At 43.8% G+C, this 134,091-nt stretch overlaps 1 protein-coding gene across 1 annotated transcript; it reads left to right on the forward strand.

The window, feature by feature from the left end:
* The first annotated feature begins 39,569 nt into the window (after positions 1-39,569).
* Positions 39,570-120,421, forward strand: LOC147641621 (ADP-ribosylation factor GTPase-activating protein AGD5-like). Its single transcript, XM_086794861.1, has 11 exons — positions 39,570-39,892; positions 40,424-40,482; positions 41,224-41,314; positions 111,926-111,980; positions 112,080-112,188; positions 112,350-112,641; positions 112,754-112,964; positions 113,319-113,560; positions 113,656-113,916; positions 119,712-119,770; positions 119,868-120,421. Exons 1-11 carry the CDS (start codon positions 39,836-39,838, stop codon positions 120,157-120,159), a joined length of 1,728 nt encoding a protein of 575 aa, XP_086650987.1. The 5' UTR covers positions 39,570-39,835; the 3' UTR covers positions 120,160-120,421.
* The last annotated feature ends 13,670 nt before the right edge of the window (positions 120,422-134,091 follow it).

Consider the following 134,091-nt stretch of genomic DNA (forward strand, 5'->3'; position numbering starts at 1 on the left):
AATTTGAAGTAGAGCTACCACTCAAAGAAGCCTCTCATCCTAGTATGAATCTTGATGACCTCAAGAATGCAGAGATCTCATCCAAGAGATGCAAACAAAAGGACTAATCGAAAAGTAGATTGAGATTCATGCCTTCTTTGTTCGAAATTATAATGAGATCAAGAGAGAGAAAAGTAGAATGATGATTAACTATAAAAAAAACAATCATCCATCTGATAGAACAAAAAAATCATATCCCTAACAAAGATGATCTGATCAAGTTAATCTCTTCTGCAAAATGGTTCTCTTAGTTGGATATGAAATTTGACTTTCATTAAATCAAGATTGTCCAAAAAGATGAACATAAAATATATTTCATAGTTCCATAGGGATAGTTTGAACAGAAGATGATGTCATTTGGTCTAAAGAATACACCCTCAAAGTTTCAAAGATGCATTGATTCAATTTTTAGATAGTTCAAAAAATGTGTAGCTCCCTACATCGATGACATCCTAGTTTTCTCTAAATGTCTCAGAGAGAACCTCAACCTCATGCACTTAGAACAAGTCTATGATAAGCTTCATAAGTTTGGGTTTGTTATTTCTGAAATAAAGTTACATATGTTTCTTCAAAAGGTTACTTTTTTCGGAGTAACAATATATTTGGGACAAATTATGCTTTTGGAACATGTAATATAGAAGATTTGTAAGTTTCCACATATCAAAGCAACCCAAAGGTTTCTTAGGTGTCTAAATTTTGTTTCTTAGATTGACCCTCTCAACCTCTCCAAAGATCAGCATCCTCATCAGAAGTTCTTGACTGGCAAAACTGAATTGAAGTAAACAAACATAAGCAATCAAGATAATCAAAGAAAAATACCTCTCCCTTGTGAAACAGATGGACATCTTACTATCTATTCTAACACTTCCAAGAAATTTTGGGGTGACATTCTCACAAAAAAAAGGATGGCAAATAGAAAATTTGTAGATATGTTGTAGGAAGAATTCATGACATAGAATTAAACTACATCTTCATCCACAAAGAAGTACTATTTGCTTGAAAATTTCAAGATGTTTATCCTTTCAGTGAAATTCACATTAAAAATAGACCTCAACAATTTTATGAGCTTCCCTTTCTCTTGGAAAATGTGCACAAAATCGACAATGGTCGACTTCTCGAGGGGCGGGATGGTTTTCTTACTAGAAGTTCAAGTGTGAACATGTCCAAAATGCACGAATAATTGTGTTGCCAACATGCTGACACGTGATAGGTGGAATCATTGTATGCACATTGTGCCATACTTGATATGACATGAAACCATGTGATTTTTTTACATAGTCCATGTGACGGGTGAGTGGTTGCACCTTTTTTCAACTGAAACTATAATAATATACTTTACTCTAAAAGGTATACTTTCCATACCACACCAATGTGCACATGAAGGTAGTGCATCTGTAAAGAATCTCTTTATAGCCTATATCCAACTTGAGCCTCGAGGAGCCGGTTGGGTATAAATATGCACCCTCACAAGGAGAACAACATGCCTTGGTGTACATACTCTAGTTTATGAGCCTTCCCTAGCCATTATCTATCTTGAACCTCTTGTATATTGCGTCATAGGTTTTTTCACCCTTGATCTAGGGTTTTTCTAACCCTACATAATATGATCATTGAAATCTTTATGCTTATTACTAATTTGATCATTCTCTTGACTAGCTTTTCTTTTCCTGCGTCTGTTAACGCTGTTCCCTCTTGGTGAAACAGTTGTCAGGGTGATGCCTCTTGGCAACAGTGGCCTCGAGTGGAAATAGTGCAATGATGCCTCTTGGCAACAGCAATGATAGGGTGACAATGCCTCTTTGGTGATGGTGGCAATGCTTCTTGGAAAGCAACAATGCTTTTTGGAGATGGTGGCAAGACGATGGGGATGCCTTTTGGCAACGACAATGGCCTCGTTGAGACAGCGGGCAAGATGGAGGATGTGCGCATGGCGGGGGTGATGGTGGTGAGGTCGGATGCACGAGAGAGAGAGAGAGAGAGAGAGAGAGAGAGAGAGAGAGAGAGAGAGAGAGGGGGGGGGGGCTAGGGATGTGCTAGGCTGGGAGGAGGGAGGATGAGGGGAGAAGATAGAGAGGATAGGGTTTAGAGAGAGAGAGAGAGAGAGAGAGAGAGAGAGAGAGAGAGAAAGAAAGAAAGAGAGAGAGTGGATGTCAAAAAAAGCTCACTCCAAACCCTTCCCCATGATGTTGTCCCACATGTAGAGAAGTAGTGGAGAGTCCTCTAGCATTGGATCCAGTGTTAGTCCATGGTCAGGTAGGTTGAGGATAGATGCAAGGAATATAAATGCATCGTCTTGTGGTACTATATGTGCTAATACACATGTATCATGCAAAGGGAAGGAAAAGGTAAATACTCCTTTTATGCCTGATGTGTTAATCGGTCACTCTTATGTGGCTGGTGACTTTAGTGGCTTCAAGCAGAGCCTTGATGAGGAGCTTGCATTCCTCAGTGGTTACTCCTGGTGCATGAAAAACCAGGGCTGTTTTAAGGACACTCAGCAGTGATCTAGGTATATGTAGGTCTACTTGGGTTAGATAGCCTATGGAGACACGTTGAGATATGATGGATATACACCCCATCACTATGCTTACATGGTTAAAGAAATACAGGAGATAGAGCCCACTTTTTTAGAAAATCTGAAATGGGAAGACACCAAGGATGAGAAGATGGCAGCATTAGATATAAATATGACATGGAAATTAGTGTCTTTGCCTAAGGATAAGAAAGCAATTAGATGTAAGTGGGTGTACAAGGTCAAGCGTATCTTAGATGGAGTTGTGAATAGGTATAAGGCAAGATTGGTTTACCAAGGGTTATGCACATACATATGGCATTCACTATGAGGAGATATTTAGAATGCAATCGTGAGAGCTATCATTGCTATAACTGTAATGAAGGGTTGGTCTTTACATCAGATGGATGTGAAGAATGTGTTCTTGCATGGTAATTTGCAAGAAGAAGTTTGCATGATGTGGCCACCAGGTTATGAAAGTGATGCACAATCAAATTTTATGTGTAGGTTACACAAAGACTTATATGGCTTGAAGCAAGCACCCATAGCATGGTCAAATAAGATCAAAGAGTGTTACCATTGGAATTCAAATATCCAATGTAGATTTTTCACTTTATGTGAAAAAGATAGAGAGGGATCATCCTATTAGTCATTTATATATGGATGACTTAATTATCACACTGGTAATAGTAATACTAATGTCAGGATGTGTTTAAAGTAGAAGTTTAAGATGAAAGATTTGGGTGAGCTGTAGTATTTTCTTGTTATAGAGGTGGTGAGATCACCCGATAGTATTTTGTTGTTACAAAGATAGTATGGCTTGGACATGTTGTCCAAGTATGGTATGATAAGTTGTAAGCCTATTTGTTGTTACAAAGATACTATGGCTTGGACATGTTGTCCAAGTATAGTATGATAAGCTATAAGCCTATTTCAATGCCATTGGAGCAAAACACTAAGCTTTCCATAGATATAAGTGAGCTTTTGGAGGACTACACTATATACAAGCACATGGTGTGGGTAGCTTAATCTACATGACCATTACTAGGATAGATTTGAGGTAGGATGTTACACTTGTGAGTCAATTTATGTAGGTTCCTAGGAAGTTACACTTAGATGTGGTTAAATGGATTCTCAGATACAAAAAGTCCACTTTTCACTATGGACTTTTCTATGAGGCTAGCAAAGAGATATAGCTACATGGGTATACAGATGCTAATTGTGTTGGTAGTGTCTCAAGCGAGATCTACCAATGGTTTTATGTTTTCTTTTAGGAGTGTTGTTGTGAGTTGGAGCAGTAAGAAATAGCCAATAATTCCAATATCGATACAGAGGCAAAGTATAGGGTGCTGCTATGGCAACTTGTGAGGTAGCTTAGTTTTAGAAGCTCCTTTAAATGATAGGCCATTTATTATGATAACATGAGTAGCATATAACTGGCTTGTGATCCAGTCTATCATGCTAGGATGAAGCACATCAAGGTGAATTATCATTTTATGATGGTGGAGAAGATTCTAGTAGGTGATGTTGATTTGGTATATGTTAGTACAAAGAATCATGTGATTGACATCTTCATGAAGGCATTGGATATAAAGAAGCTCCACAAGTTTAGGAGCTAACTTGGAGAGTGCAATGTGTGGAGTTAAGCTCGAGCGGAAGTGTTGAGATATCAAATGTCTAGTTTTCTTTTCTTGATATTCGAGAATCTTTTCATGCTCATGTGGAAGAATAGGTGGTTCTATAAAATCAACTATTGCTTCTTTTCCAATGATGTTATCATTGTTTCCCAACTTACATTTCAGTCTACTTACATGAAACACAGGATTTACTCTGGATCCTTCAAGTAAAGCTACCTTGTAAGCTACACTTCCAATTTTTTTAAGTATTGTATAAGGACCACAATACCTTGGACTTTACTTTGAAACTTTTCCACTTTTTAAAGTTTCTGACTTTTCAGAAACCTTTACATAAACTAAATCACCTTCCTCTAAATTAATTGGTCTTCTCTTACCTTTCTCATAACTAATAGAATGATCATGTGCTTTTTAACATAATTCTTGTCATATTTAGCATGTCTTACATGTCTTTGAGAAAGTATTTTACACTCTGTAATTTTTCTTTTTGAAACCCAATTGGGTGCTATAGGTTAAAATCCATACATTAGTATGAATGGACTAAAACCGGTAGTAGCATAATGTTTAGCACTATTATAAGAAATTTTCAATAATGGAAGATATTGATCCCAATTGTTGTGCTTATGATTAATATATGCTCAAAGCATATCTTCTAGGAATTGGTTAACCCTTTCTATCTATCCATTGCTTTATGGATGTTCAGATGTACTCATACTAAGTTTGGTGTCCAACTTTTTGAACACTTCTTTCCAAAAATGGCTTGTAAACTTTGTATCTTGGTCGCTTACTATATTTGCTGGTGGCAATCCATACAATCTGTATAGATGATAGATAAACATTCTAGCTAATTCTGGTGTTTTTACTTCTTTTTTAGTTGGTAAACTTGATTAACCTATCCACTACAACCCACACTAAATCATGCCCTCTACTTGTTCAAGGTAGTCCTACTATGAAATCCATAGAAATACTTTCCTGACACTTTTCCACTTACCCTCAGGTATTTGTAGTGTTTGTAATATTTCACCTACTTTTAGATGCTTAGCTTTATTGACTTGGCACATAGGGCATTTTTAACATAATTCCGGAGGTCCTTCTTTAAACCTGCCTAATAAAATTGTCTTTTAACAAGTGCATAGGTCTTAAAAATTCTCGAGTGCCTTGCACTTAGATTGTCATTGCATTCTAGTAAAATATTCTCACAAAGTATTTTCTTCTTTGGGTACTCAAATATGACCTTTATATAACAAGTATCCATTATCAATGGAAAAATTTTTCTAACGATCTTTTTCACTTCTTGACCCTTCTTTAAGTGATTCCTTTGAGCCAGTATCTTTTTTAAGTGATACCTTTTTATCATTAAACAACTACATTTTCTTTACTCTCTATTTGAGAGTTATCTTTTAAATCAAGTATTCCAAACTACTTGATAGCTAGGGTCATTAGCACATCTTCCTTTTAAGTGAGCCAACAACTCACTTTCTAGTTAAGTAAAACTCAACTCATTTATCATGGGAGCTTGACTTAGAGCATCTCCCACCACGACATTAAATTTTCCTTTTCTATATCTGATTGGAAAATCAAACTCTTGTAGGATTTCAGCCCATCTAGCCTTCCTACCTTTTAACTCATTTTAAGTACTTAACCATTTAAGACATTAAATTTCCCTTTTCTATATCTGATTTGGAAAATCAAACTCTTGTAGGATTTCAGCCCATCTAGCCTTCCTACCTTTTAACTCATTTTAAGTACTTAACCATTTAAGACTTTCATGGTCAGACAATATTTTAAAATTGGCACCATACAAATAATGGTGCCACTTTTTAAGAGCATGCATAATTGCAAATAGTTCTTTTTCATACTTTTTTTTTCTTAACCTTGTAGGGTATGCGGGACCCTCGAGGCAAGCTTTTTTTAAAAGCATAGCTAAACGATCTTAATTAATTTTTTAATTGTTCAACATAAATGCTATGGATATTTTTTTCCCCCTTTGCAAGCTTCTCTTGGGCTACGGGAGTGAAAAAAGTCTGCCATCGCCAGGAAGAAGCCCAAGCTATTGAAGTGAGCAATGCGAAAGGAAGACTCATCTTTTCTCTCTGTCGCAATTGGCCACCAGAATGATGCGAGCTCAAGGTAGCACGTTACGATGTCTGTACCGCTGTAGGCCTTCTTTCTAGAATTATTTCGCTGTCTGCACCTTGGCAGGAGCAAAGTAGAAGCCATGATTGCCCATTGGACATGATTGCATTCATAATGATCAAAACTTGGAGTTGGATTGGCTTGTGTTTCCATTCGCAGGCTTTCAGATTTCAAGCAGACAATTATTAAGTAGTTATAGTGGGTAGATGGCTGGGTGAGGGCCCAGCATCTCGATGATAAGTTTGAAGCGAGAGAATGAATGGAGGCAGAGCATGGGATGGTCATGCATGTCCATTTTCTCTGGACTCTCCTTTGGGAGAGGAGCCAGGAGGTATTGGGTACTGCTGTCACCTCAGCTCACTGTCTGGAACATCCTGTTTCGGGTTTGGGATGTTTTACTCGGGATTCTTGCCGCATGGGTGTGACAGCAAAGGACTTGAATTTAAGCTTGGATACAGAAGGCATTTATCCTATGGGTCCGGGGGGGCCCTCTTTGAGATTTTCCTTCTCGTTGACACCTTTGATATCTTGTAAACAGAACTCAAGTTGTGGATTGCAAGTGGATGCATCTAAGATACACCAATTACAAGAAAATAGTACTTTGAAGATTCTGAGTGTAGAGGAGTCATTCCCTTCTATCAATCAGAAGGCCGATGCCTCACTTTCAATGGAGAATTTGTCATGTGCCTTACAAAGTTGCATAAAGGGAAAGAGTCTAGAGTGTGCGAGGCGCATGCATGTGTTCATCTGTGACACTGGGTTGGAAGCACATGAAGCACTGGGAAAGCATCTCGTCCAAATGTTTGTGGAATGTGGAAGCACGCCCGATGCTCAGCGGACTTTCAACAGGTTGGCAAATGAGAGTGAGTATTCTTGGACTTCTCTTATGCAAGGGTATATGGACATTGGAGAACCACAACGTGCCTTTGACATCTTTCACAAAATGCAAGATTGTAGTGTGGATCCTAGTAATTATACATTTGTGGCTCTACTAAGAGCTTGTTGTAGGCTAAAATGCAGCGAAAGAGGGAAAGTGTTACACGCAGAGATTGCCAAAGAGGGATATGAAGAAGATCCTTTCATTGGTAGCACTTTGGTGGATATGTATGCCAAATCTGGGTCACTTTGTGAAGCACAAGAGGTATTCAATGAGCTAGAAGATCAAAATGTTGTCATATGGACTGCATTAATTGCTGGTTATGTCGAACATGGGCTCAGTGAGGAAGCGCTGGACTGTGTAAAACGTATGGAACTCGAGGGTGTGCCTCCAGATGGTGTCACATATGTTTGCGGCTTGAAAGCTTGTGGCAGTATAGGAGCCATAGACAAGGGCCAAGAGATATACACTGAAATTGTGAAAAAGGGATTTGAAAGAGAGAGTTTTATCAGCAACACCCTGGTCAACATCTACGTGAAATGTGGCTCTCTTGTTGAGGCAAGGGAACTGTTTGACGAGCTCCCAGCTAGAAGTGTTGTTTCGTGGAATGCTATCATTGCTGGATATGTTGATGGTGGGCTCGCTGAGGATGCTTTGAACTGTATAGAACAGATGCAATTGGAGGGTCTCTCTCCAGATGCAGTCGCATATATACTCAGTTTGAAAGTTTGCTGTAACATTGGAGCCATGATCAAGGGGCAACAAGTACATACTGAGATTATCAAACAAGGGTTTGAGGGTGATCCATCTGTTGGCAACACTTTGGTGGATATGTATGCAAAATATGGCTCACTTGCAGAAGCACAGGAAGTCTTTGACAAGCTGCCATCTCGAGATACAGTGTCTTGGAATGCACTGGTGGCAGGCTATGCTGAACAAGGGCTTGGCCAGGAGGCCCTGACCTGTCTTAAAGACATGCAATCGGAGGGCGTGTCTCAGGATCCTTTCACATTTGTTTGTGGCTTGGAAGCTTGTGGCAGCATAGGAGCCTTAAACAAGGGCCAAAAATTGAATGATATGATTGTTAGAGAGGGTTATGAGAATAATCCTTTTGTTGGTAGCGCTTTGGTGGTAATGTATGCCAAATGTGGCTCGATTGTGGAAGCTCAAGAAGTGTTTGAAGCGTTGCCAGTCCGGAATGTGGTGTCATGGACTGCACTGATTGGAGGATATGCTGAACATGGGCTTGGTGAGGAGGCATTGAACTCTGTGGAACAGATGCAAGTGGAGGGTGTGTCTCCAGATGCTGTTGCTCTTAATTGCTGCCTGAAAGCTTGTGGTGAGATAGGAGCTTTAGACAAGGGCCAAGAATTACATGCTTTGATTGTTAAAGAGGGTTTTGAGACTGATTGTTTTGCTGGCAGTAGCGTGGTGGATATGTATGCAAATTGTGGGTTGGTTGCAGAAGCACAAGAGGTGTTTGATAAACTCTCCACTCGAAATATAACTACATGGAATGCACTCCTTGGAGTTTATGCTGAACAAGGACTCAGGGATGAAGCCTTGAGCTGTTTGAAACAGATGGAATGGGAAGGCATGTTTCCAGATGCCATCACATATGTTCGCAGCTTGAAAGCTTGTGCCACCGTAGAGGCCATGGAGGGTATCCGAGAAACACATGCAGAAATTGCCAAAGAGGGATGGGAAAGAGATTCTTTTGTCGGCAACGTGCTGGTAGATGTGTACGCTAAATGTGGTTCCCTTGCAGATGCACGCGAAGTCTTTGACGGGCTGCCGCAGCAAGATGTAATCTCATGGACTGCTTTGATCGCAGGGTATGCTGAAGGTGGGTTTAGTGAAGAAGCAGTAAAATGCTGGGAACAAATGCAGTTGACGGGTGTGCCTTTGGATGCTTTCTCGTTTGTGTGCGGCTTGAAAGCGTGTGGTAGTGTACAAGCCACAGACAAGGGTTTGAAAATACACACTGACATTGCCAGAGATGGATTTGAAAGGCATCTTTATGTTGGTAATACTCTAGTGGATATGTATGGAAAGTGTGGCTTACTTACAGAAGCACGGGAGCTGTTCGACGAACTCCCGGTTCGGGATGTTGTCTCGTGGAATGCCTTGATTGCAGGATATGCCGAACATGGCCTTGATGAGGAAGTGCTGATTTGTCTGGAACAAATGCAACTGGAGAGTGTGTCTCCAGATATGGTGACATTGCTTTGCAGCTTGAAAGCTTGTGGAAGTATGGGGACCACAAACGAACACCGAGGTTTACACAATGATATTGTTCTAAAGGGATATGAGAGAGAACCTTTTCTCAGTAGTGCTATGGTGGATATGTATGCTAAATGTGGCTCTCTTGCAGAAGCTCAGGACTTGTTTGACAAGCTGCCAGATGGAGATGCAGTTTCGTGTTGTGCATTAGTCAGAGCGTATGCTAAACATGGGCGGGTTAAGGAAGCCAGGAGGTATTTGGAGCAGTTGCAGTTGGAGGAAGCTGTGCTTTGGGATCCTTTCACATTTTCTTGCAGCTTAAAAGCTAGTAGCAGCATAGCAGCTATAGATAAGGGTCAAGAAATACATACAAAAATCATCAGTGATGGCTTTGAAACAAATACTTCTGTTTGCATTAGTTTGGTGGATATGTATGCGATATGTGGCTGTTTTGAAGAATCACGTGAAATAATAGATGAGCTTCCTGCTCGAGATCTGGTTGTGTGGAATGCACTTATCACAGGGTATGCTGACCATGGGCTTGCAGAGGAGGCTTTGAAATGTGTGAGACAAATGCAACTAGAAGGTGTGCCTTTGGATGCTCCCACATATGCTGTTATCCTGAAGGCTTGCAGCAGCACAGGAGCCTTAGAATTTGGCAGAGAAGTACATGCCGAAATTGTCAAAAAAAGTTGTGAAATGAATCTATTTATTGGCAGCAGTTTGGTGGACATGTACGCCAAATTTGACTCCCTTGCTGAAGCACAGGAAGTGTTTGACAAGCTGCCATGTCGAGATGCAGTCTTGTGGACTGCACTAATTACAGGGTATGCTGAGCATGGGTGTGGTGAGGAAGCACTGAGCTGCTTTCTAGAGATGCAAAGGGACTGCGTGCCTGTAGATGCAGTTTCGTGGAATGCCATAATGTCAGGCTTTGCTGAGCTAGGAGACTGTGAGAGGGCATTTAGCTTCCATGCACAAATGCAAGAGCAAGGCCTCTTACAGGATACTATGACCTTTGCAAGCCTCCTGAAAGCGTGTGGCAGTAAAGCAGCCTTAGAAACTGGGAAAAGAATTCATGCCCAAATCCAGAAGGCTAGTAGTGGGGTTGAGGTGGAAGAGAGTCTAGCAGCTGCTCTAATTGACATGTATGGTAAATGTGGGAGCATGGCTGATGCCAAGGAGGTGTTTGATGCAATGCCCATAGCAGGCCTTGCATCATGGACGGCATTGATTGCTGGATATGCTCGCCAAGGGGAGATCGACATTGTTTTTGATTCACTTGAAACAATGGGAGAAAAAGGTATACAGCCAGATGAAATCACATTCCTCATTGTTCTCACTGTCTGTAACCATGCAGGTCTTGTGGATAAGGGCAAGACGTACTTAGAATCGATGAGCATAGACCATGGCATGGCTCCAACAATTAGGCACTACAATTGCATGGTTGACCTCCTTGGACGTGCAGGCCAACTCCTTGAGGCTGTGATGATGTTAGAGGAAATGCCATTGAAACCTGACATTGTGTCATGGATCACTGTTTTGGGCGCCTGTCAACAATGGTGTAATGTAGAGCTTGGCAGGCATGCTTTTGAGGGTGTGGTGAGACTGGATAAACACTATGGTGGAGCATTCATCTTGATGTCCAACATTTATGCAGATGCTGACATGTGGGAAGATGTGAAGCAGATTGAGGCTCTAAGAAAGACCTTAGAGGCACAGGCCGAGCTACAGGAGGGCCAAATTGACATTGCTGTCGGTGCAAGGCATTCTTGAAAGATAAATTGCACGTGCCATTAAACATGTACCATAAAATGTATACTTGTAGGAATGAGGCTGGCTATTGTGTGCTGCCTAACCAAGACAGTTGGAAGGACACATGTACCTGCTATGTTATTAATACCACTGCACTTGATTAGAGATTACATCATCGGGCAAGGTAGTGGTGGCAAACCAGGTTCTTCTTGCCACCATGTGGTATATCACTTCTTGTTGGGCCTTCTCACAGGCCTCCATTGGCCAGGTTCAACGATTGAGCCACATCAACACTAAGTAAAGGGAGAGGAAGGAGACGTTCATCAAGCAACAAAGATCCAATGAAGCTAAACAAGCCTAAGCTATCAAGGTCATATAGGCTATGGAGTAGCTATGGTTTGCATCACTACAATTGCAAGAGTATGAGGGCATATTTGTGTCTATAACCACGCTTTAACAAAGGAATTTTGAAGTTTTAAAATTCTCTCGCATGGCTATGTACACGACTACATCTACGCATATAGCCATGGGCATAACCATGTGCATAGTCGTATAGTCGTGTCTATAGCCATGTTGTTGAAAAGAGAGAGGAAATAGACACCTGGTAGAGAGGCAAACCCTAATGCTTCGACTTCTCCAACAAAGGCAACTGATGAATGCTCTATGAGAGTGAGGCATCACATGACACCTCTTGTAGTAATTTTTGAGGTGTGGGGCATATTCTCTCTCTCTCTCTCTCTCTCTCTCTCTCTCTCTCTCCCAACACCCACCCACCACGCACATACACACACATACACTAGACCATATCTTTACACTCAAAGCCTGTCAAAGGAAGCCAAAAATGGCCGGAAGAGCTTGATTGATATGAGGTCAGATGAGACACAATCACACTCTATGAGCAAGTCAGTGGAAGGAGGAGGGGCTTACAAAGTCATTATACAGCAGGATCAGAGTGAAACAAGGCTCTGCCCAGATGCTGCGAGATTGCTCGTGTTACCGCGACGCCAGGCCCATCGCTAGGATGGAGCTCCCGTGCCTTCTCCCAAAGCGGAAGGGGCTACATCTATTCATCTACTTTCACCTCACCGTTCTCACTGAGAAGGGCTTCATTGCCCCCAGATCTCGCCTGATGGCTCGAGCAGAGGCCCTTGTGCATTGGAGCCACCTAGCCACCACCATTCGAGGTTACTTGGAGCAGCTTCGCCCACAGGAGGACAGCCACTACCCCCCCTCGAAGCCAGATCCAAAGGTGCAGTGGCTGATGCAGTCTCTAGCCGTTGCACACCACCTCAGCTTCCTGCCATGAGGATTGCTATGGACCATCAAAGGCCTGGGCAGTACCTACCTTCAACGAGGCATGCAGAAGGTCTGAGAGGAGCTTCAGAGAGCACTGGTTGGTGGCGATCTTGATATTCTCATGGTTCAGGAGCATCATCTCACAGCAGGATCTCACGGCAGGCAGCTGAGGCCATGAGCTCCATTCTTCGAGCGTAGGACACTGCTCTGATACCAAGTGTTATGGGTACGCGTGTAATACGCCCCGAGCCTGTTTCCAACCTCGACCCATGCGGACCGTTTCCACCTTCTTGCCTTCAAAACCAACCTTACTTGCCACTGATGCCTTACCATATCAGAGTTTCTCACAGCTTTCCAGTTTCTAGCCCCATGGCTCCATGAACAGTTCCCACATCATGCTTTCCCTCTTGCCGGCCTGTCCTCACATCTCAGCCCATTGGCCCGGCTCACCCCACCACGGGCTGAAAAGGAGGCCGGGTTGGATGGGTTGATGGAAGGCATGGCCGACAAGCAGAGACGTGAGGCCAGGTTGGCAAGAGGATGTGGGAATCGTTCATGGAGCCATGGGGCTAGAAACCGAAAAGGTGTAGGAAACTCTGATATGGTGAGGCATCAATCGCAACAAGTAACGATGGTTTTGAAGGCAAGAAGATGGAAACAGCCCGCATGAGGTCCAGGTTGGAAACGGGCTTGGGGTGTGTTACGTGTGTACCCGCCGTAACATTGTAACACTGAGCCCGAGGCTGATCAGTACGCACTAGGCCACGTTCGCCCAAGGTCGGCAACCATCTCCTCAAGACCAAAGAAAATCAAACACTGCACATTCCCAGTATGTAAGGAGGATGGGAGGCCCAGCATGAAGTGGTGTACCAAATGGTAGGCAGAAGAACCTAGTTTGCTGCCACCAATCGCCTTGCTAGTGATAAACGTGCAGAGCTCTGATATAAAAGCTTCCTCTGAATGCTCAGGTAGAGCGGGGTTATCTGCTGCTCTGCGGAAATATCAATGCCCACCTAGCATCCAAGATACCGAGCCATGCCATGGGGGATCCATCTGAACTTGTCAACTGGGCGCCAAGTCAGACTAGGAGTGTTACTAACCCAGAGGCCGCACAACTTGTGCCAGTTGATCCTCGCCCCTGAAGCGAGGCAGAATTCCTCAACCACTCCCACTCCCACTCCCTTCCAACCTTGTGAGGCAGGCGTCAGTGTCGTCTGCAAACTCTGCATCCAACAACTCCATAGTGTGAATGGCAAGTGCAGGTTGGGCCGAAGGCGCCCTGTGTGAGTTTGGGAAGCAGATTCGGGCTGTGAAGGTGCCCCGTAAGATGGTGGAAACAGGTTTGAGCCAAGGGCCCAAGTAACAAGTTGAAGAGCAGTGCAAGTTTAGTAGAGACACCAAGGTAACACCTAGGAAGCAGGTTGAGAGACGTGGTGCAAGTTGTCAGAGGCACCAAGGTGTGGGCTGAGGCTCACACAAGGATGCAGGTTGTGAGGAGTGTTAGCACTTTCATCCCCAGTTTATGCTCTTTTATGGTGCCCAATTGGTCCCCTTTTGTATGGCCCTTGCTTGTGGGCTGGCCACCCCTTTTTATTATTTTTCTAGGATTTTTCCCAGCCATTCTGGCATTTTTCCAGTCGGCCATGTCCAACAGCTCCAATCAGCCTGTTTATGAGCTCCAGTCGGCCAGCACTTCCCCACTATAAATAGTGGGTGCTGGCCTCTCATTTCTCATTCAGTCTTGTACATATTTTGCTCCCTCACTTATGAGACTAACAGTGTCTCTTGCTTGGGACTGTTTTGGTTCAGTATATTCAGCATAGTTTGCTCCATATCTCCCTCTCTCTTGCACTCTCTGTCCAGCACATTCTAGTGCCACTCCGCTTCCGCTCTGTGCACTCTTTCATAGTATCATCGCTCCCGGTTTAGCAACCTTTCTGCTGCCCCAGATTCAGCCCTGTTTTCAGCACCTACTCCTCTGCGTTTTCTTCCAGATTCATAGATTTTGCTTCTGCGTTTTCTGGACAGCACCCTGCTGGTCGGTTTTCCCTCAGATTGGCTTCACCAATTCAGCCATCTGGCTCTTGTTGATCAGCGTTTCATTGCCCACTTGGAGATCGGACCGCAGGTGGCGGGCTGTTTTCTACAGGACAGCACTTGTTCACTGCTTCGTTTTCCTCTCCAATGGCCCTTTCCCTTTGCAGAGGGGGCTTGTGGTGTTGGAGGCTTTGGTGGCACTCTTGGTACCTGTGGAGGACACCTTTTCTTCAGAGTTTGTGCATTTCTTGAGATTGAGCCCAAGCTTTTGTGATGGCTGCTCCCACTTCTCTTCATATGTTTGCTGAGTCTGCCAAGTTGGATGGTTCCAACTACACCCTATGGAAGGTGAAGGTTAAATCGGCCTTGCATGGCGTGGATGTCTGTGCAAACGTGTGCAATGCATCCAAATGACGCTGCATCCCCTCTGGAGAATCTGAGATCAGCACAATGACAGCGGAATCCATGTCCTTGTAGCTGCTGTGCTCCTTTGTCACCCTCCCGCTCTACATAGTCCGAAACCTCATCCACATACATCCCAAATAAGGTGGGAGAAAGGGGGCAGCCTTGTTTCACCCCAATAGTGGAGTGAACTATCTCAGATATAACCCTGAGTAGTACGTACTTGCCCCACAACTGTCCTGTATAAAGCCATGATTTCCCAAATCAACTATGTGGGCACTCCCATCTCCTGTAGTCTGCGCATCAGTCTGGCTCTCGGTACTGTGTCAAAAGCTTTGCAGAAATCCACAAAGCAACAATAAATCCTCGTGCCATATAATGTGCCCTCCTCAATAATAGCTCTGAGTGTCAAGATATAGTCAAGAGTGGAGAAACCTCACCTGAACCCTGCCTGCCCTGATCCACGTATACCCTCTCTCTCTACCCATCTACTCAACTCCTGCTCAAGAATAGATGCATATAATCTAGCCAATGTGTGACCAATCATGATGGTACGATAATTCCTAGGAAGCATGGGATCCCCTGACTTGAAGATAGGCACAATCGTGGACATATTCCAAGTCTTAGGAGAACCCTCACACATGGCTCGGTTAAACATCATAGCAATAAGCTTTGCAAGCATATCTCTGAGAGAGAGAGAGAGAGATGGAGTGAGTAGATTACCTTTGGCTATGGAATCTTATAGAGTTGCTTTCTTGCATGTGTGAGTACTTGAGTGTGTGTGTGTGTGAGTACTTGAGACTAGCTAGATGTGGAGTGGGAATGTGTGTGTGTGTGTGTGTGTGTGTGTGCGTGTGTGAGAGAGAGAGAGAGAGAGAGAGAGAGAGATGGAGTGAGTAGAGAGGAAGCTTTTTAGCTTCTCTCTCAAGTGTAATTGGATTATGGAGGTCCAAACATTGGTTTGGTAGAGCTTGAGGACTTGACCATCCTTGAGGTTTCCATTCCCACGAGCAATGCATTATCATTCAATGACTCTAGAGATGGGTTATACTCCTTGGTGTTGATGCTAAGAGGATTTATCTCAAATCTCTAATTTCTTCCTTAAGCTCTAGCCTACGTAATCTTTTTGTTCATTGTCTTATTCATTGTATGATGATGACTATGATATTTGTATGTATGCTATTTGATTAATAAATTAATTTTTCTATGTTAGATATTTGCCTATACTTTTGGTGATCCTATTGATGTCCTATTGTGATCCGGTTTTTGCTACATATAGAATGCCAGGGCTTTGTTATGGAGGGAATATCCCTCCCCACTAAACAAGAAATTATCAATGGCATCATTGAGTTGGAGGATCCTAAGCATGCAATTCTTGTGTATGTATGGATTTTGTTTGTAAACACCTACGTGTTATCCTGTATTGATCATTGTCATATAAATTTTTTGGCTCACCAATTAGCTAATCAGGGTATAGTGGATTGCATAGGCCATTCAATTTTCAAATGAGACAGGTTAGTATCAACAGTCCCATCTGGGTGAGATTCCATGTCCCATGTGGTTTGATGATTTTCAATTGTTTTTTCCATTATTGAGTGGGATATCTATTTATTTTGATCCGAATACAAAGAGAAAACTAGAAGATCTAGAAACTCTTAAGAACGAGGGTGGCTATGACCATAACTTCTCCTCAACTTTTTGCCCCCATTGGGTTGGTTTGACCTTCTGCCCTTTCATGGCAGATTCTAATCATTGAAGTCTATGGAGCAAATACGAAATGGGTTGCTTAACTCGAAAGGCGTCTTCAATGCCATCAAATAGTAGCTTAATATTCGAGCCAATCTCCTTGCCACTGACACTAGTGCCACATCTTTGAAGGATTCCATCCAGGCTAATTTAGTTCCACTATTTAAGGAAAACGAAATGAGAATCTAGATGCACACATTATAGCATTCTACATAGTATGCCATGCTAATCAAATGGTAACGGGGATACGGTGAAGTTGCTTACTTAAGTCTCCAATGGTATGCAAGATCAAGCTTAATCTTCAAGTATAATCACGGTTTCTTATCAATAATCCAAGTATAAAGAATGATGCTAATGATCATTAGCAAGGCTTAATACTCTTTGAAGCTTGCAATTAAAGGTTTTAATCACCATTGCCAACAATTTGGGGATTTTCCTTCTTACTTGAGAACTTTGCCATTCTTGCTTAAGAATGCAATCCTTTTTAATCTCATTCATTGGAAGCACATAGCCTTGGACGCTCTTGGAAGACTACATATACGTTAGAGTGCATTTATGCAAGGCTAAGAGACTCATTGATGCTATGTGAATGCATTTTGATGCATTGGTGCATCTTGGTGAAATTAGAATGCATTGATTGGTATTGAAGCCATGAATCAATACTTGTGATGGCACATGGTATGCTTATGTGAATGCCTAATACACATGTACATGGAGGTGTTGATTGCCCATGTTTTTGACATGCCTATGTAAGGGGCATACATGTGTTTTGATTGATACTTTTGGAACTATATGGTGTTGTGGAAGACATTGGACATGATGGGATTGACATAATGATGGATTGTGAATGAGTTCATGCAAGCATTGTAAGTCATCATACCTACACCTTTGAAGTTCAAATCACACCTATCACATCACTTTGTATCCCACATTTTATTCCTAGAATCTTGATGTGTGAGAGGGAACCTTGGCATTTGGTTGGAGAGGCCAAGGGGAGTATGGTTTAAATCTTCTTTGCCATGAATGCCGTGGTAAAGCTGTAAGGAAGAGGATTAGGTACTTGGATCTGAAAAAATGGCCCCAACTTGTGCCTAGTTTCGACCTAGGTAGTACGAGGGTGGGGAATGCTTGGCCAGGAGATCGGCAAGCATCAACGCGCTACATCAACAACAATTGGATTGATTCCAGCATCAACATCTTACGTTTGGCATTGCATGGGCAAATGCAATTATGTCACATGGTAAAGTGATGATGGGCAATGGCAATGGCAATGGCAATGGCAATGACATTGCATGAGCCTATGTTACATGTATGATTGGGCAACTGATGCCTTTGTTGGATACAAAATGATGCAAATTTGTTGATGGAGTGTTGATAAGAATTAATGTGAATGTTGGAGATTGGATTGGGAACATATCTATATTGAGATTTGATCCAAAATACAAAGGAGATGTTGCCTGATTTTTCCCAAAAGTCTTCTACAAACTGATCAAGAAAATCACTAATCATTCATTAGTGAATTAAAAGTCTCTATTAGGCAATCACACATCTTGGAAGAGCCATTTGGAAGCTACAAATAGAGCTATTGACCTTTTGAATCCGACGCCCGTAGGGCACCCAAATTAGGGTTTAGCAAAAAATGAAAAACGCTAATTCAATCATAGACCCTTAGGGTTATCAAAAAGATGTTTAGAGATCTTCATAATACTCCCTTAGAGCTATCCAATGAGCCAAGAACCACTCTATTCTGACATCATTTGATAGGTCAAAACTAGCAGGTTGTTTTTTTCACAAAAAGTCAATTCAGTCTTGACTGAAATTTGACTTGGTCAAACCACTTGGAGTATAGTTGTTATATCCCTAGTGTTATCCAACAAGCTAAGAAGTACTTGATTTAGATCCATATTTTGTGTTTTAGGACCATTTTTCCATTCTCTAGTGCAATAACAACCCTAAAACAAAGAATACTTGGGCATTTTCAACTGTTTTGGCATATTTGGGTAGTACACATTGGAAGCAATCCCTAGACAACAAGATCTTCTAAATCCACCAAGAATTGAGCAAGTTACAACCAATTACCTATTTTCAGCTATGGTACCAAAGGGAAGACTACGGAAGCCAAAGGACTCAACATTTAGGGAAGATGTTGCAATTGCAGATGAGGCTCAAATGCTTATACAAGATGAGGGCACGGATGTAGATGAAGGGTTAGAGTATGGCAATGGGGCACTGTACACTAGCACTGTTAGGAATGCAAATGTGCATGCAATGCCCGAATGATGAATTATATATCACAAATGATGATGATGATGATGATGATCAGATGCATGATAGAAATCATGTCTCAAATCATTTGTGGAACCCATTGTGCAAGAGCTTAGGGACTTGCATAATGAGATGAAGAGGAAGGATGAAGACAAGGGTGGATCATCTTACAAGGATCGACAAGCTTATATTGAAGATAAAGAGGATCATCACCCAAGTTTCCATTCTACTCATGATGCTATGTGCAAACCAATGTTTACATACACACCCAATGATGCCAAACGAAAATGTCATGCATCTCCATATGAAAGCTCAAGATTCCCAAGGAGTAATATTTGTATTCCATTCAAAGAAAATACTCCTCGAGGTGGTGCTTCAAGACCTCATATTGAGGAAGATTTTGATGATGAGTTTGAGCATAACAATGGTCAAATGCCTTCTTCTTCACAAACAATGGATGGAAGAAAGCAATGTGTTAAGTTTCATGGTAGAGCCACTACTAATGCAAGCAAGGAAAGATCAATCAATATATGTGAATTCTTGGTACCATTTCTTTGTTCACCTCTTACTTTGAGAGGAGATGGAAGAGCTATCATACACTCTATTTTGAAAGAGGTTGGCTTTACTAAGGACAAACGAGGACTTCCATTCACAATTACATTTGGTCATTGCATAGAATATGACTATGTGAGTCTTTATGCACACATCGTGGGTGTTGATGCTTGCTGTAATTTCTAGACAGCAAGCACATGAGGAGATCTCGATGCGGATTCTCTCTATACAAGACACCACCAATGTACTCGTGGCCAATGGGAGTACAGAAGTTGAAAATGGGAATGCTTGGATTACTTCCATAAGTGCTTTGATGGATACATTTTCAGCTTATGATATGATGCCACGAGATCATAAAGACGATCATTGAGGATATTTTGGATATGCATGCAATTATGTTTGACACAAGGGATGATGATTCATGTGATGATGCACATGCCTATGAGATGAATTTGACATATGCCATGCACATGAGGATGAAGATTACACATGTGGTGAAGACATGCATTATTGGTCATGTGGCATTAGGCATCTTGATGATGATGCTTATGCAAGTGTTAATGATTCATCTACCATCATTATTTGTGATGAGGAGAGCATCTTTGTTGATGTGGATGATGGTAGTATGCATACACATGCTACATATGATGAGGGTGAGTTATATGATGCTAGTGAGCATATGGATGGCATTATCGATGTGGATGACATTGAGGATATGGATGACATCGATGATGATGCTACTCATGCATCTAGTAGTGAGCAGCTATTGGATACTTCATGGAGGTTCTATGGGAACCCAGTCTATGAACCTTTCTTGAGAGACGAGTGGAGAGTCTATGATTGTGACCTCTACAAGGGTTATATGGACAGTGATGAGGATTATGCCTTGGTACATATGGATTATGCTGAGGTAGTCATTTGTGATGTGGATCATACCTATGGACCTATGCATGGTGATGGATGCAGCGAGGACATGGATTTACATTTGATGGAGCATGCTATGGAGTATGAGGCATTCTCTTTGATGATCATGGATTCCTATGCATTGATATAGACATAGTCTATCACTCTTGGACATGATGTATTCACCTATGATCCGAGTGGGTGGTGCTACACGGGCTATCATGTAACCGTAGGATCCTACGCATGGGTGCATTATCTTTTTGACCTAGGGGGATATTGGATATATCTCATTAATGGATGTGGTGCATTGCATCATCCATTTAATCCAGGAGGATGCAGGATTGATATGGTCATGGGTCCAGCATGTCCGTGGATTTCCATTTAATCCAGGCATCATTATCACTAGCCTCATCGTCGACGACACCCTCCCATCCTTTCCATTCGATCCGGGCGAGCGTCGTGGACATGTTTTGATGGCGGATACATCTAGGCTGCCATGAGTGCATTTTTGGCTTTTGTATATAGCCTCTTGTATATGTTTGTGCATGACCACCCTTCGATTTCAAGGACAAAATCATTGTAGGAGGGGATGGTTTGTAACGAAGTCGAATTGGTGTCACATGCACATGGGGGATGGGGCCTAGGCACTTAGGTTTAGAGTCATTTACATATGTGCCTTTGGGGGGCTTGGGCTATAGGATACATTGGGCTCATGGCCATTATACACACACATTATTAATCATTTGACTATTATCTTTCTTGGAGCTCTCATGCCCAAGATTTCATGGCCTTCTTGGCTATTGCCCTCCTAGGATGGTGACCTACACCCATGTTGTCACTCCATGCCTTGAGTGGCCAACCCTAGTTTCTTGCACACATGCAAGAATTTATGGAAAGAGGTTTTAGAAGATCATGACTTGGTTCTTTCGAGCTATAGTGCTATGCAAAATATGTACACAAATCTATAGGCGTTTAAGAAAGCCTCATCTTTTTTTGTGCGCCTTATAAGTGTTGCAGTCGCATGAATTTTGAAAGCTCTAGATTGTATTACATGATTCTTGGAAGTCCTTACATGCGATAAGCATGATTAGTACATGATTGGGACACTGATCAGATCTATTTGTTTAAGGATGATCACACAATTAAAGAAGTGGATTTAAAGACATGGAAGACACATCCCCTCACATGAAATATTCTTTTAGATGAGTCAAACACAATAGCAAGATCCACTACCATCAATGTTTCCCAAACATGCAAGAAATGAATGATGGATAAGAGTTCATGTGAGTCAAAATTCCACCTACTTTCAAACCTAATGATTCGGAGAATTGGATGCACATACTAGCAGCATAATAAGCACAACCACTATTTTTAGTGACTTTCCTATTCATGACTCCACATCAGATAGCGATAATTCTATAATAGAGGAGACACGTGCTCAAATAAAAATCCACAAAATAAACAAACCAAAAAAACCAAAGGACATCTAGTGTTGTATTTAAGGACATGGATGAACATTGGATAGATAAAGAGAAAGCTCAACGAGCTTAAAAATAAACTTGAAGAGGAGGATCTATACCATGTGCTAAAATATTTCAATTTCTATAACATTGGAGATTGCATTGTTCACTAGCAAAAATGCTAGGGGAAGGTATTAATGCTTCATATGATGGCCTGGTTGAAGTGAAAGGCTAATCTTACCAGTCACCTATGTTTATTGCTAAAGACCCCTCACCCCAAGAAAAAAAAGAGTAAAAGAGTTGCTTGATTAAATCAAAGAAAATGAGGATATATTTGCATGGATGTATACTAACACGAAAGGTATTCCTCTTGAATTGGTTAAACATAGCATTCCAATCATGAAAGGTGCAAGACCAAACAAGCAATGACCCTATCCAAAATATGCATAAATGGTCAAGGATGAGCTACAAACTCATTGGTACAAGATTCATGTATGAGATACAGCATATGGAGTGGGTCTCATCGATTATAATCGTGCCTAAGAAAAATGGCAAACTTAGAGTCCGTGTTAACCTCAAAAAGGTGGATGCCACCACATAGTTCGAGACCACTACCCACTTCCATATACGGAGCATGTGTTGGAAAGAGTTGTGGGAAAAGAGGCTTATAGCTTCTTAGATGGATTCTATGGATATAATCAAGTATTCATTGATCCAGCTAACCAACACAAGACAACCTTTTCCACATAATGGGGAGTACTCACATGGTCATGCCTTTTGGCCTAACAAATGCCTCAGCCACATTTTAATACCTTACGTACACCGCTTATAAATATTATCTGAGAAAATTCCTTGAAATCTTTATAAACGATCTCTGTGTCAATTTAATGTGGAAAGAGCATTTAGTGTTTCTGTTTTTAAGAGATGTAGATTATATTAAATATCAATGTGGAAAGAGCATTTGGTGTGTCTATGAAAGGTTTTTGAGAGATGTAGTTTATATCAAATCTCTCAATCCACTCAAATGCCAATTTAGGGTAAAACATAGAATTATCTTAAGAAAATTATCTTAGCACATATTGTCTCAAAAAATGGCATCTCTACAGATGATAGCAAGATCAAACTCATTCTTGAGTTGCCACCACCACAAAACTAATTCTTGAGTTACCACCACCACAAACTTAAAAGGAATACACTGATTTATGGGCCATGTTTGGTATTTGTTAATCCCATTTTGGATTAACAAAGATGCTCCTCTAATTGAGAAAATTAATAAGTGTTATGACAAGGCACTATAAAAGTTGTACATTTTGAGATACTGGCCACCCAAGGCCTTAGTCCACCCAAGGCCTTAGTCCACCCAAGGCCTTAGTTTAGTAAGTTTTAGGTACCCAAGTGTGAATAAGGCCAAATGTATAAAAGGCAATTTCTCATAATGAAAGAACACAATCCCCCTTTGTGCTATGAGAGCTCTTGCTTTGTCTTGTGAATGAGAGAGAGAGAGAGAGTGTGTGTGTGTGTGTGAGAGAGAGAGAGAGAGAGAGTGTACTCTAGTGCATGTTCCACTTCTATGCATGTGTGTGTGGAAGAGTGAGAGGTAGATTGCCTCACATTGTGGTGAGAGCAACTCCGCAATGACAACATGGAGGTAGAGATTGGAGGAGTGGAGCTTCCAAAAGCGAGCTTGGGAAGCCTCAAGGGATGTGAGCTTGAAACATTGGTAAGTACCCAGTTGTCTATTGCTTCTTCCGATTGTGAATGGGTAGAGTTATCTCTTGGGAGGTGCAATAGTTCATAACATTTTTGGCGTCGTTATCGGGGATAAACCATTGTTTCTTTCATCCTCTTAGAGCTCCAACTCCCATTATGCTGCAAGATTCACTATTGACTTTGCATTTGGAAGGTGTATTGTGAAGAATTTGTGTAGATAAGTTTTGAGTGGTAGAGAAGGAATTACAATAGTTGTGGAAAATCGTGTGTTGGAAGTGTGGGTGAGTACTTAGTAGTACCTAGAGGAAAGCTACACTTAGTTTTACCTTCAATTTTATTGTTTTTTGCTACCAATTCCTACAGCGTGAGCTAGCAGTTGGTGACACGCATTTGTATTATTTTTTCTAAAAAAACCTGAAAACTACAAAAACAAGGAGCCATTGGTTGTGTTCATGTCTTGCATCGCATTCCTAATCCTTGACACAACCTTTTTGAATTATTTGGATGATAGGAAAATCACCCTCTAAGCATCATTATGTTGACGTGGCTGTAAAAACATGAAAGTGCAGGAAACCGTTCACGATGTGAACCATAACCTGCTACTTCATGAAATGAAACACTTTCCGCAATTAGCGCCGGGAATCTCGGGATTACCTTACTAAAATTAGGGTTTCTTATCCTGACACATCGGAACCGAAAAATCTAATCTTGTGAAATATCAGCAAAGCACTTCACGACGGCGTGAACTAAATTCTGTTTCACGGCATGAAGCATAGTCTACTTCAACGCGAACCATAACCTGCTACTTCACAGGTTAACACTTCACCATTTAACCCTTCACGTACTAACGTTTCACGTGTTAGCAGTTCACAAAATAACCTTTCACAGACTGCTAGTTCACAAATTAAGGTTTGTCAAACCAGAGATAAGGGAGTATCCTAATTACACCATTAGAGTCTATCCGACTCAGATTAAAGCAATTTTGAGCTAAAAATTCAAAACGTGAAACACAAGTTGCTGCAGCATGAAACACAGTTCACGATGTAAACTACAGTCTGCTACTTCACGACGTGAACCATTGTCTGCTATTTCACGGAGATCTACAACCAGAAAAGATAATTCGACAGAAAACTAGGCAAAATGGTTGGAGTAGTGATTTCACCTGTTAAAACACATTCTCATGCACTTGAGGTCTGAGAAACTCATTGGAGACAACCTTAAGTGGGCAAGGGAGATACCATGGTCATTATTCAGGATCCAAAGAAGATACCATTGACACCGAATCCACCTAATCAAAGAAAGAAGGTAACCAAGTGTCGAAACAGAATGGGCATGCCCAAGAAACTGCAAAGGAGAGACCAACAACCCCTAAGGGGATTGGAGAATATCCAAATGTTGAAGAACAAATACGGAAGCTTAAAGAAGATAAGGCCCTAGTTGAGGAGTGTCAACACAATCATGAAGCCAAGTTAAGGGCTAACCAGGCTAGGGATACATTGTATCCAAGAACTGAGCTATTAAAGGAAAGGAGATTGAACATGCCCATTGCCTACTCCAATCCCAGAAGAGTCCCAGGAAGGAACTTAAAGTGACCTCATGGTGGCAAGAATGGTTGAGGAAGTAGATCAAGATTTGTCAATTCATTCATTCCCTCAGATTGAATACGCAACAAACACATGTAAGGAGCCCTCACTTGCCAGGAAACCTAGAGACATAGGTAGTCTAACAGCCATACTATCCACAATTGTCAAAATGCCACTAGGACCATTGCTATGCATCACGCCGGCATTGTGGGTAGATGTCAAGGACTAGATAGAAGGAAGATTGAACCCAATGTCCACTATAGAGGAGAGCCAGTCACCTCTGGTAGAAAAAAACCTAGTGCATGAGGAAGAAGGAACACCCAGGTTCGTCAAAATACATGTCAACCAATTGGGTTGGTATTATGAGAGTGATGATACGAATGCCACAATTCACAATTCCAATCCACCATAATGGGTATCAAACACTGGGTATCAATTCCAATCCACCATAATGGGTATCAAACACTGGCTATCCTGGATGGAGGCACAGGTGTGAGCATTATTACCAAATGATGTTGGGAAAACCAGAATTGGAAAGAGCAGATCTAATCGTCAAAGATGGCAGATAGAACATCCTCAAGACCAATGGGGCTGTTGAGAAATGTTAGGCTTAAGGTCTTCTCGTTCCGCTACCATCATACATTTGTTGTAATGGACTTTCTATGCCAGCCAGATTCATATGACATTATCTTGGGTATACCCTTCGTAAAGGGAAGCCAAATTGGTGCATGATTGGGCATTAGATCATGTGTATGTTGTTCGAAAGGATTTGTAGATTTTAAAAATCAATGTGTATACGTGTGGAAGGCACACCCCATGAAAGGAAAATTGTTTGAAAATGATTCGGTCACCACAGAGTGAACCACATCCTTATAAGTCTACTGACCAGGTGAGGAGAATTCACAGGAAGAGGAAGAAGCTGCAATGTATGCATCGCTTCCACCTCTGGATTTTAGTGAAAATTGGATACACGTGCTTTGCCACTATAGATGTATTGCCCCCCAAAGGGACCTAGTACGTTGAATTGGGAGACTTTCCTACCACCTTAATGTGCATGGTAGATGTGCAACCAAGAGAAGAGGAAACAGACAATAAACCCTATAACACAGAGGGGTCTGGATTGCAAGGCCGCCAACAGCACCCAACGCCTCAGGAGATGGCATAAACAAAAGAGGTATATCGCCTAACGAAATGCCCTACTATGAAGTAAACCCACGGATGCCCAGTGGCTAAGATATCTTGAGGTCACTAAGGTGCACGAGGAGTTTTCTAAAACATATATACAATGGGGTGAGGAGTTGAGTAAGACAGCCTCAAAAGGAAAACAAGTGGAAAGGCTATGCCACAAGAGCCGAAAATGCCTAAACTCACTAAGGCCGGACATAGAAAACGAATTAAGGCTCTGGCTGAAGCCAAGCACAAGGCAAAGAAGGCGATGGCTCAAACGAAAGATGAGGAGGATGACAAGCCAGACCTACTCTCAGTGCCGGACCATTTCAAAACATAGAACGAAAGGTGGTCCAATTGACGGCTAAAAGAGTAAAGAAAGATGGCCAATCCACATCTTACGATAGTCTAGCTAAAGTTAAAGAGATTGATATTGAAGAGCCAGGGGAGGACACCAAACCTGTCTACATTGTTAAAGACTTGACTGCAACTGAAGAAGAAGAGCTCGTTGCTCTCTTAAAAGATTCAAGGACTGTTTTTCTTGGAAATACATAAAAATGAAGGGTGTACCACCCGAGGTGGTTCAACACACTATCCCGATCATGGAAGGATCGAGACCATCCAGGCAAAAACCGTATCAGATGATTCCGAAATATGCGACAATTGTAAAGAAGGAAATTGATAAACTCATTATTGTGGATTTCATCTATGAAATAAAGCACACAGATTGGCTTTCACCAATCGTGATTATGCCAAAGAAAAATGAAAAATTGAGAGTCTATGTTGATCTCAAAAAGGTCAATGCGGCCACCAGGAAAGACCACTACCCACTGCCATATACAGAACATGTATTAGAACGGTAGCAGGTAAAGAAGCCTACAGATTCATAGATGGGTTTTCATGCTATTAGCAGGTGTCCGGTAGCACCAAAAGACCAACACAAGACAGCTTTCAACACAATGTGGGGGACATATGCTTATAAGGTTATGCCTTTTGGCCTCACCAATGCCCCAGCAACTTTCCACAATGACTAATGTGCACGGCCTTCATCAAGGACTACTTATAAAAGTGGCTGGAGGTATTCATCTGTGTGCACACTCACACTGGACTGAGCACTTGGCTTGCTTGAGGAAGGTGTTTGACAGATGTCGATTATACCGTATATTCTTGAATCCTTTAAAGTGTCAATTATGGGTGAAGTACAATGTAATCTTAGGGCACATTGTGTCTAAAAATGGTATTTTCACTAATGAGAGCAAGGTAAATTTGATCTTGGAATTACCCCCACCAACCAAATACAAAGGTGTACAGCGGTTTGTGGGCCACGTTGTGGGTATTATCAATGCTTCATCATATTCTATGCTAAAACTTCTAGGCCATTGTATAGACTACTACTCATTGTCTTTGAAACTGAGGAATGCCAAGAGGCCTATGATAAGTTGAAGAATGCACTAGGTAGTGCACCAATCTTGAGACCACCCAATTGGAATCTTGTATTCCACGTACACATCGATGCATCAAACTTCGTTATAGGATGCGTATTGGCACAACTTGGGGAATTCAAATTGGATTACCCAATTTTCTTTTCCAGTCTCGTCAACCGAATGATTGCTTCTACTCCTGAAATTCGACTTTATGATCACGGCGGCGATGAGAAAAGGAACACAACATGTTTTGGTGGACCATATGTCTAGAATTCCTAACAAAGAACCGGCAACAACAGGCATTGCCGGATGACCTTCCAAATACTTATCTATTCAAACTTGACATCGTGCATGAGTGGAGTGAGGAAATATCCGACTATCTAGCTCATAGGTTCCCACAAGATCAAACCTTAAACAAAGATAAGATGCGTCGGCTTATTAAGCTAGCCGCACCTTATCAATTGATTACTGAAGAATTATATAAGCTAGGCAAGGACAATATCCTCAGGAGATGTGTGTGAGAAGATGAGTTTGTCAATGATCTTAGAAGAAGCACATGCAAGAATAGCCGGAGGAAATTTTGCTGGAGAAGTTACAGCTCACAAAGTGCTTCAAGTGGGACTGTGGTGGCCTACGTTATTTGGGGATACCATAGAATTTGTGAAGAGATGCGAGGAATGTCAACGTTTTGCTATCCCATAACAAAAGGACAAGATGCCACTCACCCCTATGATTATGAGACGACCCTTTGAGAAATGGGATATTGATTTTGTTAGACCCATTAGCCTAGCAACGCATCCATTCACAAGCCCTTTATGTGATCGTGGTGGCCACATATTATTTCACTAAGTGGGCAGAGGCAAGAGCCTCTAAAAGAGCTAATGCTCCAACTACATCCAAGTTCCTATATGAACAAATCATTTCCAGATTTGGCTGCCCACTTGAATTAGTCAATGATCGGGGTTCACATTTCATTAATGAGGGGATTAAACAATTACTTACAGGATTCCTTCAAGTACACCACAAATCATCACCTTATTACCCACAAGAAAATGGCCAAGCAGAGAGCACAAACAAGATTTTATGTGCTATCTTGACTAAAACCTTAGAAGCCAGTCACATCACAGGGATTGGGAAAACAAGCTGATTACAGCACTATAGGCCTATTATACATCATATAAGATAGCGACGAGATACACTCCCTTTTGCCTAGCTTATGGCATTAATGCAGTAATGCCTATGGAATTTTTAGTTCCAAGCCTGCAAATTGCCATACAAAAAAGGCTCACTGAAAATCCATTAGTCGAGAGGTTGGTTGACTTGGAGAAACTTGACGTAACCCGGCTGATTGCATCGCATGGGCTTATGGTCGAAAAACTACAGAGAAAACACTGGTTTGACCATAACTTGAAACACAAAGAAGTGAAAATGGGGGACCTCATCCTCGTGTATAGTGTGGGAAGCACCAAGAAAAAAGAAACTAAAATACAGAGGGTTAGGGCCTTTTAGAGTGTCTGAAATGACCCCTCAAGGATCAGTCCAAATTGAAACTATCAAAGGGGTAGAAATGGAAGGGTGTATCAACGGAAGCAAACTCAAGAAATATTATGGACCCCTCACCCAAGAAATGCTCACACAAGAGCATCTCCTTTATATATAAAAAAAGAGCTAGTCAAGGAAAAGATCAATTAAGCTCAAGAGAAATCCAAGGCGAGGGAAGCCAAAGCAAAACAAAGACTCCAAGGGAGAACGCTACAAATAAACATGGCTTCACTCACCTTTCTGGACAAGGATGACTTGGACATTGAACCTACACAACTCAGTGTAAAAGTCTCTACAAAGGAGGGTAGCATGACAAGCATTGCATTAATTGATATGGGGTCAAGTCATAACTTAATTTCCTATTAGATATGGGTAGCCTTAAACAAACCCCCCCCCTACAGGCAACTAATTCACAAGTTCGCAATGTGCATCCATTTGTTACACAAGCAATAGGACTTTTAAATATAAACATCTCAATCAGAAATAATCCCTTGGTTTTGGGAAGGTGTGTGTTATGCTTGCAAGAACCATGGTAGAGGAAATGCTTCTTGGATGATCCTGGATTTGCGCCAGCAACTGCCACATCCAATGGGCAAAACGAGAAGTACAACTCAATGATAGCAAGGACACCATCACTGTGCCATTATGGAGTCCATTGAATAAGGGAAAACATGCATTGGCATATGACATGGAGTCTCCAATGCCATGAAAAATAGAAGGCTTAACAAAAAAAGCATCCACATTGAAAGATCATTCCTCTTTAAGAGAACCAAAGCAAAGGCATCAAAGGTATCCATGCAAAAAACAGTGGGTTTCCAAAGCCCAGCTTCAAGCACAAGGATACTATGAGACACATAAAAACTCAAGGGTATCAAGCAAGAGACAAGGAAATCCAAACAAGGACAAGAAGCTGTATTCCAAGCAAGCCCACACACAACTCAGCATTCAACAGTGGTGGTGGGTCCAAAAAGACTTACTAGCAGCACATGGCTATTATAAAGGAAATGAAATGGTATGGGTACCAAAAACCAATCCAAACCCCAACTTTGCATGTATCTCTAAAAAAATAGAAGAGAGCCATAAGCACAGATGAGACCAAGTCCCAGCTAAATCAAGTGCTAAGAAAGCACCAAAGTTGGTCTGGAGAAAGAAACAAGTTCAACCAAGTAAACAAGGGAGTGCGACACCGCCAATGTCATCCACCAATGAGGAAAATCTGAACCAAGCCGTGGACCAGGGTAAGGGAGACATGCACTCACATGCACAGGAAGCAAAATAGGTTCACCAGGATTCGATGGATTTACTCCTCCACTAGATGGATGTACTCCTCCACTAGATGGATGTACTCCACTAGATGGAAGGAAAAATCAAAAGTTCTCACTCAGAACTTAAGCAGTTGCAACAACAAATACCCACAAGCTCTAAAGTACAACATTGGTTCCCGTGGCAATAAAAAGGAAGGAGGATGACGAGAGGTACCCAGCTCCAAGCAACTGGGTACAAGGTAAAAGGGTATGCTTTTCATGCCGTGAAACATGTTCATTCATTTCACGTGTACACTTCTACTCAGAATGCATAACATATGGCCTTGGAGTGTTTGAACATATAGGAAACCATAGGGTATCAATATTTACATGCATAAGGGTACAAGCTGTTTCACGTCATGAACCGGTTCAGGCTAGTTCACGTCATGTCGTGGATTGCTCTAGAGTGTTTCACGTCATGAAACACTTCAAAATCGTTCATGTCATGAATCGACTCATGCCATTTCATGCCGTGAAACGGTAAAAAACCTCCACAAATCGCAGGTAGACACATGGCATACCTAATTAAGATGGCCGCCAGGGCCATCTTTTTTCCCTTTTTTGTCATTTTTCATTGATCGGCTAGATCATAAATACATCTTTTTTCCCTTTTGTCATTTTTCATTGATTGGCTTCCATTACTTCTTGGCATCATCATCTTTATCATCTTCTAGAGTGCGTTCGTCTCGTCAATGTTCTTCCACACTTGATTGCTTGTGACCATCGATTATTAAGTAGGAGCTCCTTACACACTTTTGATTGTTTCATTTGTTTTCATAAAATCATTGGTGAACCATGGAAACATCTCTGTGCTTACGCACACATTGCCTACATCTGTGTCTTTTCTTGTTTTCATCTTGTTATTCCATCATCACTCAAAGTGACATCACCCACCAAATCTCATCATAAATGCATATGGGAATGGCCCGTGAAATAGCAGTCTGCTATTTCATGGACTCAACTAAAAATCTTGGGTTTGGGGAGAATACACTAATTGTTAAAATTATATTGCTTACACCATAGGCTACCCATCAACACTTATTCACCACTAATAATCGTCACAACACAACCTGCTATTTCACGAATTAACAACTACTCCTTCACAAGTTAAGCCCTTCACATCTCACGCTTTAACCTTTCACACATAACTACTTCACGCCCAGCCATTTCATAGCCTGCTACTTCACGGATTATGCTAATTCCCAACAAACACTAATTCACACACATCCCTTCTTGATTCATTGCTCACCACACTAACACTCTTCCCATCATACACCCATGCATAAAAATCACTAACAAACACATACCAAACAAAAAAAATAGAAAAAGAAAAAGGAGGACCGCGAGCTCCTACCAGTCCCAATGATTGATGTTCTTTTCACATGTTATAGATGGCCTCCTCCGCTACTTCCAAACTAGAGGTTGAGGGGAACCCGACCGTAACTCAGGCCAATACCACAGGGTCACCAGCAAAAAATAGGAAAAGAGCACCATGCGACACCAAGCTCACTTACCTTGGGATGTATGCACAAACAGTCCAAGGTACCCTCATCCACAAAGATATTGAGAAAGCTCACGGGAAGATTATGTTCCAGTATCACAGTTTGGAGTGTTTAAAGACCTTATAAGATATAAATGTCAAAACAAGTTGGAGAAGGTAGGACTTGGCAGAATGGCAGAGGTTCTCCCCAGCACCATCAACCCAACACTGTGTGGAATTTCTGAAGTCTTGACAGAAACACCAAGCAAGGTACAATCACAAAGGCGGATGGATCCACTGAACAGGTCCTCATCATATAAGAAATGATACGGGAATCTCTACAGCTACCCCACCCATATCGACACATTTCCATACAATCAATCAGATGCCCATAGAGGACATGCTGAAGAGGGTTTCCTTTAACTCAAATGGAATGGAATGGAATACGATAATATAAATGATGAAGCAGATAAGAAAGCTTGCAAAGAAATATCAATGCTCATGAAAGTAATCCCAGTGGATAGATATAACATGTTCCCTCTCAATGGCAAAGGTCCATGAGGAGAAACAATGGGACTGGGCTTGGTATATACACCGAGAAATGGAGAATTACCTCAAGTCACACCAATCCAAGGTGTGTAATCCATATCTCCTAACCAAAGTACTCAACCATGTAGCTAATCTTCGCATTCTCCAAGACACGCAAGAGGTAGGGGTACCTCAGGCTGAAGGATCCATGGAGCCATTTATCCTCATTTCAGAAGGGCTACAGCAAGGACAAGCGGTCCTAAAGGAGACTACAGAGCTAGTTCAAAAGCTGAAGGGTAGTAAGAAATCAAAGAAAGGTAAAAAGATGTGGGGCTAGCCTCCAACAATCAGAATCAGAAATGCAGTGTATGGAAGAAGAGGTAGCCCAAGACATCATGTCCTTTCAACAAGTTTTGGAGCAATAAGAAGCAAAAGAAAAAGAAAATATCAGCTTGACAACTCCTTGACAACAAGTGCTGTTCCAAAGTCAACATAGCACACACCCCCTTCCAGCCCTGCTCATATGGTATTTACAAACCTTTCACCACTTTGCGACTTCGTAATCTCAAATCAACCCACCTCCGCAAAGATTGGTTCAACACAGGCTCCAACAGCACAACAATTGCCACAAACAGATGAGGGCAAATGGAATAAAGAGGCCACCTCACAACCACAAACTCAAGAAGCTCAGAATAGGAAGAGAACTGACGAGACTCCAAAGCGAAGCCGAATAGAAGAAGGATCCTTCTTGCATAATCTCGACGTAATTTTAAAGGCAGTCAAGGAATAGGAGGCAAGGCTCCAAACCTTGGAGGACAATAATAGACTAATCAACAAGACCATAGTCCGTACCCACCAAAGAGAATGTGGAGCTCAAGGCAAGATTAGAACAAGCCAAGGTACAACTGCAAAATAAAGTGGCATATACCAAGGAGAAAGAAGAGCAATATACACATCAACTAAAGGAAGCACATGCCACATTCCAAGCAAAGGAAGACGGATATACAGGGCATATCAACGCACTCATTGGAGCCATTGCTAAAGTAGAATAGAGAGTGGTAAGCCTTCAAATAGAAAGAGAGCAACTAAACAAAGCACATGCTGAGAAACTGAAAGCCCTCAATGAGGTGATCACTGCAAAGTTAATGGAGATAGATCAGATGCTGGTTAGCCATCAACAACAGGTGCTTGAGCATGTACACCAGTAGCCAAAGCTTGGCAGAGGAGCGACAAAGGCAAATTGAAGAGGCTAATGTTCAAGAAGATATGTCGAGCTGGCCGCTACTCGAGATGTACAGGAAGCAGCTATCTCGACACTACTCACCACCAAAGACTCTTGAATGCAAGATTTAGAATGTTGGCTCACCCTCCAGCAAAGATCTCAAAGAACTGATTAACTGGATGAATTACACCAACTCATCGAATGCGCCTCGGAGATAGGTTTGTTTTGCCAGTAACTCCTCGGCCCCCTCCTCAGACTCTAACATTGTTTTTATCTACACTAACCCTCTCTCTTCTTTAATACAAAATTAACTTAATCAAAGACCTCAGTTTGGGAGATCTAACCCTAATTCATCATAATGTAGAAAGGGATGCAAACCCAACCATAATAATGGGTGTCCTCTGGGGGGATATAGTTCTAATTGACCTAATTGATATTTTCTTTTTTCCCTTACATCCCATAGTGCTAAACCTTCGTATTTGGTGTCAGGTGATGTGACAATCAGACATCCTAGATGACAGTGATGATAAACTCGACCTGTTTCTACCAGATGATATCCCAATTAAACTGGCCAACTACGAGGTTGTTGCACAAAGCTACCAAGGGATTATTAGCCATGGCTGGACTGAAGTATAAATTATAATACCCATCAGCATCATCTAAACCTTTGAGAATCCACATTATATCATCCTTTTGGTATTATAAAACTTTATCACAATATCCATAAGCATTTGGAGGTTATGCTCACTAACGTGACTTATAATTTTGATGAGCATATAGATATCCTAATATAACCACCAATGATATAATTGACCTCCAAGAATTTATGAAAGTTAACAAGCCTAGCCTACCACCCCCAAGTTCTGGAGAGGTTCAAGAAGAAACACCAGGAACCTCCTCATCTTTTACTTATCCAGTGTTCTCTTCAATCGCCAGTAAGTTATTAAATCCCTTTCGTAGTAGTGTATCTCCTACTAACAAAACTGAGGCCGATTGTATCTTCTCTCACTTCTCTTCTATCCCTGTTGATTTTCCCACTAATACTCTCACCCCCGGGGAGATGTCAGCACCCAACTCTATCTTCACCAAGGCCGATCGATGAGGTATGTGACCATCACCCTCTGGATGATATCCAAGCTGCATAGTATAAGGGCTTCATCCGCGCGCAGGCAACCCACTCTTGAAACCGAAACTCATGTTCAAGGTGCTAATGCAAATCACACCATTTGAGCCTACCAAAAGGATCCTATCGGATACGAGGTAACCATACGTTTTATACCCTGCCCAAGCCCCAACACCAGAATTAGAAGAGCTTTTACCAATGGGAGGTGAGGGGACCTTATGGGAGAATGTGGCTCGTCACACCAAGCTGGCTAATCTGCACTTGGCTGATCTGCTCTGCTGGGGATCGGAATTATCACATTCATGATTAACTATTGTTTCCTGACAGATGGTGCAAACAACACCCAGTGCATACATAAGCTACCTCTCATGAATCTCTCGTTCCCTTAGGACATGGTCATAGCACTCTTAGGTTTCCTACGCTACATGGTCACGTAGCGCTCTTAGGCTTCCTACGTCTTCTGGCTCTAAAGACTCATTATAGGTTTTGTCTTTGGTATTCAACTCATTTTGCACTTTCTCATTTTTCCTTTGTTTTCTTGAGTGGTCCCTAATTTGTTGATCTCTTTGCGATTTCTTGGCTCAAGACACTAACCTCATGAGATGTTTCTATGATTAGCTCCAGGGGTCTCGGTGTTGGAATCGTTTGTGGAAACATCATGATAGGTCCTGCTAGTCTCTCTATTTCTAGTTCGGCATGTAGTATCAAGTCCTATGCTCCACTTAACCTTGATATTTTCTCTCTCAAGTATTCTTGTAGCTTCTTAGGAAGGGGTTTCGTATGCTTGGGTCTCATTTATATCGTCCTTCCACCACTGCCTTCTTCTCCATTTCCAAGATCTCATCTATTCTATCCATCAGGATCAATCCGTCACTACTTTTTGTACCACTTTCCTCATCCAAACACAATCTGAGGTTTTCGGAACATCTTCAATCTCAATGTATCCTGGATCATCCATCGGATTCTTGGTTTCTCTTGTGCCTATCATTCCTATGGGCTTTCAATGCTCTCTTAGATTTTTCCTTAAGTTCTTCTATCGTGAGAATCAACTCATCAGGTTTTCCCACTCCCTGCTCTTCTTTTAAGGTAATTTGAGTAGAGGAATCTAGAACATCCTCAACCTCTAAGCAACCTGGTAGGTCCCTAGGGTCTTTCTCTTTTATTTCCTTTACCACCTTATAACTTTGGGAAGCTATTGTTTCAAATGGTTCCATTGTAGGCTTATTTGGCATAGACCGTGCCTTCCCTTTATTACGGTCCCTACTCTTTCTTGTCTCTTTTTTTCTTTTAGGGGTTTTTGATACGGATAAAATTATGGATAGGGTTGTTTGATCTTGCAATTGCTTGGCATGGCCACTTGTCTATGATGTTCAATGGTATGTCTTTTTTATCATCCATCGAAGATGAAGTCAGAAATGACACACTAACTATTCCCAGCCCCATTGGCAGGTGATGATGTACTCATTAAGGGATTTTAGGTTGTTGGCCAAGAGAGGGTCGTCATTGATCAAGTGATAAATGCCACACTTCATACACCATCTATCCACATGTGGTGGCAACAATATCTACTTCTGGGTTAGCTCTCATTTGGCATTAACCACTCTGTGAGTCTAAAGTAGGTTAGTGGCATTGCCTTGGTGTGTTAATATCCCTTGGTCTTCTATAAGCTCTCGATGCTACTTACATTAGGGTGGTCTCAAATGATGTGTGCTCAAATGTTTGGGTTGGGCCACATGGTGTTTACCACTTGGTGAGTTCCAACTAGTGAGTTTGGATACTTAACATAAAACTCAGGTGAGTTAAGAGGTCATTAATTATTGGCTCGATATCTTGACTAGCCCATAGGAGTGGTTCTTGGTGGGGTTGGTTGAGGAGGTAACAATGGAGGTGAGATATCCATATCACTATAAGGATTCCTAACAACAATAGGATTTCTGCTTGGGTAAGATATGTCGACACCATTGGGAGGTAGCATTGGCAAAGGTTATGGTTGGAAGGGTGGCGGTAAATGTGAGCACTCCCTCATCATTCATGCTGGATTGATTCATGATTTCCGTATCTTCTATAATATCCACACTACTGGTTCACTCTAGCTATGAGGACTAAACATTTATGGGTTGTGTGGTTGCTTCTATAAACACCACACTACGTTAATTCTTGTCTAGGAATGGCTCGACTCTCTCAATCGAGCTTTGAGTACTCCTTCAAGTTCTTTGATTACAACATTTACCATGTCTTCATCACTTTTGGGTGCCTCGGCCTTCTTTGAATCTTGGATTTTGATGATAGGCTCCATTTTCCTCGCTTCACTTGGCCTCGAGGTCCTCACTTCACTTGGCCTCAAAGTCCTATGTTCCAAGTCTATGTTAGATGGGAAAACTCCCCCTATCCCAAATCTTTCCGTCCTTCTCACTTCCTTGGCCACTCTTAGGATGTATGTGTTACTGTCCTCATCCACATATGTTGTGATGACTAGTGGGATGATAACACATGTGCTAGCTAGAGGTGCATGAGAGAAATTACGATTTTCCTTTGCATCTCTCTATGTGTTGGTGATGCTAAATGGGTTGCCTTGGGCATCCTCATATTGGCCTATGTCACCTTGATTGACTCTAACTCTCCTCAAGAAGAATCTGTCAATTAGGTTGAGTCACAATTGGCTTCGTGCAAGATCTTGAGGATTCTATGAGGTCCTTATGCCCATGTTGACACACCTACTAGACTGCGTTGGAGTGTATATATTTACCTTTGGACCTACATAAAAATTGTGTCATGCGCACGAAGTCGGATGAAAACTTTCGGCTTATCTAAGATCTGTGGTTCATGCCCTACATTGACCAATGCTCCAAGAGCACCCTATTATGGTCTCAATGTAGATGGGAACCTTTGAAGTTTCATGATAACCATAGCACTGTAGCACATAGGTTCCATTGGCGATTTGAATGCAAACTTGTTTCCTAATATTCTTACTGATGGCTTGTCTCTCTTCAGTAAGACGCGCTTCTTAAGCTCTCTCATCCCTTCTTGATAATTCACCCATGAATACATGATGTTCACCTAGCTCTGCTCTCACTTGCCGAAGCTCTACAACAAAGTGTTGATCTAGTCTCTTCTATTGTGAAGGACTCTTGGTCTGGTTTTAAACTAGTGTTGTCTGGCATAATAAGGGAGATCAATTCCACTTATCATAATAAGGGGTTGGATTAAGTGTTTTTATGATGGTATTTAGGTTTTTTTAATGGATTTTTAAACATTCATAATGTCTATGTCTTTTTCAAGATTCATAACAAGAAAATAAAAGCTTAAAAAGGAAAGGAAATTCATGCAAAATACATATGCACAATGAAATTATGACTTCTTTTTTATTTTTCCTATTTTTTCGCTCTTTGAAATCCAATCAGATTTGCGATGTAGATGATAAATGGACAATCTCGAAGTTAAATGATCCAAATAGGTCACAATTTGAACCAGTATGATCTTGTTATTTTGACAAGCCCAAGATTGGGTCGACTATCTAAATATGGCAAGTTGGATGTACGATTAGATATGGAAATCGCCTAATAAGAATAGATATGATCTAAAATGTAAACGATAATCTAAGACATTGGGCATAACAACTGCAACGATGGAGTTTGCCTCTTCTAAGCCAGATGCTGTGCACAATCACATGCATATGTTGGCAACCATGTTTTTGGAGCTATTACAATATTCTGTTGTATTGAAATTTGAATTGTCGGCTAGTATATGTTCAACTTATCAAAACATTTCATTGCTCACTTAGTACTTTTGCTCTGTATGAAACATCCTAATGTGTTGATTATGTCGTTTGTGTAGTACCTTATGTGTGATAAAACTTTTAATGAAGTAACTTTAGTGTTTGAGACAAAAAAAGAACATTGATAACTTGAAATCTTGGGAGCTAGTAGAGTTCACAAGCTCTCATGTGGCTTGCATTATACATTGACGTTACTATTAGGCTAGTTTCAAGCATCTCCATGTTAAAGTTGTTATAGCATATCCATGGGCTAGTTGTCAAGCATATCCATGTTAAAGTTGTCATAGGAGGACACATGTCTTTAAGTAAGATGTCATGGAAAACCTTGGGTCTAGAATCCCCTTATAAATGGTGTTTGATGCTTTGTCTCCTTTTAGATTGCAAACACCACTACCATCTTCCTTGTAGGGTTGCTACAATGCGATTGGAAGTCTTTGAGCACAACTTAGTGCATTTTCTTCTCACTCATGCCTAAACGTGATCATGATGGCAAATCATGATGTAGCTTTACATGCACCATGACAAGTTTGATGCTACTTGATGCATTGTAAACATTAGAAGCTAATTGTGAGTTTACCCTTGTGCTAAATCGATAGCTTGGAGGGCATGTGCAAATTGTGTTATGGTGAGATACTACAAAAAAAGGAATGTTTCTTGAGTGTCCACCTCATTTGCATGCAACTCATATGCAACAAGCTACCTTTATCACTTTAAAGCACCTCTCACTGAACATGCCACTTAAGGGCTTGTAGAAGAGCGTTGCATTTCGATGTGTATAGCTCTTCTCTTTGTGAAAATAAGAGCGAGATGCCGATAGATGTGAGAAAAACTCTTCAAGCATGCTCTTAGTAAAAAAAAGAGTGAGATACCTATAGATGTGAACATAACTCTTCTTCATGCGTGCCTTTGGTTGAAAGGTCTACAAACCTTAGTGTTTATCAATGCTCGGAGGAGAGAGAGAGAGAGAGAGAGAGAGAGAGTCGTTCAATTAGCACGCTACCTTAGGCTCAGGCTACATCACAGCATCAAGAGACAATCGTCCGTCTTTCTAGCTCTACATCACCATCTCTGCTACCTGGACTTTGATCTCTCTTTCTGCTGTATCTTACTGTGGATGGTAATCTGCGATCCTTTCTGCACATGGCGCCCAATGACAAGGCCTCCGTCACGAAAGAGCAGAATGACAGGCACCGCAAGGTATGGCACCTCGAAGACCGTCTCCTTTCCTTCAGATCTTTCAATCCGCAGTTTAATTAGGATCGCGATGCCTCAAAATGCTCTGCATCGCTCGTGATCTTGCTAGGTCTAGGGTTTCTTTTTTCTGGGTAGAGTTTCGCGTTAGGTCAGCCTTTACAATTCGTGTTTTCTTTCTGCATAAAGCTTGCTCTCCTCTGAGGCACGATGCAGAGAAAACCCTAGCTGCAAGAAGAAGAAGGAGAAGAAGACGACCACGATGAGCATAAGACGATGGCCATGTCTTTTTCTTTCTTGGAAAAATGTGTTGCAAAAGTAGATTCATCTGATGTTTGAAGGAGTGGAAACGCTAACGCCTGCTTCTTCTTGACAAGGAGGAGTTGAGAAAATTAGGTCAAACTTTGCTTCCATTTGATGCACGATACAGAGAAAACCCTAGTATTCATGGCCTCTTTCTTCTTACGCTGCCATGCTCTTGTTTGAACGAACGATCATTTGCCCTGTTAATTTTTACATTTTTTTTGCATCGTCCAGGTCTTGGAAGGGCTTATGAAGCTGCCGGAAAATAGAGAGTGCGCCGATTGCAGAAGCAAGTATGCCGTCTTTGTAGCTTTCCATATCTGGTTTCATCATTTGTATGGTGACTGTCTGCACAAAACCTGCAAAATTTTTGGGTTGCATAGGATGTTGATGGAGAAACTCTTATTATACAAATGGTTAAACATAACCCTTAATTGTAGTTCTATGAAAGAATGAAAAATGTGCATCGTTTTTTGCATTAGTTACATGGTTGCATTGCCAAATTATGCATGTTTTTTGCAATAATAGTCGAGATTCATAGTTCAAATTGTGCAGCCCAATGCCTATTTGATAGGCAGGGTCAAATATTGGAGAGAGAACCTTTATGTTTGATCCACAATCGGCCTCATGACACATACTTATCTCATCTCCACATAGATGAGATCCCACAAAGAGTCGTTTTTCACATTTGTTGTAGAGTACAATGGTTCTAACTGTGGCTATATGAGTCTGAAACCTTGTGGAAATTGCATGGTTGAGGAAGGATTAGCGCTCATTAGTGGGTTGCAAATAGATCCGTTGTGGATAATCCGAGTCAGTCAGAGAATCATGAGGTTGGATATGATTAACCTCTTAAGAGGAAAAGTTGTGTGGCTGCCTCCTTACATCTATACACTTTGGAGTGTGTGAGAAATTAGAATGCATATGGTGAGAGGGTTGCGCAGAGAAGGAATAAGTCAAAGAGGGATGTAGGCTAAGCTACCTTATTATTCTTTTTCGATTTAACATTGATGCATGTTAAATTTTTTTTACAGGGGGCCAAGATGGGCAAGTGTCAACCTGGGAATTTTCGTATGCATCCAATGCTCCGGGATTCATCGTAGCCTTGGCGTTCATATATCAAAGGTGCCTACCTCTTTGAGCAGTTATGTGCTACTTGTTATCTTTCGTATTTCTCAAGTTTTCAATCAAGAGCTTATCCATGGTCCTTACTTTAAAAAGTTTTGCTGACATGAAGGGCCAAGGATTAGGATTGCTCTGATTTGCACGCACCAATTTACATCACAACGTGCATTTATATTACATCGGAAGATGTATTTATGTAGTTTTGAATTTTATTAGGGGTTACTGAGGGTGGATTGTATTGGAACTGATATCACATTGTTAGTAGTGTTGTAGGATTTTAGGTATTATCAAATAGAAAAAGTCTTCACGGCTTTGATATTGGGGCTATATAGATGAGTTTGGGAAGTCTGGACTACTTGTAGCCCTTGTTTCCTACTCTTGACCTCTTGCAGGCCTTGTAGGGACATAACACCACAAGAGGGAAATTTCTGAAGCGGGAGGCCAAGAGGAAAAGTTTCTCTCATGGATCTTGTGTTAGAAATTGTGCATCTCAGTGTATTTTGGGGAATGCCTATTTATGGGTTTTATCCTATTTTTCTTTCTTTGTAGTTGGTCATGGGCAATCGGCCAGCTCCCTAGCATCACTATACAAAGGAGCCTCCTCTATTTGTTTGATCTCTCTCTCTCCTTTGCTCTCCCTCTCTCCTATGTTTTGCTTTTGCATTGTGCAACTTTATCATGGTATCAGTTGCTTAGGTGACCGGCACTTCAAGGCGGCGGCGGCAAGTTTCCTTTCTGGAAGAAGTTCGGGATTTTAGGAGCAGAAGAAGGCTTGCATTTTTGCTACATCAATGGATCTACCTACTTTGTGGGTGTTTTCCGGCAAGTTTTGGTGGACTGTTTGCTACTGTCCAGCCCCTTTCTCTCTCAGTTTTGAGAGGGGGCTGTTTGTTCCTTGTACCTCGTTCTGTTGGAGAAGTGTTGGAGATTGGTTGGGGAGTGTTCAGATCATTAGTGGCACAAAGGCTTGCTTGCAGAGGTGTGCTATTGCCGTGGATATGGGTTCCCTCTTGGAGGAGGCATCTATCCTCGTTTCTCAAGAGTAGGTATGGTTCCCTCCTAGTGGACATGATCAAGCACTTGCTATAATGCAATAGACAGGATGGTGTCACTGCCACTCTTCTGGAAAGCAGGTTCGTTTGGCCAAGGATTGCAAGACCAAAGGTACAGCCCAGGCCAAGACCAAGTTTTCAAAGACGGGCAGTGATCATATACAGGATGATTACTTTGGTACTTCTAGTGTCCCCAAGGCTACAAAAGCCAAGGAGGACCTGGATGGTGAGCTTCTATAGTTATATAGATAGTCCTCCCCCATGTGCTTCCAGCCAAGAGGAGGCTTGTGGGCGGGACAGAGCTCCATTTTTTGGTGCATGGGATTCGTGAGTCGAAGTTCCAAGCATTAAAAATATCTGGCGACACAAGTTCATTTTGGAGCTATGGATTGGATGTGTTGCATGTCTATTGCTTGGTGTAGCAGAGATTATGGACTGGATGTGTTCTAAGTTTATTGTTTGAGGTTTTTGGGACGTGATGTGTTCACAGTCCACTATTGGGGATTATTGCGCAGTGGCGCATCATTTTATTCTTGGAGTTCATTACACACTTGTGTGGAAACTCGGAGCCAAGCAAAGTTCCTTGCTGTTCATGGTGGCATTTTGTTTCAAGGAAACAAGTTGATAGGTGCTCTTTCTGAGTTGTATCTGGTATTACGCAATATTGGAGTGTCCATGGTTGCATCTTCATCAACTTATCTTCTTTAGACTTTGCACACACTGAGCTGCAGAGGGGGTGTTAGAAATTGTGCATCTCAATGTGTTTTGGGGAATGCCTTCTTTGTTCACTTGTTCAATTGTCTAACCTATTCACAGGCACATGCTCTACACCATTTGCTGGCTAATATCGCCATTGTAAAAGCCTCGTGCTACATAACATGATGTTCATTGTCTGATGTCTCTCTCTCCTTTGTTCTCCCTCTCTCCTATGTTTTGCTTCTGCATTGTGCAACTTTATCAGCTTGAAACTAAGGGTCTGTGTCATGGCCCTGTGAAAATGGAGCAGGACAAGTGTGGGCATGGTGGTTGCAGGGTCAGAATATTTTATGATTCACATGGGGGGTGCCCGGACAGTGTTTAAAGATGTGTGGACAACCCTAGGTGTGAAGGGGGAACATTAAAACATTAACTTTTAATGTTTATTAAAGTTGCCCCTAGGCCTTAGTGGCCCTAGGGAACTTATTAAGTTGGGGCCCTAGGGATTAACTTGGGAAGGAGGTTTTCTCTCTCTTCACTCTCTCTCCTCCCTTTTTGGGGAGTCGTGTAGCAAAAGGGGAGGCTTCCTTCATGCGCTTGAGTTCCATCGTGGGAAAGCTGAAGAGGAGGAGAAGGCGGCTGTTTTGCTGCAGGGTGCTGCTGTTTTTCTGAAGGAACCAGCCGTACAGCACTGTACGGCCAGTGCTGGACACTCTCTCTTTCTCTCTTTCTCCTCTGCTGCTGGCGGCGCATAGGACAGTTGCTGTTTGGGGCTGCGCAGAAGGCCTGTGCAGGCTGCACAGTTGGTTTTTCAGCAGGTACACCTGGTACGGCTGCCGTACAGTGTACGGGCAGCCTGGTACAGAAGGTACAAGTGCTGCAGGTGGTGTAGACAGGTGCTGGACAGGCCTGTGTACTCTGATTCAGGCTGGTACAGAAGTGGACAGCAGGCTGTTTTTGCAAGTACAACGCCTGGCACGCATCCCGAGGCGGTACAATCAAGTACAGTGCTGATTTTCAGATCTGTACTTTCAAGGACAGCATAGGAGTGAGCATCAGGAGGAAGATACAGGCAAGTGCAAGCACACGTGTGAAGCAGGATTGTGGGTTCAAGTGCCTGCAGGCACAGATTAGTGCTGTTGCTTCCTCCAGAGTTGTTTCACGAGCTGAACTTGGTAAGCCTTGACTCTGTTCATCTATCTCTCTTTCTGTTGCTTGATGTCTGCTACAGGTATGTGTTATCTGGCTCCTTGTGAGAGGAGGAGTATAGCAGATTGACAAGAGATTAAGACAGGGATTGAACAGCATATGTATGTTGAGCAGAGAAGATGTATCATGCTTATGAGTTATGCCAGATGTATGCCCATGGCTGGCCTGCTTTGTGAACTTGGCTGATCAGAGGGAGGCACAGTGTGTTGCTTGAAGACACAGATCTTTGTGCATAGATCCTCTGTGCTGAGAAGGATTTGTGGGCAGTCAGATTGGACTACAGGTGTAAACTCTTGGCTGGTTTTTGTTTTGTACTCAGCCATACATATTATTTTAATGGAATAAAGAAATACCGCAAGGGGCGCCAAGCTTTGGGGCCAACAGGTGTCGTTGTGTTTTCAGATTTGGGCACTCTAGCTCCAATCTGTGTTTTGTTTATCATCTAGACTACAAGTGGACGGGTGTTAGCTCTTACCGCACTCTGGTTTTCTATCAGAGGCCGGTTTCAAGGTTCCGTTGCCGGGACCAATCATCAACTTTCTGAAGGGGGTGAGCTCGTGGTTGTTTTGGAGAAAGCCATCGCTGAAAATTCAGCAATCATGTCTGATACAGAGGAAGAGTACTTCTATCATGAAGAAGAAGAGCAAGAGACTTCTCCTGAAAGAGATGTATCTGAGGATATTTTTGCAGGAGAACAGGCTGCAGATGTTGAGCCTTATGAGGATGTAACACAGCCAGAAGATGTGCATAGTAAAGAGGATGATGATGCTCGGTTCAAAGATCGCTTGGCTGGTGTTATGGATACTTTTATGCAGCTCACACAGAGCGAGAGATTTGCTGAATTTATGAGATCTCGCACAGAGCCCCGCACAGAGCCCCAGAAAAAGAAGAAGAAGGTTCGTTCGAAGAATCTTTCTCATGGTCATAGTGGTACCACTCCACAGGATCCATCTCCTGCCCAGTTTCCGAATATGCAGCATGCTTTTGGTGCTAACCCACAGAGTTCCTTCTATGGACAGCCACCTATTCCTCAGCAGAACATGCATCCAGGTTATTTTGGTGGTGGCTCAGTGTTTCAATCCATGACTGGGGGTTATCCTCAGGGAGGCATGGGTATGTATGGGCCTTTTGGAGCCAATTTTCAGCCTGGCATGCAAGGGAATATGTATGGTGGTATGCAGTCCGGTATGCAAGGAAATGTGTTTGGAAGCATGCAACCTGGGATGCAAGGCAATATGTTTGGTGGCATGCAGCCAGGTATGCAGCATGGAATGTATGGAAACATGGCTGGGATGTATGGTATGCCTGGTGTTGGAATGGGAAATGTTGACCCAATGATGGGTATGAATGTTGGGGGCGGCAATCTCACGAAACCACTTCCATATGATAATCTAACGCCTATGGGAAAGGCGAAGGATTACAAGGAAGGGGGAGCTGCAGTGAAGTTTGACACTTTCAGTGGGGCCAAGGATAAATTGAAGGCACTTACCTTTTTACAGCAGTTTGATGCTGCTTTTTCTGGTGGGAATTACACAGAGTCCTCAAAGGTGAGGAAAGCTGCCACTTTTCTCAAGGGCAATGCTTTGCAGTGGTGGTCTACTCTTCTTTTGCAGGGCATAGCACCCACCACATGGGTCCAATTCAAACAGGTTTTCTCTTCTGTATGGCTCACATCTACATTTGAGGTGGATGTTATGACCGCATGGCACAAGCTGGATGCTTCAAAGTGTGATAGTTTGGAGGATTACAACAAGAAGTTTTGGGAAGCTCTACTCCCAGTGACTTCTTATCGTGCCGTGCCATTATCTGAGCAGGTAGAGAAGTATTGTTGTGGGCTGCCCAAGGAGGTACGAGATTACTGTATAAAGACAAGAGTAACGAACATGTCATAGATGATTGAAAATGCTATGACAGCCAATGCGTTACTCACAGGTGGTTCATCTGGGTTTAAAGGCAGTAAGAAATTGGGCAAGAAAGCTGAAAAATTTGGGCATGCTTCTCGAGATGCTAAAGGGTCTACAGAGACAAAGTATAAGAAGTTGCCAATGCCCAAAAGGACTTCTGAGGAAAGACAGGCTTTGAGAGATGCTCAAAAGTGTTTTTACTGTACTGAAGAGGGGCATATGTCATTCAATTGTCCCAAAAGAACGTCCAAAAAGGACCCTGACAATAAAGGAGAGCCCAAGCCAAAGAAACAAAAGCCTTCTGCAGGCTTAGTTCCTGATCTTGTGGGGGAGCAGCTAAGTGGTGAAGCTACAGAGTTGTGCAGGGCATGGGGCAAAGTGAGAGATCAGAATGCTTTGATCTTCTTTGACACAGGTGCTAGAGCCAACTTCATTTCACCAGATTTGGCTAGCCGATTGGGGATTCGCGCAGAGGAGATGGGGCCGTTACATGAGGCAAATATGGCTTGTCCAGGGTATGCAGAACCCGTTACTCCTATCATTGGGAAGCTTCGGCTTCATTTGCAGGGTTATGTGGACAGCGAGGAGTTCTTCATCATGCCTTTGGATGGCTGTGATGTTTTGTTGGGGATGCCATGGTGCCACAGGGTACATGCGGTGGTGGATACTTACAATAGGAAAATTACTCTGACTCATAGAGGGAAAGAGCATGTATTGGATGTAAAACTCAAAGGGGAATCTGTTCCTATTGTATCCGCTTCGGCGATTTCATCAGTAATGAAAAAGCATCTTTCCGCGTACTTGATTTATGTAAAGGATGCACAGGATGATGAATCTAAGTCTAATTTGTCAATGTTAGATAAGGACAGGGCTGATTTCTTAAGTGGGTTTCAAGACTGTTTTTCCGAGTCATTGCCAGGAGAATTACCTCCTGAGAGGCCAGAAGATCATGCCATAGATCTGATTCCTGGTAGTACTCCACCGAATAGACCGCCGTATCGTGTTAGTGCAGCCCAACAGGAAGAGATTATGAGTCAGGTGCAGGAGCTATTGAATAAGGGGTTGATTCAGCCTAGCTCATCACCCTTTTGCTCACCTGTGCTCTTAGTGCAGAAGAAGGATGGTTCTTGGCGCATGTGTATAGATTACAGGGCGCTGAATAAGAATACCATCAAGAATCGATTCCCCATACCGAGGATTGATGACATATTGGACCGCTTACAGGGCTCCACAGTTTTTAGTCGTATTGACTTGAAAAGCGGGTATCATCAGATACGCATTAGGCCTGAGGATGTGCATAAGACAGCATTCCGAACCACGTTTGGGTTGTATGAGTTCTTGGTTATGCCCTTTGGTTTGACGAATGCGCCTGCCACATTTAATAGAATGATGGACAGGATTTTCAGGCCTCATAGAGAGTTTGTGGGCACATTCTTTAATGATATGATTGTGCATTCACAAAATGAGGAAGAGCATAGAAGGCATTTGGCCATTGTGTTTACAGAACTCAGAAACCATAGATTGGTGGTTAATGGCAAGAAGAGTGAGTTTTTCTTGCAGGAGATACATTTCTTGGGGCATATTGTGTCTGGTCATGGAGTCCGTATGGATCCAGCCAAGGTAGAAGCAATACTTAATTGGCCAGCTTTAAGGACCGTGTATGATGTACGCAGTTTTCTAGGCTTGTGTTCCTATTACAGGCGTTACATACGGCACTTTGCTGAAATTGCTTCGCCTCTTCATGCTTTGACGAAGAAATCAACTCCGTTTAGTTGGGCTGATCGGGAAATTACAGCATTCAAAAAGCTCAAAGAAAAGCTTACTTCGGACCCAGTATTGGTGTTACCGGACCTCCGAAAGGCTTTTGTTGTCCAGTATGATGCATGTGGAAGTAGCATTGGTGCAGTTCTCATGCAAGAGGGACATGTGATAGCCTATGAGAGTAGAGTTTTGCAAGATGCTGAGAAGCATTTACAGGTGTATGAGAAAGAGATGTTGGCTGTAATTCACGCTCTTTCTACATGGAAACACTACTTGCTTGGGGCTGATTTTACTGTGCAGACAGATCATCAGACCTTGCGTTATTTCCTCACGCAGACTAAGCTCTCAGAGAAGCATATGCGTTGGGCAAACTTTTTGTCAATGTTTCACTTCCAGATTGTGCATGTGGAAGGCAAAAAGAATGTAGTGGCAGATGCTTTGTCACGCAAGCCACAGGTCTCTGCAGTTTCACTTGCTTATCATCATGAGCTTGATGAAATGAAAGAGCAGTATGCCCATGATGAGGATTTTGAAAAGTTGTATGATCAGATGTCTGAGGGTCAGCGGCATGAGCATTACACTCTCAGAGATGGATTTTTATTGATGCATGGCAGACTGTGTGTTACCAGGCCATTGCGACTCAAGGTTATGATTGAAAGTCATGCTCCACCGTATGCAGGTCATAGAGGTATTGACGCTACGGTCAAAGCAGTGGAGACTTTCTTTTATTGGCCAACCTTGCGAAGAGATGTTGATGCCTTTGTGAGGCAATGCATCGTATGTCAGAAGGTAAAGTTTGACCGTCAGAAGACACCAGGGTTATTACAGCCTTTACCTATTCCGGATAGACCTTGGGAGAGCATTGCCATGGATTTTGTATTTGATCTTCCACGGACACAAACGGGAAATGATGGCATCTGGACTATCATATGCAGGTTCAGTAAGCAGGCACATTTCATTCCCGTGCGGAAGACAATTAAAGTGGATCATATGGTGAAGTTGTTCATGGCGAACATCTTCAAGTATCATGGCTTGCCTACGTCTATCATTAGTGACCGTGATCCACGGATGACGAGTTTGTTTTGGAGAGGGTTGTTTGACAACATGGGTACAACTCTCAAGTTTTCATCGTCATTTCATCCACAGACAGATGGTCAGTCAGAAGAGGCCAACTCTACAGTGTTGGATCTTCTCAAGTGTTATGTGTCAGAGCACAAGCAACAATGGGAAAAGTATCTTCCTCTAGTGGAGTTTGCATATAACAACACTGTACATAGCTCGACAGGCAAGGCGCCTTTTGAGATTGTAGAAGGAGGGAAGAAGGTACCACCCATTTTGCATACAAAGGATAAGATCTTTGAGGCTGATCAGTATGTGGAGAGCTTGGATGAAGCTTATCGGAGAGTTAAGTTGGCCCTCCAGAAAACTCAGCAGAAGCAAAAGAAAGCCGCAGACCGTCACAGACGTGATTTACAGTTTGCATTGGGTGATTGGGTTCTTTTGCGTTTTGAAAAGGCTAGACTCAAGAAGATGAAGGGTAAAGAGCGCTTATTCCCTAAGTTGAGCATGCGATATTATGGGCCTTTTCAGGTTTTGGAAAAGATTGGTGAGGTAACCTATCGTTTGAAGTTACCAGATCACTGGAGGATTCACAATGCTTTTCACGTGAGTCTTCTTCGACCTTTCCGTGGGGATGTGCCTGAGGATGTATCAGATGAGGCTCAGCCGGAAGTTGAGGAACTTGATGAGGTTCTGCTTCCAGAGCAGATACTGGCACATAAAGAAAGGAAGGTACGAGGTAAAGTTTCCCGTCGCTATCTTGTGAAGTTCAAGAACTATTCACCGATGGATGCGAAGTGGATGGAGGAAGGTGACTTAACGGATTCACCTCAGGTTTTGCAGCTTTATCTCGATGCCTTTGAGTTAGAGCCGACTCTTATTGTGGCTCATTCAGGTTCAGCAGAGCATGAGTCTGGAGCATTACCTGATGCTCAAGAGGGGGGTAGCACCTCCACTCCCTTGATACAGACAGGCTCAGATGACATCTAGAGGTTGCTTGGTGCAGATTTTATCTCATCCGAAGGTACTGAGGCTGACAGTACATCTGTTTATGGGACTTCTATGATATATGTGTACTAGTCACATGGAGATTTTTGTGGATATGTATGGTTCACAGTGGTATACAACTTGGACTATTACTATGCCATTGGTTTGCAGTGAATATTGATACATGTGTATGGCTCAGAGAGATTGGGACGCTGATCTTGCCATATTCTATATTTCACTTTGCATATTTTGATGCATCACCAGAATGCAATCGAGGACGCTTGCCATCTTTCAAGAGGGGGGTATGTCATGGCCCTGTGAAAATGGAGCAGGACAAGTGTGGGCATGGTGGTTGCAGGGTCAGAATATTTTATGATTCACATGGGGGGTGCCCGGACAGTGTTTAAAGATGTGTGGACAACCCTAGGTGTGAAGGGGGAACATTAAAACATTAACTTTTAATGTTTATTAAAGTTGCCCCTAGGCCTTAGTGGCCCTAGGGAACTTATTAAGTTGGGGCCCTAGGGATTAACTTGGGAAGGAGGTTTTCTCTCTCTTCACTCTCTCTCCTCCCTTTTTGGGGAGTCGTGTAGCAAAAGGGGAGGCTTCCTTCATGCGCTTGAGTTCCATCGTGGGAAAGCTGAAGAGGAGGAGAAGGCGGCTGTTTTGCTGCAGGGTGCTGCTGTTTTTCTGAAGGAACCAGCCGTACAGCACTGTACGGCCAGTGCTGGACACTCTCTCTTTCTCTCTTTCTCCTCTGCTGCTGGCGGCGCATAGGACAGTTGCTGTTTGGGGCTGCGCAGAAGGCCTGTGCAGGCTGCACAGTTGGTTTTTCAGCAGGTACACCTGGTACGGCTGCCGTACAGTGTACGGGCAGCCTGGTACAGAAGGTACAAGTGCTGCAGGTGGTGTAGACAGGTGCTGGACAGGCCTGTGTACTCTGATTCAGGCTGGTACAGAAGTGGACAGCAGGCTGTTTTTGCAAGTACAACGCCTGGCACGCATCCCGAGGCGGTACAATCAAGTACAGTGCTGATTTTCAGATCTGTACTTTCAAGGACAGCATAGGAGTGAGCATCAGGAGGAAGATACAGGCAAGTGCAAGCACACGTGTGAAGCAGGATTGTGGGTTCAAGTGCCTGCAGGCACAGATTAGTGCTGTTGCTTCCTCCAGAGTTGTTTCACGAGCTGAACTTGGTAAGCCTTGACTCTGTTCATCTATCTCTCTTTCTGTTGCTTGATGTCTGCTACAGGTATGTGTTATCTGGCTCCTTGTGAGAGGAGGAGTATAGCAGATTGACAAGAGATTAAGACAGGGATTGAACAGCATATGTATGTTGAGCTGAGAAGATGTATCATGCTTATGAGTTATGCCAGATGTATGCCCATGGCTGGCCTGCTTTGTGAACTTGGCTGATCAGAGGGAGGCACAGTGTGTTGCTTGAAGACACAGATCTGTGTGCATAGATCCTCTGTGCTGAGAAGGATTTGTGGGCAGTCAGATTGGACTACAGGTGTAAACTCTTGGCTGGTTTTTGTTTTGTACTCAGCCATACATATTATTTTAATGGAATAAAGAAATACCGCAAGGGGCGCCAAGCTTTGGGGCCAACAGGTGTCGTTGTGTTTTCAGATTTGGGCACTCTAGCTCCAATCTGTGTTTTGTTTATCATCTAGACTACAAGTGGACGGGTGTTAGCTCTTACCGCACTCTGGTTTTCTATCAGAGGCCGGTTTCAGTCTGCACAAGGGCCTTTGGGAGATCTTAAAAATTTGAAGAGTGTTTTGAAGCTTATAGCCATTCCATGTGAACCCGTAATCTATACTTGAAAGCTTTAACAGAACAAATAAAAATATTCATTCCACTTCAAGAGAAACTTGCACTTGAACTAATTTTCATGGGCGTGTTTCACCACCCAAGTAGCCTCTGCCTATTGATGCCTTGGAAGTGGGAGAATCGAAGGTTGGTATTAGTTTGATGTTGTCTAGCTCTTGAGGAGAGATTGAGGGTTACTATGGATCCTAGAAAAAGTGGTAAGATTCCACTTTGTTGTACTCAAAATTTTGATGTAGAGGTATTGAGGAGACATTGTGTATATTGATTCTCAGGTAGTGCCTGTAGAGATTTTTGAGGAACCGCTCGGTTTCAATACATATCTTATTCACTTTCCTTGTCATTTGCATCTCATCAACCCTTAGATAATTAAGGACTCAATTTTATTTAACCGTCTCACCTATTGACTCAGTGTCACGAGCATCTTGTACTTGGATGCCACGTGGACATTTATGAACAAGGTGGTGCAGAACTTGGAGTGGAAACTAGTCCCATGTGAGCCTAGTCCTAGACGAGTCAGCCAGGGTTTCACTCCAAGCGTCCAAGGTGAGGTGTGCATTGTCTTGCACATGAAGCAGTGCTAGTCCGTACTGTGAGTCTCTCTTTGGAATGATGTCAAATGACTTGAGTGTTTGGTTCGTAACCAGATGATGCCAGGCATGTGTAGGAAAAGCATGTAGGATTGTATGTGGAAGGGTCTAGCCCTTACGGTTATCCCAGAATAGAGTGTCAAACTTAAGGAAGGGTTGGGCAGGCTGTCGGCCAACCCAAGGGGCTTGGCCAAGGAGCCGACAAGCCCTAAAGGCTAGTCCAACTAGTCGGCCAGGCTTGAAAGGCTGCTCAGTAGCCAGTCGGCTAGGCCCAGGTCTTGCCTAGCAGCCAGGCGGAGGCTGGCCAGACTGCACAAGGCAGCCAATAGATTATACAGCGTGAAACGACTAAAAAAAGGACATTTTTTGCATGGACCTAGTCATGGAGCTTTCAACAGTAGGCCGACCCTAGTAGGACCAATTGACCAATAGTGTAGAAGGGTATAAATATCCTAGGCATAAATCAGTGAAAGCATCTCATAATTCACAAAGGGCTTGCTGAATTCCAAGGGCCAGGGAAACTCTCAGCCAAGGTGAAGAGTACAGGTCAAGAACTAGATTTATTTGCAAAATTTGCATGATTCTAATAAAGCAAATACACAATTCGTAGTGGTGGTCCTATAGAGAGTATTTGGGACCCAATGCTACAACAGAGGATCAGGACCATACTAGCACGGCATGGGAGACGTCCAGTCAGAGTACTCACCATGGAGGATATTGAGGAGATCCGCCAGCGTCCGATGCGGCACATATTATGAGATGGAGGCACCTCCATAGTGTACCCCTCCGTCCCACATGATATTGTATCCCCTCACTATATTCCACTCACCTCCATAGCGTACCCCCCCCCCCCCCCCTCACTATATTCACACCCTATAAGGGTTTCTGTTTACCTTCCATTTCCAGTTTCATTTTCTAGGTGCCTGTAGTATCATCTTTATTTTTCATTTTCTGGGTTTTTTAAATCCAGACATTGTATCAGATCCACCATGATGTAACTTTTGGTCTCATAGGTCATTATGGCCTTTTGAAGACGTTAATATAACATTTCATTTCATTTCATTTCTCTCTCTCTCTCTCTCTCTCTCTCTCTCTCTCTCTCTCCAACCTGGGGAAGTCCTCCTAATGGGGGACTTCAATGCACGGTCATAGAGCCGACAGTGCGACATTTATGATTTCGAGCACCCCGAGGTGATGCACACACTAGAGGAGGTGGACACGGGAGCTTGTAGGGTGTCAGAGGACATGGGACCGGATAACACCAGATATGGTCATCACTTAGTTCAGCTGGGAGCCCGACACCATCTCGTTATTTATAACGGGACGAGACAGTGGCAGGATTCAGGAGCACTGACATGCTTTCCACATCAAGGGGGGGGGGTAGCACAGTGGACTACATCATGGGGTCCATGGAGACCACACAGGGAGTGACATCTTTCACCATCCCCCCCTGTCTTATTGGTGCAGATCACACGTACCTCTTACTGTCACTGGCGAGCTCCACACCAGCACCTACACAGCCCACACAGGCATCGCATACAACTTTCTACTTCACCCATGACTTGGCAGACATATATGAGCATCATGTATATGACGGGCTACTCCAGATGGATCCCCTGTCACCTCTAGACACACTCACCACCCAGCTGTCATCTTTACTACATACGGCCGCCACCTGCAGCTTCCCCCATCACACACATTGCACACACAGATAGATTTGGGAGCATGCCCTAGAATCGGTGGTATGATGATGAGTGCAGAGAGCTATATAGACACCTCCGTGCCCAGAGAGCATTGGGGACCATTTCACAGACAGGCGAGCTGACAGATGAGGACCCTCACACGCTGTAAGAGGCGTGCATATGAGGAGGCACAGTACTGGGATATATACCACCTACTCATGAGCAGAGATGCAGCCACTGCATGGCGCATGATGAGAGCCTCGCCCTCGTACCCCAATTGAGGATCCACACATATGGCGCACATATGCAAAGAGCCTGTACCATATCCCTCAGCAGCCGCCCATACCACAGCCACAGGAGCCCGCCCTACCACCTCTACTTTCTTTACCGCCTGGATGGTAGAGAGAGCTATTCGCCGGTTACAACGGAGATCGGCTGATCACACAGGTATACAGAGTGAGCATCTTATTTATGTAGCTGACACACTGGGACCCTTTGTTGCTCACCTCTTTAATAGGGCACTAGTGGAGGGCCTACCAGCTGAGTGGACTATGCACACGATCGTGCCTCTCCACAAAGCGGGAGACATGCTAGACCCCAGCAAGTACAGGACTATCATGATTGGTCATACATTGGCCAAACTTTATGGCGCAGTGCTCGAGGCAGAGTTGAGCTCATATGCAGAGAAGGAAGGACTGCGAGCACCAGGGCAGGCTGGAATGTAATAGCGGAAGCTCTGGGAGTCTTCTTTCAGTCCTAAACACTACTGAGAACATGCTGATGCAAAAATGCAGAGAGAGAGAGAGAGAGAGAGAGAGAGAGAGAGAGAGAGAGAGAGGGGCTGGAAATTCAGTATATTCATATGGTACAAAAAGGTACCTAATCTACAGCCCTAGGCTGCCTTCATAAAAAAGGTGGAATACACCAAAAACTGTCCTAAACTTGGACCCAACTCATAAGGAGTTGAATGATTCTATCAATGAGCACATGGGCCTTATATAGGCCTCTTTAATCATTGGAGTGCTGGCCGACTCAGCCAACTGGGCATAAAATCCACAAATGATGATGCGCCCTGCAACCGCCTTCCTCTTGTACAACCACCTTCTTTTGGTTCAGTCGACAGACTCTTCATGCAGCCGACAGTGCATCCTAGTCCTTCTCCAAGTCCACACTTGCCAAATCTGCCCAACATGCTCCTAAAATCTGGTTCTATTCATCTTTTCCTTGGCTGCCCATTCTAGACTAGCTCTAGAGAATGTACATGGCATATCTTGCACATGACATCCCCCTCTGCTAAACTTGATGACGGGATTCCAACATGTTCTTGGATGACTGTCATCATCCAATGCTTTTCCCGAAGTCCCTCTGTCATACATCCATCTCTCGCAACCCTTTTCACTGAAAACCCGGCCCGGTCTCCAAAACCACTGTGGCTCTGCATAAGATCTATGCATCTGTTCCATCCAGTCCCCAATCCATTCTTGCCCTGACTCTAAACACTGTCTTGGTCTTCATTCCTGAGAAATGAGTTTGGCACTCACATCACCCCTTGGAGGATAATCCTCCCTTGGGACCGTTGCCCGAGCCTATCTGGCTCACAGGACTGCCATCCCCTCTGGCTTTGTGGAACACCACCAACAAACCTCCTGGGAGCTCTTCCCGTTGCTATGTTCCTTGCCTTGGGCTTTGTATCCGTGTACTTTCGTGTACCTTGGACCTGTACACCATCATATGGGACTGAATTAGTGTTTAGCTTTGCTGAGCTTGATGCTCTGATACCAATGTAACACGCGGAAGCTCTGGGAGTCTTCTTTCAGCCCTAAACACTACTGAGAATATGCTGATGCAAAAACGCAAACAGAAGGGGGGGAGAGAGAGAGAGAGAGAGAGAGAGAGAGAGAGAGAGAGATGCTGGAAATTCAGTATATTCATATGGTACAAAAAGGTACCTAATCTACAGCCCTAGGTTGCCTTCATAAAAAAGGTTGAATACACCAAAAACTGTCCTAAACTTGGACCCAACTCATAAGGAGTTGAATGATTCTATCAATGAGCACATGGGCCTTATATAGGCCTCTTTAATCATTGGAGTGCTGGCCGACTGCTGGTCGGCCAGCCAACTGGTCATAAAATCCACAAATGATGATGTGCCCTGCAGCCGCCTTCCTCTTGTACAGCCACCTTCTTCTGGTTCAGCCAACAGACTCTTCATGCAACCGACAGTGCATCCTAGTCCTTCTCCAAGTCCACACTTGCCAAATCTGCCCAACATGCTCCTAAAATCTGGTTCTATTCATCTTTTCCTTGGCTGCCCCTTTTCCCCTTTTGGACTAGCTCTAGAGACTGTACATGGCATATCTTGCACATGACAAGCTTTCTCCACTATTGACTAAATATTCACTCTGAGATGTCTGATTGACCAGGCTAGGGCACGGGAGAAAAGATTATACTGTTGCTTTGTGGATTTCCGCAAAGCATTTGACACGGTGCCATGAGAGAGACTCTTCCAGCGCCTATAGTCATTGGAGATCCCATCACAGATGGTTTGGGGCATCTATGCTTTATATGAGCAAGTCCTCGGGCGCATACGATGCCCCGGGGGGCTATCTGATGTTATTGCTAGCACCATAGGTGTGAAGCAAGGATGCCCACTCTCTCCTACACTATTTCGGCTATACATCGATGAGGTGGTTGACTTCATTGGTCACGGTGGTGGGGATGGGGTAGACATCTCAGGTACCAGAGTCCACGTTATGCTATATGCAGATGATATTATTCTGGTCTCTGAGTCGTGGATGGGACTACAACACCATCTCCATGCACTCGAGGACTTCTGCGCACAAAGGGTGCTTACAGTGAACCTTGGGAAAACCAAGGCCATGATTTTCCACACCTTAGGGCCGGTTCGACGACTGGCCATCTTCACACTAGCAGGAGGACAGGTAGAGGTGGTAGACTCATATGTGTACCTGGGGATTACATTTGCGACTCCACCAGGAAGATTTACTATGGCACAGGCAGCCAGGGATAGACTCACACGAGGGTATGCAGCTCTGGTGTGATATGCAGCGGAAGTCTTTGTATTGGAAGATCCTGTCACACAAATGCTCACACCGTCTTCTGTATCCTGAGTTTCGTGAGTTTAGCAATCCACTTTATTACTTCAGACTTTAAAGAGATATGAGAACTTTACACCAGATTGGCTCCCGAATTACCCATTGAAGGGCCCCCTATCACGATAACGAGATAGTATTTGCTTTATTTCTTTAGAGAGAATGACTGTGGACTGTAGATAAGCCAAACGCAAGATCTCAGAGGATCGGAAGCTTGGCTGAACTGTACACGGCTGTAGAAACACCTCGATGAACTGATCTCGAGCCTATGCACTCTTCCCAAGGGCATGAGGAAGGGCTGCACACTTGAGGCTGAGAAAAGGAGATGGTGGAGTGTTCTAAGCTATGTTAGAACGTTGTAAATGCTTATGAATGCTGTGTTACCTTCACCTGAGGGTTGGTGTATGATTGGATGATGTACTGAAGGCTGACTGATGTAAACTGATGATTCAGGGCTGAGAACTGCTGTAGACTGAAACGCAGACCTGTAGGGATGATGCTGGACTGAAACGCAGGCTGAATGCTGATGCTGGACAGAAAACGCAAGCTGAATACTGATGATTGAAAACGCAGGGCTGTAGACTGAATTCTGGCCTGAATAGATGCTGAAAGCAAGCGATTGTTCACATGCAGAAAACGCAGGTATCTTATGCTGATTTGGGGCTGATCTGATGCGCTTATGGCTGTAGGGCTACTGAAGATGCATGCGTTGGAGAACCAAGATTGGCTGAAGCAAACTCAAGCTCTCCAAGGGCTGGATGAGACTAGTCTAGTGGTGAAGGCAAGGGAACTCCTAGGGCTGAGGAGGAAAGCTCTTAGCACACTGAAGACTGAATGAGAAACTAAGCCCTATGCAAGCCTATTTATACTAACTAGAGGCTGGTCAAGTTGGCTAGTCATTTATTTAATAAAGTTTATATTTATAAATGACAATAAATGCTAAATAAATACTATAAAATATAGGAAAAATACCAGATAAATCCTAGTAAATTCCCTAAGGCTTTTGGGATGTTCCAAATGATGCACAAGCATATGAATGCATATTATGCAGGATGCAGAGTGCTTTCTGATGCAAACCCTAAGGCTTCTATTGACTCTACATGCATGAATGATTCTCTCCAAGTGGGTTAAGGGACTTGACTGACTGACTGACCGACCCGCTAAGGCCGAGGAATGACCTACGTAGCTCGTGCCTGACTTATCCTGGACTGAGGATGTACAATGGGGTCACGGCGTACGACAAATATCATCCTACTGGGTTCAAATACTGTACAACTGTTGCACTGCTGATGATGAGCTAGTTTGTCACCATGCACTGAGTGCAGAGTGCATGTGATATTCCCTCCTGCTTAGCTTGGCGCCAAGTTCTTGGCTTCCAAGTAGTCCGCCAACAACTGGGGGTACTCCTCGAAGAACTCCTTGTCTAGCCACACGGCTTCGTGGGTGCCTCGATCTCGGAATTTTGTATAGAACTGACGTATCCGTCGACCGGAACCATGCTTTCATCGATGAAGAAGGATCTGCTTAGGGTCAATAACTTCTGCTTCGTCTACCACGTCTGGCTGCTGTTCATCTGAAACATCAAACACTTCTGGACCAACATATGGTTTTAGCCAAGAAACATGGAAAGCATCATGCATTGTCCAACTGGTAGGCAACTTTAACTTCATGGAGAGATCACTTAACTTTTTGACTATTGGAAAAGGGCCAAAACTACGGAATGAAAGCTTGGGACAATGTTTGCCCACTTGTTTCAATCTTTGTTTCATGATGCACTGAGAGACCCAATCCCCTTCCTTGAAGTGGATATCTCATCTAAACTTACATGCTTGTCTGTGAACTGAATGATGGCCAGACTCAAAATTGAGGGCCAAATTGGGTTGAGTACCAAACTTTGCGGAATCGACATACTGATCTTCTAAGTCTTTTCCAGAGATGTTGAGAATGGTAGACTCCTGACTGGTCGGGATGTTGGTCTTTCTACTAAGAACATCTGCTACTGGGTTATGCTGACCAGGGATGTACTTAATCATTCCTCGAACTTGTTGGAAGAGCTGACCCTATCTAGTGTGCTGAGCACTCCACTGGGCACTTGGCATCGTCGGGAGCCACTTAAGTGCTTGGTGGTCTGTGGTGACTGTGAAAATGTGTCCATAAGGAACATGTTTCAAATGTTTGAGAACTGACTGCTGTTCTAGCTTGCTCTTGAAAGTCTTGGAAAGACAAGAGGGAAACTTGCTAGGAGGTTCTGCTAACTGTGGGATACTGGGTAGGAGATCATCCTTAAAAATGTCTGAATGAGAAAGGAGATCTGCTAACTGAGGGACTGAAGATGATGAGACAACGGTTATTGTTGAGATAGAATGTAACACGCGGAAGCTGTGGGAGTCTTCTTTCAGCCCTAAACACTCTTGGAAACCATCTTATGCAAAACGCAGATATAGAGAGAGAGTAGAGAGAGAGAGAGAGAGAAGTGCTGGAAATTCAGTATATTGTTATGGTACAAAAAGGTACCTAAATCTGCAGCCATGGGCTGCCTTACATAAAAGGTGGTAACACACCAAAATCTGTCCCCCTATGGGACTCCTAATGACCCAATCCCTAGAGGATTGAATGGTTAACACAATGTGGAAGTGGGCCTATTTATAGCCCCTTGAAATCCATGGGAAACTGGCTGACTGCTGGCCGGCCAGTATTAAATGCATATTTAACTCAGCCCCGACTAGATATACTCCTGGATCATGATGCGCCTGCTGTTGCCCTTGTCCTCTGGTTCAGCCAACCTCTTCAGTGTGCAGCCGACAGCCTTGTGTGCAGCCAGTAACAATTTTTCTTGCAGCCGACAGCCATCTGGTCTTTAGCTTGCTCTCCACGCCTGTCTCCAGTCTACACTGCCACAGGTGCTCTGTGCTCTATCATCCCGGTTCTACCTGGTTCATAATCTTTATCTGGTTGCCTCTTCTGGATTTAGCCCTAAAGATGTCCATGGCATCTATGATGCACATGACATCTCCCTCGGCTAAACTTGATGACGGGATTCCAACCTACTCTTGGATGACTATCATCATCCCAATCCTTTTCCCGAAGTCCCTCTGTCATCATCCATCCCTGGCAACCGTTTTCTCTGAAAACTCGGCGTGTTCTCCAAACCACTCTGTCTCAGACAAAGATCTATGCATCTAGTTCCATCAAGTCCACAATCCATTCCTGTCTTGACTCTGAACACCGTCTTGGTCTTCATTCTTGAGAAACGAGTCTGGCACCCTCACATCACCCTCGGAGGATAAACCTCCCTTGGGACCGTTGCTTGAGAACCTATCTGGTTCACGGAATTGCCATCCCCATCTGGCACCGTGGAACACCACCAACAAACCTCCTGGGAGTTCTTCCCGATCTGTGTTCCTTGCCTTGGGCTTTGAATCCGTGTACTTTCCTGTACCTTGGACCTGTACACCATCATCTGGGACTGAATCAGTGTTTAGCTTTGTTGAGCCTGATGCTCTGATACCAATGTAACACGCGGAAGCTTTGGGAGTCTTCTTTCAGCCCTAAACACTCTTGGAAACCATCTGATGCAAAACGCAGATATAGAGAGAGAGTAGAGAGAGAGAGGTGCTGGAAATTCAGTATATTGTTATGGTACAAAAGGTACCTAAATCTGCAGCCATGGGCTGCCTTACATAAAAGGTGGTAACACACCAAAATCTGTCCCCCTATGGGACTCCTAATGACCCAATCCCTAGAGGATTGAATGGTTAACACAATGTGCAAGTGGGCCTATTTATAGCCCCTTGAAATCCATGGGAAACTGGCTGACTGCTGGCCGGCCAGTATTAAATGCATATTTAACTCAGCCCCGACTAGATATACTCTTGGATCATGATGCGCCTGCTGTTGCCCTTGTCCTCTGGTTCAGCCAACCTCTTCAGTGTGCAGCCGACAGCCTTGTGTGCAGCCAGTAACAATTTTTCTTGCAGCCGACAGCCATCTGGTCTTTAGCTTGCTCTCCACGCCTGTCTCCAGTCTACACTGCCCCACAGGTGCTCTGTGCTCTATCATCCCGGTTCTACCTGGTTCATACTCTTTATCTGGTTGCCTCTTCTGGATTTAGCCCTAAAGATGTCCATGGCATCTATGATGCACATGACATCTCCCTCGGCTAAACTTGATGACGGGATTCCAACCTACTCTTGGATGACTATCATCATCCCAATCCTTTTCCCGAAGTCCGTCTGTCATCATCCATCCCTGGCAACCGTTTTCTCTAAAAACCCGGCGTGTTCTCCAAACCACTCTGTCTCAGACAAAGATCTATGCATCTAGTTCCATCAAGTCCACAATCCATTCCTGTCTTGACTCTGAACACCGTCTTGGTCTTCATTCTTGAGAAACGAGTCTGGCACCCTCACATCACCCTTGGAGGATAAACCTCCCTTGGGACCGTTGCTTGAGAACCTATCTGGTTCACGGAATTGCCATCCCCATCTGGCACCGTGGAACACCACCAACAAACCTCCTGGGAGTTCTTCCCGATCTGTGTTCCTTGCCTTGGGCTTTGAATCCGTGTACTTTCCTGTACCTTGGACCTGTACACCATCATCTGGGACTGAATCAGTGTTTAGCTTTGTTGAGCCTGATGCTCTGATACCAATGTAACACGCGGAAGCTTTGGGAGTCTTCTTTCAGCCCTAAACACTCTTGGAAACCATCTGATGCAAAACGCAGATATAGAGAGAGAGTAGAGAGAGAGAGGTGCTGGAAATTCAGTATATTGTTATGGTACAAAAAGGTACCTAAATCTGCAGCCATGGGCTGCCTTACATAAAAGGTGGTAACACACCAAAATCTGTCCCCCTATGGGACTCCTAACGACCCAATCCCTAGAGGATTGAATGGTTAACACAATGAGCAAGTGGGCCTATTTATAGCCCCTTGAAATCCATGGAAAACTGGCCGACTGCTGGTTGGCCAGTATTAAATGCATAAAATGCTATTTAACTCAGCCCCGCCTGGATATACTCCTGGATCATGATGCGCCTGCTGCTGCCCTTGTCCTCTGGTTCAGCCAACCTCTTCAGTGTGCAGCCGACAGCCTTGTGTGCAGCCAGCAACACCTTTTCCTGCAGCCGACAGCCATGTGGTCCTTAGCTTGCTTTCCACGCCTGTCTCATGATGCGCCTGCTGCTGCCCTTGTCCTCTGGTTCAGCCAACCTCTTCAGTGTGCAGCCGACAGCCTTGTGTGCAGCCAGCAACACCTTTTCCTGAGCCGACAGCCATCTGGTCTTCAGCTTGCTTTACACTGCCACAGGTGCTCTGTGCTCTATCATCCTGGTTCTACCTGGTTCATACTCTTTATCTGGTTGCCTCTTTTGGATATAGCCCTAAAGATGTCCATGGCATCTATGATGCACGTGACATAGAAGCTGTCTGAGCATAAATTAATGCTCCTGCTGCTCCCTTGCAGATAGCTCGTCGGGCCTGGAGATGAGAAATCATAGGAACGCCAAGAATGCTCCTATCCCCCCGAATCATGACAGGCTCAGGAAAACCTTTAGAGATAATAAAGGTGTCCTGCCCCCAATTGGGAATAGGTTCATACTGACGAAACCACTATATTCCTAAGATCATGTCACATCCCAAAAGAGGAGAGAATGAATTCTCTCTGGAATGAGGCCTTTTGAACTTGAAAAGAAAACTGTTGTGCCTTCTGAGAGATGTGGGTACGGAGACCAGGTGTAAACCCGCCTACCTCCAAATGATAGGGCACTAAGGTACAACTCATGTTGGTAGCCAACTGGGGAGAGATGGCGTCCTCAAAATTGCCCATGTCAAAAAGGATTATGAACTGTCGGCCCTTGGCAGAGCCATAAGCTCGGATCAGGCTTTTCTGTGTTGTGGTTGCCTCACCCTCCTGCTTAGCATCAAGTACCACGGATGGCATGGAATGCATAGAAGGTAAGATCTGAACCGCATTGGTGGTAGCAGGCAGGTCTGGAGGAGCGGGGGATACTGCGGCAACTGTGGCAGAAGGCTCTTTGGAGGCTTGCTCCGCTTGTCTTTTTGGACAATCCTTCTTACCATGCCCAATGGTATGACAGAAAAAACATCTGTTTTCTGACTGATACTGTCTTTGCTCCTCTGGAGGAAGATAGCCTCCAGTGATGCCTGCTTGAGCCTTTTCCTCAGGGGTCTTCTTAGGCTTGGATTCCTTACCCCCTGAACTAGAGCTAGGACTGTTGTCTGTCTTAGTGTCTTTAGAAGATGAATTACCCTTCCCCTATTGGGGCTTGGTACTGGATTGAGATGACTGCTTGGGCTTGCCTCCGTTCATCTTCATTTCTTCATTCTGAGCGAGAGTCAGAGCCCGGTGGTCATATGTACTTGGTTCAAAGTTACGAACTGTGAACCGAATGTTAGAGTCCAATCCACGAATGAATTGCTCCATCTTAGCCTGCTCAGATAACCCTAAGTGATGTGCTAAAGTAATAACCTTACCGGAAAACTGAAGCACTGGGGATTCGTTCTGTCTGAGTCCATAGAACTCGTCTTTCAGACCGGTCATGTACTGGGGCGGGAGAAATCTGGTCTTCAGGTCATGGACAAAGATGTCCCAGTCAAAGGCTGTGACACCTGTGGCCTGGTCTGTATGAATACTAGACCAATGCTGCCACCAAGTGATTGCCTCACCAGTGCTCGACTGAAACGCAGGCTGAATGCTGATACTGGAGAGAAAACGCAAGCTGAATACTGATGCTGGACAGAAAACGCAGGGTTGTAGACTGAATTCTGGCCTGAATAGATGCTGAAAGCAGGCGACTGTTCACATCAGAAAACGCAGGTATCTTATCCTGATTTGGGGCTGATCTGATGCGATTATGGCTGTAGGGCTGCTGAAGATGCATGCGTTGGAGAACCAAGATTGGCTGAAGCAAACTCAAGCTCTCCAAGGGCTGGATGAGACTAGTCTAGTGGTGAAGGCAAGGGAACAACTCCTAGGACTGAGGAGGAAAGCTCTTAGCACACTGAAGACTGAATGAGAAACTAAGCCCTATGCAAGCCTATTTATACTAACTAGAGGTTTGTCAAGTTGGTTGGTCATTTATTTAATAAAGTTTATATTTATAAATGACAATAAATGCTAAATAAATACTATAAAATATGAAAAAAATACGAGATAAATCCTAGTAAATTCCCTAAGGCTTCTGGGATGTTCTAAATGATGCACAGGCATATGAATGTATATTATGCAGGATGTAGAGTGCTTTCTGATGCAAACCCTAAGGCTTCTACTGACTCTACATGCATGAATGATTCTCTCCAAGTGGGTTAAGGGACTTGACTGACTGACTAACCCGCTAAGGCTGAGGAATGACCTACGTAGCTCGTGCCTGACTTATCCTGGACTGAGGATGTACAATGGGGTCACGGCGTATGACAAATATCATCCTACTGGGTTCAAATACTGTACAACTGTTGCACTGCTGATGATGAGCCAGTTTGTCACCATGCACTGAGTGCAGAGAGCATGTGACATCTGGCCATGCTAGAGAGACAGTGTCACCAGGCACACTTCTAGGAGCCCGCACAAAGGGATGGAGGGCAACAGAGGTGGCGGCGGCACTGGCGACGGTGGTTCTGCAATAGCGGCAAAGGTAGCGCTTCAGGCAGGGCAGAGGTTGAGGTTCATCGTCACTAGAAACGAGAAATGGGACAGAAATGTTTGAGGAATGGAAATAGGGAAACAATTTTTTAAGGATGCAAACGGTCGTTTCCTGTGACAATATCACTTGGGAAACGAGAAACGGCCATGGAAACGGATGGGGTCCTGAAACGGAGAAATGCATTTCTAGGAACTAAAACGATCGTTTCCTATGATTGAGGGTGGAGAAGGAGATTTTGATGATGACAAAGTTCTTACTCTCCCCAAGGTGATTCTCCACACGAGTTCTTCTTCTATGAATCTTCAAGAGGGTGCAAACTTCTTTATATGCTTGAAAAAAGGGTCCTTGCTTTGCTTTTGCTATATCTTCTTTTTCTTTTTCTCATTAAAATATTATGAATTATAGCCAAAGTTCTTGATTTGTGCTTTTACAGCTTCAAAGGCTTGCTTTTTGGCCCTGGAGCTGCTTTTTGAAAAAGTGGCTTTAAGCTTTTTGATCCAATTCGATGTTCTCTTTCCAATGGTGTCCTCCGCTTTTGGTCAATATAGTTTGACCTTTTTGTTTTTTCTTGCTTTTTGACCAAGACTAGTGCTTTGTCCAATGCCAACTTTAGGAACCCTGTGTCCATGTATCCATCAACTTGTCCAAGTTTCCGGGTATGAGTTCCATCATGTGAAAAGAGTTCGGAGGTCCCAATAGATAAAAAAATACCAGTATGTCGTCCAAAAATATGAACACACACTTTCCAATTAAGTCCTTAAATATTTGCATCATCATGCAGTTGGATGTGGTCGGGGTGTTCGTCAAGCCAAAAGGCATAACCACAAATTCATAGTGAGCCCGTTCCGTATGGAAGGCTGTCTTGGGGATGCCCCCCCCCCCCCCCCCCCCCCGCGACAATCCTAACCTAGTGGTACTCACTCTTCAAATCGAGTTTCGAGAACACCTTGATCCCATTCAGCCTCTCAAGAATGTAATCTATTCAAGGCATCGGGAACTTACTCTTGATAGTCAGCTTATTGAATGCACGATAATCGACAAAATTGGAAAAACCCATCTTTCTTCTTGACAAACATGATCGGAGTTGCAAATGGCAACACACTAGGGCATATGAAGTCAAATTGCATCAGTTCTTGGAGTTGGCGATCTAACTTCGATTCCATTGTGGTATGGAAACTTGCTCGAGGGATCCAAGCTAGGGAGGATGTCTATCTTGTGCTCAGGCTTGTTCCCGTACGGCGTACGACAGCTTATCATACGGAATACCGTACGGTACGATACCGTACATACTCGTACGGATTTTTTTTTTCTAGAAAAAAAGTTGAAAAATTCAAATTTTTCCAAAAAAATTTAAATTTTTGGTAGGTAATGGTTTTTTTTTGCTTGCTTATCTATGGCTGTTTTGGTACTATGATGCTTCCCTCCTTTCTAAAATACTCCATATCTGGCTGGACATGGAAATAACTAAGTTTATAAGTTTTTTTTATAAACACCGTATTTTATTGTACGACAAGAAAAAATTTATATCATACCGTATTTTCCCGTACGGTATCGTATCGTATCTAACAACTATGCTTGTGGTCCTCGGATCTAGATGGGGGGAGCTGGGGAGGGAGGTTGTCCCAAAGAAAAATATTCTGGAACTTTTCATGGAGAGCTTGGTACTTATCGAAAGCACGGGCCACCGTCTGGGCAGTCTAGATATAAATCATCGCACATTGTGCACATTGTGCGCCTTTCTTGATTTCTCGTTTAGCCGCAAGTGGCTTATGAGAGGAATGTTCGGGATTCCTAGCTCACACTTAATGGTCACTGGGGCTTTGAACACATTCCAAATAATCCGAAAAGTTTGTCTGTGGGCAGGAACGGATTGGGGACTGGATGGAACAGATGCATAGATCTTATTCAGAGTCAAAGTGGTTTTGGAGACTGGGCCGGGTTTTCAGTGAAAAGGGTTGCCAGAGACGGATGGATGACAGAGGGACTCAGGGAACAGAATGGGATGATGACAGTCATCCAAGAACAGGTTGGCATCCCGTCATCAAGTTTAGCAAAGGGGGATGCACGAGTTAGTCATGGACTTGTACCATGCAAGACATAGACCTAATATCCTACAGATATTGGACTGACCATTGTTTTCATTGTTGGGCTTTGATAGGCAAGACTTATCTACATATATAAGATTGAGGAATAGTTGAGCACACATTGCCACTGTGGCTACATGGATATTTGATAGAGGGCATCTAGATTAAGTTTACTTGTTGGGATTCATTGTCAGATTGCATGACAAGATGGTTATGCGACAATACCCAATATGTACCTTTGTCCTTGAAGGTTTTGATGTTCCTCTAGTTTTATTTCCATAGTAGGAGTGTGTACTGATATTCACACTATTCCAAGTATACCCGCCTATTCTTATACCAAGACTATTGAATCATGGCTATCCAAGAATTTGCGCTATGCGCATAAGTTTTTGGAAGCAAGTTTTGGTATCCAAGATTTTCTGGGTTTAGACAGATGCTTTGATTGGGATTTGGTCAAGGTTGTTCTTCTTTGTGTACACAGATGTTGTCTAATCCTTGGACCGAATTATGATCACTAGTCGCGTTTGGAGTTCTTCCTTTCAAGAACTTGTTTCAGTTTGTGGCACATGGTCAGCCATTGGCATTTATTGTTTTGATAGATCGCGACAGATCCACAAACTGGTGTTTTGTAGTAATCGTAGCACGGGTATGGGGTGTATCATGGTGGTATGGGACGCCATGACCCATCACATGTCACGGGGCTATGCCAGATTGTCAAGACTTCATTCGGACTCTGCGCCTACAAACACAAGGCTATCTCAACATTTTTGAGGGATAGATACTTTACTTTTGATTCAGACAGTTATGATAGATGTTAGCTTACGTCATAAACAGGATTGTTCCTTTCATGTCGAAGACTTTCCGAGGTTTGTTTGGGAAGTTAGACTTTCGAGGTGACGAAGTACAGATTGATGATCTTTTCTAGAAGATCGGTTCTTCTCTTGTTTGGGAAGAGACTACTGTTGTGTTCCACTTGGTTCAAGCTTCAGTAGTAGGTTCTGGGTTTTCCCAGTTTTGTGGTTTTTTCTAGACTAAATTTATAGAGGACATCAAGATGAAAGCATGGTAGTCAAATGGAAGATACTTTTGGTTTCGGGATAACTCTTTAGGACAGTGGTTGCTTACCTCTGGTATTGGTAGCATTGTTAGCTTCGAGTTACCCAGATGATCCATTTGCTTTGGATTCGGCTTTTGTGACTAGGAATTGATGCTCATGTCATGTTACTTGAGCAGGTCGACCTCTTAGTCGGATTGTCCTTGAGACTATTGGTTTCGACCAATAGAGAGTGTTTCTTTAGTGTTGTGAGTGTGACAACTTCTCCTTGAGTTCTTTTTCTTGAGCTCAAGAGTGAGCTCTTTTGAGGACGGGGAGTATGTCATGTGCACGCTAGGGGCAGGTAGATTGGCGAGCTAGCTAGAGTGTAATATGTTGTGGGCGGACATGTGCTCTTTGGTCTGCTATTGATAGCATGTGCTTTTTGGGCGTTCCTTCCCTATTTATTGGGGGGAGGGGTACCAGTTGGGCACACACCGACGGATGGAGCATAGGAGTGCAGAGTGCGTGGAGCAGGAGCACTATCGCGCAGGAGGCCGTCGTCCTTGGGGGACAACCCCGGGTGGTAGAGTACACCAGATGAGGACGATGGCAGGGCACTCATGAGAGCATGATGCTCTAGCTCGTGGCTCGGTGGGGACGGCCAAGATTGTGAGCCTTGCTCATGGCTGTCATGGTTGGGTGGCGAGTATGCCTACACCCAGATATGTTTCTTCCACTTTGCCTTCTAGGATTAGGGTTTGTTGCTTTGTCTTGCTTTTCATGGTTGTTTTGTAGGTTTCCCTCTCGGAAAGATCTCGGGTATTTAACAGTTTGGTTCATTGATTTGGTTGCTGAACACTAGATTGGACTTGAGCTTCCCGGTGGGGTTGTTGAGCTCATTCAAGCAGACGCCTTTGAAGACTCATTGGGACGCAGGATTGCGGATCTTGTGGTATCTGTAGAGTACGAAGGATCTTGGACTCTTCTATGATACTAGAGAGGGAACGATGGATGGAGTCAAACTCCAAGGTTGGAGTGACTGAGATTGGGGAGGAGATCCAGACACGAGATCTACATCAGGCTATAGTTTTACCCTTAGCCCAGGAGTTGTTTCATGGAGCAGCAAGAGGTAGCCAACTATTGCCTTGTCGTCTATAGAGGCGGAGTATCGGGCTTCTTGTGGTGCTGCTTGCGAGGTGGTAAGGTTGCAGAGGTTACTTGGCGAGATTGGGTTTCCACTGACGGAGCCCACGGTCATCCAGAGTCACTTTGTTCGTGAGAAGTTTTTTGCTGATGACATCGTGCTAGAGTTTTGTTCGACGGAGGACAATGTGGTGGACCTCTTCACACAGTCTCTACCTCAAGCTATGGTCCGACAGCATTCTAGCTCACTGGGGTTGGTTCCACGTCTAGGAGCTGAGAGGGGGTGTTAGCAATCATCTCATGTCTTTACCATAGTGCTCACAGAGGGCCCTTGTTGTGGGTGTGCCCGCCTAGGAGCTTTGCTTACTTTTCTCCTTTTTCCCATATATTTTTCCTATTTTATTGGTCGTGGAGGGGTTGTCAGTTTTGGCCGCCTGTTTTGTACCTGGCCGATTGCCTGTATGCAGTCGTGGAGATCCCAGCCTATTTTGTACCTGGCCAACTGCTTGTATGCAGTCGTGGAGATCGCAGCCAGTCGTGGAGATCGCAGCCAGTCGGCTGTCTTATGGCTGACCGACCAGCACAGGGGGGTGGTATTTATACCACCCCTACCTCCACTTTGAAAGAGTGCACAGAGCGGAAGCAGAGTGGCACTAGAATGTGCTGAACAGAGAGTGCAAGAGAGAAAGAGATATGGAGCAAACTATGCTGAATATACTGAACCAAAACAGTCCCAAGCAAGAGACAGTGATAGTCTCATAAGTGAGGGAGCAAATAACTACAAGACTCTATGAAAAATGAGAGGCCAGCACCCACTATTTATAGTGGGGAAGAGCTGGCCGACTGGAGCATGGAAACAGGCCGACTGGAGTTGTTGGACATGGCTCCCTAGAAAAATGCCAGAAAGGCTGGGAAAAATCCCAGAAAAATACTAAAAAAGGGGTGGCCAGCCCACAAACAAGGGCCATGCAAAAGGGGACCAAATGGGCACCATACAGAGCAGAAACTGGGGATGAAAGTGCTAACACCCCCTCTCAGCACCAGATGCTGAACAAACTCCGAGAATCCGAAGATGAGGAGCCAAGGAAGCCTGAGAAACCGGCTTGGTGAACAAATCTGCAGCATTCTCCGCGGAAGGACAATACTCCAAACGCAAATCTCCAGCAAGAACCCGTTCACGAACATAGTGATACTGAATCTCAATGTGTTTCGTACGAGCATGAAACACAGGGTTCTTGGCGATGGCGATGCAACTCTGATTGTCACACCAAAGAAGAGTAGATCCGGTAGGAGGACAGCCAAGCTCCTCCAATAATCTCCGCAACCATATCGCCTCACATGCAGCATAGCAAACTGCACGGTACTCCGCCTCGGTAGAAGAAAGCGCCACAGTAGGCTGCTTTTTACTGCTCCAAGAAATGGCTCCAGACCCAAGTGAAAAAACACAACCAGTGGTCGAACGCCGTGTATCTGGATCTCCAGCCCAGTCTGAGTCAGACCATCCAACAAGAGTGCGTCCTTGGCCATAAAAGATGCCAAAATCCAGAGTGCCACGTAAGTACCGAAGAACTCTGAGAGCACACCGCCAATGCTGCTGACGGGGTTTGGATGAGAAGGAACTCAATAAACTGACTGCGAAGCATATGTCCAATCGGGAGTAGGTCAACCATACCAAACAACCGACGAGAACCCGATACTGTCCCTGATCAGTCCCTGGAGAAGCATCAAGTGAAGAAAGCTTCTCACCAATATCCAAAGGAGAAGATACTGGTTTGCACCCAGTCATCTGAAATCTGTCGAGAATCTCCCGAGTGTACTTCTGCTGAGAGAAGAAAATGCCCTTCGAGGTCTGCCAAATCTCAAAGCCAAGAAAATAGTGCAAGAGGCCCAGATCCGTCATCTCAAACTCTGTCTCCAAAGCATCCATAACAGAACGGATCCGCACAGAATAAGAACCTGTAAAGATGAGGTCATCAACATAGACCACAATGATAACAATCAACCCCCTCTCAAGGAGGATATAAAGGTTCGAATCTGCATGAGAGCGGCGCAGGCCGAGCTTCTGAAAGAACTCATCAATCCGCTGGTACCAAGCCCGCGGAGCCTGCTTTAGACCATATAAAGCCTTCTTCAGCCGGTACACATGATCCTGTTTGCCCGGAACAACAAATCCTGGCGGCTGATCAACATAAACCTCCTGTGTAAGCTCTCCATTCAAGAAAGCCGACTTGACGTCCATCTGGAAAACGGGCCATCTATGATGTCCTGCAAGTGCAAGAACGGTGCGAATGGTAGTCATTCGGGCCGTTGGAGCGAAAGTCTCATCGAAGTCGACACCGGGGCGCTGAGCATAACCCTTGGCAACCAACCTCGCCTTGTGCTTGTCCAAGCTGCCATCAGCTCGGAACTTTGATTTGAAAATCCAACGCACACCAATCACCTTACGCTGCAGAGGCCGAGGCACCAAAATCCAAGTGCCATTCCGTTCGATAGCATCCAGCTCTGTCTGCATAGCATGACGCCAAGACTCATGTGAAAGAGCCTCGTCTACAGAAGTGGGATCAGAAGGACCATTAATGATTGTAGACATAAGAGCATAATTAACAAACATGTTGCCCTCATGAATTTGTTTCCCTGTAACTCTGGAAGAACGCCGAAGAGAACCAGGCGGAGGAGCAGAAGGAAGCTCACGTAACCCAGAGTCACGAACTGTCTGATAATACCAACCAGGTACAGATCTGCTCGAACTCGCCGGAGGAGGAGCAGGGTCATCATCATCTGACTGAGAATCCTCAGCTGGAGGTGTGACAGTAACAGCGGGAGCAGGAGGATGAGTAGGAGGAGGAGAAGGAGGTGCAGGAAGAAGAAGCTCACCAAGCTCACCACCCCCCTCTGAAGATGTAGGAGTCTCGTCGAACACCACATCACGGCTCACAATAACTTTACCGGCTTGAGGATCATAAAGACGATATGCCTTGGACACAGTGCTGTATCCGAGAAAAGTCATGCGCTGAGACTTCGAGTCCAACTTGGAGCGGTGCTCCTTAGGCACATGAACATACGCGGTGCATCCAAATATCCGGAAATGAACAACGGAGGGCTTCTCACCATGGAAAGCCTCATATGGAGTTTTGTCGGGAAGAGCAGCAGTAGGAGACCTATTCTGAATGTAGACAGCAGTGGAAGCCGCCTCAGCCCAGAAACGTCGAGGTAATGAAGAGTGCTCAAGCATAGCACGGGCCATCTCCATAATGGTCCTATTCTTCCTCTCGGCAACTCCATTCTGAGATGGAGTATATGCTGTAGTAAGCTGTCTCCGAATGCCATGTGTCTTGCAATATTGCTGAAACTCCTGGGATGTAAACTCACCCCCTCCATCGGTCCTGAGAGCCTTGACCGTGTGACCGGTCTCTTTTTCCACCTCGGCTTTCCAATCACAGAAGTGATGAAAAGTTTCATCCTTGGTCTTCAGAAAGAAAACCCAAGTATATCTGGTAAAATCATCCACCATCACGAGCATGTACAACGCCTTACTCAAAGACGCGGTACTCATAGGACCACACAAGTCTGCATGAATGAGAGCAAGTGATGTCGAAGATCTGTGTGTCGCCTCCTTCGGAAAGGCGGCTCGGTGCTGCTTCCCCTGCAAACAAGAGGAACAAGGAGAAGACGGAGCCTTGATGGTTGGTAATCCATCAACCAACCCATCCTTCGAAGCTCGCTGCAGAAGCTGATAGCTCAAATGGCCAAACCGAGCATGCCAAAGAGCAGAAGAAGCACCAGAAGAAAGCAGAGCGGTCAGTTTGTAGAGACCACTATCTTGGACTCCCTGAGCCAAGATGCTACCAGTCGCTTTATCACGAATGGTAATCTCATAACGAGAAAAGATCACCTCCGCACCCTGAGCTGTAAGAGCACTCACTGACAAAAGGTTAAAAGCCAAATCTGGAATATACAGAACGTCAGAGAAGTACCTCTTGTCCTCTTCAGAACGGAAGATGGGGATAGTGCCATGACCATGCACTGGCACAGAAGAAGAATCACCCAGAGTGATCTCGCCTGATCTGGCAGTGAAGTCCTCGAACCAATCTCGATGGGGTGTCATATGAGCAGTAGCACCGCTATCAACAATCCAAGACCGTGACTGAGAAGTCACAAGAGCAAGTATACGCCGAGTACCTGCTAAGAGAAGTATTCCATCATCCTTCTTGGGTTGAGACACCGCCGTTGAGGAAGAGTTCTTTGCTGCTTCATCACGCTTCTTCTTGTGACATTGGGGTGACTTGTGACCCTTCTTGCCACAATAGTGACATTCAATGTCTTTATTCTTTGAAGATTTGTTGTCTTTATCCTTATCGGAATCCTTGGAGTTCTTGTCAGAACCCCCTTTACCTTTCTTTTGTTGAGACTTCCCTTTATCTCGTGCTGCCAAAGCTCCATCAGGGCCACCGGAGGTGCCAGTCCGCTCCTCAAAGCGAGACTCTATCTGCATAATGGAGGGGAGAACATCCTCCCAAGTAACTGGAACAGGACGAGGAGAAGAAACCAGAGACTGAAAGTATGCATCAAACCTCTCTGGAAGTTTGGAGAGCAGCCGAATAGCCATATCCTCTGTGGAGATGTCCTTGCCACAAACAGCAAGCTCGTCCCGGAGATCTTTCATCTTCGAGATGAAAGCAGATAAAGATGGAAACGCAGAAACTGATAAGTTCATAAGTTGCTTTTCCAATGCCAAAATCCGACCCGGAGACTTAATCTCATAGAGATCTGCAAAAGCCTTCCAAACTTCATGTGCAGCATCAGCTGTACGCACATGAGAGAGAACAGCATCCTGACAGTTCAACATCAGAAAGGAAAAAACACGTCGATCATTCGACTGCCAAATATCAATATGTGCCTGAGTCACACCACCGGAAGCAAGGGTGGGAGGGGTGGCATTGGCTGGTGTAACAAGCCAATCCCAGAGATCCACGCCACGCAAGGCCGATTTCACCTTCACCTTCCATAGGGTGTAGTTGGAACCATCCAACTTGGCAGACTCTGCAAACATATGAAGAGAAGTGGGAGCAGCCATCACAAGAGCTTGGGCTCAATCTCAAGAAATGCACAATCTCTGAAAAAAAATGTCCTCCACAGGTACCAAGTGTGCCACCAAAGCCTGCAACACCACAAGCCCCCTCTGCAAAGGGAAAGAACCACTGGAGAGGAAAAACGCAGCAATGAAGAAGTGCTGTCCTGTAGAAAACAGGCCGCCTGCAGTCCAATCTCCAAGTGGGCAATGAAACACTGATCTCCAAGAGCCAGACGGCTGAATCGGTGAAGCCAATCTGAAGAGGAACCGACCAGCAGAGTGCTGTCCAGAAAACGCAGCAGCAAAAAGCTATGGATCTGGAAGAAAACGCAGAGGAGAAGTGCTGAAAACAGGGCTGAACTGGGGCAGCAGAAAGGTTGCTAACCTAGAGCGATGATACCATGAAAGAGTGCACAGAGCGGAAGCAGAGTGGCACTAGAATGTGCTGAACAGAGAGTGCAAGAGAGAAAGAGATATGGAGCAAACTATGCTGAATATACTGAACCAAAACAGTCCCAAGCAAGAGACAGTGATAGTCTCATAAGTGAGGGAGCAAATAACTACAAGACTCTATGAAAAATGAGAGGCCAGCACCCACTATTTATAGTGGGGAAGAGCTGGCCGACTGGAGCATGGAAACAGGCCGACTGGAGTTGTTGGACATGGCTCCCTAGAAAAATGCCAGAAAGGCTGGGAAAAATCCCAGAAAAATACTAAAAAAGGGGTGGCCAGCCCACAAACAAGGGCCATGCAAAAGGGGACCAAATGGGCACCATACAGAGCAGAAACTGGGGATGAAAGTGCTAACACACTTCAGTACGTGGTACTAGATCTATTGTATATAGTTTATACAACTTCTCTCTCTCTCTCTCTCTCTCTCTCTCTCTCTCTCTCCTGCGTTTGCTCTTCTTCACACAGTTTTGCGTTGATATTTAGGCTGGTGGTTCTCTCCGGCGTGTGCTCATCTTCATTGTAGAGTCCTGTTGCGTGTTCTCTCAGTTTTGTGTCTCATATCCGGTACAACCATCTCAAGCAACCGACCACAGTGCGGTGTATTTGCTTCTTGTATTGCAAGAGAATGATGAAATACAAGACTTGATTTTACTATCCCAATGGACGAAAGTGATCCAGGACTGTTATGGGCTATTTATGGCCTCCTTGATGTGCATTACGTTGGCCACCCTGTAGCACCAATATGACTGCCTAGATCAGGTGCGCTAGCCCCTAACTTGGCCATCCTCCCTTATGCAGTGTGTTTGGCTCCCTTGCTTGCCTTGGCTTGGATGTAAACTTCGTTACTTGCTCAAGGTTGAGAACTTGGTGCTCCACGGGCAAAAGATGAAATATCATATGGCGTGACACATTTGCCCGGAACTTGACAAAGACTCGACACATGACATGGCTTTCCTAGACACCCGATCATGGGTCTAATAAGTGTCCGATTGAGCTTATACAATCATTACATCTGGCAAGGAGAGTTACGTTGACTGTGTGCCACGGCAACATGACTCAACTTGACTGACCTCTAGCGACAAGTCCTTGGACTAGGGCTTACAACATACACAATTTCCATAAAAATTGGTGTCCTAAGTGTACTAATCAAGTAGAATGCCCATGTGGCACCTAGGACAAGATATGTGCGCGTGTTTATTTGTAGAACACTTAAACATGGTGAGACAATCACGAGGAAGAGCACAATAGACAAACCTAGAAAGAGGGCAAGATAGGTTTGTTCTCAAGGAGAGAACGATTCGAGGCCCACCCTCGAGGTGTAGACTTGCACTTTTAGTGGAGGAAGGGAAAATTATGAGGTGCATTTTAGTTGGAAACAGCTTCTTCAAGTCAAAGGGGATGACATGACTCATGCAACTTTGAAGTCAAAGGGGATGTCACCACACATGACTTTGGCAACTTTGAAGAAACAATGCTGTGCATTGATACTTGCAACTCACGTGGAAAAGGCAAGAAAGAGAAAATCACCATCTTTGCTTATTGGAAAAACTATAAGAAGATGTACTGTTTAGAGGATTTAGAGCTTCAAAGCTACTACTCAAGGGATTAAACAAGATAGTGCCCATGATATGGATATTTAGACGTGATAGGCTGGTTTTCACCCCTCTAATATCGATCTCTGTGTGCTTCAAGAACTTTTCCTCCTTGAGAGATTTGTCAAACCTTCCACATTGATTGGGTGAATCTTGCTCTCTTTGCAAAAGCAAGCCTCTTCATAAGTTAAAACATAAATGTGATAGCATGTGATTTATGACAAATCACAACCTTGCAAAAACACTGCCTCTTGAAAAACATGCTGAAAATGAAATTATAAATCATGCCAGGAGAGACTTCTTCAGAAAGCTACTAAGAAGACATTGAAGGAGAGATCAACAAAGAAGATACCACCAAAGAAACGCTTCCGCACTTCAATGACGACTTCGTCAAAGCAATTTTGGAGCAAAACATATTGCTCAAGCTCCAAATTGAGGCTAAAGAAGAAGCAGTAGAAAAAGCCAAAGAAAAAGGAAAAAAAGCCACAGAGGAAGTTGAAAAAGCCAAGGAAGCAATCAAAGAAGTCTAAAGAACTTTCAGATTGTTCCTTATCATGAAGTAACAAAGACAAAAAGAAGTAGCCAAACGGGTTGAAGAACGAAGGGCCAAAGAAGCCCAACGTGATGATTAATGAAGGGCTGAGGACGCCAACGGAAGGGCTAATGAAGACCAATGATGGTTAGACCAAGTAGCACAAGAACACCAACATAGGCTTGAACGAGACGTTATGTAACTCCAACACCAGTACTTGATAGCATCTATGCATGCAAATATGCTGTCAATTCTCTCTATAGTGGCACAAGAAGGCGTGAGTTTCTTCACCGTTCTAACCACCACCGTCATAGGAGCTCAACCAAATTTTAGTGAGTATGATGGTAAGTGTGACCATGCCGCAATTATGTAGTTTATTCATCAATTTGTGGGATATTTTCCTTTGGCCAAGCTTTTAGATCCTCAAGACAAAGTCCACCTGGCAGCACCTCATCTCCTCTGGCGAAGCAGTTACTTGGTGGCAACATTGTTCTAGTCTACATGTAGGCCCGACCACAAAGGCTCTTCAATATGTATGGGACACCTTCGTGTTTGACCTCAAAAAATGGTTTCTTCCTCCCTAATACATGACCAACCTTGAGGATGAGTTTTACAGACTCTCCCAAAATGGGTCTCCAGTATTGACATACTCTAATAGAGTTATCATGTCAGCGCAACAGTTAGATTGAAACAGTTCATTAGGGGGTTGAATACAAACATTAGGTTCATCATGCGTAATTTTGTGCGACAATTATATGACATGACTCTTACTCTCGCTCAAAATCAAGAAACGATGCTGAACGGTGGTAAACCCTTCCTTGGAGGCCAACCAAACCACATAATCATTTTTAGAAATCATTGAGTTAGTAAAGGAGTGTCTCACCAAAGCTCACGAAGCATACACTAGGCAAGCCAACAAATCTAGAAGAGATGCGAAACTGCAAAGAATGGGATTGGATGTGTCTACGGCTCATGAAGCATAGATTGAAGCAAGTGGGCAAGTGTTGTCCCAAGCTGTCATTTTGAAGCTTTGGCCCTTTTCCGAGCATCAAAAAGATCAGTGATGTCTCCATGAAGCTAAAGCTACTAGATAGTTGGACTATGCATAACATCTTCCATGTTTCTTGGTTGAAGCCTTATGTTGGACTAGCATTGCAAGTGGTTGTAGATGAGCAACAGCTTGAGATGGTTGATGAAACCAAAGTCATCGTGCCCGAGCAGATTCTCCTCCACATATGGAAGCATGGTTCCAGTCGCAAACAAAGACAATTCTATATGAAGTTCAAGGACCTAGGCACTCCTTAAGCCATCCATATGGGCAAATAAAGAGTTCTTCCAGGAGCACCTATAGATATTGTCGGCCTACTTGGAAGCCATGAACTTGCCTTCAAGCTAAGTAGGAGGGAATGTCACATGCACCCTACATTGTGGTGCTATGTGACACCCTGGTTTAGCGTTCAATGTAACATTATACATCATTAATACCCTTTTTAGGAATATTTGTCTTATGTTGTGGCCCCATTGTGAGCCCCAATCCGGGACATGTCAGGTAGGAACTACGTCAGTCTCCTAGCCTTAGGTGTCAGGGTCAGTCCCGTAACCCAGTCAGCCCATTAGTTGCATAACACAAGCATATAGAAGCATGTAGGAGTTTGTGACATGTGAGGTCTTCGACCGTAATAAACACAACCTTAGTCTAACTAAACTTCACTTAATGATGTTTAAGAGATAGACAAATATGTGTCAATGCAATGCAGCTATATTAGATGATGAATGCGGTTACAATGAGATCCAAATGGATCATGCTGCTGAATATGCTGATATGCTGAAAATACTATTGTCCCACTATCTTTCCCTTGTCTCCTGGGAAGGAAACGCTGAAGGGATGCTTTGGAACAGATGCGATGCTGATCTGATGATGAAACGCAGATGCTCTCCTGTTACCTGGGAAGGAAACGCTGAGGAGATAGATGCGTTTGCTGAATATGCTGGACTGAATGCTGATGCGTTGCTGAATATGCTGCTCCCAAGGCTTCCTGGAGGAGAGACGCTGGAGACCACCTTGCTGAATGCTGCTGGACTGAGATGCAATGACCTATGTGCTGAGATGAGAGGCTGAAAACGCTTGATGATCTGAGATATGATGATGCGTTTCCATTTATAGGCGGGTACTGATGCAGGTCGGCCAGTGTTGCTGCAGTCGGCCAGATGCACATGCCCACGACTGAATATCTAATGCCATAAAATAGTATAAATGCTGGTCGGCTGAAGTAAGCATACTGTCGGCTGATGTAAACAGGCTGTCGGCTGCCTCCACAAGCCCTAAATGCTGGTCTATGTGATGCTACCATGCTGAATCCAACTGATACCATGTGGTACATGCTGAAAACATTCATTTAAATGCCTGAATAATGCCTGATAAATCTTGATGATGCTTATGATGCTAAAATGATGCCATGTCATTGTACACCTGAATGGTGTGCATGTGACAGTCTACAGAGTTACATGTGCATGGGCCAGCCACAAGGCATGTTACATGCCTAGCATTTGATGCTAAGCTTCATGGACACTCCATACTTCATGTCGGCCAGCATTCAGGGCTGATAACAGTCAATTTCGAACATATATAACAGTCGGCCAGTATCTAATGTTGGGCCAACATTTAATGTCATCATTTAATTCTAGGTGCTAACATTTAATGCTTAATTTCACTAGTCATGGACATTAATAACTGGCCGACAGCAGCTTATCATAACTGACCAACAGCATATATTTCCTATAAAAGCTGCCCCATAGATCCATGCATAGATGTAACATGCAACGGAATTATGCATAGATGAAGAATCTTGTCACACAGTCTCACACTGTCTTCTGAATCTTGACTTTCGTGAATCTTTAGCAATCCACTTTTATCACTTCAAACTTTAAGAGATGAGAGAGAGAGCGAGAGAGAGAGAGAGAGATCTGGACACCTTATTGGGTCCTAGATTACCCACTGAAAGGATCCCCCCCCCCCCTTATTGCTAGGGGTATTTGCTTTATTTCTTTGAAGAGAATGACTGTAAGACTGACTTTGGGATGGTAGATAAGCCAAACGCAAGACCTTCGGAAGACAAAGAGTAGGGCTGACTGCACACTGCTGTAGAAGCACCAATGATGACCAATCTCGACGCCAAAGCACACTTCCAAGGAGTTGTAGGAAGGTTGCGAACTGAGGCTGAGAGAAGGGACTGGTTGGAGACTTTCTAGGGCTGAATATGCAAACGATGAGGGCTGTGTATGCTGCGTTTTCCACCAAGAGGGTGGGAAGAAAACGATGAAGATATGAATGTTGAATTCTGTTGTGAGATTGAGAAGGGCTAATGGACTGAAGCACTTCTTCACAATGCTGATGATGATGCGTTTTCTGATTGGCTGAATGCTTGATATTATGATGGATGAGAGAATGCAATCGCTAGGTATTTATATGCTTGAATGGAGCTGGTGGGCTGGCTGAAGGGCAGGTTGGCTGACTTCGTAAAGCTACACGACTTGATAAAGTGAAAGGTATGGTGCCGACTGGATATTAAGCTTGGATAATAAGGCTAAGGCTTATGCAATGGATTAAATGCTATGGCTAAAGGAATGCTAAGGGAAGGGTCACATGCGCATGAGATGAATGCTATGCAATGTAGACCATGAGATAATGCAAACGCTAAGGCTTCTATGGATTTCTATATGCATGAATGATTCTCGTCAAGACTTGAGTGTCTGACTGACACTCTATGGCTTAGGAAAGACCTACATAGCTTGTGCCTGACATGTCCCGGACTCGGGCTCACAATGGGGCCACAGTATACGACAATCATATCCTAAAGGGTCCTGTTGTTGCTGGACCAACATATGGTTTTAGCCAAGAAACATGGAAAACATCATGCATCGTCCAATTGTTAGGCAACTTTAACTTCATGGAGACATCACTTAGTGTCTTAACTATAGGAAAAGGTCCAAAACTACAGAAAGAAGGCTTGGGACAACGTTTGTCCACTTGTTTCAATCTCTGTTTCATGATCCGCAGATAGACCCACTTCCCTTCCCTGAAGCGGACATCTCGTCAAGACTTATTTGCTTGTCTGTGCATTGAATATTGGCTAGGCTCAGAAGTGAGGCCCAAATTGTTTTGAGTACCAAACTCTGCGGAATCGACATATTGATCTTTCATGCTATCTAAGTCTTTTCCAGAGATCTTGAGAATGGTAGACTCTGCATGGTCTAGATGTTGGTCTTTCTACTAAGAGCATCTGCAACTGGGTTATGCTTACCAGTACTTGATCATTCCTCTAAACTGTTGGAAGATCTGACTCCATCTGGCTTGCCAATCACTCCACTGGGCACTTGGCATCGTCTAGAGCCACTGAATTGCTTGGTGGTATGTTTAACTCTTATCTTTTCTAGCTTGTCCTCTAAAGTCTTGGAAAGACGATAGGAAAACTTGCTAGGAGGTTCTGTCCTAGGGATCAAATCGATATTATAATCTTGAGGACGAGAGGGTGGGAGATCGTCCTTAAGTATAATGTCTTGATGACGAGAAAGGAAATCTGTCAACTGAGGGATTGAAGAAGAAGATGAGACAACTGTTATTGATGAGATGAAAGCTATCTGAGTACGAACATAAATCAATGCTCCATCCGCTCCCTTGTGGATAGCTCGTCGGGCTTGGATATGAGAAATCAAAGGAATGCTAAGAATGCTCCTATCCCCACGAATCATGATAGGCTCAGGAAAACCTTTAAAGATAGTAAAAGTGTCCTGCTCCCAATTGGCAATGGGTTCATACTGGCAAAACCACTAGATTCCTAAGATCATGTCACACCTCAAAAGAGGCGAGACAATGAAATCTCATTGGTATGAGGCCTTTTGAAAATGAGGCCTTTTGAACTTGAAAAGAAAACTGTTGTGCCTTTTGAGATGTGTGGGTGCTTAGACCAAGTGTAAACCTGTCCGTCTCTAAATGATAGGGCAGTAAGGTATAGCTCATGTTGGTAGCCAACAGGAGAGAGTTGGCGTCCTCAGAATTGTCCATGTCAAAAAGGACTACAAACTGGTAACCCTTGGTAAAGCCATAAGCTCTTTTGTGTGGCTGCAGCCGCATCCTCTTGTTGTCACTTGCACACCCAGTTGGTGTACAGGTGACATGGCATTCTAGGCGCTCATAAGCATTAAGCTGAGCACTCTTGGCATTAAGCATGGCATTCAAGCATTAATCCAGTTGTTCCAGCAGTTCATAAGCATTCCAAGCATTTAGGATATTTATCAGATCAGGTTAGACCTGTGGAACCAGCTGACAACAGATAAATAGGTTTTTTTTGGCATTTATGAGTCGTGGATGATCCAGTCAACAGGTCGACAGCAGTGTTGTGCCCGACCACCAGCAACATCTCATATATAAAGCAAAAATGCATCATTCATTCAACCATCTTCTTCTTCTCAGCGTTTTTGGCTTGAGGAGCAAGGGCATCACACATAGGCAACATTCAACATTGGACAGCAATCAGCCTCCAGCCTCCAGCCTCCCTACATAGAGGAAAGCAAGCAGCCAAAGGGTGGACCTCAGCATTGGAGAAAGGAACATTCAGTCGTCATCTTCATTTAGCATCTCTCTCTCTCTCTCTCTCTCTTCCTGAGAAGGATATTCATTAAGGACAAGCATAGATCTATTCATAGATCTCATTGTAACCATTGCATTTAATATAGCTGCATTGCATTTGCATTGAAACCATTCTCTTTCTCTTAAGTGTTTCTAAGTGAAGTTTAGTTAAGCATAAGGTTGTTTTACTACGATCAATCCCTCGCATGTCACATTCGTATCATAGCGTTACAGCCTACAGGGTAACCAAACTTAGTTCATGTTCATTTCATAAGTCATTTAGTAAGTCAACATGTTAGTCGCTTCCGCTGAGTTAAATCCAATTCTCAAGGTCTTGCAAGCCATCCTTAGGGTTTTTCCCTTAGGCATGCATCAGTAACCCATTCATTTGCATTCTTGCATAGCATATAGGGTAGCACATGGCTTGCATCAGCATAGTAGTCATCCTAGCAGTCCAGTGAAGATAGTCAGTCTACACATCTTGCATCTGCAAGGCATGCATGATTTACCCATGAGCTTTTTAGGGAAGAATGACATCCATCATCAAAGGAGCAAATGGAGTTTTGGGCTTCAACTGGCAATAATAGGGGGTTCTCTTCCACATAAGAAGACGAAAGTGGCTCTAACATCGCCTCAGGAGGTTCAGAGGTCCATGAACGACAGAGATGGTGTGTGAAAGGATTCCACAGACAGGTCAATGGTAATTCAGTTTTTTCCAAGTAGATTTATCAGCATTTGCCATACAGCTCTTGCAGTGGATAAGTCTTTGGCTCAAAGAATTCAACTCCTACAGTTGACCTCAGTCCCGACGGAAGAAGACAAAGTGGGGTAGTGGTTTCAGTGGAGGAGGATCAGAAGAGGAGTCCAAAGGTTGTCAGGTGTACCACCTAGCAACAGTTTAGTAGAGTGGAATGTCACGTGCACACCCAGTTGGTGTACAGGTGACATGGCATTCTAGGCACTCATAAGCATTAAGTAGAGCACTCTTTGCATTAAGCATGGCATTCAAGCATTAATTGAGTTGTTTCAATAGTTCATAAAGCATTCCAAGCATTTAGGATATTTATCAGATCAGGTCGGGACCTGTGGAATCAACCGACAGCAGATAAAGAGGTTTTTTGGCATTTATGAGTTGTGGATGATCCAATCAACATGCCGACAACAGTGTTCTGCCCGACCGCCAGCAACATCTCATATATAAAGCAAAAACGCATCATTCATTCAACCATCTTCTTCTTCCTAACATTTTTGGCATAAGGAGCAAGGGCATCACTCATAGGCAGCATTCAACATTAGACAGCAATCAACATTCTGCTAGCCTCCTATCTCCTACATAGAGGAAAGCCAGCAGCCAAAGGGTGGACCTCAGCATTGGAGAAAGGAACATTCAGTCGTCATCTTCATTCAGCATATCTCTCTCTTTCCGAGAAGGATATTCATTTAGGACAAGCATAGATCTATTCATAGATCTCATTGTAACCATCACATTTAATATAGCTGTATTGCATTTGCATTGAAGCCATTCTCTTTCTCTTAAGTGTTTCTAAGTGAAGTTTAGTTAAGTCTAAGGTTGTTTTACTACGATCAATCTCTCGCATGTCACACTTGCTTAGCATCAAATACCACGGATGGCATAGGATGGATAGAAAGGTAAGAGCTAAACCACATTGGTGGTAGTAGGCGGTGCTGGAGGAGCGGGAGATGCTCTGACAACTGTGGCAGAAGGCTCTTTGGAGGCTTGCTCTGCTTACCATTTCTGATAATCCTTCTTAACATGCCCAATGGTATGACAGTAGAAACATTGGTTTTTTGACTGGTACTCTCTTTGCTCCTTTCAGGAAGATAGCCTCCTGGAGTCCAGTGATGCATGCTTTAGCCTTTTCCTTAGGGGTTTTCTTAGGCTTGGATTCCTTACCCCCTAAACAAGAGCTAGAACTGTTGTCCGTCTTAGCATCTTTAGAAGACGGAGTCCTTCCTTGGCTGGGTTTTGGTACTAGACTGCGGTTGTTTTGGCTTGCCTCCGTTCATCTGCATTTCTTCATTTTGAGTGAGTTAAAGCCCGGTCATATGTGCTGGGTTCAAAGTTGTGAAGTGTGAACCGAATGTTAGGATCCAATCCACGAATGAATTGATCCATCTTGACCCGCTCAGATAACCCTAACTGTTGTGCTAAAGTGATAACCTTACCGGAAAATTGAAGCACGGGCGACCTGTTCTGTTTGAGTCCATAGAACTCATCTGCCAGGTTGGTCATATAGTGGGGAGGGAGAAATTTGGTCTTTAGGTCATGGACGAAGGTGTCCCAGTGAAAAGCTGACACTTGTGGTCGGTTTTGTATGTAAACTAGACCAATGCTGCCACCAAGTGACTGCCTCACATGTAAGGCGGGGAGCCGCTACATGGACTTTATCTTGTGGATCTGTCGGCTTAGCCAAAGGAAAATATGCATTAAACTGATGAATAAATTGATTGATAGCTGAATGATCACACTTATTGTCATACTTACTAAAGTTTGGCTGATTTTGGATGACGGTCGTTGATGTTGCGAGAGTCTGGCTGTTTGCACCTATGGGTGGAGAGAATGAAGAGGGTATGTTGAAACTTCAGATGCATGGCCTCTCTTTCCTGCTTGTGTTCGGGTAACATTCGCTCATGATCGAGCTCTCGTTGGTGCTCCCGAGCTGCGAGGTCAGCCTGACGCCGATCTTCTTCAAGCCTGCGTTGAGCTTCCTCATAGTCCCGCCTATCTGCTTTTTCTTTTTGCTTTCTTGCTTCTGCTTCAGCTTTTTCTTTCCATCGTCTGGCTTCATCTTCTCGTCTTTGTTGTCCCATCTGAAAGAAAAGAGAGATGAAGTCGGGGGTAGTTGGTGGAGTGGGTTTTGTTGCGGTGGCCTCCAAGAGTTGGAGACGCTCCATGAGAAGTTGGTTCTGAGCTCTCAGTAGAGCTATGTGATCTGCTGGTGGTGGAAGAGTATGGTCTCCTTTAAGGGAGATGTCTTCCTGAGGATGTGTACTTTCCTCTATAGACATTTTGGTAAAGTTTGACCATCCAAGGATGCTCTCATGCTAGGATGCGGTGTGTGTGGACAAGCTGGGTCTGATACCAATGTAGCATGCAGTGGAATTATGCGTAGATGAAGAATCTTGTCACACAAAGTCTCACACTGCCTTCTGTATCCCGAGTTTCGTGAGTCTTAAGCAATCCACTTTATCACTTCAAACTTTAAGAGATGAGAGAGAGAGAGGGATCTGGACATCTTATTGGGTCTCAAATTACCCGCTGTAGGGCCCCCTCCTATTGCTAGGAGTATTTGCTTTATTTCTTTGAAGAGAATGACTGTAGGACTGACTTTGGGACTGTAGATAAGCCACACGCAAGACGTTTGGAAGACCAAGAGTAGGGCTGACTGCACACTGCTGTAGAAGCACCAATGATGACCAATCTCAACGCCAATGCACTCTTCCAAGGGGCTGTAGGAAGGCCTCAAACTGAGGCTGAGAGAAGGGACTGGTTGGAAATTGTTTCTAGGGCTGAATATGCAAACGATGAGAGCTGTGTATGCTGCGTTTTCCTTCACCAAAAGGGTGGGAAGAAAACGATGAAGATATGAATGCTGAATTCTGTTGTGAGATTGAGAAGGGCTGATGGACTGAAGCGCTTCTTCACAATGCTGATGATGATGCGTTTTCTGATTGGCTGAATGCTTGAATGCTTGATCGATTAGGATGGATGAGAGAATGCAACAGCTAGGTATTTATATGCTTGAATGGAGCTGGTGGGCTGGCTGAAGGGCAGGTCGGCTGACTTCATAAAGCTACACAACTTGAATAAATATACTATATATGCTGCATATAATGTTGTTGGGGTAAAGGCATTATGCCCACCCTTATAGTGTGTACAAGCCCATAAGTTTTATAGTACATAGTACACTTAGTACTTTTAATGTACTAAGTGCACTATGTGTACTAGAGCAAATATACATGTGTGATAGGGGAGTCACACACTCATACTGTGAGTTGACTTATCCCCACATGTCTCTCTCTCTCTCTCTCCCCCTTCTTCTCTGTGTATGTCTCCCACACGAAACCCTAACTCCTCTCTCTCTCTCCCTTCTTCTCTGTGTATGTCTCCCACACGAAACCCTAACTCTCTCCCTTCAACTGGTATCAGAGCTCTGGTTTTAGGGTTACACTTTTTTTTAAAGGGTTTTTATCTCAAGGGTGCAGGCGTTCAAGGTGACATTCAAGGCCCCGTTGGGCGCTGCAAAACAGTGAGGGGGAGTGGCAGCAGTGCATAGCACAAGGCGTTGGCCACGAGTTGCAGCAAGGCGTTGGGCGTTAGACGCCTGGCTGCAAGAGGGAGTGGTTGTAGCGCTGGCCACTAGGTGGAGGTGGCGGCAACAAACAAGGCCTGGCCACAAGGCGTAGCAAAGCACACCACAGGGCAAAGGCAAAGACACAACAACTCGTGTACTGCGGAAACGCCATCGCTGCGAAGCTCGTGCAGAAACCCCAACGCGCCATCGTTTCAGTTCTGCGAAGCTCAGTTCGCACTTTCGGTTGGTTTTCAGAAGCGGTATGAAGCTCTTTGCGATGCCCATCAATTGCGGGAGCTCTACAGCGGAAATTCTATAGCTCCCTTCAATTGGCCGTCAAACACATCCACAACAAATTGTTGCACTGACTGTAGAAGCCCGACCAGCAAGCCATCTAACGCCTCTGGACCCGACGTCTTCTGCACCAATATAGTGAAAGAGTGCACAGAGCGGAAGCAGAGTGGCACTAGAATGTGCTGAACAGAGAGTGCAAGAGAGAGAGAGATATGGAGCAAACTATGCTGAATATACTGAACCAAAACAGTCCCAAGCAAGAGACAGTGATAGTCTCATAAGTGAGGGAGCAAACAAGTACAAGACTCTATGAAAAATGAGAGGCCAGCACCCACTATTTATAGTGGGGAAGAGCTGGCCGACTGGAGCATAGAAACAGGCCGACTGGAGCTGTTGGACATGGCTCCCTAGAAAAATGCCAGAATAGCTGGGAAAAATCCCAGAAAAATACTAAAAAAGGGGTGGCCAGCCCACAAGCAAGGGCCATACAAAAGGGGACCAAATGGGCACCATACAGAGCAGAAACTGGGGATGAAAGTGCTAACACCCCCTCTCAGCACCAGATGCTGAACAAACTCCGAGAATCCGAAGATGAGGAGCCAAGGAAGCCTGAGAAACCGGCTTGGTGAACAAATCTGCAGCATTCTCCGCGGAAGGACAATACTCCAAACGCAAATCTCCAGCAAGAACCCGTTCACGAACATAGTGATACTGAATCTCAATGTGTTTCGTACGAGCATGAAACACAGGGTTCTTGGCGATGGCGATGCAACTCTGATTGTCACACCAAAGAAGAGTAGATCCGGTAGGAGGACAGCCAAGCTCCTCCAATAATCTCCGCAACCATATCGCCTCACATGCAGCATAGCAAACTGCACGGTACTCCGCCTCGGTAGAGGAAAGCGCCACAGTAGGCTGCTTTTTACTGCTCCAAGAAATGGCTCCAGACCCAAGTGAAAAAACACAACCAGTGGTCGAACGCCGTGTATCTGGATCTCCAGCCCAGTCTGAGTCAGACCATCCAACAAGAGTGCGTCCTTGGCCATAAAAGATGCCAAAATCCAGAGTGCCACGTAAGTACCGAAGAACTCTGAGAGCACACCGCCAATGCTGCTGACGGGGTTTGGATGAGAAGGAACTCAATAAACTGACTGCGAAGCATATGTCCAATCGGGAGTAGGTCAACCATACCAAACAACCGACGAGAACCCGATACTGGCCCTGATCAGTCCCTGGAGAAGCATCAAGTGAAGAAAGCTTCTCACCAATATCCAAAGGAGAAGATACTGGTTTGCACCCAGTCATCTGAAATCTGTCGAGAATCTCCCGAGTGTACTTCTGCTGAGAGAAGAAAATGCCCTTCGAGGTCTGCCAAATCTCAAAGCCAAGAAAATAGTGCAAGAGGCCCAGATCCGTCATCTCAAACTCTGTCTCCAAAGCATCCATAACAGAACGGATCCGCACAGAATAAGAACCTGTAAAGATGAGGTCATCAAAATAGACCACAATGATAACAATCAACCCCCTCTCAAGGAGGATATAAAGGTTCGAATCTGCATGAGAGCGGCGCAGGCCGAGCTTCTGAAAGAACTCATCAATCCGCTGGTACCAAGCCCGCGGAGCCTGCTTTAGACCATATAAAGCCTTCTTCAGCCGGTACACATGATCCTGTTTGCCCGGAACAACAAATCCTGGCGGCTGATCAACATAAACCTCCTGTGTAAGCTCTCCATTCAAGAAAGCCGACTTGACGTCCATCTGGAAAACGGGCCATCTATGATGTCCTGCAAGTGCAAGAACGGTGCGAATGGTAGTCATTCGGGCCGTTGGAGCGAAAGTCTCATCGAAGTCGACACCGGGGCGCTGAGCATAACCCTTGGCAACCAACCTCGCCTTGTGCTTGTCCAAGCTGCCATCAGCTCGGAACTTTGATTTGAAAATCCAACGCACACCAATCACCTTACGCTGCAGAGGCCGAGGCACCAAAATCCAAGTGCCATTCCGTTCGATAGCATCCAGCTCTGTCTGCATAGCATGACGCCAAGACTCATGTGAAAGAGCCTCGTCTACAGAAGTGGGATCAGAAGGACCATTAATGATTGTAGACATAAGAGCATAATTAACGAACATGTTGCCCTCATGAATTTGTTTCCCTGTAACTCTGGAAGAACGCCGAAGAGAACCAGGCGGAGGAGCAGAAGGAAGCTCACGTAACCCAGAGTCACGAACTGTCTGATAATACCAACCAGGTACAGATCTGCTCGAACTCGCCGGAGGAGGAGCAGGGTCATCATCATCTGACTGAGAATCCTCAGCTGGAGGTGTGACAGTAACAGCGGGAGCAGGAGGATGAGTAGGAGGAGGAGAAGGAGGTGCAGGAAGAAGAAGCTCACCAAGCTCACCACCCCCCTCTGAAGATGTAGGAGTCTCGTCGAACACCACATCACGGCTCACAATAACTTTACCGGCTTGAGGATCATAAAGACGATATGCCTTGGACACAGTGCTGTATCCGAGAAAAGTCATGCGCTGAGACTTGGAGTCCAACTTGGAGCGGTGCTCCTTAGGCACATGAACATACGCGGTACATCCAAATATCCGGAAATGAACAACAGAGGGCTTCTCACCATGGAAAGCCTCATATGGAGTTTTGTCGGGAAGAGCAGCAGTAGGAGACCTATTCTGAATGTAGACAGCAGTGGAAGCCGCCTCAGCCCAGAAACGTCGAGGTAATGAAGAATGCTCAAGCATAGCACGGGCCATCTCCATAATGGTCCTATTCTTCCTCTCGGCAACTCCATTCTGAGATGGAGTATATGCTGTAGTAAGCTGTCTCCGAATGCCATGTGTCTTGCAATATTGCTTAAACTCCTGGGATGTAAACTCACCCCCTCCATCGGTCCTGAGAGCCTTGACCGAGTGACCGGTCTCTTTTTCCACCTCGGCTTTCCAATCACAGAAGTGATGAAAAGTCTCATCCTTGGTCTTCAGAAAGAAAACCCAAGTATATCTGGTAAAATCATCCACCATCACGAGCATGTACAACGCCTTACTCAAAGACGCGGTACTCATAGGACCACATAAGTCTGCATGAATGAGAGCAAGTGATGTCGAAGATCTGTGTGTCGCCTCCTTCGGAAAGGCGGCTCGGTGCTGCTTCCCCTGTAAACAAGAGGAACAAGGAGAAGACGGAGCCTTGATGGTTGGTAATCCATCAACCAACCCATCCTTCGAAGCTCGCTGCAGAAGCTGATAGCTCAAATGGCCAAACCGAGCATGCCAAAGAGCAGAAGAAGCACCAGAAGAAAGCAGAGCGGTAAGTTTGTAGAGGCCACTATCTTGGACTCCCTGAGCCAAGATGCTACCAGTCGCTTTATCACGAATGGTAATCTCATAACGAGAAAAGATCACCTCCGCACCCTGAGCTGTAAGAGCACTCACTGACAAAAGGTTAAAAGCCAAATCTGGAATATACAGAACGTCAGAGAAGTACCTCTTGTCCTCTTCAGAACGGAAGATGGGGATAGTGCCATGACCATGCACTGGCACAGAAGAAGAATCACCCAGAGTGATCTCGCCTGATCTGGCAGTGAAGTCCTCGAACCAATCTCGATGGGGTGTCATATGAGCAGTAGCACCGCTATCAACAATCCAAGACCGTGACTGAGAAGTCACAAGAGCAAGTATACGCCGAGTACCTGCTAAGAGAAGTATTCCATCATCCTTCTTGGGTTGAGACACCGCCGTTGAGGAAGTGTTCTTTGCTGCTTCATCACGCTTCTTCTTGTGACATTGGGGTGACTTGTGACCCTTCTTGCCACAATAATGACATTCAATGTCCTTATTCTTTGAAGATTTGTTGTCTTTATCCTTATCGGAATCCTTGGAGTTCTTGTCAGAACCCCCTTTACCTTTCTTTTGTTGAGACTTCCCTTTATCTCGTGCTGCCAAAGCTCCATCAGGGCCACCGGAGGTGCCAGTCCGCTCCTCAAAGCGAGACTCTATCTGCATAATGGAGGGGAGTACTTCCTCCCAAGTAACTGGAACAGGACGAGGAGAAGAAACCAAAGACTGGAAGTATGCATAAAACCTCTCTGGAAGTTTGGAGAGCAGCCGAATAGCCATATCCTCTGTGGAGATGTCCTTGCCACAAACAGCAAGCTCGTCCCGAAGATCTTTCATCTTCGAGATGAAAGCAGATAAAGATGGAAACGCAGAAACTGATAAGTTCATAAGTTGCTTTTCCAATGCCAAAATCCGACCCGGAGACTTAATCTCATAGAGATCTGCAAAAGCCTTCCAAACTTCATGTGCAGCATCAGCTGTACGCACATGAGAGAGAACAGCATCCTGACAGTTCAACATCAGAAAGGAAAAAACACGTCGATCATTCGACTGCCAAATATCAATATGTGCCTGAGTGACGAGTCACACCACCGGAAGCAAGGGTGGGAGGGGTGGCATTGGCTGGTGTAACAAGCCAATCCCAGAGATCCACGCCACGCAAGGCCGATTTCACCTTCACCTTCCATAGGGTGTAGTTGGAACCATCCAACTTGGCAGACTCTGCAAACATATGAAGAGAAGTGGGAGCAGCCATCACAAGAGCTTGGGCTCAATCTCAAGAAATGCACAATCTCTGAAGAAAAGGTGTCCTCCACAGGTACCAAGAGTGCCACCAAAGCCTGCAACACCACAAGCCCCCTCTGCAAAGGGAAAGAACCACTGGAGAGGAAAACGCAGCAATGAAGAAGTGCTGTCCTGTAGAAAACAGGCCGCCTGCAGTCCAATCTCCAGGTGGGCAATGAAACGCTGATCTCCAAGAGCCAGACGGCTGAATCAGTGAAGCCAATCTGAAGAAAAACTGACCAGCAGAGTGCTGTCCAGAAAACGCAGCAGCAAAAAGCTATGGATCTGGAAGAAAACGCAGAGGAGGTGGTGCTGAAAACAGGGCTGAATCTGGGGCAGCAGAAAGGTTGCTAAACCTAGAGCGATGATACCATGAAAGAGTGCACAGAGCGGAAGCAGAGTGGCACTAGAATGTGCTGAACAGAGAGTGCAAGAGAGAGAGAGATATGGAGCAAACTATGCTGAATATACTGAACCAAAACAGTCCCAAGCAAGAGACAGTGATAGTCTCATAAGTGAGGGAGCAAACAAGTACAAGACTCTATGAAAAATGAGAGGCCAGCACCCACTATTTATAGTGGGGAAGAGCTGGCCGACTGGAGCATAGAAACAGGCCGACTGGAGTTGTTGGACATGGCTCCCTAGAAAAATGCCAGAATAGCTGGGAAAAATCCCAGAAAAATACTAAAAAAGGGGTGGCCAGCCCACAAGCAAGGGCCATACAAAAGGGGACCAAATGGGCACCATACAGAGCAGAAACTGGGGATGAAAGTGCTAACATATAGCATCTGTAACCTGCAACAGCCCGTTAGCAAATCCCGCCTACTAAATTTGTACGAGGAAATTGGAGTGCAAATCAAAGTGCTTTTGTGCCAATTGGGTTGTTTTGCATGCAGGCACTGGCATTTGATGCTTTAGGCAATGTGTTGATGCCTGTCAAGCACTCAATGTGCCACTAAATCAAGGGGCTTTTATGTATTGGATGTATATGTGGCCAGGGGGAAGCATTGTGAAGACTCTGGATGCCTTCATGTGCATTAATGTACCATCCATGATCAGAAATTGATCTTGAATCAAGGGGCTTTTCAAGATTTTGTGCTTGTTGAGCTTGGCAAAGCAGCAGGGAAGACTTTTATGCCTTGAACCCTCAGTAATCCACTTGCAGTCAAGGGGCTTTTGCCCAATTTCTGTCCGGGACTGTTGTATGCAGTGGTGGGGACTGTCAAGGTCTGATTTTCACTCATTTGGACAGCCAGGAGAGCATTTATTGCTACTGTACTTGTTGGTACAGATTTGGTACAACTTTGTACAAGTTTTGGCATGGCTGTACATTGATTTGAGTGAGGAAAAGGCTCATTTTCAGCTGCTGTACTTGCCGGTACAGATTTGGTACATCATTGGTGAGCACTTAATACTGTTTTACAGGATTTTGGAAGGGGAATAGAGCACATCTAAGGTGCTGTCATAAATCTGCAGCAACCAGATTTTGGTGATTTTATCACATTCAGTGGGAGGAGAGTTGCATTCGTGCTTTCGCAGTGGGAGATAAACTTTGGGAGAACAACTGTGAGCACTTTGTGTGCTTTGGTGCAGTGTTTGCACATCTTGCAGGGAGTCAGGCATTGACTGTGTCAAAGGTTGCATATTGCTATGGCAACCACAGGTGAGAGCTCTTCATTGCTTCACATCAAAAAGCTTGAAGGCTCACATAATTATGATATTTGGCAAACCCAGTGCTATAATGTGTTGCTCCAGAAGAAGCAGCACAAGCCCATCAAAGAAAGGGGTGTAATGCCCGCTTCTCTTACTGCTGAAGAATGGGAAGATATGGATGAGCTGGCAAGATCCACCATCATGTTGTCTGTGTTAGACACTTTACTTTTCAGCATACGTGAAGAGAAGACAGCTTGGGGAATGTGGCAAAGATTGCAGGACTTGTATGCCCAGCAAAGTGCCTCAAGCAAAGTGTATTGGTTGAAGAAACTCATAGGTCTTCAAATGAAGGAAGGGGCGTCTATGAAAGCCCATGTAAATGAGTTTAATGGTGTTGTCAGCCAGGTCATCAATCAAAAGTTGGCAATGGACGATGAGTTCAAAGCCACCTTTCTCTTATGCACTTTGCCAGAGAGTTGGGGCACATTCAGGACAGCCACTAGCAATTCAAATGCTATGCTGTCATATGCAGATGTGAAGGGTGCTCTCCTTCAAGAGGAGATGAACAGGAAGAACAACTCTGCTGGAAAGTCCAATGCAATGAATGCACGTGGGAGATCCTAGCAAATGGGTAAAAGCCAAGAACGGGGAAGGAGTAAGTCCCGCTCCAAAAAGGACTTGGAATGTCATTATTGTGGCAAGAAGGGACATTTCAAAAAGCAATGCTACAAATGGAAGAATGATCAAAAGGAAAAGGGCAAAGGAAAAGACAAAGACAAAGATGAAGCCAAAGATGCAAAGCCAAAGGGCAAAAGTGGAGTCAAGATTGAAGAAGTCAATGTGTCACATGCAGGTGACAGTGAGGATGAAGTCCTATTCATGTCTTCACTTGATGCCCATTCACTACATGCAGGAGATGGTCATGGTATGCACTCGTGGATCATTGATTCAGGTATCTCCTTTCATGTCACAGGCTGCAGAGACTTGTTTGTCAGGTATACTGCTGGCAATGAAGGAGTAGTTTATTTGGGTGACAACCATGCATGCCAGATTCTTGGCAGAGGTGATGTGAGGCTTGTGTTTTCAGATGGCTCACAGCTTATGCTCCATGATGTTAGGCATGTGCCTGAGATCAAGAAGAACTTGTTTTCTACTGGACAGCGTGATGATGCTGGTTATGTTACCACATTTGGTGGTGGAAAGTGGAAGATTAGTAAGGGCTCATTGGTTGTTGCCAGAGGCTCTAAGGTGGACACTCTTTACTTGATGCATGCTAATGTTTGTCACCATGCTAATGTAAATGCAACCGAGCTGCCGGAAATCTCTATGTGGCATAGCCGGTTGGGACACATGAGTGTCAAAGGAATGGAGCAATTGTCTCGTTTTGGTTACTTGCCTTCTCTAAAGTTCTCAAGTTTTCAGTTTTGTGAGCATTGTATATATGGCAGGCAACTCCAATGCCCCCACAAAAAAGCTCTTGGACAGAAAGATGCTCAGTTAGAGCTTGTGCATACAGATGTATGTGAGATGCCTCAGCTCTCTTTGGGAGGGGCAAAATATTTTGTCTTTTATTGATGATGCCAGACGCAAGGTGTGGGTTTATCCTCTTCGTTTGAAGAGTGATACATTCTCAGTGTTTGAGAAGTTTGTTGCTCATGTTGAGAATCAAACTGGCAAAACACTGAAGGCTTTGCGTTCCGACAATGGTGGAGAGTATTCAGGACTTTTGTGATGCTAAAGGCATCAAGAGGGAGCTCTCTGCTCCTTATGATCCTCCACAAAACGGGATAGCAGAGAGGATGAACAGGACCATTCAGGAGAAGGTCCGTTCTATGTTGTCACATGCTGCATTACCTCATGGTTTTTGGGCTGAAGCTGTTATGACAGCCGTTCATCTTATAAACAGGTCACCTAACACGAGGCTTGGTGGGAAAGTGCCAGAGGAAGTATGGACAGGGAAGCCTCCGTCCTACAAGCACTTGAGAGTGTTTGGTTGCGTTGCGTACGTGCACATAAGCAGGGAAATACGCACCAAACTTGATCCTAAGCTCACAAATGCATATTCCTAGGATATGGTGACAGAGGTGAAATGGGGTATAGACTTTGGGATCCAGTGAATAGAAAGATTATACGCAGCAATGATGTCATTTTTGATGAAACATGCATGTATAAGGAGCCTGCAAGGCAACAGGAGCCTGGCAGAGTCATCTTTGATGATGATGGACATCATGGACAACAACCAAGGGCTGTAAATCAGCCATTACAGCAACAAAACCAGCCTTTAAATGGTGCTGAAAATGGTCCAAATGGACAGCCAGAGATAGCAGAAGATATCCCTATGGATATACCACAGTTAGAGGAGATACCGGGCATGATCTTTCAACCTTATGGCATGGAACAGGAACCACCAATAGGTGATATGCAGGCTGGACAGCAACCTGCAAATGATGGTCATTGGGTACGGAGGTCCACAAGACCTTCCAGACCCCCTAACAGGTTTGTTCCAGGGGTTGACTACTTGATGCTCATTGACTGTGGGGAGCCCTCATGTTATAAGGAGGCTTTACAGAGGGCAGACAAGGCTCTTTGGGAGCGTGCTATGAAGTCAGAGATGGATTCTCTGCATAAAAATGGAACATGGAAGTTGGTGCATTTGCCTACAGGCAAGAAAGTTTTGCCATGCAAGTGCACCTGATGCAAAGCCAAGATACAAAGCCAGGTTAGTGGCTAAGGGCTTCAAGCAGGAATATGGTGTGGACTTTGATGAGATCTTCTCTCCAGTGGTCAAAATGACCACACTTAGAGCTGTATTAGCTTTGGTTGCTCATGATGATCTGAATTTGATTCAGATGGATGTGAAGACTGCTTTTCTTCATGGTGATCTCCATGAGGAGATATATATGCAACAGCTAGAGGGTTATGCAGTGAATGGAAAGGAGAAGCTTGTATGCAAGCTGAAAAAGAGTCTTTATGGGATCAAACAGGCACCAAGGGAATGGTATCATAAATTTGATACATTCATGAAATCCCAGGATTTCAGGAGGAGTGACATAGATCACTGCTTATACACCAAGAAAGCTTTGGATGGCAGTCTATTGATCCTCATCTTGTATGTTGATGATATGTTGATTGCCGGGAAATCTCGTAAAGAGATGGATGCCTTGAAGAAGAGGCTGCATCAGACCTTTGATATGAAGGATTTAGGTGATGCAAATCACATTTTGGGCATGCGGATACTTCGGGACAGAAATCAGCATGTGTTGTATTTGTCTCAGAAGGAATACATTGGCAAAGTTTTGCAGAGGTTCAATATGGAAGGGGGGAAGAAGACTAGTACTCATTTGCCTCCATATGTGAAACTCAGTGCTATGGACAGCCCATAGTCGGATAGTGACAGGGCTGATATGGCCAAGATTCCGTATGCTTCAGCTTGTGGCAGTCTCATGTATGCCATGGTTGCTACCAGGCCGGACATTGCATTTGCAGTGGGAGTGGTTACTAGATACATGGCCAACCCTGGCAAGAAGCATTGGGAAGCAGTGAAAGGTGTCATGAGATACCTGAAGGGCACACAAGATATGTGCATCTGCTTTGGCAAACAGGATGCATTAGTGCATGGTTACACGGATTCGGATTATGCCGGTCATCCAGATAACCGGAAGTCTACTACCGGTTATGTGTTTACATTCACAGGAGGTGCTGTGTCATGGATATCCAGGATGCAGAAGTGCACTGCCTTATCTACTACAGAGGCCGAGTATATTGCAGCCACAGAGGCTTGCAAGGAGGCATTATGGCTATCTCGGTTAGTGGTTGATTTGGGTTATACAGGGGATATTCCATTGTTGCATTGTGACAGTCAGAGTGCCATCCAATTGGCAAAGAACCCTGTCTTTCATGCAAAGACGAAGCATGTGGATGTGAAGTATCACTTCATCAGAGAGGTGATAGAGAACAAGCTGATTCAGCTTGTCAAGATTCATACGGATGACAACCCGGCTGATCTGTTGACAAAGAGTTTGCCTCCAGAGCGGTTTGCTCATTGCAGACACTCGATGGGCATTGGATGAGGCCAGTTTTAGCCTTGATATGGCCTTGTATATTATCATGTACATGCTGATTTTTTCTTTTCCTTCATTTAAGGGCACTTTGCCTCTAAGTGGGAGGTCGTTGGGGTAAAGGCATAATGCCCACTCTTATAGTGTGTACAAGCCCATAAGTTTTATAGTACATAGTACACTTAGTACTTTTAATGTACTAAGTGCACTATGTGTACTAGAGCAAATATACATGTGTGATAGGGGAGTCACACACTCATACTGTGAGTTGACTTATCCCCACATGTCTCTCTCTCTCTCTCTCTCCCTTCTTCTGTGTGTGTGTCTCCCACATGAAACCCTAACTCTCTCCCTTCAAATGTTTTAATAATAAGTTGGAAGGGAAGAGGAGAAAAGGGAAGGAGTTGAGAACTTAGAAGGAGAGGAAGAGGAGGAGTGGAGGGAAAGATGGGGAGGAAAGAGGAGGAGGGAAGATGAGGGGTGGACCGTGGAGAAGAAAGAAAGAGGAGAAGGGAAGAGGAAGAGGAGGCATGGAGGAGTGGAGGAGGAGAAGAGGTGGTGTCACAAACCCCTATATTCTAGGGACATGCGGATGCGTGTCAGGCCTAGAAACATGCGGATGCATGTATGTATTATACCTGGGCATGTGTATGGATCATATGAGTGGATGCATATGAGTCCAAGGACATGGCAGGACATTTGTGGACTGTCGAGCGGTGCCCGTGTGGATTCCGGCCATGCACACATGGTGTGTTATGATGGCAGGCGGAATATTTTCAAGTACAAGAATGATGATAGGTGGTTCTCCAAGTTTACATGTGCACAATGCATAAATGGTGCATGCCATAACTTTATTTTACTTTGTGTGACATTGTCTTGCTGCCTGGACAATGCTTGTTATTTTGGCTTGTGAAGTCCGAGGGACCGGGGACGCCCAGACACCTTGTGGACACGTGTGTGCACTCCTGTTTGGGCCTAAAACTGTGGGCTTATGGGTTTTGCAGGTGGTAAGTGCGTCCACACTCAATTTACAGCTTACTTCATTTACTACTAAGGTTTATTGGTTTGCAGGTCCACACTCATTAGTAAGTGGCCGGACAACTTATAATGCGTTCGCATTTGGCTGGACCAAAATTAATGAAGTCCGGACAGCTTATGGCCATTTTCCATTTGGTTGGACCTAAACTTATAGAAACAGGACAAATGGAGCACTATGGGCTGGACACCTACCTGGACACCTTATGGGGACACATGTCAGCCAGCATGTGTACCCACCAGGCCCTTGAGGTGGCACCTGAAAAAGGCGCCTCCCTCAAGAGGCCCTTTTGGGCTGTTTTACTCATTATTCAACATACTGGAGAGCTGGTTGGAGCTTTGGGAGTTGCTACAGGGCTAGTTGCTTGCTTCCCGGACTCACACAAGCTTGGACAACGATCCCCACACTCTTCTAAAGGGCTGGTTGGTAAATTTCAGATTTCAGACCTGCAATTTCTGGTTATTGCGAGTTTTGGGCTGGTTACAGGTGTCCAAAGTCAACTTGGACAGTACAGGACAGCTCTAGGGACCTCCACAGGGCTGTAGGACCCTTTACAGGTGGATTTCTCGCGACAGAAAGTTGCTGTTTTGGACTGGTTATTGCACAAATTAGGCCGGACAGCAATGGAATATGTGAGCATGGATGTGTCTCAAGGATTCCTGGTATAGCAGGTGCTTAGGGCAAGCATTGGGGACACTTGCTTGCGGAGAACACAGGTTTCTGGATCAGTTTCTTGCGTGAAAACAGAGCCTAAAGATCCATTTACATCTTGTGCAGGGCGGAGTACCTGTGAGGATTGTGATACTCTTGTGCAGGGCGGATGTACCTGTGTGTAGGGCGGATGTACCTTCAGATTCTCTTGTTTGAAATGTATTCATTCATAATGTATTTGGAAGAATCAGGTGCAGGCTGGTGGTGAATCCCCAGGCACCCGTAATCTTGTACTTTGCAGACTCTTTTGGTAATATAACCTAAAGGGGGGGGGTCAGTCTATCATCGGCCCCTTTATGTGGTGTACTGTCATTTTCAGCTTTGTGGTTGTAATGCTCAAGTGTTAAGTGCTTAGAATCTTGTTCACATTTATACGATTCCAATACACGCGTCGGCCTCCCGTTTCATTGGTATCAGAGCTCAATTTTTCCCCTCATTGGAAAACGGTTTGAGGCTTGGAATCATAACTGGTGATCTGATTTGAGTATCATGGACAGCCACATTTCTGACAGTGAGGAGAACACACAGGACCGTGAATTTCATGGTGCAAGGGATGCAAGAGATGCTGCAGGCAATGATGTCTATGGAGATGCAGGTACTCATGACACTATGCATTCTGATTTGGAATCTTTGAGGCGTCAAGTGCGACGCTATAGGGCTGAAACCGAAGAGCTCAGGATGACCCGGATGTACAAAGGGTGTTGGCTGCGAAGGCAAAGGCTTCGGTCCATGAAGTCACTTTTGAAACAATTGCAAAGGAAATGGATGTTGAGAAACCCCGAGAGCTTGCACTTGCATACCTAATGGTTAAGGGTGATGTATACACCGAAGCAGATGGTAGATTGGCTTTCAAGAAGCCACCCCTCATGGCTGCCCGTGGTGGTGCACATGATGCACAACAAGCAGGAAGAGCACAACAAGTGCTGCAATATACTCGGCCTCTGTAGTAGATAAGGCAGTGCACTTCTGCATCCTGGATATCCATGACACAGCACCTCCTGTGAATGTAAACACACAACTGGTATCAGAGCCATGCATTGGGGACGGCGACAAATCGGAGATGGACAACGGCCTCGGTAGATTTGCCATCATTTTAGGCACCCCCTCCATTAGTTCACTGCTCGACGGCTCTATCTGATTTCTGTGAGGCGTGCAGTGAGTGAGTGAGGCCGGAGGAGGTCCAGTTGGTGGCATCAAGAAGCTGGGGTAGCGAGGAGGCCAGCGCTACTGTACCTGCAACCAGGCGCCTACAGTAGCAGCGCACGGCATGGTAGAAGCGATGACCATAGCCGAATAGAGGCAAGGCGTAATCACTAGTCTTTGGCGTCGACTGGCTGCTGGGCGTGAAGCGAAGGCTACGCAGGCGTAAACACGTAACTGGCTGCGAACCAAAACCAGGCGTACCAGGCGTAACTGGCTGCGAACCAGAACCAGGCGCATACCTGGTGGTAGCCTATGCAGGTTCGTTGGCTTCATCGACTTGTCCATGAGCAAAAGGCCTCTGTCTGTGGTGTCGATGCTATTCCACACCTGCGTTTTGGCCGCCCACGCTATGCGGTTCGACATGGAGGCAATCGAGACCAAATGCTTCTCTGAGGAGCTCAGCGCCAAGGGCCTGGTGCTCGCCAACTACCACATGGTCTCTGAGAATACCCCCAACATCTCCGTCAGGATCGCCCAAATGCACTTCAAGTGTCCCCAACTCCTGTGCTTTGTGGCCACCAGCAGTAAGCATACCACAGTGCGGAGCTGAGAGCATAGGTTGCTGTCTTGATCCTCTGTACATCAGCAGCTTCATCACCCCCCTTCTGCAACAGCATCAGATTTTCTGCAACAGCAAAAATCATCAACCCCCCTTTTCCTGCAACAACAAAATTCAGCGTGCAAATTGAAGAAAAATCAGAAATTACAAGGTATTTTCCTCAATTTTTTTTTGGGAATTGCAATTGAGCAAGTACAATCAACAATTGAGCAGGTACAGGTGTCGAATTGCTCAATTTTTGAGCAAAATTGGCAAAATTGGGTGACATTGGTCACAATCAGGATCAATTTGCAGGAAATTGGTCACAATCAGGATCAATTTGCAGGAAATTGGTCACAATCAGGATCAATTTGCAGGAAATTGGATGTCGAAATTTGGGGCTGTTGATGTAATTGTGCAATTAAGCACTCATACATGCTGTATGATTTGAGAAATCGCACATTTGGGCAAAATTTGCAGCAAATTGCAGTGCAAATCAAGGGGCTTTTGTGCCGATTGGATTGATTTGCATGCAGGCAATCGTGTTTGATGCTTTGGGCAACGTGTTGATGTCTTACAAGCACTCAATGTGCTTGTAAATCAAGGGGCTTTCATGTATTTGATGTATATGTGGCCAGGGGGAAGCATCGTGAACACTCTGGATGCCTTCATGTGCGTCAATGTACCATGTATGATCAGAAATTGATCTTAAATCAAGGGGCTTTTCAAGTTCGTATGCTTGTTGAGCTTGGCAAAGCAGCAGGCAAGACTTTTATGCCTTGAATCCTCAAAAATCAGCTTGCAGTCAAGGGGCTTTTGCCCAATTTCTGTTCGGAACTGTTGTATGCAGTGTTCGGGACTGTAAAAGTCTGATTTTCACTCATTTGGACAGCCAAGAGAGCATTTATTGCTATTGTACCTGTTGGTACAGATTTGGCACAGCTTTGTGCAAGTTTTGGCATGGTTGTACACTGATTTGAGTGAGGAAAAGGTTCAATTTCAGCTGCTGTACTTGCCGGTACAGGTTTGGTACATCATTGGTGAGCACTTGGTACTGTTATACAGTACTTTGGAAGGGCAACAGAGCACATTTAAGGTGCTGTCCAAAATCTGCAGCAACCAGATTTTGTTGATTTCATCACATAAAGTGGGAGAAAAGTTGCATTCTTGCTTCCGCAGTGGGAGATAAAGCTTGGGAGAACAACTATGAGCACTTTGTGTGCTTTTGGTGCAGTGTTTGCACATTTTGCAGGGAGTCAGGCATTGACAGGTTGCATATTGCTATGGCAACCACAGGTGAGAGCTCTTCATTGCTTCACATCAAAAAGCTTGAAGGCTCACATAACTATGATATTTGGCAAACCCAGTGCTACAATGTGTTGCTCCAGAAAAAGCAGCACAAGCCTATCAAAGAAAGGGGTGTAATGCCCGCTTCTCTTACTGCTGAAGAGTGGGAAGATATGGATGAGCTGGCAAGATCTACTATCATGTTGTCTGTGTCAGACTCATTACTTTTCAGCATTCGTGAAGAGAAGACAGCTTGGGGAATGTGGCAGAGATTGCAGGACTTGTATGCCCAACAAAGTGCCTCAAGCAAAGTGTATTGGTTGAAGAAACTCATAGGTCTTCAGATGAAGGAAGGGGCGTCTATGACAGCCCATCTAAATGAGTTTAATGGTATTGTCAGCCAGGTCATTAATCAAAAGTTGGCAATGGACGATGAGTTCAAAGCCACTTTTCTGTTTTGCACTTTGCCAGAGAGTTGGGACACATTCAGGACAGCCACTAGCAATTCGCATACTATGCTGTCATATGCAGACGTTGAGGGTGCTCTTCTTCAAGAAGAGATGAACAGGAAAAACAACTCTGGTGGAAAGTCCAATGCAATGAATGCACGTGGGAGATCCAAGCAAAGGGGAAAAAGCTAAGAAAGGGGAAGGAGCAAGTCTCGCTCCAAAAAGGATTTGGAATGCCATTATTGTGGCAAGAAGGGACACGTTAAAAAGCAATGCTACAAATGGAAAAATGATCAAAAGGAAAATGGAAAAGGCAAAGACAAAGAGAAAGATGAAGCCAAAGATGTAAAGCCAAAGGGCAAAGATAGAGTCAAGATTGAAGAAATCAATGTGTCACATGCAGGTGGCAGTGAGGATGAGGTCCTCTTTACGTCTTCTCTTGATGCCCATTCACTTCTTACATGTGGTCATGGTATGCACTCATGGATCATTGATTCAGGTGCCTCCTTTCATGTCACAGGTTGCAGAGACTTGTTTGTCAGGTATACTGCTGGCAATGAAGGAGTGGTTTATTTGGGTGATAACCATGCATGCAAGATTCTTGGCAGAGGTGATGTGAGGCTTGTGTTTTCAGATGGCTCACAGCTTATGCTCCATGATGTCAGGCATGTGCCTGAGATCAAGAAGAATCTGCTTTCTACTGGACAGCTTGATGATGCTGATTATGTTACCACATTTGGTCGTGGAAAGTGGAAGATTAGTAAGGGCTCACTGGTTGTTGCCAGAGGCTCTAAGGTGGACACTCTTTATTTCATGCATGCAGGTGTTTGTCACCATGCTAATGTAAATGCAACCGAGCTGCCGGAAATTTCTATGTGGCATAGCCGGTTGGGACACGAGTGTCAAAGGAATGGAGCAATTGTCTCGTTTGGGTTACTTGCCTTCTCTAAAGTTTTCAAGTTTTCAGTTTTGTGAGCATTGTATATATGGTAGGCAACTACAGTGCCCCCACAAGAAAGCTCTTGGACAGAAAGATGCTCAGTTAGAGCTTGTGCATACAGATGTATGTGAGATGCCTCAGCTTTCTTTGGGAGGGGCAAAATACTTTGTGTCTTTTATTGATGATGCCACACGCAAGGTGTGGGTCTATCCTATTCGTTTGAAGAGTGATACATTCTCAGTGTTTGAGAAGTTTGTTGCTCTTGTTGAGAATCAAACTGGCAAAACACTGAAGGCTTTGCGTTCCGACAATGGTGGAGAGTATATGTCCAAACAGTTTCAGGACTTTTGTGATGCTAAAGGCATCAAGAGGGAGCTCTCTACTCCTTATGATCCTCCACAAAACGGGACAGCAGAGAGGATGAACAGGACCATTCAGGAGAAGGTCCGTTCTATGTTGTCACATGCTGCATTACCTCATGGTTTTTGGGCTGAAGCTGTTATGACAGCCGTTCACCTTGTAAACAAGTCACCTAACACGAGGCTTGGTGGGAAAGTGCCAGAAGAAGTATGGACAGGGAAGCCTCCGTCATACAAGCACTTGAGAGTGTTTGGTTGTGTTGCGTACGTGCACATACGCAGGGAAATGCGCACCAAACTTGATCCTAAGTCTCATAAATGCATATTCCTAGGATATGGTGACAGAGGTGAAATGGGGTATAGACTTTGGGATCCCGTGAATAGAAAGATCATACGCAGCAATGATGTCATTTTTGATGAAACATGCATGTATAAGGAGCCTGCAAGGCAACAGGAGCCTGGCAGAGTCATCTTTGATGATGATGGACATCATGGACAACAACAAAGGGCTGTAAATCAGCCATTACAGCAAGAAAACCAGCCCTTAAATGGTGCTGAAAATGGTCCAAATGGACAGCCAGAGATGGCAGAAGATATCCCTATGGATATACCACAGTTAGAGGAGATACCGGGCATTATATTTCAGCCTTATGGCATGGAACAGGAGCCACCAATAGGTGATATGCAGGCTGGACAGCAACCTGCAAATGATGGTCATTGGGTACGGAGGTCCACAAGACCCTCCAGAGCCCCTGACAGGTTTGTTCCAGGGGTTGACTACTTGATGCTTACTGACTGTGGGGAGCCCTCATGTTGTAAAGAGGCTTTACAGAGGGCAGACAAGGCTCTCTGGGAGCGTGCCATGAAGTCAGAGATGGATTCTCTCCATAAAAATGGAACTTGGAAGTTGGTGCATTTGCCTGCAGGCAAGAAGGTTTTGCCATGCAAGTGGGTTTACAGGCTCAAAGTTGCACCATATGCAAAGCCAAGATACAAAGCCAGGTTAGTGGCTAAGGGCTTCAAGCAGGAATATGGTGTGGACTTTGATGAGATCTTCTCTCCAGTGGTCAAAATGACCACACTTAGAGCTGTGTTAGCTTTGGTTGCACATGATGATCTGGACTTGATTCAGATGGATGTGAAGATTGCTTTTCTTCACGGTGATCTCCATGAGGAGATATATATGCAGCAGCCAGAGGGTTATGCAGTGAGTGGAAAGGAGAAGCTTGTATGCAAGCTGAAAAAGAGTCTTTATGGGCTCAAACAGGCACCAAGGGAATGGTATCATAAATTTGATACATTCATGAAATCCCAGAAATTCAGGAGAAGTGATATAGATCACTGCTTGTACACCAAGAAAGCTTTGGATGGCAGTCTATTGATCCTCATCTTGTATGTTGATGATATGTTGATTGTCGGGAAATCTCGTAAGGAGATGGATACCTTGAAGCAGAGGCTGCATCAAACCTTTGATATGAAGGATTTGGGTGATGCAAATCACATCTTGGGTATGCAGATACTTCGAGACAGAAATCAGCGTGTGTTGTATTTGTCTCAGAAGGAATACATTGGCAAAGTCTTGCAGAGGTTCAATATGGACGGGGGGAAGAAGACTAGTACTCCTTTGCCTCCATATGTGAAACTCAGTGCTATGGACAGCCCACAGTCAAATAGAGACAGGGCTGATATGGCCAAGATTCCGTATGCTTCAGCTTGTGGCAGTCTCATGTATGCCATGGTTGCTACTAGGCCGGACATTGCATTTGCAGTGGGAGTGGTTTCTAGATACATGGCCAACCCTGGCAAGAAGCATTGGGAAGCAGTGAAAGGTGTCATGAGATACCTGAAGGGCACACAGGATTTGTGCATTTGCTTTGGCAAACAGGATGCATTAGTGCATGGTTACACGGATTCGGATTATGCCGGTCATCCAGATAACCGGAAGTCTACTACCGGTTATGTGTTTACATTCACAGGAGGTGCTGTGTCATGGATATCCAGGATGCAGAAGTGCACTGCCTTATCTACTACAGAGGCCGAGTATATTGCAGCCACAGAGGCTTGCAAGGACGCATTATGGCTATCTCGGTTAGTGGTTGATTTGGGATATACAGGGGATGTTCCATTGTTGCATTGTGACAGTCAGAGTGCCATCCAGTTGGCAAAGAACCTTGTCTTTCATGCAAAGACGAAGCATGTGGATGTGAAGTATCACTTCATCAGAGAGGTGATAGAAAACAAGCAAATTCAGCTTGTTAAAATTCATACGGATGACAACCCGGCTGATCTGTTGACAAAGAGTTTGCCTCCGGAGCGGTTTGCTCATTGCAGACACTTGATGGGCATTGGATGAGGCCAGTTTCAGCCTTGATATGGCCTTGTATATTATCATGTACATGCTGATTTTGCTTTTCCTTTACTTAAGGGCACTTTGCCTTTAAGTGGGAGGTTGGTGTGGGAGAAACAGGAATTAGGGTTAGAGTAGTTCATGTGGGAGACAGTAAAGATCATATATATCCTAAATGCCCACAGAATCCTAAGAATGCTGAGCCTAATGTGGAAAAGCCTCTTGTGAATGTTGTACCCGATGTGCAGGATAATATAGGGCATGAGCCCAAGAGTAGAGTCATATGCAAGGCTCGGGGCAAATTGAAGGATCAGCCCGCTTTGTTTCTTTTTGATGATGCTTCCACAGATAACTTTATATCCGTACGGATGGGTGCCGCCATAGGTCTCAATGTGGAAGACATGGGAATGCAAATGAATGCAGATGCCGCCTTTGAGGGCAAACAGGTTGATGTAACTCCGGTCATTGGTAAGCTCCGTGTACATATACAGGACTACCTCGACCATGAGAGCTTTTTAGTGGCTCCTCTTACAGGTTGTGATGTTTTGTTGGGGATGCCCTGGCATCACCATTTAGAGCCTATTTAGGCTTACAAAGAGAAGAAAATCAGCTTTGTACATAGAGGCCGTGAGCACTCTATAGATGCTGGTACTACTGGAAGTACCATACCTCTTGTAAGCCATGTACAAATTAATAAGGCAATAAAGAAATCAGCTTGTTCTTACTTGGTTTTTGTACGTGATACCATTGAACATTCTAGTGTTGATGCTAGTACATTAGATCAAGACAAGCTTAACTTTTTGAATGAGTTCAAAGATTGTTTTGCGAATGCTTTGCCAGCAAGGTTGCCACCCGAGAGGCCGGAAGATCATTGCATAGATCTAATTCCCGGTAGCTCTCCACCTAATAGGCCACCACACAGGGTGAGTGCTAGTCAACAAGAAGAGATTATGGCACAGGTGAATGAACTTTTGGAAAAGGGTTTGATTCGGCCTAGTTCCTCGCCATATTGCTCGCCGGTACTTCTTGTTCAAAAGAAGGATGGTACTTACAGGATGTGTGTTGATTACCGTGCCCTCAATAAGATAACCATCAAGAATCGGTTTCCGATTCCGCGCATTGATGACATCTTGGACAAGCTTGAAGGTTCGGCATGTTTCAGCCGAATAGACCTCAAGAGTGGGTATCATCAAGTGAGAGTGGCACCTCAAGATGTACACAAGATTGCATTTAGGACAGCCTTTGGTCTTTATGAGTTTTTGGTGGTGCCTTTTGGCCTTACAAATGCACCCGCTACCTTCAACAGGCTGATGGACAGGGTGTTCAGAAAGCATAGAAAGTTCACGGGTATATTCTTTGATGACATTATTGTATTCTCAAAGAATGAAGCCCAACATCGTGAGCACCTGGCTATTGTGTTTAAAGAGCTTAAGGAAAATCAGCTCTACATAAATACAAAAAAGAGTGAATTCTTCCTCCCAGAGATTCACTATCTTGGTCACATTGTATCAAAGGATAGTGTGCGCATGGATCCCGCAAAGATACAAGCCATGCAAGAATGGCCAGAGCTGAAACCAGTCCATGAAGTGAGGAGCTTCCTTGGTTTATGTGCTTACTACAGGAGGTTCGTCAAGCATTTTGCTTTCATTGCCCCTCCGTTACATGAGTTAACGAAGAAGAAAGCAATCTTTAAATGGACACAAGAAGAGAGAGATGCCTTTCAAAAGTTGAAGAGTGCAATCATCTCGGGACTGGTGCTCATTATTTCGGATTTGCACAAACCTTTTGTGGTGGAATGTGATGCATGTGGGGACTGCATAGGGGCTGTTTTGAACCAAGAAGGACATGCCATTGCCTATGAGATCAGACGCTTGTAACATGCAGAGCTTCACTTACAGGTTTATGAGAAGGAGTTGTTGGCTGTAATTCATGCTCTTACTATTTGGAAACACTATCTTTTAGGGGCTGATTTTATGGTCAAAACTGATCATCAAAGTTTGAGATACTTTTTGACTTAAAGTAAGCTCTGAGAGAAGCATATGAGATGGGCAAATTTCCTCTCAATGTTTCATTTTCAGATTTTACACACTCCAGGGAAAAAGAATGTGGTGGCAGATGCCTTATCTAGACGACCACCGGTTCATGCTATTACAGTTGCATACCATGAGGACTTATCGGATATGCGTAATACTTATCATGTGGATGAGGATTTTGCACATGTATGGGCTGATTTGCAAGAGGTTATTGCTATCCCATCTTATATCATAAGAGATGGATATCTCATGATGCAAAATCGTATGTGTGTGGTAAAGAACCTTCGCCATAAGGTTATGGATGAGTGCCATGCTCCTCCATATGTAGGTCATAGAGGCATTTTGGCCACAGCACAAGCTTTGGAGAGGTATTTCTTTTGGCCAGATATTCGCAAGGATATTGGAGCATATGTACGTGAATGTATGGTATGTCAAAAGGTCAAGTTTGACCGACATAAAGCACCTGGATTGCTTCAGCCTTTGCCTATACCAAATGAACCATGGGAAAGCATTGCTATGGATTTCATTATGGATTTGCCAAGGACGCCACAGGGAAATGATGCTATTTGGACCATCATTGACAGGTTTAGCAAGCAGGCACATTTCATTCCCGTGCGCAAGACAATAAAGCCAGATCATATGGCTAGGATGTTTTTGGCACATATATTCAAACACCATGGCATGCCTAAATCTATTGTGGGGGATAGAGATCCTAGAACCACAAGCTTATTTTGGCGCGCATTGTTTGACAATATGGGTACAAAGCTGAACTTCTCATCAGCTTACCATCCACAGACAGATGGGCAAAGTGAAATAGCAAATTCAGCCGTCCTCGACTTGCTGAAATCTTATGTATCCAACCGGAAATCGGATTGGGAGAAGTATTTACCACTTGTGGAGTTTGCCTACAACAATACGGTACATACTTCTACGTGCAAGGCGCCCTTTGAGATTATCTATGGCAAGGTGGTACTACCACCCATCCTTCGTACAAAGGATGAGATTTTTGCAGCAGATGTGTATGTCAGAGACTTGGATACTGCATTTGCACAGGTACGGACAGCCATAGAGAGGTCTCAAACCAAGAATAAAAAGGCAGCTGATAAGCATAGAAGGGATGTACAATTCAAACAAGGTGATTGGGTCTTGCTGAAATTTGAAAAGGCACGCCTTCGGAAGAGGCCAGGGAAAGGGGGAAAGTACCCTAAGCTTTCCAACAGGTACTATGGACCTTTTCAGATCTTGGAGAAGATCAATGATGTTGCATTTCGGCTTGTACTCCCAGATCATTGGAACATGCATAATGCTTTTCATGTGAGCCTATTGAGGCCTTATGTGGGACCGACGCCGTTTGAGCCGGTTTTGGGCAGATTGTTTTTCACAAGGAACGAAAGCTTGCGGGAGGCAAACTTGTTCGTAGGTACCTTGTGAAGTTCAAGAATTATTCAGCTTTGGATGCGAAATGGGTGGATGAGGCCTACTTCGAGGATTACCCAGATCTTTTGAAGGCCTATCTGGAGGCTTTTCAGTTGCGGTCAACTGATTAGAAGCCAGGGGGAATGTCACAAACCCCTATATTCTAGGGACATGCGGATGCGTGTCAGGCCTAGAAACATGCGGATGCATGTATGTATTATACCTGGGCATGTATATGGATCATATGAGTGGATGCATATGAGTCCAAGGACATGGCAGGACATTTGTGGACTTTCGGGCGGTGCCCATGTGGATTCCGGCCATGCACACATGGTGTGTTATGATGGCAGGCGGAATATTTTCAAGTACAAGAATGATGATAGGTGGTTCTCCAAGTTTACATGTGCACAATGCATAAATGATGCATGCCATAACTTTATTTTACTTTGTGTTACATTGTCTTGCTGCATGGACAATGCTTGTTATTTTGGCTTGTGAAGTCCGAGGGACCGGGGACGCCCGGGCACCTTGTGGACACGTGTGTGCACTCCTGTTTGGGCCTAAAACTGTGGGCTTATGGGTTTTGCAGGTGGTAAGTGCGTCCACACTCAATTTACAGCTTACTTCATTTACTACTAAGGTTTATTGGTTTGCAGGTCCACACTCATTAATACGTGGCCGGACAACTTATAATGCGTTCGCATTTGGTTGGACCAAAATTAATGAAGTCCAGACAGTTTATGGCCATTTCCCATTTGGTTGGACCTAAACTTATAGAAACAGGACAAATGGGCTGGACACCTACCTGGACACCTTATGGGGACACATGTCAGCCAGCATGTGTACCCACCAGGCCCTTGAGGTGGCACCTGAAAAAGGCGCCTCCCTCAAGAGGCCCTTTTGGGCTGTTTTACTCATTATTCAACATATTGGAGAGCTGGTTGGAGCTTTGGGAGTTGCTACAGGGCTAGTTGCTTGCTTCCCGGACTCACACAAGCTTGGACAACGATCCCCACACTCTTCTAAAGGGCTGGTTGGTAAATTTCAGACCTGCAATTTCTGGTTATTGCGAGTTTTGGGCTGGTTACAGGTGTCCAAAGTCAACTTGGACAGTACAGGACAGCTCTAGGGACCTCCACAGGGCTGTAGGACCCTTTACAGGTGGATTTCTCGCGACAGAAAGACTGGTTATTGCACAAAACAGGCCGGACAGCAATGGAATATGTGAGCGTGGGGATGTGTCTCAAGGATTCCTGGTATAGCAGGTGCTTAGGGCAAGCATTGGGGACACTTGCTTGCGGAGAACACAGGTTTCTGGATCAGTTTCTCGCGTGGAAACAGGGCCTAAAGATCCATTTACATCTTGTGCAGGGCGGAGTACCTGTGAGGATTGTGATACTCTTGTGCAGGGCGGATGTACCTGTGAAGAGGCTTGTGCAGGGCGGATGTACCTACAGATTCTCTTGTTTGAAATGTATTCATTCATAATGTATTTGGAAGAATCAGGTGCAGGCTGGTGGTGAATCCCCAGGCACCCGTAATCTTGTACTTTGCAGACTCTTTTGGTAATATAACCTAAGGGGGGGGGGGGGGGGGGGTTTTCAGCCTATCATCGGCCCCTTTATGTGGTGTACTGTCATTTTCAGCTTTGTGGTTGTAATGCTCAAGTGTTAAGTGCTCAGAATCTTGTTCACATTTATACGATTCCAATACACGCGTCCGCCTCCCGTTTCAGGCGGAGGAGCGGGCTGCACCAGGGAAGATCCGTGGGATGCGCGAAGTGGCAACAAGCAGCAAACAGGGGCGCAAAACGACAGCAAGAATTCGCTTTTGCACGAAATAAAGAACCTTCCGCCCGTTTTTTTGACCTTACTTGAGATTTGGGTGAAACAGCGTTTCGATGGAGAGGTTTCGTTTTGTTTTGCAACATTTCATGCCGTTACGAGAGGGCGAAACAGGTTTTTATGTAACTATGATTTATAGAAGGTCGGGTGGCTGCTGCACCTGTGTGAGCATGCGTCATTGCACCTCAAGAGTCCAGTGTAACATTCATGCAGGTCTTTCTGACAGTTTTGTGGCAGCTCTTTTTCAAATTGTAGATGGACAAGGAGATGGTTTTTATGCCTGCATTGAGTAACAAGCATCCACAGAATGGAGTTGATTTTGTTAGTTAACTAGTTTACTCTCACAATATGCTGTGCCCCAAGAGGAGGAGTGAGTTTGATTGATGACGATTTATATTTTGTTTGTTTTGCAGGTTCGTTCAGCAACTTTGGATACATGGCTTCCAGAGCAGGTGGCCTTCATGCAAGGTGGATTTCCACATATTCAGTGCGTGTAGTCTTGTTCATTTATATAACTCTTGCATTCTTTAGACTATTTTGCTAATTTGATCCTCTGGTTACAAGCAGGTATGGGAAATGCCAAGGCTAATGCTTTCTGGGAAGCAGATCTACCTAATTCTTTTAAGCATCCCAGTGAGAACGACCGTGGAGGGCTTGAATCATTCATCCGCTCCAAGTATATTTTCTTACCATCCTGAAATATTTTCTGGTGCCCTTTCAGTGCTTACAATCACCATTTACATTGAAGTCTCGAGATGGAAATTATAGGAGGGAGAGAGCTGGGACTCTAGGGCACTGAAAGCTCCATCTTCTAACTTGTCATGAGTTGTTTGTTAGGTATGAAACAAGAAGGTGGGTCCCAAGAAGCAACAAGTCTCCTACAAAGGCACAGGAGGAAAGACGCTTGACCACTGATCGGCCCAGAAGGAGCTTGGATAATGGGAAGGAGGGGAAAAATGCTATCTTTGAAAAAGGTGACATCAAGGGCCATGATGCCTCAGAGTTTCCAGAACCACGGAGACATGATCCAGAGGATGAGCATCATGAGACTTCTCGAGCTTCTCGGTCTCCGACTCGGCTTGCTGCCACATCATCTGCGTCTTCATCTTCCGAAAATTCTTCCAGCAAAGTGAGTGCTTTCTTTTGTCTCAAGTCTTCTACATCATTTTACGAAGCTAGTATTAGTACTTTTTGGTGTCTAAATTCTCATGATGCTACGTTTTTTGTGAGTGAGGAGACAGGAAGGCATTAGGCACTCGTTAATTTTACCTGCTCCAAAGCCACCGCAAAATCCTTTGCATCCTGTGCAGACTGCATCCGTACAAAAGGCGCCCATAGTTGAAGCTCCTACTGATCTTTTTGATCTTCTCAACATTGAAGAACCTTCACAGACTGGAAGTGTTACTGCTTCACTGCTTCCATCAGATGACCAATCCTGGGCTGCCTTCCAGTGTAAGAGGCAACTTCATGTGTGATTTCTGGGTGGCAAGTGGATGCTGCACGTTTTGCAGAGTAGAATGTCTGGATTTCACAGTATGCACATTTGTACGTTTGTTCTATATACATGCATATTGGTGAGCGTACCCAACAGGTGTTTTCATGGCCAACAAGGCTTAGGTGATGCCGTGCATACATGAGTTTTATCTACGAACAGAGTAAAAGAACATTATTGGGGTTGGTGTCAAATCTGTGGGATTTTGGGCTTCGTGTTCCTTTTCAATATTGAGTGATCGCAGTGTGCACATGTATGGCCTAGGGTCAACTGTTTGGGGTGTAAATAGTCGTTCCTAATTTGCAAATTTGCAGCTGCAGAACCTACACCTGTGGAAAATCCTGGCAATTCCGACCAACCCATCCCAGGTGCTGGTGAACCATTGAGTTCTGCACTGCCGTCTGCTTCTACTGCTGAATCTTCAACCAAAAACGACATCATGGCAGGACTAGAAGATCTTTTTAAAGGTTCACCAGCAGTATCATTAAAAGCATCTGATGCCCCTCAGCCTCAAAAGGATGTGAAGAAGGAGGATATATTGAATCTCTTTGGGCAGGTTAGATTCTGGGCTTTATGTAGTTTTGGATATTCAGAAAGCATCCAAAAATAACTATGGGTCATTAAGCTATTCGACTGTGACTTGTTAAGCAGACATCTATTGCATCCCCTTATGTGGTTCATCAACAACAGATGGCTGCTCTCTTAGCTCAGAGACAGTCCATGCTCATGGCTGCAGCTGCAGCGTCTGGGGTGAAGATGCCTAGCATTATTCCAGGAAACCAGCAACTGCAAGAGTCAAATACTGTATCTGGCAATCTAGCAAGTGGATCAGCATGGTCAGCGGGTGGTTCTCAACCGGTTGGAATGTTCAGCAATGCTGGAATTCCATTTGCAGGGTTGCGTTTTGGTCAGGTAGGGCCTGCAGAGATGCCGTAGATAATATAATATTGTTGCGTTTTTATATGAAATTTCAAAAGGCCGTGAATGTTCCATAGATTAAAAAATATAACTGCTGACAAAATTCGAAACTTGACATGTTCTCTCACCTAAGAAAAATTTATTTTTCTCCAAATGAAGCTTCCACAATCACAAGATTTCTTTATGGCTTTTGTGAAGGGGTCCTGTGTGTGTTTTAAACGCTTGATACTTGGTAACGTTAAGTTTGTGGGGGGTTTGACAAGTATAAGGGTGATTGGGATGCAGTTTTGTATTGTCATTGCAATCATGTGAAAAACTTGGGTAGAGCAAGGCTGGAAAATATTGTGCATTATCAAGGAAGTTCTGAAGGTGTTGTCACGGACCTTACCCATGGCAATGGGACTGTAGCTGAATTTAAAGCTAAGGCTTGCATAAGACAGTTGAATGGGAAATCTTGAATGTCGTCAATAATCAAGAGAACACCACAAATTGTCTGAGCGCTGTAGGAGGAAGAAAGGTTGGGCTGACAATATTATCGCTGACAAGTGCAGTGAGAAGAAAAAAGGGTGTTTTGGCTGGTGAGTGCAGTGGGGGGACAGCAGCCAGGGTGCAGCGTACTTGGGTCCTATATGGACACCAACTTGGATAAAACATGGGCATTCAAGCATGATCAATGTTATGACCCTAGGTCATAATAGATGTTGGCATCATGATGAGGCTAGATCCAAGCATGGACTTATTATTAATGGTCTAAAGTGACTTAAGTTATAAGCAGTGTGATACACCCTAAACTGTGGGACTGGTGGATCTTTTTGGAAGATTCCGGAGGGAGGACTCCCTAGGACTTCAGGACATAGAGTAGGCCTATGCTAGTCCAACGGGACACCTGTGGTATGGGACGCATGGGTTGTGGCTGGGGCAGGGCTTGGTGCTTGGCTAGCCTTAAGCTCGGAGGGAGATTTGGATCTATGGCTAGGTGGCAAGCTGCGAGCTCCCCCTAATGTGGTCCTTGCTAATCCTGCAAGATGGAGTCGGCCATGGAATACATCAAGGTTTGGGATTGGCTACCGCGCTCCTTTAGGTGCATGTTTCAATCGGTATCATAGACACACTATAGCTCCATGGCAGGAGCTTATGGTTAGGCTTGCTGGATCTATTTGCAGTCGAACAATTTCATTTTTTCCAAGGTATTTGTCCCAAGTTTATTGCTGTAATTTTCTGATGGAAGTAGATTATTGATCATATCCACAATGAATGATCGTCTCATTGGAGGGGGGTTGAAGGGAGCTACTAGTGTTAGAGTATCTACGCTTGATGCTTAAATTGGTGAAAATTTGATTAAGGGACTGGTTTTTAGGGCTTCAGGCCTGTTTTTCCCCTTTTGGGCTGATCAATTTGGCTCTAGATTAGTGCCTAATCACTGCTGGTCGACATGCTTCCAGTCACCTTTTGGAGGCCATAGGAGATCATGCATGCTTGATTATGACATAAACCATGCATGGGAATGGGTCGTTTGACATCTTTTTGACTGGCGACAGAAATGTGAAGTCTTGGTTTTCCTATGGAGTGACAGTCCCATAGGCAAAACACAAGTCCTCGCACGGGCCTTCCTGTGTGGAGTGACAATCCCATAGACAAGGTGGGCACAAATATCAGTCCTACCATGGAGTGACAGTCCCATGGATAAGATGCAATCCTTGTCATACACGGGTGGCAGCAAACAGGCTCCCGACCATATGACACAAAACTGGTCACACGGTGGCACAAAATTGGTTCCCGTCCATGTAACACCAAATGATTGACCCTTTCACATGGAGCACTGGCCCGGCCACACGTGAACACGGTACAAATCTGGGTGACAGTTCCATAGAAGTGGCTCGAGAAATGGAGATGGACCAAATGGTGACAAATAGTGTAGAAGATGCGCTTAGTCGGATCAGAGAGGTGAATACTTTGTCATTCACCGAGATTGCTATTGACTTATTTCAGTCATTGAGAGGGCTTTGCTGGCCTGATAGTTATTTTGGTCCATATTGGCAGAGGATCCAGGACGGGAGCTCATTGATTGACCAAAACTTAGTGACTGAGCAGTTTACCATTCAGACTGCAGGAGGCCAATGGATGATTCGGAATGGTTTATTGTTCCGTAATGACAAAATTTGTGTACCACATGTCTCGGACATTAGGTATAAGATTCTTAAGGAGTGTCACGACGCCCCTTGTGCTGGACACCCCGGGGTACATATAGGACATTAGCTTTAGTGAAACACACTTTCTATTGGCCAAAGATGAAAGGGTATGTAGAAGATTATGCCCTCAAGTGTCAGGTTTGTCAAGCGAATAAAGTTGAACGCTTTAGACAGGTTGGGATGTTGCATCCTTTGCAAATCCCAGGTAATAAATGGGAAAGTATTTCCATGGATTTTATTATCGGATTTCCAAGAACACAATTCTATTTGGGTTGTGGTGGACCGCTTGACAAAAATGGCTAGATTTTTACCTACGCGGAAGATTGTTATAGCTACGCAATTAGCAAGGCAGTTTATCGAGCAATTGTTTAGAATGTATGGTTTACCGCATAACATAGTCAGTGATAGAGACTCTAAGTTTACTAGTGACTTTTGGAGGCTTGTTTTTGAGAAGTTGGAAACAACTTTGAATCTGAGTTCCTCAGATATGGTCAGACTGAAAGGGTAAATCAGACTTTGGAGAACATGCTTTGTGCATATGTCTCCAAAAGACAAGGTTCATGGGAAGATTATCTTATTATGTTAGAATTTGCATATAGCAGTACTAAGCATACGAGTACAGGTTTTAGTCCTTTTATGCTTATGTATGGATCTCAACCTAGATCACCTGTTACCATGGGATTTTCAAGAAGCGCATATTTTTTTTTGCAAGATATGCAAGAAATGTTACAAGTTGCGAAGAAATCTATCAGAAGTGCTCAAGATAGAGACAAATTTTATTTTAATAGACATCGTTGACCAAGAGAGATCTCTAAAGGAACGATGGTGTATTTGCGAGTTCCGAAGATTCCGAGACATTACGGACGGGTCGATCTCCAAAATTATCCCCTAGATACTGCAAACCATTTCGGGTTACACGCCGGATTGGTTCAATTGTATATGAATTGGACTTGTCTTCTCATGTGAAAGTTCATTCCGTATTTCATGTCAATAGACTTAAGGAAGTACTGGGTGGAGCAGACCAATTAGTTACTCCTCAAGAAATCATAGATGTCGAGGATATGACATTTGTGCCACACAAACCGAAAAAGATTCTTGGATTTCGTGAAAGACGATTGCGGCATACGCTACTCACGGAATACAAGATCAAGTGGAAGGATCGTGTTGAGGAGAACGCTACATGGGAGACATTGACTACCCTTTAGAGGGACTACACTGGGTTTTTATTGAGCGTAGGAGTGAGGTCTTAGACGAAGGGGAGTATGTCATGTGCACAGAGTGTATCTACCGTGTGCAACACGCACACAAGACTAGCTTCAAGGCTTGGGGAAGCTTAGAGCTAGGCAGGTTGATTGGCGAGCTGGGCTAGGGATAGATTGATGGGTGGACACTCCAAGTATGGACGGACGGGTGCCCAGTGTGGACGCTCGTGATCGGCCAAGAGCCTATAAAAGGGTGGCCAAGGTTAATCAGTTGTTCATAGAGTCTCTCGAGTCTTTGCGAGAGCTCTACGGTCAGGAGCCTGGATCTAGTGCAGACGTGCACCTGCCGCAGCAGTCTCGAGGCCCGCGAGGGTAGCTCCGGGCGGTATGGGACGTCATGGGGTAGAGACTGGTCGGTGCGTCTTGCTAGTTTGCTCAGCTCGTGGCTCAATGGGGACAGCCAAGACTATTGGGTTTTGCCCATGGCTATCATGGTTGGGTGGTGAGATAGGCCTGCATCCCCTTCACGTTGTTTGGCTTTGTTTTGCAGGTTTCGAGTCGTGTTTCAGGAACGTTCTATGAGGAGATCTGTGGGGATTTGACACTGTGCCCTACTCATGCCCTAATTCATATGTTTTTCCCTGCCCTTTAGGGATTAGCCTTGGGATGAGCATGTCCATGTGCATGCACATGACATGAGGAGCTTTGTGGACACCAGCTACTCATTAATGTGAAAAAGAGCGAGTTTTTCCTCGCTGAAATTCAATATTTGGGACAAATTGTGTCAAAAGATGGCATGCGAATGGGTGGTGCAAAGATCCATGCCATTTTAGATCGGCCAAATTCGACTTCTGTGTATGAAGTCGGGAGTTTTCTTGGGTTATGCTTGAGACACTTTACCTTGTTGGGAGCACCTTTGCATGATCTTGTGAAGAAGAGAGTAAAATTTACATGGGCTGAACCTCAGATTGCAACTTTGCAAAAGTTGAAAAAATGCAATTAGCCAAGGGCCTACACTTATTTTGCCTAGTTTCTCCAAACCTTTTGTGGTAGAATGTGATGCATGTGGAGACTGCATTGGAGCAGTCTTGAATCAAGAGGGACATGCTGTTGCTTTTGAGAGTAGAAGAGCTGAACTCACATATGTTGTCTATGAGAAAGAGATGCCTTCAGTGATCCATGCCCTTAAAATCTGGAAGCTTTAGGTGCCGATTTCATTGTTAAAACGGATCATCAGAGTCTCAAGCGTTTCCTCTCACAACCAAAGATTTCAGAAAAGCATATGAGATGGGCGAATTTTCTTTCCATGTTTCATTTTTAAATTATGCATACACACGGAAAGAAGAATGTAGTGGCTGATGCTTTGTCTAGAAGGCCACAAATTAATGCTATTACTATTGTTCATTGTCATGACTTATCTGCAATGCCTCGAATGTACGAAAATGATGATGATTTTACTGATTTAAATGTTGGTCATACAGTCCCATCATACTCTTTGAAGGATGGTTATGTCTATATGTAGAACTGCATGTGCGTGGTTAAGGATTCGAGGCAAAAGGTCTATGTCTAGGTTTGTGTGTAAAGTTGCTTCGGTGTGATACGGCTACACTGAGGTAAATCCAGGACATGTTTGGAAGTGTGTCCACATGCTGAGGGTGCGGTGTGTTCCAAGGCGCAGCCAATAGAGTTTCTTCCTCGGGCAGGTTCATAGATTCATCTTCTAAAAGAAGGATATTGACCTGTTGACCTGCAATCTTTAATGAAGCAATTCTAGAATCCCAGTCAAGAAGACATCTACAATGGCCCATCCAATTCCTTCCGAGCAATGCTCCAGGAGGCATCACAAAGAATCTACCTTTGGTTGGGTGGTCTGCATTGTCAAACATTATTTTGCTCACTCCCAAACAATTGACCATTTGATTGCCAATTGGTTTGACCTTGGCTTCAGTTAATGACAGAGGTTTCCCAAGGGAGGCAGGATCTGCCTGTTTACATTCCTCATGAGTTGGAAGTGGTTCTAGATTGTAGGAAAAGATCCCTTTTGGAACCTGTCTGTATCTATCAAATGGAACGGCAAGTCAGCAATGATAACCCTGGGATAAGGGACACTAGCTTTTCTCAAATCTTCGTCGTCTCTGGCACGGTGATATTGGCTGCCATGGACATCAAAGATCGTGACTCTGCTCTGATGCATAGTTCTTCTAACATCTGTGTAGCATGTTCAACCAGATGAGCAGCTCACTTCTGGTGGCTTGACTGCTGCCTTGACTGGCAAATATATGGAAGGATGGTACCTCCTTGTGGTACTTGGGTCTGTGTGTCTCTGAACAAAAAGATTCTGTGTTTTGGTATGTTGGTATCTGGGATTGTCACAAACAGTTTTTTTTGTTTCTACCAGATTGGAGGAGCTACTTACCAGCAAAATGCAAGTGCACAAGCTTCCACACCCATGCCTAGGTATTTAGCCTGTTTTTCCTTTACGAAGTCTCGATTTTTCTGGTTTGCCAATGATCTGGCATGGATAGTTACTGATATGTTGCATGTGGATTTTCAGCTCAAGTGTGGGAATGCAGGGTGTTACTCTACCATATCAGTCTCTTGTTTCTTCTTCCCTTACTGCGTTAGGTGGAAGTGGCGCTCCAAATGGAATGGGCCAGGTTAATTCTGCAAGCAAACTGAGAACTGAAGCTTTCTCTGCTTTCAGTGCAAGCACTATGAATGGAATTGGTCAGGCCAGTTCTACAAGCAAAGCAAGCACTGCAGCCGCTTCTGAAATATCAGTTGTATCAGCAGGGGCTACTTATGATTTCTCGGCCCTAACTGCTGCAGCACTCTCGAAGCATTGATCTGCCATGGAAACTCACAAACTACCTCTTAATGCAATTATTTATTTCTCGACTGCAGGTCTCAAAAATATTATGTTTTGAAGTGTCTGTAGTGATCAATAATGCCTTGATTCTTCTACAAGTGCAGCTGATACTTCTGATGTAGATTACTGCTAAGACTCTGTCCATTTTTTTTGAAGGGCTTGGTGACCTAAATGAGTTTCTTGGCACGCTTATTTTTGAAGTTTATTTATGATCAAATTTACTTGGATCATTCAATCAATGAGCGTAGCTCTTGTCTCTCTATTATTTACATATATTTACACTGTTTCCCTGCTCTTCACACAAGGCCTTCATGTGGCTTGTGGAGGTCGCAATACGTTACCATTACCGTTTTTTTTAAAATTAAAGTGAGCATAGACTATATGCGCGGATGCTCCATGATGGTTAATCCACTGAGCTTTAAATTATCAAATCCATTCATAGCATACGTTATGTGCTATTGCATCCCTGCAAATGCCATCCGCACCCAGAGTAGGTACAAAATTCATGGATATACGTCACCGCAGTAGGCAATTCTTCATAGATAAAACTAGCAAATTGAGTTTCAACGATCACTTCTTTGGAGGTAAAAGGCAGGCTCAAGATACAATGAAGGCTAGCACTAAGGAGAACAGCCACAGCCACGGTGGTTAGTTGGGTAACAAAGAAACCTCCGTCCTTGAAGTGATTATTGAGACCTTGATGGGTCCTGATCACCTAGTATACTACTTTAAAGTGGACATGCAAGCTCCTTTGATTTTTAAGGAAAGATGAGCCTCTTTCCCCTTTCATTTTCGAGGAAAGATTCGCCTCTTGCCCCTTGATTTTTTTCATGAAAGGTACCCCCAAGTATATTTTTTAAGTACACGTATCTTTTTTTGGTGATACATTGTTGTCATCTCTTTGAGGTCACTTTAAGCAAACCTTTGTAGTTTTCATGGAACTTTAGTTCCCCCTCTTTGTTCAAGTGCACATGCAAACCACGACTACAAAAATACGTTTTCTTCTACCACCCAAAAAGAGGGGAAGTCTTGACTTTGGCTAGTTTCTCTATAAAAAAATCTATACACCGACTATTTATCTTGACCATTACTTTCAAGGCCAAGCATTTTTTTCTAGTCATGGAAAACTTCTCCTAGCCATTGCTTTCAAGGCCCACCAAAATTTGAATTGATTATTTTGGTCGCAAAATGGCCCTTTTCTAGCATTGGTACAAACACTTGTAGGAGTTTCCCAAGGTTTTGCTAATATATCCTCTATCCAATCTAGCTTTCCTAGTCAATTTCCCATGGGCATAATTCTGCCACGTGTAGTCTCCAATATTCCTTACGTCACATAGCCCAAAGTGATCAGCAGTGCGCTGCCAGGCTAGGAGCTCAGTCCCTTTTATGACTTGACCCAGACCTCTTAACCTGTCATTTTTGGATTCCACCATATTGAAGTCTCCCATTAGAATAAGAGGATCAGGGACACTTCTCAAGGTACCCCAGGTTCTGATTCTGATTGCCTGAGCACCTCCAGCATAAATACCAATGAAGGAGAAGGTTGTCATTTCAAATGCAGCCCACTGATCATACGTATCAATCCTCACGTCCTTCAGCTCATTCTGATGGTCCACATGCATGCCCACAGCCACTCCTCTAGAGCCCTGACAGTGGGCTGTGTAGATCCAGATGTGCTCTTTAGAGATGTTGAGCAACCTTTTTTCAAGCTCATCCCCGCTAACTTTGACTTCAATTAGAGCTATGAAGTCAAATCTACCTTGTTTCCTTAGCCATTGTTTCACTAGTTGGACTTTTGAAAGGTCAATCAGCCCCTTAACATTCAAAGTGGTGCATCTCATTTGCCCTTTTTTTGAGAGTTGACCTTTTTAGGTCCCACTTTGGAGGTAGCTTGAGGTGTGGTGGATCCAACCTGAGCATGCATTCTTTTCAATTCCTTGACTATCTCCATTTCTTTGGGAATACCGTTTTCTGTATCAGACATAGATTGCTCAGCCCTGTCTTGCTCATCTCCCAATGAGCTAGCCATCATTGCGTGGGGAGGGAGCACTTGGTCATGGTCCATTTGGTTAGTTTTGGCCAGAATTCTGGATCTATCCAGCATCATGGACTAAATGATCTCTAGGGAGTCGACCGAATCATCAGGGTCCGAGATGCTGTCTAGCAAGGCGAAGGAGTTAGCAAACGCCCTCTGGTGTCCCGCCCTATTCTGTCTAAAGGTCTTCCTCCTGTTGGGTACTGTAAACTTTTCTCCCTTGTCTTTTGAGGTAGAGGGAGCAAGGGGAGGAGGCACAGTTAGATTCTTATTCACTCTAGTAGGCTGAGCTTGGTTGGTGGCTGTTGGAAGATTAGGGACACTAATGGAACTCAAATTGGGGTATTTGGAAGGACACTTTCTGATAACATGCCCTTGCTTTCCACAGTGGAAGCATGCGTTGGGTAGGTGTTTGTACAGAATGCTTTGCTGGATGTTATAATCACCGCAATTGATTTCAATATCTAGATCCAGTTCCACAAGGACTTGAGGATGCCAAGTCGGGTTATAGTAATTCTTGGGTCTCATGCCTAGAACTTTCCCTATGGGGGATATAATTTTTTTGAGCTGAGGGTACAAGTAAAAGGGTAGGTTGGGAAGTTCAACCCACACAGGATAGGCTAAAGACTTTGGACCCTGAGAGTTAAAGTTTTTGGACCAACTGAAGAAACAGAAAGGGATGTTCCTGTACATCCAATACCCTGATCCTAGGACCTTTAGAGCCATATTTGAGTCTTTGAACAGAAAGAGGTAATACCCATTTGGGAGGGCTTGGATGATCTCCACCTCAATACCAATGGAGAGCCAATTGTCTTTGATCCAACCCCTAAGGAAATCTATTGGTGGTCTTGGCCAGAACAGTAAACCAACTAAACATCGGGCTGTGTAATCAATTTCCAAAGATTGAACTAGCTCTAGTGGAAGACAGACCAGAGGTTTAATGGAAGAGGGATTACCTGATAGGGCCATTACCTTTGCTGAAGATTGCTTGATGTTTTGAGCCTTTTCGTCGACTTGTTTTTGCAGTAGCATCAGATTTAGTTCTTCCACTTAGGCTCTGGAATCTTCCAACTATTTTTTGGTATATCCAAGAAATCTTCTAGCCCCTGCTCATATTTCATCATAGCTTCTCTATTGCCATCCATGGCAGGAGCCACTGTAGGAACTGTTGAAATGCAACTTGAGTACTCTTTACGGGCGGTGAAATCTGTGCAGTCTATATCCCATGCATTTCCAAATAAATCATTCATTTGCTCAGATTGAAATTTCTTGCAAATAAACATTGCTAGAGTGGCTTGTGGCAAGAGCTTACAAAACACGTGCACAAAAAGATGAATGGGAGCATACCAACTAAGACCTACTGATCGAGAGGGCTTTGTAAATTTTAAAGAGAATTGAATATCACTAATCATCTTTTGTTTGAAGGCATCTACACTCCATTTTTTTGGGATTGGCCACTCTAAACTACCTAATGAAGAGAATGAAAGCTTTTCAAGTCTTCCATAGTCTTTAGGCCTAGAGGGAACTATGTAAGAGTGTGTGAAAAAGAATATTCTATTGCCAAGAAGTGTCCTAGGGTTCTTGATGGGAAATAAAACCTCACCTATAGTGGAATTGAAAGCACTGAAGGTCCCTGTTATGCTCTTCAATGGTTGTTCCACTATATAACTTGATGGGAATATGTCCGCATACACAAAACCACCAAAAAAAAAGTGAACAACAAGGGTATAACAAAACGATTTGAATAGAACCACATTAGTGACAAAATACTTACAATTACAAGGAAACTTGGTTTTTGCCATTTGAGGAGGAAGATGAATGTCTGAAGCCATGTAGACATGTTGAACCACTGCCACCATGTCTACATTTTTGAGTTTTCTTGAAAGCTAGCAACCTTCCCTTGCAATGATGTTCCAAAAAACCACAAGCTTTGACTCTATATGTGGCCCTCTTAAGCTTGGCTGTAAGTAAACCCAATCATTAACCCTGAATCTCTCTCCAACCCAAATACCTTGCTCATCCTAGAGTTGTTAAGAACATACTTAGAGATAGATGGTGGGGCCTAAGGGAGGTGAACTGACACTAGTGGGGCTACTAGATAAAAAAGGTGATGTGATTGGGGTTACTAGGGGGACAAGCCTAAAGTATATCAATAAATACCTCTACTTTAGGTCCTAAAGCTAGTGGACAGAATGTGCACTCTCCCCCTCCTCCAATTGGTCCAAAATTGATTAAAATGTCATTAAAATTAATCCTTAAGGGCCCTTTTGGTAGTCCATATTTCCCCTAATGCTTACAAGAGAGAAAATCTTCAGAATAGGAAAGAGAAAAAAAATAGGTTTTGGCTTTGAACCTTATGAAAACGTGCAAACATTAAGAAACATAGTACATAAAAACTAATTTTGGTACTCAGTGCAAAACCTAAGTTAAGTATTGAGAGTTCGCAAAGCCACAAAGGCAAGATGGTACATCAGTTAAGAGACTATTTATTATTATTATATAGCAGTGCTTGATCTCCGGCTGAATTTTACCCACTGCCAGTTAATGCCTTCATTTCTTCATCATCAGTATCCTCTTGCACATCTTGCTCACCTTAAGCAGCAATTTTTAAGTTTCAATTGATTGGAAACCTCTCTATTATAACTATCATTAATTGAGCTTTTGAAGAGCTAACTTTTATTCAGAATTTTGAGCTGTTGATACTCATTAATTTTGAGGTTTTGATGCTCCACCTTATTCAGTTGCGTTGCTGGATTAAGATTGGGATTGATATTCTCTTTGTCAGGTTGTATGACAACCCTACAAATACAACACTACTCATTAAGATTGGGATTGATATTCTCTTTGTCAGGTTGTATGACCCTACAAATACAACACTACTCATTACTAACCCCAGCAAATAAAATAATATTGACTGCTAACATAAAAGACATGTGAATGGGAATGCATTGAGTGCAATCTTACCTTATGGCTTGGATTTTCTTCTTCAGGCCTCCAGAAGCGAGCCTCAAGTTCTTGACGTTTTTGAGCTTTCTTCTCCGTATGCGCGGTCCAATGATTGTGTCTTTTTCTCTATATTTGTGGAGGTCACTTCTTAGTCTGTTGATTTGAAACTCTTGTTCTTCCAATCTAACTTTATGTGTCTTGCATTCACCAAACAAGCTAAGAAGCTCAGTTGCTAAATGTTGTGAATAATGCCTCTCTCTTTCCCTCATGTAAGAAATTTACTTGCAATATCCTAGTAAGCCTTTGGCACCATCACCTACAAAACACAAGAGAGTTGTGGGATTTGAAAAGGGAGAATGTGAAGCAGTATGGGGGTCAATATGATAAATGGAGCCATCACACTAAAGGTCTATGTGTTTCTTCCCCGACAACCTCATATGATCTTTGACATTTGATGAGAGCAATAGTTGACCACTTTCGCGTTTTGGAATTGGTGCATACGCACTATTTACATCAATGTGCAGATGGTACTTTCTCTTAATGCTTTCATGATTAGACTCTTCAATAGAATGAGTGTGTACATGGTTGTTCTCCATTGAAGTGTTCTAGAAATGAGTAAGTATACTATATGAGGCCAGAGTGAAAGAATATAACTCGCCATGGTGAGAGAAGGCTTGCATTTGTCTTTTGAAATTAGAGATGAAGGTTCTAATTCCCTCCAAACTGTCTTCCGTGAAATAACATCCTCCTAAACTAACTTTATTCTTGCAGTTTCGAATGTATCATTCCAAAGAAGGTTCCAACAAACTTTAAGATGGCCGCCTGGGAGAAAATTTACCTCTCTAGTGGCTCAGAGACTACACTTTTATGACTTTTACGTTCTCTTTATTTTAACATTTCTAGATTTTTTTCTAGAGAGAGAAAATAAGAATCAACGATTTTCTTACAAGGCCCTACGAATGACCTCCAAAATATTCTAATGTGGCGAACGGGTGTTGGTGAGTTTCTATTTGTATTTTTGGACATTTGGATAAGCAAACGTTTACTTTTGACTTGCTTTTATTTATTTTTCTTGCTTGGTACAAAATACTAAACATATATATATTTTTATAGAGAGAGAGAGAGAGAGAGAGAGAGAGAGAGAGAGAGAGAGAGAGGGAGGGAGACCTTAAAGTGTTATGTAAATTATTAGTGTTGTGAGTGTTATATTTGATATCAAGGGTATATTTCTTAGGATGTAGGTGGCAAGGAGATCTTTTTCATTTGTTTATGGTGATGGCCAAGATATTGAAGGTAATTATTTTTGAGATTGCTATAATTTAGGTATTTTTGTTTTCCATAATCTATGTAATATTCATGGTGAATTGTAGACCCTCCATTTTGGGAAGAACAAGCAACAGCATCTCTAATTATCGAACTGTTCGAGAGCATTGGTGTTTTACGGTATATATAGAAACTTGTTTTGTATGTAGGTTTTGCTTTATGTTTGATAAATTTATATTGCTATTAATACATTCTTTTCGCAAATAGGGAATATCTTTATTTTTTAGAACCCAAATTCTTGTTGGGTTTGTATGGTCAAGACCCTTACAACGAGAGCTTTGGGCTCCTTGGAATTTACAGTCTGAGATTTACAAAAGATCGCGGATCAACTTCATGTACATGTAATGTTTGTGGACTATGAAAAGCCTGATAGGTTAGATTTTTGAGTCATAGGCACTAGACAATACATAATTTTTCAGTTAGCTTGTTCAAACCCCATTCGCCTCAAATATTGATCCACCAAATGAATTCTGTAAGTTTTTGTTGTTTTCCTTCTTTTTTTCCATGAGTCCTTAGTGTCTGGAACCATTATTAGCATGATTCATACTTCTAATCAGTCTGAATATGATTGAAACTTATAATCATTATTAAGGAACAAAAAACACCTAATAGAAACAATTCTTAAAATTGAGTTGGTTACATTACATTAGGTACATTAGTCTTGGGATCTTCATCAAGCTTAGGATCCTCACTAGCCTTGGGATCCTCATCAGCCTTAGGTTCTTCATTATTTGCCTCTCCTGATCAGGCCTTGGCTTAGTCTCTGCAGTCTACTTCGCCTCTGTCTTCTCTTCAGGCTTTGGCTTTGCCTCTTCAGCTTACTCTACCTCATCAGCCTTGGGTTATTCATTGTTCACCTCGTCATCGGGCCTTGGCTCTGTCTCATCTTCAGTCTTTGGCTATGTCTTTCCTTCAGCATTTGCTTGTTCTCAGTCATCTCCATGGCATTCTTTAGCATTAATCGTACCATGGTCACTCTATACCGCTCCACATAGTTGCTATCATAGTTATGTAAGGCGATCTGAATAAACAAAATTCACAATGTCAAACTGCAAATCTAGCTAAATCAATGTCCACCCGCCGATGATTCTTCCGCTTACCTTGGACATGAAGGGATTCATGGAGAAGAGACTCTGGAGAATATATTCTACATGGATCATCACTCTCCAACCATAGGAGTGTGAGTCTCCTTGCTTGAGCACTTGAACCTGCTTAATCTCTTTCTTATACAATTCATAGTCTCCATATAGGAAACCAAGAACATGAAGAAGCCTTTTTATACAACTGCATAATAAATAAGCTTTCACAATAAGATACATTGCCAACTTCAAGTAGCCATAGATACTAGAGAAAGGTGCTTTGAATGTTTACTTACAGTCCTAACTCAGGATGTGATCTTGGTATTGAATTAAGGGTCCACACGATTCTCTTATCCAATTCTATACACGTAAGGCTCCAATAGTTCCTGCAAAAGCATAAATCTCTAAAACTAAGGCATCCCCTATTATTTATTAGATGCATATGACTAACAAGATAGAGAATTAACATACCCTAATTCATATGGAAGAATTACTACTGTAACTTGGAGCATGTTCAAATACATGAACCACTTTTGTATCTCTTGTTGAGAAGTGCTCCTTTTTCTTAGCAATGGTGCCAGTTGTGAATTCAGAATAAACACCTCAGAATGGCTCTCTTGAGGAGGCTAGCACTTTATTAAACTGAACTCGTTGAGGCAAAAGGAAAAAAACTAAAGAGGGAAGGACCATATCATCAGTAAAGGTAATTCACATACTTACTTTAGGCACACATATAAGATAGTGTCTAAGATCTGTGCTGTCCTATCCGTCAAAGTCCTGACATCCACCATGTCAAGGGAGAGTTGTTTCTCACCATCTTCCATTGTCCCTTAGAATGTAGAAGTTCTACGAAAATCTTCTTGTTCTGGTCTGCTTCAGAATATGGATAGGCTTTCCCTTTCTTGGCTTCTTCTGAGAGGCAGCCTTTGCTGCCAACAATCCAAGCCCCTTACCCTGTCTCCTTCTTGCAGTAGCTTTTGTCCTCGCCACCATGAGCTATGAATAAGCCTGGAAGAAAGAGACATCTCTCTCTCTCTCTCTCTCTCTCTCTCTCTCTCTCTCTCTCTCTCTCTCTCTCTCTCTCTCTCTCTCTGTGTTTGTGTATGTCCTCTGTGTGTGTGTGTGTGTACGTGTTAGATCGCACCAGTGAGGCCTCTATCATAATTAGTGCGGTTTGGCGCGATAGGGAACTTCCCTTAGATTTGCAAGCACCATATCGTGCCAAACCACAAAAACACCTCACTCTCTCTCTCTATCTCTCTCTATCTCTCTTGACGCCTCTATCATAATTGTTGCGGTTTGGCAAGATAGCACACTTCAGTTAGGCTTGCAAAGTGCCTATCGCGCCAAATCATAAAAACTACTCTCTCTCTCTCTCTCTCTCTCTCTCTCTCTCTCTCTCTCTCTGGTTGTACTGTATGTGTATGTCTGTGTTGTATATGTTTCTCCTTGTGTGTGTGTGTGTGTGTGTGTGTGTGTGTGTGTGTGTGTGTGTACATCAAAAGAAAGACATACCAAAGTCGTCGATGCCTTTGTCGTGTTTGATGGATCGCTATCAGTGCCTTCTCATGTTGCTGGGACAAATGTGAGTCTCTCTCTCTCTCTCTCAGGTGCACCGTTACAAATAGAATAAAGAATGTGTCATTTTTATTATTCACAAACCACACGTGTCAATGGTCAACATCACACGTGTCAGTTATTACTATTACACGTGGACACATATAAAGTTATTTAAACCTCACGCTACTATTAATGGTTCTCATTTTTGAGAGAGAGAGAGAGAGAGAGAGAGAGAGAGAGAGAGAGAGAGAGAGAGAGAGAGAGAGAGAGAGAGAGAGAGCAAGCAAACTTACCTTTACTGCGCCGCCTGCTTACGTGTGTGGGAGTGGATTCTCTCTCTCGCGAGAGCAAGCAAACTTACCTTTACTGCGCCGCCTGCTTACGTGTGTGGGAGTGGATTCTCTCTCTCGCTCTCTCTCTCTCTCTCTCTCTCTCACATACACACACACACACACACACAGAGATACAAGCGGGGAGCCACGATGCTGGATCTTGAATTTAGTGCTGTGCGGGGAGGAGCGATGTGTGGATGAAGTCTCCAAAGCTATTGAGGACCACAAAAAAAGGTCTATTGACATCACTAGTGTGAGGACCCTGCGGAGGTTATGGCACGGATAGAGGAGCCACAACTTGTGAGAGGACAGACAGAGGATCAAGGATTTCCAACTGTGGAGCCAAGAGAATTGCGGCCAATGGGATGACAGGCTGTGTGACAGCCATTCTGGAGATTGGCTAACTAATAAACCTTGTACTCGGTCAACTCTTCATCTTATGTGAGCATTTACTCATTTTTGGGTATTTTCTTTTATTCTTTGTATTTATCTCATCCCAACACTTGGATTAATACAATTGGTCCATTGGAACCTTAATTGGACCATAATCTAAAAATCTCTGTGAAAATGTAGACCCTTAGGCTAAGGTCCCTTATACCATTTTCAATTAATTTCTAATACACATTGGAAAGTTTATTTTGAACTTCAGATTTAGGGGAATCCATTTTAGACATTAGGAGAATTTTTGTATCCAAAGATATCTCAATTTTGAATTATCTCTCTCTAGATATTTTCTCTCTCTAGGCCAAAACAGGGTAAAAAAGATCTTTCTTCTATTTCAGAGAGGAGATGATTATGAGAACATAGGGGAAGGTTCTTACACCTTTACATCTCAAAAGCCGGAGGGAGGAATCTGTTCGTACACCTTTACATCTCAAAAGCCGAAGGGAGGAATCTTACACTTACTGGTGTCCCATAATACCCCTAGGTGATGGATGCATGCGAGAGAGTCTGGAGACACACGAGAGAGGTGGTTCCCCCCTCTCTTTGGTCTTTCTTATTGACCCCTTTCACTGTAGAGGAGCTGGCGGAGGTGGTGAAGGCATTACCCAGGGGAACATTCCTCTCCCATTTACTTTGTAAAGCATCATAATGATGAGGAACCCCATTCTGAAGACCAGGATATGGGGACAGATGAACAGGAGAAAGTAGGTGTTATCAGTCTGGTGTCCCTTTCTAAACGACCTGCTCGCCCAGAGGCTCTCCATTAAGAGGGATTTTGATTTCTCAACAGAGGCTAAGGAGGAGAAAGGGCCAACTGTAGAAGAAGAAGAAGAAGAAGAAGAAGAAGAAGCAAGTTCTTAGCATTGACATGAAGGACAAGAAGGAGGAAATTGTTGAGAGCAATGATCTTGCATTAATTGATGAGAAACTTTTCAATTTTGTTTGTAACGCTGGAGCTGCCTGATGACTTCCACATTATTGTTGAGATGTTTAACAAGCATTTGCCAGAAGAGTCAATTTTGGACCAACATGCAGAGTACCTGTCAAAACAGAGGGATGGTTTCAAAAAATTAGTATCCGAAGGAAGGCTGCTGCTAAGGGATCAAGCTTATATGCACTTGCTGGATTGTGCACGAAGCAAGAAGGTAAATAATTTTTTTACAAGAAGTACCAGGAACTCCCATCTTCCTACAAGCCTACTTGGTGTACCATGCACATGAGTAACTCTACAGGCTATTGTATAGCCATTGGGATTCCTCTGCTACTTGCACTACCTCTATAAAGAGCTTCCAAAAAGGGGTGAAGAACTGCTCTATGAAGGTACTATTGAAGATGAGATTCCCCAAGAAGATGAGTTATCTTCTCAAGAGACAGAAGTTGAGGAAGAGATACAGTTAGTATAGGAGGAAAAGGAGGCGAAGTCTATGGATATTGTTGCTCTTAAGACATGCCAATACAGAGACCTCTGGATATAGATCTCTTTGAAGTAAACCAGTGTGGTCTAATATTGCCAGTGCTGCCAGAATTCATTGCGGATAACAAGCGTTATGTAATCTTATCTGACATTCAGAATATTTTCAGTCTTAGGGAAGATTTTGGGCTATGTGCTATTGCTAATTTTTCAGGAAGAGAGCAATGGTTTTGTCTCTCAGAAGATGACAGTGATGACTTAGCATTGGAGGAAAATTACAATAGTAAAGAGTTTCTCAGCATATGTTTGGGAAAAGCATAGAAGTTCAAAGATGATGGCTTTGTGTCCAAATGATAAGACCTTCATGGAGCTTTAGGCCAAATATGGCTATGATAAGTTGAATGACTCCACAAAGGAATGGATGAATAGAGTAGGAGAAGATAGCAAAAGTTCTATTAACCTTTGGCAAGACCAATTGTTCGTGATGAGACTCAGGTTCTCTCTCTCTCTCACTCTCTCTCTCTCTCTCTCTCTCTCTCTCTCTATGTGTGTGTGTGTGTGTGTGCATGTGTGTGAAAGTGATGTAGATTTATGTTTCCTTAATTATTTTGTTTTGCAGAGTACATTTGAAGTCAATGACGAATTCTTTTGTGGCATAAAAGGGAGTACTGTGGCCGAGATGCAGCTCTCTCTCCCTACCTACCCAAATTGTCTAAGGCAAAGATGATAATCTACCACACAATGCCATGAGCCAAGAAGGGAGAGTTACAAATTTCTTATTCAAGACATTGTTCCTGTTCCAAGGTGAAATAATTATTCCTAAAAGTTATGAGAAGATTATTTTGATAGAGAAGTCCACTGCCTTAGAAATTTTTGGATGCTACCCCGATTATGCCAGCACCCGAAGGGGTTACTTTCATACCTATGCTGCAGTAGCATTGTCTCTAGGCATAGAGAACCCACAAGAACTAGAAGAGTATGGCAAACACCATTTACTAAGGTATAAACGAAAGCCAGAACCACAGGAATGATAAAAGTCATTAGAATGGAAAGATACATTGTAAAAGACTAATGTGTTACATCTATCTGTCCAACGATGATTAAAAAAAATCTTTTATTCTCTCCATTTGTTTTGTGCTTGTATGGAATCTGAGTTTTTAAATGCTTCGGAATGCTTCAATCTCTTCCTTTCCATATGTCTGAGTGTCTACATCAATTTGGATGACCTCAAGGTTTCTTTTTTGTGTAGTTGTTGCAGTATCCTTCTATAGAACCATTGGAACTCTTCTTGTAGGCTGTTTGCTTTACTTTTTCCACCACCATGTTGTGTGTGCTTGAAATATGCATTTCAAGCCATATAGTGTGATTTCTCAAGCCCTTGTGTGTTCCAATGCTAGGACCTCCGTACTTGTTAATAAAGTAAGGCATGTGGTTGTAGAGAATATGCTGCATTCTCTTCTTTAGGTCTCCAGAACAACCGAGCCTCAACTTCTCGACGTTTTTTAGCTTTCTTCTCCGTATACGCGGTCCAATGATTGTGTCTTTTTCTCTATATTTGCGGAGGTCACTTCTTAGTCTGTTGATTTGACACTCTTGTTCTTCCAATCTAACTTTGGCTCAGTTTCTAAATGTTGTGAATAATGCCTCTCTCTTTCTTGCATGTAAGAAATTGACTTGCAATTTCTTGCATGTAAGAAATTGACTTGCACTATCCTAGTAAGCCTTCGGCGCCATCACCTGCAAAACGCAAGAGAGTTGTGGGATTTGAAAAGGGAGGATGTGAAGTAATACGGGGGTCAATAGGATAGATGGAGCCATCATACCAAAGGTCTATGTGTTGCTTCCCCGACAACCTCACATGATCTTTGACATCTGATGAGAGCAATAGTTGACCACTTCTGTGTTTTTGAATGGGCGCATACGCACTATCTAGATCAATGTGCAGATGGTACTTTCTCTTAATGCTTTCATGATTAGACTCTTCAATAGAATAAGTGTGTACATGGTTGTTCTCCATTGAAGTGTTCTAGAAATGAGTAAGTATACTATATGAGGGCAGAGTGAAAGAATATGACTCGCTATGGTGAGAGAAGGCTTGCATTTGTCTTTTGAAATTGGAGATGAAGATTCTAATTCCCTCCAAACTGTCTTCCGTGCAATAACATCCTCCCAAACTAACTTTATTCTTGTAGTTTCGAATGTATCATTTCAAAGAAGGTTCCAACGAACTTTAAGACGGCTGCCTAGGAAAAAAATTACCTCTGGCACTTTTATGACTTTTACGTTCTCTTTATTTTAACATTTCTAGATTTTTTCTAAAGAGAGAAAATAAGAATCGACGATTTTCTTACAAGGTCCTACGAATGACCTCCAAAATGTCCTAATGTGGCGGAAGGGTGTTGGTGAATTCCTATTTGTATTTTTGGACATTTGGATAAGCAAACGTTTACTTTTGACTTGCTTTTATTTATTTTTCTTGCTTGGCACAAAATACTAAACATATCTATACAGGATTAAGTGTGCTACATATCTTTAATTTTTTAATAAGTTGAATATGAACCATGCATCCTTTAAATTAAATGAGAGTAAAGATAGCGATGGTGGATCTTGTGTTTATAGCACATAAATTCTAAATGGATAAGAGAATATTCAAAGATTAAAAGTGCAAAATACATTATAATTAATTTCTCTTGAAAAATCCTTTTGAACTATGAAGGGTGTGAGCATATGGGGATTCCTTTTTGTACGTGGCATATTATTGGAAAGTATTTGCACCAAT

This window comes from Cibotium barometz, chromosome 1, assembly GCF_041138505.1.
Source record: "Cibotium barometz isolate CiBa-2024 chromosome 1, ASM4113850v1, whole genome shotgun sequence".
Taxonomy (NCBI): Eukaryota; Viridiplantae; Streptophyta; class Polypodiopsida; order Cyatheales; family Cibotiaceae; genus Cibotium; species Cibotium barometz.

What these genes read in the sequence shown, in the direction of transcription:
- LOC147641621 (XM_086794861.1), top strand. Translation starts at nt 39,836, where the DNA reads ATGGCGCCCAATGACAAGGCCTCCGTCACGAAAGAGCAGAATGACAGG. An exon ending in TTGGCGTTCATATATCAAAG is followed by an intron (nt 41,315 to 111,925) that starts GTGCCTACCTCT and finishes TTTGTTTTGCAG; the next exon opens with GTTCGTTCAGCAACTTTGGA. An exon ending in CCGAAAATTCTTCCAGCAAA is followed by an intron (nt 112,642 to 112,753) that starts GTGAGTGCTTTC and finishes GTGAGGAGACAG; the next exon opens with GAAGGCATTAGGCACTCGTT.